This window comes from Chiloscyllium punctatum, chromosome 15, assembly GCF_047496795.1.
Source record: "Chiloscyllium punctatum isolate Juve2018m chromosome 15, sChiPun1.3, whole genome shotgun sequence".
NCBI lineage: Eukaryota > Metazoa > Chordata > Chondrichthyes > Orectolobiformes > Hemiscylliidae > Chiloscyllium > Chiloscyllium punctatum.
This window is the reverse complement of record NC_092753.1, coordinates 88592712-88729156: the sequence shown is the minus strand read 5'-3', so window position 1 is coordinate 88729156 and position 136445 is coordinate 88592712. Positions and strand designations below refer to the sequence as shown.

At 42.1% G+C, this 136445-nt stretch overlaps 2 protein-coding genes and 1 long non-coding RNA gene across 4 annotated transcripts; 1 reads left to right on the top strand and 2 right to left on the bottom strand.

The window, feature by feature from the left end:
- Window positions 1-39643: 39643 nt before the first annotated feature.
- On the bottom strand, window positions 39644-69975 carry cyyr1 (cysteine/tyrosine-rich 1). Of its 2 annotated transcripts, XM_072585729.1 has the most exons (5): window positions 69541-69975; window positions 67720-67822; window positions 49600-49757; window positions 49197-49272; window positions 39644-40185 (listed from the first exon to the last, which is right to left on the bottom strand). In XM_072585729.1, the coding sequence occupies exons 1-5, from the start codon at window positions 69602-69604 to the stop codon at window positions 40155-40157; spliced, it is 432 nt and encodes a 143-aa protein (XP_072441830.1). In that variant the 5' UTR covers window positions 69605-69975; the 3' UTR covers window positions 39644-40154. The 2 variants fall into 2 exon arrangements, with proteins under 2 accessions (XP_072441830.1, XP_072441829.1); XM_072585728.1 differs by lacking the exon at window positions 49197-49272.
- LOC140486497 (uncharacterized) lies at window positions 52221-75180 on the top strand. Its single transcript, XR_011962593.1, has 2 exons — window positions 52221-52563; window positions 74264-75180. It is a non-coding gene; the product is annotated as an uncharacterized lncRNA (long non-coding RNA).
- A 3414-nt stretch (window positions 75181-78594) lies between these two features.
- On the bottom strand, window positions 78595-88274 carry adamts1 (ADAM metallopeptidase with thrombospondin type 1 motif, 1). Its single transcript, XM_072585727.1, has 9 exons — window positions 87023-88274; window positions 86141-86566; window positions 85794-85926; window positions 85158-85325; window positions 83827-84113; window positions 83151-83337; window positions 82794-82972; window positions 82038-82213; window positions 78595-81177 (listed from the first exon to the last, which is right to left on the bottom strand). The coding sequence occupies exons 1-9, from the start codon at window positions 87548-87550 to the stop codon at window positions 80439-80441; spliced, it is 2823 nt and encodes a 940-aa protein (XP_072441828.1). The 5' UTR covers window positions 87551-88274; the 3' UTR covers window positions 78595-80438.
- Window positions 88275-136445: the final 48171 nt, after the last annotated feature.

Here is a 136445-nt window from a genome sequence, read left to right as displayed (position 1 = left end):
CAGAGGATACGTGACCACCTAGGACAGAATCAAAAAGTGTGGTGCTGGAAAAGCACAGCCAGTCAGGCAGCATCCAAGGAGCAGGAGAGTCGACGTTTTGTGCATAAGCTCTTCATTGGGAATGGCGGTGGGGCCGGGGGCTGAGAGATAAATGGGAGGGGGGTGGGGCTGTGGGGAAGGTAGCTAGGAACGCGATAGGTGGATGAAGATGGGGGAGGATGCTGATAAGTTGGAGTGGAGGGTAGAGCGGATAAGTGGGATGGAAGATGGACAGGTAGGACAGTTCAAGAGGTGGTGCTGAGTTGGAGGGTTGGATCTGGGAGAAGTTGGGGGCGAGCTTATCCTAGATCCAATCCCTCCCCCCACATTACTCTAGCTCCAATCTTCCAACTCTGCATGCTTACAAATGCTCCCTTTCCTTGCTCTTATGGTAATCACCTACCTTCCTCTCACCTCAACCCCTCTCCAGATCTTTTGTGGTGACCAGCAACCCTCTCCACACCACTCCATGGTTGAAGCATCCTCTTGTTTTATTTCTTAAGCATGAGTCACTTGTTTTTAAAAATCTCTCTTAAAAATCTCTACAGGAAGAATAGAGTGTCTTTAGATAGGGTTTGGAAAAGAATTCGTGTGAATAGTTCTGTAGTTTGATGGAGAAGGAACTTCAGTTAAACTAGGACAACTCTCCTTGAGAAAAGAATGTTGAGTGGAGATACTCATGAGGATCTGAACTAAAATCTATTCCCATTGGTGAAAATGTCAAGAGCCAGAGGGGACCAATTTAAGGTAATTTGGCAAAAGAAGCAATGAGAAATTTCTTTTGTGTACAGTGAATTGTTAGGATTTGAACTGCACTGTCTGAATATGGTAAAGACAAGTTCAATTGAAGCATTCATGAGGGAATTGGATCATTATCTGGAAAGGAAAAGTGTGCAGGCCAATTGACAAAAAGCATACTATTGGGATGAGGTGAATTGCTTCTTCAGGGGACCAGCATGGACACTATGCTGAGGAGCTCCTGGAGAAATGTCCTGGAGCTGAGATGGCTGACTACCGACAATTGCAATCACCTTCCTTTGTCTTAGGTATGACTCTAACCAGTTGAGTCCACATTGCTGGTTTTTTAAATCTGTGTTGTAGTAATATCAAAGCAGCTGGTTTTGGACGCTGCGAGCTTTCATCCACCAGCCTCACCACAACATCATGGCACTTCTCTAATTCAATTCAAATACAATCCAGAGAATGCTGGAGAAACTCGGCAGATTTGGCAGCAGTGTGGGGAGATAAATGGCATTAAGATTTTGAGTCCGGTATGACTCGTCTTCAGAACTTCAGCAAGTTGGTAGTGTGGGTTTATGCACAGTTTGTCAAGGATATCAGTCCAGTGACTTGGACGTGGTCAGTTAGCTATTTTGAGACATTCAAAATAAGGAGTTCTATATCAATATAGTCTGGGCAGGGCTCTCAGTCTGGCAATCAAATCATTGGTTTGCAATTGCTGACACTTTTTTTCACTAGGTGGTTCTGTGCTTTGGTTTCCTACAGCAAACACAAATGCAGTACCTCACCGTTGAAGGGTCATATGGAAATATAATAATTTAATGTCAGAATTTGGATGGATACATAATTACTAGAAAATGGATGCAGAAGGAAGCATGCATTTTGAATAAACCTTGAGGTATGCTTATGGATAATCTTAGCATTGTTTAAATAGAATACAAGCATTGCTACTGTGTCAGTCTGGAGTAGAATTCAAATGTTTAACACTCTGAAGTGGTTTGAAACTGTAAGGCATCCTGGCATTTCATACTTCAGAATTTTGGATGAATCATAATTTCATTTACTGCAGAGGATACACACTGCCTCCTAGGACAGTAGGAAATAGACAATAAATGCGGCCTTATTCATTTCATGTTTCAAGAACAAATTTAAAATGTAGTTGAATGAGGTTCAAATTGGTAAAAATCCTTAATGACATACTTTTGACTAGACTTTATGTAGCTTAAGTGAATTTAAATTTGTACTATAAAACTAGTTGTTGCTGTTTAATAGCCATAAAGTGCAGGTACTCTTCTAAGTTGAGATTGAAGACGTATTCCTAGTGCACACTTGGGAGCTCACTCTGCCTCTGATGATTTTAACCTGAGACTGTATATGAAGGGCAAAGAAACTTAATTTCCACAACTGCTGGCATCTATCTTAATGTAATTATGGATCTACCAAAGATGCATGCAACACTAACTACTAGTGCTAATTGATTAATTATTAAACTAATATGTTACCAATTCTCTTTATCTGGATTGTGTTTGACAATAAATAAGTTTGTTTAAGTTATTGAGAATTCGGGACAAAGGTAATCCCCCATGCAAAATAACATGCCTTTCAATCTAGGTGAGCATACCAAAATGTTTGGAACAATAACTTTTTTTTTGTACACAGGATGAGGGCATCCTTGGCTGAGCCAGCATTTATTGCCCATCCCAGAGGACAGTTAAGAGTTAACCACATTGCTGTGGTTCTGGAGTCACTTGTAGGCTAAGAATGGCAGTTTCCTTCCCTAAAAGATATGAATGAATTGATGATATTTAGATCTGTTAATATCAGCTCTTGAACAATATTGGATTACTTTCTCATTATTCAGGACCTCTTACTAAATAGAATTACGTTCATGTTTCTGTGTACACAGCCATGTCCTGTGCTAAAATATTAAGATTTCTTCAAATATAGGCCTTATTGCTATCCTGAGATAACATTTTTTCCCTAAAGATGGTGGTGTATACTATCCTGAGATAATATGCTTCTCTTTGTATTAGTCCCAGAGTACTTAGGGAAGGCTAAATGATAGGACAGCTGATGAACAGTGGCAGATATTTAAGGAGCTACTCAATTCCTCACAACTAAAATATATCTCAGTGAGAAAGAAAGATGGTATTGGGGATAAAAAGCATCCACTGCTAAACAAGGAGGTCAAAGACAATATAAAGTCAAAAAACTAAGGCATACCATATTGCAAAGGCCAGTGGCAGGATGGAAGATCGGGAACCTTTCAGACATAAACAAAAGGATATTTAAAAAATTAATAAAAAGAGCTAAGATAAATTATGAAAGAAAACTAGCACAAAATATCAAAAGAATAGCAAAACCTTCTATTAGACAATAGACAATAGGTGCAAGAGTAGGCCATTCTGCCCTTCGAGCCTGCACCACCATTCAATATGATCATGGCTGATCATCCTTAATCAGTATCCTGTTCTGCCTTATCTCCATAACCCTTGATTCTGCAATCCTTGAGAGCTCTATCCAACACTTTCTTAAATGAATCCAGAGACTGGGCCTCCACTGCCCTCTGGGGCAGAGCATACTACACAGCCACCACTCTCTGGGTGAAGAAGTTTCTCCTCATCTCTGTCCTAAATGGTCTACCCCGTATTTTTAAGCTGTGTCCTCTGGTTCAGCACTCACCCATCAGCGGAAACATGTTTCCTGCCTCCAGATTGTCTAATCCTTTAATAATCTTATATGTCTCAATCATATCCCCTCTCAGTCTTCTAAACTCAAGGGTATACAAGCCCAGTCGCTCCAGTCTTTCAGTGTAAGGTAATCCTGTCATTCCAGGAATTGACCTCGTGAACCTACGCTGCACTGCCAGAATGTCTTTCCTCAAATTTGGAGACCAAAACTGCACACAGTACTCCAGGTGTGGTCTCACCAGGACCCTGTACAGCTGCAGAAGAACCTCTTTGCTTCTATACTCAATCCCTCTTGTTATGAAGGCCAGCTTGCTATTAGCCTTATTCACTACCTGCTATACCTGCATGCTTACCTTCATTGACTAGTGTACAAGAACACCCAGATCTCTATGTACTGCCCCGTTATCTAAATTGATTCCATTTAGGTAGTAATCTGCCTTCCTGTTCTTGCCACCAAAGTGGATAACCATACATTTATCCACATTAAACTGCATCTGCCATGCATCTGACCACTCACCTAACTTGTCCAGGTCACCCTGTAATCTCTTAACATCCTCATCACATTTCACCTTGCCACCCAGCTTAGTATCATCAGCAAATTTGCGAATGTTATTGCGAATACCATCTTCTATATCATTAACAGATATTGTAAAAAGCTGCAGTCCCAGTACTGATCCCTGCAGGACCCCACTGGTCACTGCCTGCCATTCTGAAATGGAGCCGTTTATCACTACTCTTTGTTTCCTATCAGCCAACCAACTTTCAATCCAAGTTAGTACTTTGCCCCCAATACCATGTACCCTAATTTTGCTCACTAATCTCCTATGTAGGACTTTATCAAAAGCTTTCTGAAAGTCCAGGTACACTACATCTAATGGATCTCCCTCGTTCATCTTCAGAGTTACATCCTCAAAAAATTCCAGAAGATTAGTCAAGCATGATTTCCCCTTCATAAATCCATGCTGACTCTGACCTATCCTGTTACTACTATCCAGATGTTTGTAATTTCATCCTTTATAATAGACTCCAGCATCTTTCCCACCACTGAGGTCAGATTAACTGGTCTATAATTTCCTATTTTCTCTCTCCCACCTTTCTTAAAAAGTGGTACAACATTAGCCACCCTCCAGTCCGCAGGAACTAATCCCGAATCTATTGAACTCTGGAAAATAATCACCAACACATCCATGATTTCTCGAGCCACCTCCTTCAGTACCCTGGGATGTAGACCATCAGGCCCTGGGGACTTATCAACCTTCAGACCTAACAGTCTCTCCAACACCAATTCCTGGCAAATATAAATTCCCTTCAGTTCAGGTCCTTCAGCCACTGTTACCTCAGGGAGATTGCTTGTCTCTTCCCCAGTGAACACAGATCTGAAGTACCAATTTAATTCTTCTGCCATTTCTTTGTTCCCTGTAATATATTCCCCTGTTTCTGTCTTCAAGGGCCCAATTTTAATCTTAACCTTTTTTTTGCCTTTCACATACCTAAAAAAACTTTTACTATCCTCCTTTATATTATTCGCCAGTTTACCTTCTTACCTAATTTTTTCTCTGCGTACTGGTATATAAAAGGAAAGAGTCACTAATGTGAATGTTGGTCCTTTGGAAGATGAAACCAGGGAGTTAATAGTGGGGAACATAGGGATGGCAGAGATGCTGAATCAATACTTTGCCTCAGTTTTCATGGTGGAGGACAAGAGTACCATTCCTATTGGAATGGGCACATCAGAGGCAATAGATAAGGTAGAATCTAGAACAATCAGTATCGTTGGGAAAAGGTACGAAGCAAACTATTAGAATTAAGGACAGACATGTCACCAGGGCTTGATGGCCTACATCCTAAAGGGAGTGGCAGCAGAGAAAGTAGATCCATTGGTTACAATATTCCAAAATTCCCTGGACAAAGGAAAGGTTCCGGTGATTAGAAAATGGTTAATATATCGCCCTTATTCAAAAAGGGAGGGAGGCAAAATGTGGGAAATTTCAGACCTGTCAGTTTAACATCTGTTGGGAAAGTGTTTGAATCAATTATCAAGGAAACAATAGCAAGACATTTGGAAAGTCAAAATACTATCCATCAGAATCAGTAAGGTTTTATGAAGGACAGATCATGTTTGACTAATTTGCTAGAGTTCTTCAAAGAAGTAACAAGCAAAGTTGATAATGGGGATGCTGTAGATGTAATTTATCTGGACTTGCACAAAACGTTTGATAAAGTGCCGCACAAAAGGTTAATTCGCAAGTTTGGGTCATATGGGAGTAGGGGTAATTTATTAGCCTGGATAGCTGACTGGCTGATGGACCCGAGTTATTTACAATCTACATTAATGACTTGGATACAGGGATAGATGGCTCTATAGCCAAATTTGAAGATGACACAAAAATAGGAGGATGATAACTTGCAATGAAGAACCTCGCAAATGGATATAGATAGGTTAGGAGAGTAGGCCAAAATGCGGCCGATGGAGTTTAAAGATAAGTGCAAGGTCATGCATTTGGGTCGAAAGAATGGGAAAGTGACCTATTATCTTAATGGGGAGAGACTTCAGGGTGCTCTGATGCAGAGGCAGCTAGATGTACTTGTTTGTTAGTCACAGAAAACTAGCATGCAGTTATAGCAGATAATAAAGAAAGTGAATGGAATGTTGCCTTTTATAGCTAAGGGAATAGAAGATGAAAGTAAGGAAGTATTGTTGCAACTATCCAAGGTATTGTTGAGACTGCACATGGAATATTGTGCACAGTTTTGGTCCCCTTATTTGAGGAAAGATGTAGTGGCATTGGAGGTTCACTAGATTGATCCAAAAGATGAGGGGTTTGTCATTTGAAGAGAGATTGAACATTTTAGGCCTAAACTCTCTTGAATTTACAAGAATGAGGGGAGATCAATTTGAGGTATTCAAGATGGTGAAAGATGTGGATAAAATAGAATAAAACATCCATAGAGCGGATGTTTCCACTTATGGGGCATTCTAAGACGAGAGGTATTGGTCTTAGCAAATTTTAAAACAGAGTTAAGAAGAAACTACTTCTCCCCAAAGCGTTGTGAATCTGTGGAATTCGCTATCCCAAAGTGTGGTGGATGTTGGGACAGTGAGTAAATTTGGGGAGGAATTAGACAGATTTTTAATTGGTAATGATTTGAAGGGAAATGGCAATAATGCAAAAAAATGGGATGAGGAGCATATCAACTATGATTGACTGGTGGAACAGTCTCTATGGACTGGATGGCCTAATTCTGCTCCTACATCTTATCTTATGCAGTGATTCTAGAAATAATGGATGCATTGGTGGTCATCTTCCAGGATTCTATAAACTCTGGAAGAGTCCTTGCAGATTGGAGGGGAGACCAGTAAGCCCAACATTGGTAGTGGGACAAATTCTCGAATCCTTTATCAAGGACTCTATAGTGGAGAATTTAGAAAGCAATGACAGAATCAGACAGAGTCAGCATGGATTTATGAAGGGAAATCATAATTGACAAATCCGTTGGAATTCTAGGATGATGTAATTAGTAGAATTGACAAGGGGAAAAAGTGTTTGACAGAGTTCCGCATAAGAGATTATTATGCACAATTAAAGTGCTTGGGATTGAGGAAAGTGTATTGAGTTAGATATAAAACTGTTAGTCAGAGAGGGAACAAAGAGTAGGAATTAATGGGTCCTTTTCAAATTGATGAGGATGTTGAGGTTCTTCAGCATGATCTGGACAGGTTGGGTGAGTGGGAACATCAATGGCAGATGCAGTATAATTTGGATAAACGTGAGGTTATTCACTTCGGAAGCAAAAACATTAAGGCAGATTACTACCTGAACGGCTGTAAACTGGAAGAGGAGAGTGTGAAGCGGGACCTGGGTGTCCTGCTGAAAGTAAGCATGCAGGTGCAGCAGGCGGTAAAGAAGGCAAATGATACGTTGGCCTTCATTGGGAGAAGTTTCAAGTGCAAGAGAAGAGATGTGTTGCAGTTATACAGAGTTTTGGTGAGGCCACGCCTAGAATATTGTGTGCAGTTTTGGTCTCCTTTTCTGAGGAAGAATGCTCTTGCTCTCGAAGGTTTTCTAGGCTGATTCCAGGGATGGCAGGACTGATGTATGAGGAGAGATTGACTAGATTAGTATTTTTGCTGGAGTTCAGAGAAGTGAGGGGGGAATCTCATAGAGACTTACAAAATTCTAACAGGACTAGACAGGGTAGATGTAAGGAAAATGTTCCTGAAGGCGAATGCATCCAGAATTAGGGGTCACACTCGGTGGACTATTTAGGACGGAGATGAGGAGACATTTCTTCACCCAAAGAGTGGTGAGCCTGTGGGTTTCATCAGGAAGTAGTTGATGTCAAAACATTGAATGTTTCTAGAGATGGCTAGATGTAGCACTTGGGGGCAAATGGGATCAAAGGTTATGGGGAGGAAGCATGATTAGGCTATTGAGTTGGACAATCAGCCATGATCGTGATGAATGGTGGAGCAGGCTCGAAGGGCCGAATGGCTTCTTCCTGCTCTTATCTTGTATCTTTCTTCGATGTACATACTACTTGTTGTTATGATAGTTCTGTACACGTTCATTTGCAAGTGTTTGATTTTCTGCTGATATAATATTCATGCTGCACTGTTACAGATTTGCTCAACTATAACGGGTCAATATTAGGCTACAAAAGGATTCAAAACATCCCTCAATTATAATTTTAGCCTCAATTAAATTTTGATAATTGCTCACACATTCTCATTAATGCTTTTATTACCATGACAAGAATAAACCAGGAGAAAATTGACTTCTGTAATTTTTGAATCATTCTTGTTGGTCTGTCTTTAAAGTTTTCAGACTAATAAAAATGTAGTATTATGTAGCAACCTTCATAAACTGTGCATTGTTTATTGTAAAGAAAACATCAAAATACTTTCAGTCATTGTATTTGAAAATGCTAATTAAAAGTGAAATTTAACATCTAAACAAAAACAGTGTGAAGAGTATGAAAAATATTCAGTGCCCTTATTTGCCACCATTAACCAGTTCATTAGATGAGTTTGTTTACATTTTCTGTAGCTAATACTTCGACTTCTTACTTTCAATCCGATCTGAATATGATAAAGGTTGTTCATATAGCGCACATCACCAGTGTTACTAAGAATACACCTGCTTGATATGCTTCAACCATCATCCTGAACGATCTCTAAACTGAAAACTAGTCCTATTTTAAATTGATCCAATGTAGTTAACTTATTCCATTGTTTTCATCCTCGGAATCAGAAACTGCTAAGTTGTAAGCTTTGGAATTTCCACACCACATCTGCCAATAGTTTGAGGTGTAAGAACATAAATGGAGAACCAACTTTCACATCTCGTCCTTTTTAGATTTGGGAAGGCAGAATAGATTTTTAAGTTTTGAATCCAGTGCTATCTGTAGCCATGTGAGATTATTGCATTCTTTAAGGTGGTGTAGGGAAGAAGTTATTGAGTTATTGAACTGAACAACATTGGTCTTCAGCTGAGACAAACCAAATAAATAGCACAAGTAAATAAAACTACAGAACAGGAACTGTAGATCTCTCCTCCCAATATATGATTTGATTTGATTTTTTATTGCCACATGTGCTAAGATGCAGTGAAAAGCATTATTTTGCATGCTAACCAGACAAATCGCACCTTACATTAGTACATTATGGTTATAGAACAGAATACAGAATGTAGTGTGACAGCTACAGAGAATGTGCAGAGAAAGATCAACTCTAATAAATGAGAGGTCTGTTCATATGTCTGATAACAGAGAAGAAGTTATTCTTAAAGCTGTTGGTACGTTCTTTCAAACTTTTGTATATTCTGCCAAATGGAAGAGGGTGGTAGAGAGTATAACCAGGCTATGATGGGTCTTTGATAGTGTTGGCTGCTTTCCTGAGGCAGTGGAAAGTGTAGACAGAGTAATGGAAGGAAGGCTGTGCTCATGATGGACTGGGCTATGTTCACAACTCTCTGTAATTTCTTGCAATCTTCGGCAGAGCTGTTGCCATACCAAGCTATGATGCTTCTGGATAGGAAGCTTTCTATGGTGCGTCCATAAAAATTGGTCATAGTTATTGTGGACATGCCGAGTTTCCTTAGCCTTCTGAGGAAGTAGAGACATTGATGTGTTTTCTTGACTGTAGTGTTGATGTGGGTAGAGCAGGATAAACCATTATTGATATTTACTGTAGGAACATGAAGCTCTCGACTACCTCCGCTCGTGGCCTTTGATACAAACGGGGGCGTGCCCTTCACTGTATTTTTGAAGTCGATGGCCAGCACCTCTATTTTGCTACACTGAGGGAGAGATTATTGTCTTTTCACTATGTCACTAAGCTGCCTATCTCCTTCCTGTACTCTGTCTTGTTGTTTGAGATCCAACCCCCGGTGCTGAAATTTGTAAATGGAGTTAGAGTCGAATTTGGCCACGCAGTTGTGAATCTAAGAGGAAAATAGTAAGGGGCTGAGTATGAAGCCTTGCGGGGCACCAGTGTTGGAAGATTATTGTGGAAAGAGGTGTTGTCTCTCCTTACGATTGTGATCTGCAGGTCAGCAAGTTGAGGATCCAGCTGCAGAGGGGGAGCAGAGTCTTAGCTTTTGGAGTTTGGAGATGTGTTTTGTTGGAATGATGGTGTTGAAGGCAGAGCTAAAGTCAATAAATAAGAGTCTGATGTAGGCATCCTTATTGTCCAGATGTTCCAGAGATTGTGGAGGGCTAGGGAGATGGTATCTGCCATGGACCTATTGTGACAAATTGCAGTGGTTCAAGATATTCTGGGAGGCTGTAGTTGATGTCTGCCATTACTGATCTCTCGAAGCATTTCATATTGATGGATATCAGAGCCACTGGGTGTTAGTCATTAAGGCATGTTGCCTGATTTTTCTTTGGCACCGAGGTGATAGAAAGCATGTGGAAACTTATATCGTCATAAGGACAGGTTAAAAATGTCTGCAAATACTCCACCAGCTGATCTGTACAGGATCTGAGTGTATGGCTGGAGACTCCAATGCACCAGTTGTTCACTCTCAAGAAGGCCAATCTGATGTCTGCCGCAGTGACTGTAGGCACAGTTGCACCCAGGACTGTAGGGGCATGTGACATCATTTCACTGACCTTCTGTTCAAAATAAGCATGGAATGCATTAAGCTCAAAGGAGGAATGCCCTTTTGTCAGTCATTCTACTTGACTTCGCTTTGTAGCCCATTATATCGTGTAAGCCTTGCCATAGTTGACGTGTGTTTGTATGGTTAGTCTAGAACTTTAGTCTCACATTGTCTCTTGGTGTCCCTGATGGCTTTATGAAGATCAGTAGCTTGATTACAAACACAAAATATGCAGATTTTACAAACCTTGAAGAAAATTAGAAAATTTTTGTCATATTCAGCAGACTACAGAATCTTCTGTTAATGATACTGACTTGCTGAAAATGTCCACTATTTTCTGTTTTAAGCACAAAAACCTATTTGCTCAGCTGTGGTCAGGATTACAGATTTCTTGAATTTGCCAAATGTAGCAACCGTTGGTACTACTATGTTGTATTTTCGAAGAACTGATGTAACTGTGATCATGGATCTGCAGGCACTGAACAGATCCCATCTAGTTGGGATATCCTGTAGCAGAGATTCTGTTCATGACCATTTTGAAGCTTGATAAATTTTAATTCTGCAGTATTAGCTTGGTTCCACTTACCATCTGCATGACCTGTGGCAGGCTGTGAGGCTCCAAAATCGTCTTTTTTGTCACCTTGGGACTCATAAGTCAAAGAAAGTCTCAAGGGGTTGTAAATCTAGACCCCGAGAGGGGCCTCTCGGTTCCGCAGCTTGGTCTCTTTTATCAAGTTTTAACAATTTATTACAATGCTGGGCATAAGCTATAGAGTCATAGAGATGTACAGCATGGAAACAGACCCTTCGGTCCAACCTGTCCATGCCGACCAGATATCCCAACCCAATTTAGTCCCACCTGCCAGCACCTGGCCCATTTCCCTCCAAACCTTTCCTTTTCATATACCCATCCAAATGCCTCTTAAATGTTGCAATTGTACCAGCCTCCACCACATCCTCTGACAGCTCATTCCATACATGTACCACCCTCTGCGTGAAAAAGTTGCCCCTTGGGTCTCTTTTATATCTTTCCCCTCTCACCCTAAACCTATGCCCTCTAGTTCTGGACTCCCCAACCCCAGGTAAAAGACTTTGCCTATTTATCCTATCCATGCCCTTCATAATTTTGTAAACCTCTATAAGGTCACCCCTCAGTCTCCGACGCTCCAGAGAAAACAGCCACAGCCTGTTCAGCCTCTCCCTGTAGCTCAGATCCTCCAACCCTGGCAACATCCTTGTAAGGGGAGAAAGTGAGGACTCCAGATGCTGGAGATCAGAGCTGAAAATGTGTTGCTGGAAAAGCGCAGCAGGTCAGGCAGCATCCAAGGAACAGGAGAATCGACGTTTCGGGCATAAGCCCTTCTTCAGGAAGGGCTGATGCCTGAAACGTCGATTCTCCTGTTCCTTGGATGCTGCCTGACCTGCTGCGCCTTTCCAGCAACACATTTTCAGCAACATCCTTGTAAATCTTTTCTGAACCCTTTCAAGTTTCACAACATCTTTCCGATAGGAAGGAGACCAGAATTGCACGCAATATTCCAACAGTGGCCTAACCAATGTCCTGTACAGCTGCAACATGACCTCCCAACTCCTGTACTCAATACTCTGACCAATAAAGGAAAGCATACCAAACGCCTTCTTCACTATCCTTTCTACCTGCGACTCCACTTTCAAGAAGCTATGAACCTGCATTCCAAGGTCTCTTTGTTCAGCAACACTCCCTAGGACCTTACCATTAAGTGTATAAGTCCTGCTAAGATTTGCTTTCCCAAAATGCAGTACCTCGCATTTATCTGAATTAAATTCCATCTGCCACTTCTCAGCCCATTGGCCCATCTGGTCAAGATCCTGTTGTAATCTGAGGTAACCCTCTTCGCTGTCCACTCTACCTCCAATTTTGGTGTCATCTGCAAACTTACTAACTGTACCTCTTATGCTCGCATCCAAATCATTTATGTAAATGACAAAAAGTAGAGGGCCCAGCACCGATCCTTGTGGCACTCCACTGGTCACAGGCCTTCAGTCTGAAAAACAACCCTCCATCACCACCCTCTGTCTTATAACTTTGAGCCAGTTCTGTATCCAAATGGCTAGTTCTCCCTGTATTCCATGGGATCTAACCTTGCTAATCAGTCTCCAATGGGGAACCTTGTCGAACGCCTTACTGACGTCCATATAGATCACATCTACTGCTCTGCCCTCATCAATCTTCTTTGTTACTTCATCAAAAAACTCAATCAAGTTTGTGAGACATGATTTCCCACGCACAAAGCCATGTTGACTATCCCTAATCAGTCCTTGCCGTTCCAAATACATGTACATCATGTCCCTCAGGATTCCCTCCAACAACTTGCCCACCACCAAGGTCAAGCTCAAGTTATACAGCAACGCAGGGGTTAAGCACTGCTGTGTACTCTGGAACAGCTGCGCACAATGTTAAAACACAGACAACGTTTATAGGTCTCCTAACAAACAGAACAGCCTTAATTGCAAAATTAATCCAATAAAATAAAATGATATGACAAATAGACAAAAAATTAAGCCAATAATATTTCCTGGGAACTGACTTGTTTTGCGCTTCTTTATCTTTGTGACACCTGATTTCCAAGGTCAATTTGGGATACTTTAATAATGTCATATCTTACTTAGTTAATTCATACTATGTACAGGGCATTGTTTACTAATCTCTTTCAATTAGTTCAGGAATGCAGTTTTCAAGAGAGTCAGATGCCATTGCTCCTAGAAGCCATTTTATTATGTTATTTTATGTTACTTGCATTAAGAAGCCATTTTGTAGTTAGTAAAAGCATGCATTAAATGGTTGCTCCTGACAACAGCCTAAATCCAGATTTTAGATCCTCATGATTATGTAAGAAGAAGAAGATGAGCTTATCAACAATTTGAATCTCTCCACTACTTGGCAACATTTTTTTGGAACTTTTGAACTTGACATAATTTGGCTCGACTAAGGACCATTGCATGACATGTGTTAATAGGGCAAAATATTGGTTGCTGTTATCACTATATATTATTAGTACCAATTTTTGTTGCTGCTCATTCTTGACATTGAAATGTTCAAGAATGATCGCTCAATTTGCTGGAAGAATGTCTAAAAACATCAATTACAAATATAATGAATCCAAGATAGTCATGATTGCTTGCATATACCTCTTAATCATCAGCCAAATATGCAGGTGACACTTGTATATGAGCTTGATCAGAAACTGATCTCCAAGTGAAAGATGATGCGTTCTCTGCAGCATTTGTCAAAATGGTCTTTTTAGTGAACAGCTGGAAACCTAAGATCCTAAACCAACTGGATGGAGTTTAATGTAGGGAAGTGAGGTCACACTTTGGTAGGAAGAATGAAAGGGTAAACTATTATTTAAATGAAGAGAGAATCTCCAAAAAAGTGCAGTGCAGAGCTATCTGGGTGTTCTTGTGCATGGAACACAAAAAGGTAGATTGCAGGACCAGCAAGTAATTAAGAAGGCAAGTGGAATTTTAGCCTTTATTGCTAGTGGGTTGGAGTTTAAATGTAGAAAAGTCTTGTTATAACAGTTTTTGTCGCAGTGTTTAGGAAAGGATATGCTGGCATTGGAGACAATTCAATAGAAATTCACTAGACTGATCACAGGAATGATGGGATTGACTCATCAAGAATGGCTGAACAAGTTCGATCCTTATAAGAGTTTAGACGAATAAGGGGCAATTACGTTGAAGCATACATGATTCAAATTGGCCTTGATGTTAAAAAGATGTTTCCACTTGTGGAGAAGTCTCAAAGTGCAGGACATAGTTACATAATAAGGAGATACTCATTTAAAGCGGAGAAAAAAAAATCTTTTGCATCTCAAAGTGTGTAGTGAATGTCTGGAATTCTCTACGCCAGAGGATTATGGAGGCTAGATCATGGTAAGTAGTGGAGGTAATTAGATTTTTAAATATTGAATTGAGGGCTTTAATAAACTTGTGCAGACCAACCATAATTTGATTGATTGGTTCGGCAGGCTTGAGGGGCCAAATGGCCTCCTCCCACTCTTGACATTTCTTATATAGTTTTTTGTTATATAAATCATCTGATGTTTCTGCTGGAAAGCAGGGTAAATGAATCTCTTCTGCCCATAACACTTTTTATATAATATTAATATATAATATTAATGGGTCGAAGTAGATACCTAATCACTTGAAATAGCATGAGCTATGTTCTCACACCTTGTCTGATTATTTGGGTTGCAGCAGTCTTGAATTTATGAAATATTACTCTGTCAAAAGAAATAGGTTTGATTATTGACTGTAGCAGAAGAACTGCTAGAAAAGTGTTTTGCGAAGTGATGACATGTTTAATATGCAGGTGGTTCAGCAGACTACTTGCACTTCTGTAATATGATACTAAATAGAGGAGTAACCACATTTTATCAATGCACATAAGACAATTTTAAATACATTTCTGTTCACAAATCTTTAATTTCTAGAGTTTGTGGCATAATGTTTATCTTGTCATTTTTTTTCCCAGCTCTGTTTAAATATTGGTCCACATTATCCACATGGTACCAACAGACCAGTGAAATTATACAAATCATTAAAGGCATGAAATAACTCAACAAAGGCTGGTACCACATTACCAAGTCATCCTTTTTTAACATGTGCATAGTACATGACACTGGCCCAGCTGGCTCAGAATTGGGTCTTAGAGTGAACAGAACCCCTGACACTTCATTTTATATTTGTCAGCCAGGACTCCCTTCATGAACCAGGTTAATAACCCCAATCAGGGACCTCATTACAAGGTGTGATTTTGTTCTTGTTTTCAACTTTTATTTTTTATTTACAGCTCTCAGTCTTTATTCAGTGGTAGCATTCTTCCATTTGAATCAGAAGCTTGTGCTCAGTCACATTCCAGAAACTTGAATAAATGGATCAGAATCATTTAGTCAGCAGTGAAGACCTCAGCATAAGCTTCTTGCTTTCACAGCTCCTGTCCCGTTCAGTCTCTCTGGTGTACTGGCTGCAGTCTCCCCTTTGACCGTATACTTCCTAACCCAGCTGCTCAGTCAGAAATAGAAGCTGTGAGGAAAGGGAGGTGTGGGGTGAAGTGGTAAGAGGAGCTGTTCATTTAAAAAGCAGTGTTCCTAAGCAGTTCTACTGACTAAGAGCAGCTCTAAATAAATCCCTGTAAAAATGGAAATTAGGTGAATTTCCTACATGATAGGCCTGACTGGGTTCTTTTGGAGCTCATTTAGATACATTGTGACTTATGAATTTGAGCTTAAGTCAGACTTACAGAGTTTGCAGCACTTTTATGGACCTCCCCAGTGTTCACTACAATTGGAATAGCAAGTTCTGAGCCAACATCTATGCTAACATTTCTTTGAAACTTTGTGGGAGTTCTGCACTATTAGAGGTGCCATAATTTGGATGAGATGTTAACGATGCACTTCAGTTGCATGTAAAATATCTGACCTTTCAGATGTATGTAAAATATCCCTGCGTGTTATTTAGAGAAGAATCAGTGTCCAGTCATTGGTTATGCAAAAGCAAATATCTGAAACAAATGATCTAGTCAGTTTTTTACTTGCTGCTTGTGTTTTGCAAATTAACTGCTGTTTCCTACACTACAATCCTGGATACTACAAAGTCTATGGGTATTGACAACATTTCAGCAATATTATTGAAGATTCATGCTTCAGAATTTATCACTACCCTAGCCAAGCTGTTTCAATGCAGTAACAACTCTTGAGCGTCTCTTCAAGTATTGAAGCAGTCCATGTCCAAATTCAGAAAGACCTGGATAATATCCAGGCTTAGGCTGAAAAGTGGTTAGCAATATTCGCATTACAAAAATGCCAGGCAATAACTACGTCCAACTAACCACCAGCCTTGGACATTTACTGGTGTTACTGTCACTGGATCTTCTTGTGTTAATATCCTGGGAGTCACCATGAACCAGAAACTAAACTGGATTAACCATTTAAATACAATGGCTACAACAGCAGGTCAGAGGCTAGGAGTACTACAGCAAGCAACTCATCTCATGACTCCCCAAAGCCTGTCCACCATTTACACGGCACAAATCAGGATGTGATGGAATACTCCACACTTGTCTGGATGATTGCAGCTCCAAGAACACACAAGAAGCTTGCGAACAACCAAGACAAAGTAGCCCACTTGATTGGCACAACATCTACAAACATCCACTTGCTCCACCATCGACGCTATGTAGCTGCAATGTGTACAATCTGCAAGATGCACTGCAGAAATTTAGAAAACATCCTTAAACCTATAACCACTTCCATCTAGAAGGACAAGCACGGCAGATGCATGGGAACACCTGAAAGTTCTCCTCCAAGCCATTCAACATCTTGACTCGGACATCACTATTCCTTCAGTGAGTTTTCATATTCTAAGAAGGATGAGGTCAAAAATATTAAATTGCAAGAACTTTATTAAGGGGTTATTCACTCAGCAGGCAGAAAGATTAGGTGAAGCAGTTTCCTGCGTGAAATGACAGTGAGGTCATCATGGTGTGATGTGATTGGACTCTTAAAGTGACTGTCTACCATACATACCAGATGCACAACATACTTCTCTCTTTACATGAGAGGTTCCTACAGTGAAACATTCACAGTATTTACAATCATATATAAAAAGTCAGAAAGTAAGAAGTTCTGGAGGACGCTTATTTTTATATAGCTGTGGGAGCACCTCAAATGTCTGTTTATTTTTCTTGTTGGCTTTAACCTCTGGTGTTTTAGATGTACTAAGAATATGATTTGTCATTGTGTTTTCCTGAGACAACTCAATGTTTGGAAGTTCACAAAATGTCATGGTATTCTTCACTAAGGTATGGTCTTCCTTACATGTGCCACTTACTATTCTATCTTCAGGTAAATCCAGGTCTCTTATTCGGTGCAGCTGTTTGTGGATCATTGATTAACTTTGTTTCTGTCATGTTCATTCTGGCTGCCAAGAGTTGATCTGCATGTCTTCTCCTTACCAAATTGCCTCTTGTCTGTATGTTGTGAGAGATTGGCTTAGTCTGTGCTACACGGATGGCTGGTACCCATGTCTTGTCAGTGATATAATTCGTCAACAACACTTCTTGACCTTTTTGAAACATGCGGCATCTGGCTTTGTTCTCCCGTTTGAAAACCTTATTCTGTTGTTTCCTGTCAACAGTGTCATTAGTCACGGGTGCGTTCAACAAATTAAATGGCATGTGCAACTGATGCTTCACAATGTCCAGTATGTTGGATGGCACTGTGGCTCAGTGGTTAACAGTGATCCCTCATAGTGCCAGAGACCTGGTTTTGATTCCAGCTTTGGATGACAGACTGTGGAGTTTGCACATTCTCCTTGTATCTGTGTGGGTTTCCTCCAGCTGCTCTGGTTTCCTCCCACTGTCCAGAGATGTACAGGTTAGGTTCATTGGCCATGTTAAATTGTCCATAGTGTCCAGGGATGTGTAGCTTCGGTGGATTAACTATGGGAAATGCAGGGTTACAGGGATAGGGAAGGGATTGGTTTAAATGGGATGCTCTGAGGGTCGGTGCAGACTCAGTGGACTGAATGGCCTGCTTCCACACTGTAGGGTTCTGTGATTTTACAATGTTAATAAAATTGGCTTAATCTTTTAGATAGTGATCCTTATTACCCTTAAGGAGATTTCATTGTGTGAACAAACCTTTGTGCCAAAGGATTTTTGGCTGTGTGATAAGGAGCTGATTGGATATGTTTAAATCCACTCTGCTTTAGATAGTCCGAAAACTCTTTGAAAAAAATTGTGAACGGTTGTTACAAGCAAGATGTTCTGGATATCCGTAACCTTTCAATAGTTTTTCCTCTGAAGAAGTCATCTTCATGATGGTAACTTCAGGCCATTTAGTATGCACATCAACCACTATTGAAAACATTCAGCCTTCAAAAGGTCTTGCGAGGTCAGATTAGAATCTTTGCCATGGGATTTCTGACCATTCTCATGGGAGTAATGACGCTAATAGAGGTAGGTTGCAAACTCTTGCTCATATTCCTGCCATCTCCTCAATTTTGGAGTCAGCCCTGGTCACCAAAAATTGCTTCTGGCTAACTTTTGAAGGTGACTTGGATGGTCGCTTAGCATCAATGTCATGGCCTAAATATTCAATGGGAAATTTTTAAAAATTCACATTATTCTTTCCTCACTTTAGGCCATAATCTTCAATTCACTGACAATGACACAGTGACCTTCATGTCGTTGGTTTAACGCTTTCCTTACCTGTGGTGGAATGATAATGTTTGTTACCCGTAGGAGACATCATTCTTGTATGAGTAGTTCCAGCTTCTGTATGAAATATGGCTTCAGTTCTGGGGTTGTTCCACTGATTTTGCCACACAGAACCATGTCCATCACTTTTGATCGTATTGGATCATTTCTAGTGTGCTTCATAACTTGTCCTGCCATTACTATAGTGTTTCTCTATTTGTTTAAAGGAGTTATGAGGGATGTAGATAGAGTTAATAGTAGGTGTGTTTTCCCTAGGACAGCAGATTTCAAGACTGGATTGCTGATACATAGTTGTGTAAGTATAAATTGATAACAACAAAGCTCAACTCTGCATATAACTTGCTGCTAGTGGAGATATCCCTTTATGAAGCCCAAATATTGTGGTCAATAGTCTGTGCTCTGTTTGGCATAAATTTGTCTAATGCCAAAAATTATTTCGCGAGTTTCTTTTTCTATCTGTGCATAGTTTGTTTCTGCTTTGTTTAACGATCTTGATACAAAAGCTCTGTGCTTCCCTTCACCATTGGGTAATATGTGAGAAACGAATGCTTCCACTCCTTATTGTGATGTACAATGGTAACTTGGTCAGGATTTCTAACTTTAATAAAGTCTCGTTGACTTGTGTAAAAGCTGATTCACATTGATCTTCTTGTTTTGGCACAATAAATTTTGCAAAGGCTTAACAATGGTTGCAAGGTTTGGAAGAAACCTGCCAAAGTAATTTAGCAAGACCAAAAATTATCACAGTTAATTTATATTTTTAGGTGCTGGTGTCTCAGTTATGGCTTTTACTTTTGAAGGAGACTTGGATAGTCCCTTTGCATCAATGTCATGGCCTAAATAGTCAATGGGACATTTTAAAAAAATTCACTTTATTCTTTACTCACGTTAAGCCACAATCTTCAAGTCCCTGCAGAGTAGATTCTAAATTATGGAGATGCTGGTTTTCATTTCACCCATGACTAAAAGACCATAAGGTATAGGAGCAGATATTAGGCCATTCAGTCCACTGAGTCTACGCCGCTGTTCAGTCATGGCTGATAAATTTCTCAACCCCATTCTCGTGCTTTCTCCTCGTAACCCTTGATCCCCTTGATACTCAGGAACCTATCTATCTCAGTCTTAAATATACTCAATGACCTGGCCTCCACAGCCTTCTGTGGCAATTAATTCCACAGATTTACCACTCTCTAGCTGAAAATTAGATTAGATTAGATTAGATTAGATTACTTACAGTGTGGAAACAGGCCCTTCGGCCCAACAAGTCCACACCGCCCCGCCGAAGCGCAACCCACCCATACCCCTACATCTACCTCTTACCTAACACTACGGGCAATTTAGCATGGCCAATTCACCTGACCTGCACATCTTTGAAATGTTTCTGCTTATCTCCATTCTAAAAGGTCTTTCCATTACTCTAAGGCTATGCCCTCTGGTCCTAGTCTCTCTGATCAATGGAAACATCTTTCCAACATCTACTCTGTCCAGGCCATTCAATTTTCTATATCTTTCAATTAAATACCTCCTCATCCTTCTAAACTGCATTGAGTATAAACCCAGAGTCTTCAAACGTTCCTCATATGTTAAAATTTTCATTCCTGGGACCACTCCCTTGAACCTCCTCTGAACACACTCTAGGGCCAGTATATCCTTCCTGAGATATGAGGCTCAAAACTGCACACAATACTCCAAATGTCATCTGACATGAGCCTAATAGAGCCTCAGAAGTACACTCCTGCTTTTATATTCAAATCCTCTCAAAATAAATGCCATCATTGCATTTGCCTTCCTAACTACTGGCTCAACCTGCAACTTTATCTTAAAAGAATCCTGGAGTAACACTCCCAAGTCTCTTTGCACTTCAGACTTCTGAATTTTCTCTTCATTTAGAAAATAGTCCATGCCTCTATTCTTCCTACCAAAGTGCATGATCTCACACTTCCCCATGTTGTACTCCATCTGCCACTTCTTTGCCCACTCTCCTAACCTGTCCAAATCCTTCTGCAGCCTCCCTGCCTCCACAATACAACCTGTCCCTCTACCTATCTTTGTATCAACTGCAAATGTAGCCAAATGTCATCAGTTCTTTCATCTAGATCGTTAATGTATATCGTGAAAAATTGTGGTCCCAACACTGAGCCTTGCAGAACACCACTTGCCAACAGCTAACATCCTGAGAAGGACTCTTCTATCCCGACTGTCTGTTTTCTGCGAGACAGCCAAGCATCTATCCATTTGCCTCTGAAACAAATGGGCCCTTACCTTACTCAGTAGCCTCCTGTGTGGCACCTTGACAAAAGCCTTCTTGAAGTCTAGGTAGATAACATCCATTGGCTCTCCTTGGTATAGGTAAAAATGACTGCAGATGCTGGAAACCAGATTCTGGATTAGTGGTGCTGGAAGAGCACAGCAGTTCAGGCAGCATCCAAGGAGCTTCGAAATCGATGTTTCGGGCAAATGCCCTTCATCAGGAATAAAGGCAGTGAGCCTGATGCGTGGAGAGATAAGCTAGAGGAGGTTGTGGGTGGGGAGAAAGTAGCATAGAGTACAATGGGTGAGTGGGGGAGGGGATGAAGGTGATAGGTCAGGGAGGAGAGGGTGGAGTAGATAGGTGGAAAAGGTGATAGGCAGGTAGGGCAAGTCCGGACAAGTCATTGGGACAGTGTTGAGCTGGACGTTTGAAGCTAGGGTGAGGTGGGGGAAGGGGAAATGAGGAAACTGTTGAAGTCCACATTGATGCCCTGGGGTTGAAGTGTTCCGAGGCGGAAGATGAGGCATTCTTCCTCCAGGCGTCTGGTGGTGAGGGAGCGGCGGTGAAGGAGGCCCAGGACCTCCATGTCCTCGGCAGAGTAGGGGGAGTTGAAATGTTGGGCCACGGGGCGGTGTGGTTGATTGGTGCGGGTGTTCCGGAGATGTTTCCTAAAGCGCTCTGCTAGGAGGCGCCCATCTCCCCAATGTAGAGGAAACCGCATCAGGAGCAACGGATACAATAAATGATATTAGTGGATGTGCAAGTAAAACTTTGGATGTGGAAGCCTCGTTTAGGGCCTTGGATAGAGGTGAGGGAGGAGGTGTGGGCGCAGGTTTTACAATTCTTGCGGTGGCAGGGGAAAGTGCCAGGATGGGAGGGTGGATTGTAGGGGGGCGTGGACCTGACCAGGTAGTCACGGAGGGAACGGTCTTTGCGGAAGGCGGAAAGGGAGGGGGAGGGAAATATATTCCTGGTGGTGGGGTCTGTTTGGAGGTGGCGGAAGTGTTGGCGGATGATTTGGTTTATGCGAAGATTGGTAGGGTGGAAGGTGAGCACCAGGGGCGTCTGTCCTTGTTATGGTTGGAGGGGTGGGGTCTGAGGGCGGAGATGCGGGATGTAGACGAGATGCGTTGGAGGGCACCTTTAACCAAGTGGGAAGGGAAATTGCGGTCTCTAAAGAAGGAGGCCATCTGGTGTGTTCTGTGGTGGAACCGGTCCTCCTGGGAGCAGATCCGGCGGAGGCGGAGGAATTGGGATTTTTGCAAGAGGTAGGGTGGGAAGAGGTGTAATCCAGGTAGCTGTGGGAGTCGGTGGGTTTGTAAAAAATGTCAGTGTCAAGTCGGTCGTCATTAATGGAGATGGAGAGGTCCAGGGAGGGGAGGGAGGTGTCAGAGATGGTCCAGGTAAATTTAAGGTCAGGGTGGAATGTGTTGGTGAAGTTGATGAATTACTCAAGCTCCTCGCGGGAGCACGAGGTTGCGCCAATGCAGTCATCAATGTAGCGGAGGAAGAGGTGGGGAGTGGTGCCGGTGTAATTACGGAAGATCAACTGCTCTACGTAGCCAACAAAGAGACAGGCATAGCTGGGGCCCATACATGTGCCCATGGCTACCCCTTTGGTCTGGAGGAAGTGGGAGGATTCAAAGGAGAAATTGTTAAGGGTGAGGACCAGTTCGGCCAAACGAATGAGAGTGTCGGTGGAAGGCTACTGCTGAGGACGTCTGGAGAGGAAAAAATGGAGGGCTTCGAGGCCCTGGTCATGGCGGATGGAGGTGTAGAGGGATTGAATATCCATGGTTTAGATGAGGCGTTGGGGACCGGGGAAACGGAAGTCTTGGAGGAGGTGGAGGGCGTGGGTGGTGTCTCGAACGTATGTGGGGAGTTCCTGGACTAGGGGGGATAGGACAGTGTCGAGATAGGTAGAGATGAGTTCAGTGGGGCAGGAGCATGCTGAAACAATGGGTTGGCCAGGATGGTCAGGCTTGTGGATCTTGGGAAAGAGGTAGAACCGGGCAGTGCGGGCTTCCCAGACTATGAGGTTGGAAGCTGTGGGTGGGAGATCTCCTGAGGTGATGAGGTTCTGTATGGTCTGGGAGATGATGGTTTGGTGATGGGGATGGGGTCATGGTCGAGGGGGCACTAGGAAGAGGTGTCCTCGAGTTGGCGTTTGGCTTCAGCGGTGTCGAGGTCAGTGCGCCAGACTACCACTGCGCCCCCTTTATCCTTTGGCTTGATGGTGAGGTTGGGATTAGAGCAGAGGGATTGGAGGGCTGCGCGTTATGAGGGTGAGAGGTTGGAGTGGGAGAGGGGGTAGACAGGTTGAGGCGGTTAATGGAAATGAAGAGGTCGAGGGAAGGTGTCCAGGTGAATGCAGTGTGTTGGAGGTGGGCGAAGGGGTCCTTGGAAGGTGGGCGGGAATCCTGATTGTGAAAGTAAGCTCGGCGGCGAAGGCGACGGAAGAATTGTTCGACGTCACGGCGTGTATTAAATTCATTGATGCGCGGGTGGAGGGCGATGAATGTGAGTCCTTTGCTGAGGACTGATCGTTCATCCTCAGTGAGGGGGAGGTCTGGGGGGATGGTGAAAATTCGGCAGGGCTGGGAGCTGGGATCTGGTGTGGGTGTAGAGCTGGGAGTGGGTGTGATGGTGGGGGGAATGGGGATGGAGTCATGAGCAGGGGTAGTGTTCCCCTCAGGGTTTGGGGGGTGGGGATAGTGACAGTGGGGTCTGTGGGGGGCATGTCAGCAGAATGCAGGTGAGTGGCGCTGGTGGGGGCGGAAGTGGTGGTGACCACGGCATGGGGTGGCGGAAGTCACTGAGCATGTGGCATCAGCGATGATGTGAAGGGCGGAAGTGATGTCACGTGTGATGCATAAGGAATTGTGAGGGGTGGAAGTGGTTGTGGGAGTGGCCATGATGTGGGCGGAAGTGACATCATCAATCAGCGTGGGGGTGGCAGCTGCATCAGCCGCATGGCTAATGGGGTCTGAGTAAATTCCGAGGCCAGGGGAATCTTCTGGAATGTTTGAGGAGTGCTGGTTATGGAGGTGGGTAGATAAAAGTTTGTTGTACTTAGTTTTTGATGTTTGAGATGGAATTGAAATACTGTTTGTTGAGAGTATGAATTCTCCTGAGGATGTAGTACAGAGTGGGTCCTTTGCAATTCTGAGAGAGTGTGGCCCTCAGCTGAGGCAGGGCTGACTGTAGAGAGGTTAGGTGCCGGCGCATTGCTGCAAGCATGGAGCGGAGGATCTTGACGGAGAACTGTTGCTGGTGTTTTTGAACCTGTAGTCTGTACTGTTTGTCCTGTTCGGGTCCGAACTCTGCTGGTTTAAAGGTGGTCCGGAGTCTGTGTGGGATGAGTTGGTTACGGAGGCAGGCACTGAGGAAGCAAATGTGGCTGTGGTAACGAGTTTGTTTCAGGACGTGGTTGAAGAGCTTCAGGGCAGAGTTGCAGTGGGAGAGGGACTCCGAGATTCTTGTAGAGAGAGGAGGAAAACTTCTTCAAGGCAGGCATCCTTGCAAGAGGATTCGCAGTAGGGTTAAAATCAACAAGGTAAAAACAATGACTGCAGATGCTGGAAACCAGATTCTGGATTAGTGGTGCTGGAAGAGCACAGGAGTTCAGGCAGCATCCAAGGAGCTTCGAAATTGACGTTTCGGGCAAAAGCCCTTCATCAGGAATAAAGGCAGTGAGCCTGAAGCGTGGAGAGATAAGCCAGAGGAGGGTGAGGGTGGGGGTGGGGAGAAAGTATATAGAGTACAATGGGTTTCCACCGACTCCCACAGCTACCTGGATTACACCTCTTCCCACCATACCTCTTGCAAAAATGCCATCCCGTATTTGCAATTCCTCCGCCTCTGCCGGATCTGCTCCCAGGAGGACCAGTTCCACCACAGAACACACCAGATGGCCTCCTTCTTTAGAGACCGCAATTTCCCTTCCCACGTGGTTAAAAGTGCCCTCCAACGCATCTCGGCTACATCCCGCACCTCCGCCCTCAGACCCCACCCCTCCAACCATAACAAGGACAGAACGCCCCTGGTGCTCACCTTCCACCCTACCAACCATTGCATAAACCAAATCATCCGCCGACATTTCTGCCACCTCTAAACAGACCCCACCACCAGGAATATATTTCCCTCCCCACCCCTTCCCGCCTTCCGCAAAGACCGTTCCCTCCGTGACTACCTGGTCAGGTCCACGCCCCCCTACAACCCACCCTCCCATCCTGGCACTTTTCCCTGCCACCGCAGGAACTGTAAAACCTGCGCCCACACCTCCTCCCTCACCTCTATCCAAGGCCCTAAAGGAGCCTTCCACATCCATCAAAGTTTTACCTGCACATCCACCAATGTCATTTATTGTATCTGTTGCTCCCGATGCGGTCTTCTCTACATTGGGGAGACTGGGTGCCTCCTAGCAGAGTGCTTTAGGGAACATCTCTGGGACACCCACACCAATCAACCACACCGCCCCGTGGCCCAACATTTCAACTCCCCCTCCCACTGTGCCGAGGACATGGAGGTCCTGGGCCTCCTTCACGGCTGCTCCCTCACCACCAGGTGCCTGGAGGAAGAACGCCTCATCTTCCGCCTCGGAACACTTCAACCCCAGGGCATCAAAGTGGACTTCAACAGCTTCCTCATTTCAAACTTCCAGCTTAGCACTGTCCCCATGACTTGTCCGGACCTGTCCTACCTGCCTATCATCTTTTCTACTCCACCCTCTCCTCCCTGACCTATCACCTTCATCCCCTCCCCCACTCACCCATTGTACTCTATGCTACTTTCTCCCCACCCCCATCCTCCTCTAGCTTATCTCTCCACGCTTCAGGCTCACTGCCTTTATTCCTGATGAAAGGCTTTTGCCTGAAACGTTGATTTCGAAGCTCCTTGGACGCTGCCTGAACTGCTGTGCTCTTCCAGCACCACTAATCCAGAATCTCCTTGGTATTACCTGCTTGTTACTTCCTCAAAGAATTTAAGCAGATTTGTTCCTGTTATGAAACCATGCTGACTTTGCCCTATTTTACCATACACTTCCAAATATTCAGAAATCTCATCCATCACATTGGATTCCAGAATCTTACCCACGACCGAGGTTAGGCTAACCGGTCTGTAATTTTCCGTCTTTTGCCTTACTCCCTTTTTTTACAGGCATATCACATGAGCAATTTTCCGGCTAATTTTTCCTCTGGGACCCTCCCTGATTGTAGCGATTTCTGTCTAGGTAATGACTCATTCCAATCCACTTAAAATCTGACCCATAGGATGTTAGAATAATGCAGGAATAGGTGTGATTCCAAATGGAAGCCTTTTGTGTTTGAATAGTCCTTGACATGTAACAATTCCAAGCACTTCTTTGATTCTGAATCTTCATTCTTGCCTCAGGCCAATTTTACTGAAAAGCTGACCTTCATCTAGTCCAGCAAATAGGTCAACAATTAAAGGCAAAGGATACTGCTCAGCACACGATACAGAATTAATAGTGACCTTAAAATCACTACACGTGTGCATTGATCCATATTTTCTCATCACTCATACAATAGGTGTGGTCCAGTCATTCACATTTATGGATTTAAGGAAAGCCCCCAGTCGAGACTAGCCTAATTCTGCCTTGACCCTTGGTCTGATTGCATTAATGTTTAAGGACAAGTTTTAAAGCTATAGACTTTCTCAGATTACAGCGGGATCTAGATCAGATGGGCCAATGAGCTGAGAAGTGGCAGATAGAGTTTAATTTAGATAAATGCGAGGTGCTGCATTTTGGGAAACCAAATATTAGCAGGACTTATACATTTAATAGTAAGGTCCTAGGGAGTGTTGTTGAACAAAAGCACCTTGGAGTGCAATTTCATAGCTCCTTGAAAGTGGAGTCACAGGTAGATAGGATAGTGAAGAAGATGGTATGCTTTCCTTTATTGGTCAGAGTATTGATTACAGGAGCTGGGAGGTCATGTTGCAGCTATACAGGACATTGGTTAGGCCACTTTTGGAATTTTATGTGCAATTCTAGTCTCCTTCCTATCAGAAGGATGTTGTGAAACTTGAAAGGGTTCAGAAAAGATTTACAAGGATGTTGTCAGGGTTGGAGGATTTGAGATATAGGGAGAGGCTGAATAGGCTGGGGCTGTTTTCACTGGAGCGTCAGAGGCTGAGGGGTGACCTTTTGATGTTTACAAAATCATGAGAGGCATAGATAGGATAAATAGGCAAAGTCTTTTCCCTGGGGTCGGGGAGCCCAGAACTGGAGGGCATAGGTTTAGGTTGAGTAGAGAAAGATATAAAAGAGACCTAGGGGGCAACTTTTTCACGCAGAGGGTGGTATATGGATGAATGAGCTGCCAGAGGAAGTGGTGGAGGCTAGTACAATTGCAACATTTAAGAGGCATCTGGATGGGCATATGAATAGGAAGGGTTTACAGGGATATGGGCCGGGTGCTGGCAGGTGGGATTTGATTGGGTTGGGATATCCGGTCGGCATGGACAAGTTGGACCGAAGGGTCTGTTTCCGTGTTGTACATCTCCATGACTCTATAAGGCACTGATCGAGCCTTGTAGCATTTCATCCTTGAGTTTTCAATTTCATAGAGATCTTATTAATGCTACCCAGATCCCCTTTGAAAACAATGGCCTGTTTCTTTAGAATTTGTGATAAATCAAGTGATTTACCTCAGCCCAGTTGAGTTTGATTTAATTCCCACCACGTACTTCCCAATAAATTTGGAAGATTTTCTTTGACAAATCTTCAGACTGACTGTATAACTGTATAACTGAACATTCACATTTATACAACTCCTTAAGGCACTACTTCGCCGTGTGTATGTTGTTAGTACAATTTTTGTGGGTTGCAACGCCATGTGACTCAGCTATTTCTGATGCACACATATTGATGAAACCGTCGCTCAGGTGTTCACCTCCATTCTTACTGGTTCGTCATTCAGTAAGGGAGTAACCTAGTACTGCATGGTGTCACCAGCAATGGCCAATATATTTAATAATAGCTTCCCTTCAAACTATGAATCTAGGCTTTTCTCATGCTCTTTTTGTACTGAATAGATTTTCCTTCTACCCTTTGCTTCCTGTACTTTTACTGTATGTTGTTCATATATCATCATCAAAAACACCCATTCAGTGTGAATTTTTTCTCCTGCAGTTTCTGAATACAGTTTCTTTATATCAACAATTTTCAGTTGCATGACCAGCTTTTCATCACTGATGACAGTTTTGATTGATGCTTGTCTCTCAGGTATTATTTTATGAACTGTCTCAGCCGCCATTTTGAAAGCTCTTGATGCTCAAGCTTCCTTGACTGCTTGTTTCACCAAACATTTTCACTGCTTTCTTTAATTGTAGGTTCCTTTCCATCAATCATCTCTTATGTATTGCTTCGTATCTTAACCCATTCACCCATCTGTCTCTGATAGCATCATTTAAGTTGTCTCTGAATTTGCAGCATTCTTCTAACTTCTTTAACATTGCAATGAATTGGGAGATAGATTCACCATCATGCTGGTTATGTTTGTGGAATCTGAACCTTTCAGCAATCACCAATGGTTTTGGTGTAAAATGATTTTGTAGAATTCCTACAATTTCTTCATATGTTTTGGAATCCAGCTTCACTGGCTGTACCAGGCTTCTCAGGAGGCTAAAAGATTTCCATCCATAATAGTGAGGAACACAAGGACCACTATATCTGTTTCAATTTTGTTAGCTTGAAGAAAATAATGGAATCTCTGTGTGTATTAGTTACAGCTTTTCTTTTTCATCAGAGAGCCAAAGTTTCCCATTTATTTTTTAAATGGCAAGGGCCTTTGTAGCATAGTTTACCTTAAAAATGTCAACATTATCTTGCTTTTCAGGTTTTAAAAAAGATATTCCTGAAGCTACCTTTTTCTTTCCTAAGACTACAGCTGTAACTGAAAACATTTCCTCTGTAGAGGGCATTCGTTAGTCAGTGTTCTTTCAGAATGCAGCACATAGGGAGCACTGTTTGCCTCTTCCCTGAGGTGAAGTCCTTTTGTTTTTATTCCTTACTGACTGTACCTGCTTCGATGCAGCAATGGGGACTTTTGATTTCTTATTGAAGTGCCTCCAAGATTTACCATGATGACCACAAGGGCGATGCAATGGCTGAGTGGTGTTCCCACTGGATCATTAATCAAATTAATGTTCTAGGAACCTGAGTTTGAATTCTGCCATGGCAGATAGTGGAATTGAATTCAATTTAAAAATAATCTGGAATTAAGAATCTAATGATGACCATTCATTGTTGGAAAAATCTATCTGATTGACTAAAATCCTTTAGGGTCCTTTCCTGGTCTACAGTACATGTGATTCCAGACCCACATCAATGTAATTGATCCTTAACTGCATCCAAGCAATTAGGGTTGAGCAATAAATGCTGGACTTGTCAATGAAACCCACAATGAAACACTTTTATTTCAATGAATCAGTGGAATGACCTAGTGGATCTATAAGCAGTTTTAATCCCTATCATCAGGTTTTCTTCTTGTGTTACGTTCCAAGAAGGACCAGGAGACCAAAGTAGGAACTTTGATAAGGAGCGGTTCACTTTGCAGGCAGCAAGGTTTTACTAAACAGTTTCCCACCCAAAGTGCCAATGACATCATGTGGGAACATAAAGGGACAGTTCCCTCTCTAATGACATTGTGGGTCAATGCCTTGACTCAGTGGTTCAAAAAGGCAACTCGCCACCATCTTCTTGGTAACTAGGGATGGAAAATAAATGCTGACCCAGCCAGCAGTGCCCATGTCCTGTGAGTGAATAAAAGAAGTATATAATTTCCCATAAAGAACTTGTTCTTAATCCATGAAAAGGTAATTTGTAAATATATGTTCATTTTTTTCTTCTGAGCTGTTCCTTTTTTCAGAGATGACACCTTTACCTACCCATCATCTATCCTGACATCTAACACGAATGCTAACTCCTCAGCTACTTAATATCGTGTTATTAGATTAGGTTAGATTCCCTACAGTGTGGAAGCAGGCTCTTCAGCCCAACAGGTCCACACCAACCCTCCGAAGAGTAACCCACCCAGACCCATTTCCCTCTGACTAATGCAGTTAATACTACGAGCAATTTAGCATGGCCAATTCACCTGACCTGCACATCTTTGGACTGTGGGAGGAAACCGGAGCACCCGGAGGAAACCCATGCCGACACAGGGAGAATGTGCAAACTCCATGCAGTCACCCAAGGCTAGAATCAAACCTGGGATGCTGGTGCTGTGAGGCAGCAGTGCTAACCACTGAGCCACTGTGCCACCCATCTAGATGCTGCATGTATGATGTTATTTCATATCTATATTCTTTAGTGTTAAGATTTTTTTGACTCTTTTTCTCACAAATGCTACGTAACCTACACAATTTTTCTGTTACGAAACAATGATCATTTTAATCTAGCAACATTATTTTGAAATACAATTAACACACATTGAAAATGAGTGACCAAAACATTAATGGTATCACAAGCTAATGAAAATTACAATTACAACCACTATTTATAGAAAAGGTAGTCACCATAGTCCAAGAGGTTGCTCTCTCATTAGAGAGAGAGAGAGAGACAGTTGGTGGTGAGTTTAACCTGCGGGACCCCAGGCTATATGTGAGAGGCAAGGTCATTCTGTATCGCAAACCAGCTGTCCAGCCAACTGAGCTAAGCAATCCCAGCTATTTATATAACACCTTGAACGTATTACCAAGCCCCAGGTGCATCACAGACATGTTAGCGTGAAGTTTAACACCAAGCTGCATTTGTCAAATGTCATTTTTCAAAGCTAGTTGAAAGAGATGATTTTTAAAGGGAGAAAGAGATGTTGAAAGGTCTAGAAGGTCAGAGCTGCTGAAAGCATGGCCACCAATGTTGATCAACTAAAATGGGGGAAGGTAAAGAGTCTAGAAGTAGAATAGAGCACATATGTCAGAGGACTGATTGGACCGAAGAACATTAGAGATATGAAGGACAAAGTAGGCATGGAATAATTGGAAAACTGGGATCAAAACTTTAAAATCCAAGAACCAATATATGCTGACAAGCGCAGGAGTGGTGGTGGGCGGAATTTGATGTAATTATGGAGACAGACAGCCTTTGAGAAAGTGAGGGCTGCAGATGCTGGAGATCAGAGTTGAAAAGCACTGCAGGTCAGGCAGCATCCAAGGAGCAGGGGAGTCAGGCATAAACCTTCTCCAGGAATGTGGGGGAGGGGTTAAGTAAGGGGGCTGAGAGATAACTAGGAGGGTGGGGATAAGGTAGCTGTGAAGGTGATAGGTAGATACAGGTGGGGGGGGATGATGGTGATAGGTTGGAGGGGCAGGTGGAGTGGATGGGTGTGAAGGAAGATGGACAGGTAAGACAGTTCAAGAGGGTGCTGCTGAATTGGGGGTTTGGATCTGGGATGAGGTGGGGAGAGGGGAAATTAGGAAACTAGTGAAGTCAATTTTGATGCAGTGTTATTGGAGGGTCCAAAGGCGGAAGATGAGGCATTCTTCCTCCAGTAGTGTGGTGGCTTGGATTTGTCCTTGGCGGAGTGAGAGGGGGAGTTGAAGTCATTGACCACAGGGCAGTGGAGTTGTTTGGTGCATATGTCCCAGAGATGTTCCCTGAAACATTCTGTGAGTTTGCATCCTGTCCCCCAATGTAGAGGAGACCACATTGAGACCAATGGACACAGTAGATGAGGTGTTTGGATGTGCAGGAAAATCTATGACAGATGTGAAAAGATCCTTTGGTGCCTTGGATGGAGGTGAGGGGGGGAGGTGTGGGTGCAGGTTTGGTGGGGGGGGGGGGGGGGGGGGGGGGGTGGTGGGGGTGGGGGGGTTCGTGGATCTAACGAGGGAGATGTGGAAACAGCGGATCTCCGGATACAGTGCATTATCCTCCGCCATTTCTGCCGCCAACAATCAGATCTCACCACTGGAGATATATATTCTCTCCCTACCCCTATCTGCGTTCCTCAGAGAGCATTCCCTCCGTGACTCCCTTGTTATGTCCTTCTTTGCTAAGGGGATTGAGTTTAAAAGCAGGGAGATTATGTTGCAGCTGTATAGGGTGCTGGAGGGGCCACTCCAAGAGTACTGCATGCAGTGTTGGTCTCCTTACTTGAGAAAAGATGTACTGACACTAGAGGGGGTGCAGAGGAAGTTCACAAGGTTGATTCTGGAATTGAGGGGGTTGGCTTATGAGGAGAGACTCAGTAGACTGGGATTATAATCATTAGAATTTAGAAGAATGAGGGGGGATCAAATAGAAACATAAAATTATGAAGGGAAAAGATAAGATAGAAGTAGAGAGGATTTTCCATTGGCGGTTGAAATGAGTACAGGGTGGCATGACTTCAAAATTAGGGGGAGCAGATTTAGGACTGAATTGAGGAGGAAATTTTTTACCCAGAGGGTTGTGAATCTATGGTATTCCCTGCCCAGTGAAGTAATTGAGGTTTCCTTATTGAATGTTTTTAAAGCTAAGATAGATAATTTTTTGACCAGTAAAGAAATTAACTGTTATTGTGAGCGGGCAGATAAGTGGAGCTGAGGCCACGAAAAAAATCAGCCATAATTTTATTGAATAGTGGAGCATAATCAAAGGGGCAGACAGCCTACTTCTGCTCATGGTTCTTCTGTTCTTTGTAGCAAAGATCAAAGACAATGGCTTCAGTCTACCAATGGTTTAACTGCTCATCAAGTAGTGGATGTCAGACATGTATTTCGATAATTTAGCAACAGTTGAAGAGCAAGGATCAGTGCTGGGACCTCTATTATTTGTATTATATGTAAAAATTATTTGGCCAAAAATGTTGGGCGTCTAACTAGTAAATTTGCAGGGAACATGAAAATGGTGGAGTTGTGGATAGAGAGGAAAATTGTCAAAAGCTACAACAGGATGTAGATCTGTTGGAAAGATGGGAGTAGAAATGGCAGATGGAATTTAATTGAGACAAGTGTGAGGTGACGCATTTTGGGAGGTCAAATGCAAGAGGAAAGTATATAGTAAATGGCATGATCCTAACACAAGAATTAAAGGCAAATGTAATGAGCAGTGAAATTAACACAAACTATACAGAAGACAGTAATTAAACAGATGACTAATATTAAACACAGGCTATACACTATAAGAAGCTAAATGGCAGTTATAGTAACAAAAACTTTAATCAGGCATCCGACCCTTTGGGGTTCCCTGCACTGTCATCACCTGCCTTTCCCTCCCTGCTAGCCAAGTTGGAAAATTTGTGGTCTTGGGAGTTTCAGCTCACACTGAGAAAATATAGTTTTTAAATGCTGAGGTTCTTGCTGTTGGTTCTCTTAGTTCACGTCTGGAAGGTCTTATTCAGATCGCACTTGGTTGGCATCCTCCCTCTCCGATGTCCTTGGTTGCGATGATGCTCTTGGTTTATCTTCCTGAATCAGCTTATCTGTTCGGCATCTGTGGTTCTTGGTTTGAAGCTGCTTGTTGAGGCTAGAGCCTGTGGGAAAGCTGTTTCTGCAGAAGCTTGGTGTTGAAAAGGCTCTCTCCCTCTGGTCAGATCAGGGCTGACAATTATACAGCCTCTGTGCCCCATTATCTCCTCTCAAAACTATGTTTTGGTGTTCCCTTTGAGGTCAGTTTCCTGATGGTTAAGAGTATGTGTATTTTGATTTTAGATGTGATTTGGAGGTACCGGTATTAGACTGAGTTAGACATGGTTAAAAATCACACGACACCAGGTTATAGTCCAACAGGTTTATTTGAAAGTGTTTTCAAATAAACCTGTTGAATTATAATCTGGTTTTGTACTGTTTAGATGATAGGGATTTTTGCTCAATCCTACAACCCTCAACAATCACCTTTATCATCTCCTTGAAATATTCAATCAAGTTAGTAAGAAGTGACCTGCTCTGCACAAAGCCATGCTGACTGTCCCTAATTAGGCCATGCTTTTCCAAATGCTCATAACTCCTATCCCTAAGAATTCTCTCCAATAGCTTCCCAACAACTGATGTGAGACTCACCGGTGTATAGTTTCCTGAATTATTCTGCTTCCCTTCTTGAATAGAGGAACAATATTAGCTACTTGCCAGACTTCCGGGACTTATCCAGTGGCTAGCGAGGATACAAAGATCTCAGTCAAAGCACCAGCAATCTCCTCTCTTGCCTCTTTCAATAACCTGGGGGTAGATACCAACGGATCCTGGGGACTTATCCACCTTCCATAGACCCAAAACCATTTTTTTCTTGATCTTAAAATGCTATAGTGTATTAGCATGTTCCACACAAACCTCACGATCCTTGGTATCCTTCTCCTGGGTAAATCCTGATGTAACGTATTCATTTGGGATTTCACACACATCCTTTGCCTCCAGCACAAGTTCTTTCCATTATCCTTGAGTGGTCCTATATTCTCCCTAGTTATCCTCTTTTTTAATGTATCTACAGAAATGCCTCTTTAACCCTACTTGCCAAGGTCATTTCATGCCCCCTTCTTCCTCTCCTAATCCCCTGTCTGAGTTCTTCCCTGCTTTCTTCATTTTCCTCATAGGCCCTGTTTGTTTGATTTTAGCTTCTTAAACCTGACGCGTTTATTTTTTCCTCTTGCCTAAATTCATAACCTCCCTCATTATCCAAGGGTCCCTTACCTTGCCATCCTTGTCCTTTCTCCTTATTGGAACATGCCAGTCTTAAATTTCCATGAACAATCTTTAAACAATTCCCACATGTCAAATGTGGACTTATCTGATAACATCTCTTCCCAGTTAACAAACCCTAGCTCCTGCCTAGTACAGGCATAATTGGCCCTTTGTCAGGTTAGTACCTTGGAACAAGGTCCTGACTTATTCTTATTCATAGCTATCTTAAAACTTAAGGAGTTGTGATCACTGAATCCAAAATACTGTTCCACTGAAAGGTCTGTCACCTGACCAGGCTCATTAGCCAGTACAAGTTCCAGTTTGGAGCAGGAAAGTCGACGTATCAGGCATAAGTCCTTCATCGTGAATTTATTCCCAATGAAGAGCTTATGCCCGAAACATCAACTGTCCTGCTCCTCAGATGCTGCCTGATGTGCTGTGCTTTTCCAGCACACACTTTTCGACTCAGTTCTCCGAGAATCTGCAGTCCTCACTTTCTCCAAGTTCCAGTATGGCCTCTCCTAGAGTTGGACTGTCCAAATACTCTGAAGAAACCCTCTTGGATGCACTTAACCAATTCTGCCCCATCTAAGCCTCTTGCTCTAAGGATCAATGTTGGGGACATTAAAGTCACCCACTATGACAACTCTACTGACCTATTTGTTCCTCAATATCTCAATGGCTGTTGGGGTTTTCATAGTATAATCGTATCAGGGTGATTGCACCCATCTTATTTGAGCTTGATCCATGTTGCCTCAGTGGATGAGCCTTCCAGTATGTCCTTTGAGTGCAGATATAACATTCTCCCTGATTAATAATGTAACTCCACACCTCTTCAACCTTCCTGTCTATCCTGTCTAAAACAATGAAACCTTGGAACATTGAGCAGCCAGTCCTGTCTGTATCTCAACTGTAATGGCCACAATATCATATTCCCATGTACTGATCTGGGCTCTAAGCACATATGATGTTTAGATTAGATTTAGATTACTTCCAGTGTGGAAACAAGCCCTTCAGCCCAACAAGTCCACACCGACCCGCCAAAGCGTAATCCACCCAGACCCAATCCCCTACACCTAACACTACGGGCAACTTAGCATGGCCAATTCACCTAACCTGCACATTTTTGGATTGTGGGAGGAAACCGGAGCATCCGGAGGAAACCCACGCAGACACAGGGAGAATGTGCAAACTCCACACAGAGAGTTACCTGAGGCGAGAATTGAACCTGGGTCTCTGGCGCTGTGAGGCAGCAGTGCTAACCACTGTGCCGCCCACTAATGCCTTACCTTGGTGGGCAGCATGATGGCACAATGGTTAGCACTGCTGCCTCATAGCGCCAGAGACCCGGGTTCAATTCCCGCCTCAGGCGACTGTCTGTGTGGAGTTTGCACATTCTCCCTCTGTCTACGTGGGTTTCCTCCGGGTGCTCTGGTTTCCTCCCACAGTCCAAAAATGTGCAGGTTAGGTGAACTGGCCAAGCTAAACTGCCCGTAGTGTTAGGTGAAGGGGTAAAAGCAGGGAAATGGGTCTGGGTGGGTTGCTCTTCTGAGGGTCGGTGTGGTTGGGCTGAAGGGTCTGTTTCCACACTGTAAGTAATCTAATCTATAATACTCCTTGTGCTGAAATAAACACACTCGCCCTTTAGTACCATCATGTTCATTTATCTGTCTCTGCCTGTCTTTTCTTTCTGATTTACAGGTCCTAACACGTACATTCCCCTCAATCTTTCCACTTGCTGACCTACTGCTGTGGTTCCCAAATCCATGCCACTCTAGTTTAAACCCTCCAGAGTAGCACTAGAGAACCTCCTTGGATTCATCCCCAAGATCAGGTGCAATGCTTCCATCTTGTACAGATCATCTCTGCCTCCAGAAGAGGTCCCAATGATCCAAGAACCGAAAACCCTGTCTCCAGAACCAGCTCCTTAGCTGCGCACTCATCTCATCCCATCTTTCTTTTCCTTGCCTCACTAGCATGTGGCATGTTGAGTAACCCAGAGGTTGCTAGCCTGGAGGCCTGGCTTTTCAATCTCTTTCCTAACTTACCTCCGCAGGACCTCATCCCTTTATCTACCTGTGTCTTAGGTACCAATGTGCACAACAACCTCTGGCTGCTCACCTTTCCCTCTTAAGAATTTCGTGCAACCACTCAGAGACTTCCTTGATGAGAGAGCGCATTATCCTGAAGTCTTGAACACGGCCACAGAAATGCCTGTCTGTGTCCTGAACTAGCGAGGCTCCTACCGCTATTGCTTGCCTGGAACTTGCCTAACTCTGCTCTATGGCAGAGCCAGTTATGGTACCACAGACCTGGCTACTGCTGTTATACTTGCCTGAAAAGCTATCACCCCCAACAGTATCCAAAATGATATACTTGTTAGAGAGGGGAATAGATACAGGACACACTTGCACTACCTGCCTGCCTCTCTTGGCAGTCACCCAGCTACCTGACTGAACCTGTTGTGTGACTGCCTCCCTATAACTAGTGTCTTTCTCATGCTGTGCCCTGTGTATACTCCTCAGTGTGTCAAACTACTGCTCTAACCAAACAATTCAGTCTGAGGAGCTGCAGCCTGTCACACTTCCTGCAGACATAATCGTCAGGGACACTAGACCGCTCCCTGATCTCCCACATCTGGCAGGAGGAGCACACTACTGTCCTAACTGCCATCTCTGTCCCTTTACACTAAGAAAGGTAACAGAATCTTAGCTTGCTTACCTGCAATAACGTATTCTGCCACGATGTGTATTCCTCCCGCATTACTTTTCTATTACTTATTGTGTGTTTTTACATTAATTTGCGAAGGTACATTGATGCTTTTACATAGATTTTTTTTTAGGGATGTTGATGTCTTGAAGCTTCATTTGGTCAAGGTTTACTGTGGTTATTTGTACCTCTTAATTGTCTGGAATATTGGATCAACCGGCATACTCCTGGTTCCATAGATGCTGGTTAATAAAATGTTTGTTGTATATAAAATTATAAGTGGCATGGATAATGTAGTTAGTCACAGTCTTTTTTTCCAAGGTGGAAATTTCAAATATTAAGGGCTTAGGTTTAAGGTGAGATGGGAAGATTTTAAACGAGATATGTGAGGCAAGTCTCTTATACTTAGGGTGTTAGGTGCCTGGAATGCATTACTGTGGGGGGGAGTGAGGGGAGGTTGAAGCAGATACAAAAGCAACTTTTTGGTGTGAGCGAGAATGGGTTTTATCAACGTACAAGCTATTACGTTATCAAGACTAAGTATTTAAATGAAAAATATGAGAAGGCCAAGGATAGGTTATTGGGCATGCCAGAGGTATGTGAAAGGGAGCAGGAAGAGAAGCCATTCCAGTTGACAATCCTCATTATTCATGTTATTCAGCAGGCGTATGTATGTTGTATGGAAGGCTACCTGGATTACACCTCTTCCCACCCTATTTCTTGCAAAAATGCCATCCCGTATTCCCAATTTCTCCGCCTCCGCCGTATCTGCTCCCAGGAGGACCAGTTCCACCATAGGACACACCAGATGGCCTCCTCCTTTAGAGACCGCAATTTCCCTTTCCACGTGGTTAAAGATGCCCTCCAACGCATCTCGTCCACATCCCGCACCTCCGCCCTCAGACCCCACCCCTCCAACCGGAACAAGGACAGAACGCCCCTGGTGCTCACCTTCCACCCTACAAACCTTCGCATCAACCAAATCATCCACCGACATTTCCGCCACCTCCAAAAAGACCCCACCACTAAGGATAGATTTCCCTCCCCACCCCTTTCCGCCTTCCGCAAAGACCGTTCCCTCCGTGACTACCTGGTCAGGTCCACACCCCCCTAGACCCACCCTCCCATTCTGGCACTTTCCCCTGCCACCGCAGGAACTGTAAAACCTGTGCCCACACCTCCTCCCTCACCTCTATCCAAGGCCCTAAAGGAGCCTTCCACATCCATCAAAGTTTCACCTGCACATCCACCAATGTCATTTATTGTATCCGTTGCTCCCGATGCGGTCTCCTCTACATTGGGGAGACTGGGCGCCTCCTAGCAGAGTGCTTTAGGGAACATCTCCGAGACACCCGCACCAATCAACCAAACCGCCCCGTGGCCCAACATTTCAACTCCCCCTCCCACTCTGCTGAGGACATGGAGGTTCTGGGCCTCCTTCACCACCACTCCCTCACCACCAGACGCCTGGAGGAAGAACGCCTCATCTTCCGCCTCGGAACACTTCAACCCCAGGGCATCAGTGTGGACTTCAACAGCTTCCTCATTTCCCCTTCCCCCACCTCACCCTAGTTCTAAACTTTCAGCTCAGTAACTGTCACCTTGACTTGCCCGGACTTGTCCGACCTGCCTATCTTCTTTTCCACTTATCCACTCCACCCTCTCCTCCTTGACCTATCACCTTCATCTCCTCCCCCACTCACCCATTGTACTCTATGCTACTCTCTCCCCACCCCCACCCTCCTCTAGCTTATCTCTCCATGCTTCAGGCTCACTGCCTTTATTCCTGATGAAGGGCTTTTGCCCGAAACGTCGATTTCGCTGCTCGATGGATGCTGCCTGAACTGCTGTGCTCTTCCAGCACCACTAATCCAGTATTTGGTTTTCAGCATCTGCAGTCATTGTTTTTACCTTGTTGTATGGAAGGCCCAACCGAGTTAATTATGGTTCTCTATGTACAGACTCCAAATTATCATGGCATACTATTCATATTCTTTTATATGCAGAATTTGTTACTATCCCGGTATAATAATAAACAAGCCTTACTTTCCATGTTTCTATATACATAGATCCACTTGTTATTTTGGGATCGTATTTATTTTTCCGTACACAGGCTTTGTTGTTGATTCGACATAATATCTTGCGTTTTTTTTTTAACAGCTTTGCAAGAAGAGACAATAAAAACTGCAAGATAAAAGAAATGCATTTACTCAATGTCTTTTATAAATATCAGTATTTTTTATTACAGGCCAATTGCCTGTTCATCTTTACATTTGTAGAAATGATGCACTTCACCTTGTTTCACATCCTCGATTGTCATGCTCTCTCATGGTGGCTAGGATATTTTAGTTCAGTCTGGATAGAGAAATCACTGGATTCATAACTTACTATGTCAACAGCATTAAAGCTAATAACTTAGCAAAAAGAAAATTCAATGTTTCTAGTCGATAACATTGCTTGAAGAGCTGAGGGGGAAACTATTGCCAAGTACAGAGTTGGAATAAATCAGAAGAACAATGATGCTTTTGCTGTCTTAGGGACTACCTGCTCTCATTTATTATTAGATCAATGGAATTTCAATCAGCTTCCAACGTTGTGTTTAGTGATGTTGAGTGAGAATTTATTTTCTTGAACATCCTGGATATGGTGGAGGTGGGGTGTACTGCAAGGAAACCTGAGGTGTGGGTGTGTAAGGTGGTGGGAGATCTGCAGGATAATCCATCTCATAGTCATAACTGTAAGGCAGAGGTGGAGGAGGGACTGAAAAGAAAGATTGAGAACAAAATAAATGAACAGAGGTGGCAGCCAACAGTATTTACAAATAATAACTGGAATATTAAAAAAAGTCTACTCTGAAACATTGTCTACAGCAAAAAAAATGATGTAATAAATCATTCGACAGCATACACCTACACACAGCAATATATTTTACTAATGATACCCAGTAAAATTATAAAATTATCTACTCGAATTGAGTAACTGGGACATTTTTAAACTCAGGAATGCAAGAAAAATACATTTTTGTTGTTGGTTATTTCACAGCTATCCAGCACAAATAAATTAATGGATTTTAGAAAAGTTACTTAGATGCTAATCAAAAGCTTTGCTTGTTTTTATGCTCATACTGTCCCCTGAGGTTCTGCCACACAAATACTTTATTTACTCAGTCATATTCATATTTATTCATTCTAACTTATTAATGGGGCTATTTTCCCTGGAGCATTGGAGGTTGAGGGGTGACCTTACAGAGATTTATACAATCATGAGGGGCATAGATGGGGTAAATAGACAAGGTCTTTTCCCTAGGGTGGGAGAGGCCAGAATGAGAGGGCCTAGATTTAGGGTGAGAGGGGAAAGAATTAAAAGGGATGTAAGGGGTAACTATTTCATGCAAAGAATGATACATGTATGGAATGAGCTGCCAGATGAAGTAGTTGAGGCTGGTATAATTCTAACATTTAAAATGCATCTGCATGGGTATATGAACAAGAAGGGTTTACAGAGATATGGGCCAATGAATAGGAAGACTTTAGAGGGAAATAGGAATAGATTAATTTAGGATATCTGGTCAGCATGAACGAGTTGGACCAAATGGTCTGTTTTCATGTTGTACATGTCTATGACTCTAAATAAGATGTTGTTGTGTCGGTGTTGGATTGGGTGGACAAAGTTAAAAACCACACAACACAGGTTGTAGTCCAATAGGTTTATTTGGAAGTACTAGCTTTCAGAGTGCTGCGCCTTTATCAGGTAGCTGGGGAGCAGGATCATAAGACACAGAATTTAAAACAAAAGATCAAAGTGTCATGCAACTGATACGATATATTGAACAAACCTAGATTGCTGTTAAATCTTTTATCTTTTAGAATGGATTGCAGGTCCCAGTTGAAGCCTTCCTCAACCTTGGGTTCATGTCACAGTACAGGTGACCCCACTACACTATACACTCTCTCACACACACACACAGTCTTACATACACACTCAAGCAGACCCTCTCTCATACACAAATTCTCTCTCAGACACAGACATACACCTCTCATACTCATACCCACGTACACACCCTCTCATTGGCTTATACTCCGTCACACTCATGCACACACTCTACCATGCACGCACACATGCAAACACACACTCTCACATACACACAGTCACGCACTGACTTGCACACACTCCCACTCCCACACATACTCTCTCCCTCCCTCTCTCTCTCTTTCTCTCTCCCTCACATTGCGCACACGCATGTCAGTATGGGGTGAGTTTGCATATGCAGAATTGCATTTGCAGATACATTCTATTTTGTTCAAAAAGCACACAATCTACAGGCAGTCAATCCATGTGACATTTTATAAGCTCCTACTTTGGAAATAGAACCAATCTGATTTAAGATTGAGATACAGACAGACTTTAACCTCACACCTTTAGTGCATTATCTGAGATGAGATGCCACCTTTTATTATAAAACCTTATCTCGAGAATGTGACTTGAAAGAAATTCTGGGATTTACATGTCAATGAATTAAAACCTGCAACCCATTCTAAAAGATTAAAGACTTACTTAGAGTCACAGAGATATACAACATGGAAACAGACCATTCGGTCCAACTCGTTCATGCCGACCAGATATCCTAAATTAATCTAATCCTATTAGCCAGCACTTGGCCCATATCCCTCTAAACCCTTCCTATTCATAGACTCATCTAGACTTAACAGCAATCTAGGTTTGTTCAATATATTGATAAATTGCATAACATTGTGATCTTTTGCTCTAAGTTATGTGTCTTATGATCCTGCTCCACATCTACCTGATGAAGGAACAGCACTCTGAAAGCTAGTGCTTCAAAATAAATCTGTTGGACCATAACCTGGTGTTGTGTGATTTCTAAATAAGATGAGAGCCCATGATGTAAGGGGCAAGTTAATGGCATGTATAAACGATTGGCTGACTGGCAGAAGATGGACAGTAAGGATAAAGGGGTACTTTTCAGGATGGCAGCCGATGACTAGTGGAGTTCTGCAGTGTTCTGTGTTGGGATCACAACTATTCATGTTATATGTTAACAATCTAGATCAATTGATTGGTAAGAGTATCAAGGGTTACAAGGAGAAGGCAGTTGAATGGGGTTAAACATATCAGCCATGATTGAATGGTGGAGTAGACTTTAGGGTCTGAAATGCCAAATTCTACTCCTTTATCTAGTGGTCTTACATGTGTCTGTTGACTGATCCATGCAGACCAACAATACAGGAGGTCACTGGGATTAAAAACAGTCACAAGGAAGACATAAAGGCGTCTCCTAGACTTTAGCTAAGTCTGGAGAGTTTGGTAGCTGTGGGAATGGAGTTATGGAAGAGGGTTAGAAAAGTTAGAGTGAGGGCTCAAAAGGGTGGCATCATTCTAAGGCTGGGGGGGTGGAGGAGTGCTTCTGATTGACACTAGAAATATCCCGCCTTCCTGCTTAACAGCAACTTGCACTGTCAAAACTGCCAGGCTGTTTGCCTTCTTCTATCTTCCTCTGCTGAAGTCTATCTGCTTCCTTTATGTAAGGCCAGGTTGCATTGGGGAAGATGTTAGCTTGCTTTCAAATATACAAGTGGTGGGGCAGGTGGGGTGAGGGAGTGGTGTGGGACGTGGCAGCATGGGAGCAGTAAAATTCACACTAGAGGAGGGTAGACAAACTGTAGAAGGTGTTGGAAGCTAGGGCCATAGCTTGGAGTACACATTTTAATGTACTGTAAATTACAAACTTTTACACACACAGAAATGAATGTCATTAATCTGAAACACATTAGCTATATAACAAAGTAGTAATGAGAGCCTATTATGTTGTAGCTATTTTTGATAATGACACAAAAATAAGTAGGAAAACAAGCTGCAAGTATAATGTTGGAAAATGTGAGGTTTTCCACTTTGGGAACACAAATAGAAAACAACATACTATTTAAAATAAGAGCTTGCAGAATGCTGTGGAAGAGAAGGGTCTGGGTATACTGGTATATCAACTACAAAATCACTGAAATGCAGAAGTATTGTAAGTGGATTGGAGATATGCCATGAGGGCTCATAGAAGGTGGCACATGTGGATGCCAATATCTGTGGATTTTGGGGTTAATGTGATTGGAGCTTATGAGCCTCTCCTCATATGTTGCTGTCTGGTTTGCAACCAGGAGGTCATTTGGAGCATGCAGAGAAAAAGTGAGAATAGCAGATGCCGGAGATATCAGAGTTGAAAAGTGTGGCACTGGAAAAGCACAGCAGGTCAGATAGCATCCAAGAAGCAGGAGAGTTGATGCTTTGAGCTTAAGCCCTTCATCAGGAATATGGGTGGGGGGTGGTGGGGTAACAGGGCTGAGAAATAAATAGGAGGGTGGGGTGGGGTGGGGGAAGGCAGCTGGGAAGGTGATCGATGCAGGTGAGGGATGATGGTGATAGGTTGGAAAGGAGGGTGAAAGGTGAGAAGGACAATGGACAGGTAGGACAGTTCAAGAGGGCGGTGCCGAGTTGGAGGGTTGAATCTGAGATGAGGTGTGGCGGGGGGGGGTAGATGAGGAAACTGGTGAAGTTGTCGTTGATGCCGTGTGGTTGGAGGGAGCCAATGTGGAAAAGAGGCGTTCTTCCAATCGTCAGGTGGCTTGGATTTAGCGGTGGAGGAGGCCCAAGACTTGCATATCCTTGGCAGTGTGGGAGGGGGAATTGAAATGCTTGGCCACCGGGCAGTGAGGTTGGTGGGTGTGTGTCCTAGAGATGTTCACTGAAAGGTTCCACGAATTGGCATCCTATCTCCCCAGTGTCAAGAAGACCACATCAAGAGCAACAGACACAGAAGATGGTGTGTTTGGATGTGCAGAAAAATCTCTGCTGGACGTGGAAGGAACCTTTGGGACCTTGTAGCCGCAGGTTTTACACCTCTTGCAGTGGCAAAGGAAGGTGCTGGGAGTGGAAGGTGGGTTGAGGGTGGTCCTAATGAGACAGTTGAGGAGTGCATGGTCTCTGCGGAATGCAGATGGGATAGGGAGGGAAATATATCTCTGCTGGTGGGGTCTGGTTGTACGTGGTGGAAATGGCAGATGATAATGCACTGTATCCAGAAATTAGTTAGGTGGAAGATGAGGACCGGGGGGGGTTTTATCCTTGTTGTAGTTGGAAGTCCGGGATTCAAGGGCAGAGGTATGGGAAATGGAGGAAATGCGCTGGAGGGAATTGTTGATCACGTGAGAGGGGAAGTTACAGTCCTTGAAATAGGAGGCCACCTGGGATGTCCTGGAGTGGAAGCAGATGACAGCAGAGGCAGAGGAATCGGGAGTACGAGATAGCGTTGTTACAGGAGTCGGGGTAGGAGGAGGTGTAGTCCAGGTAGCTATGGAGGTTGGTGGGTATTAAGTAGATGTCTGTGATCAGTCAGTCGCCGGAGAGGTCTAGGAAGGGGTTGAAGGTGTCCGCGATGGTTCAGGTGAACTTGAGGTCAACGTGGAAGGTGTTCGTGAAGTTGATGAACTGTTCAATCTCCTTGTGGGAGTACGAGGTGGCGCCGGGACAGTCACCAGTGTAGCAGAGCAAACAGAATGCAAATTTATGACAAAAAAAGGGGGCAGAGTGAATGACGTGGTCTATGGCAAGATGTGATAGTGTAACTTCAGAAGATGGACTGTTACATATATTCTATGAAAAGACAGGCAATGCTAGCGTCCAAATGGGTGCCAGGGTAAGCATCTAATCACATTGCTCATGAAATGCATAAAATGTGAATTGAAATGAACTTGATGTCAATATGAACCTTGCTGGATATGACATCCAGTTTTGCCACACATCTTGCCATAGACCATGTCATTCACTCTGCCCCCTTTTTTTTGTCATAAATTTGCATTCTGTTGCAAAAAAGTCTGCAGCTCATATTAATCTGAATCAGTGACTAACTAGTAACCAATCATACAAATTAAACATATAATCTATCATACCAGTTTTCATTATGGACCTCAGCTGTCCAAAGATTTCATCAGCTGGGGTCATAACCACAGAAGTTCACAGGACCTTCCCAAAAAGATGTGGTCAAGGCTCAAAATTGGACATTGTGAATTGAACCACAGCTGGACAAATCAACCTTGACAGAAAATTGGTCAAACTAAATTAGATAGCAGCCAGAGAACTGGCTACAGAGAACTGTGTAAATGAAGATCAAAGATTGAAGGGGAACCAGTTTACAACCAGCCCAAGGATTGTGTATTGACTGCCTGAATTTGCACACATCCAGAATTTAATAAATATTTCATTTTAAGTGTGCCATTATACCAGGCCATGACGATGTTGAACAGTGTGATTTTGCAGGATTTCAATGAATCTTTGACATGTTAAATTTTCATACCGGTCTCTTGCTTTTATCTGGTAATTATCTTTACCATAATTCATTGTGTTTTTCTTCTTTGCCCATTACTTTTTTTTTCCAAAAGATTAGATTAGATTCCCTACAGTATGGAAACAGTCCCTTCGGCCCAACAAGTCCACACCGACCCTCCGAAGAGTAACCACCCAGACCCATACCCCTGACTTTGGGCAATTTAGCATGGCCAATTCACCTGACCTGCACATCTTTGGATTGTGGGAGGAAACTGGAGCACCTGGAGGAAACCCACGCAGATATGGGGAGAATGTGCAAACTTGTGCAATCAAATTGACTTTTGCTAATAATTCTGTATTTTGAACTGCAGCATGAATTTCAGCCCCTCAAAACTTGTGCCCATGTATTAGTCGACCTCCTAATTTCAGCTTTAAAAAACCATTTCAAAATTTGACATGTACACAAGTATGTACGGTAGTAATCTCAGGATTACTCCCAGTATAAAGTATTAGCAAGTTTTGGAACAATAGAACTGACAAGATTAGTGGCTAGAGAGATGTTGTAGAAAGAAGGATTTAGATTTCTGAGGTGTTGGGTCTGATTCTGGGGAAAATGGAACCTGTACAAGTTGGATGGATTTACCCAAGCAGGACTTGGCCTAATATCCCCCAGGGTCATTTGCTGGTATTAAGGTTTAAACTAAAATGGAAGGGAAAGGGAACCTGAGTTGGAAGACACAGGAAAGAGAAACAAAATTAGAATTGAAAGTTAGGAAAGTAGAAACAGGAACATCAAGGTTAACAGCAAATAGGGCCATTGTACAAAAAAGTGAATAAAAATGCTAAAAAGGCATAAAGACTATAAGATGTAGGAGCAGAATTAGATCATTCATACCATAGACTCTGCTTTGACATTCGATCATGGCTGATGTTTCTCAATCCCATTCTCTTGTATTCTCCTGAAACCTTTGATCCTCTTACTAACCAAGAACCTATCTATCCCTGTCTTAAATATACTCAATTATTTTGGCCTCTACACCCTTCTGTGACAGTAGGTCCCACAGATCAACTGTTCTCTGGCTGAAGAAATTCCTTCAGTTCTTCAATTGGGTCCTAGTTTCTCGACTAGTGGAAACTTCTTCTCCACTTCCACTTTATCCAGGCCTCTCAGTATCCTGAATGTTTCAGTCACATCACCCTCATCCTTCTAAACTTCAAATACAGACCCAGAGTCCTCAATTGCCTCTCATATGACAAGCCCTTCATACCCAGGATCATTTTTGTAAAACTTCCTCTGAACCCTCCCCAGTGCGGGCACATCTTGTCTGAGATACGAAGCCCAAAACTACTTGCAGCATTCCAAATGTGGTCTGCCCAGAGCCTTATATAGCCCCCAGCAGTAAATCTCTTTTCTTGTATTCTAGCCCTCTTGAAATGAATTTCAACATTGTACTTGCCTTTCTAACTGCCAATTGAATCTGCATGATAACTTATCTTGTGAACTAGGACTCCCAGGTCTCTTTGTGCTTCAGATTTCTGAAACCTTTCCACATTAAGAAAAAGTCTACGCTGTATTCTATGTGCCACTTCTGTGTCCACTCTCCTAGCCAGTCCAAGTTCCTCTGCAGCTCTCTGCTTTTTCAACACTACCTGTCTCTCTACCTATCTTTGTGTTGTTTGCAAATTGAGCAACAATGCCTCCAGTTCCTTCATCCAGATAGTCATTATATACTGAAATGTGAATGCTTGTTGTCCCAACACACACTCCTTTGGAACTCCAGTATTCACCGGCTGCCATTCTTAAAAAGACCCCTTGGTCTCTACTCTCTGCTTTCTGCCAGTCAGCCAATCCTCTTTCCATCCCAGTATCTTGCCCCTAACAACATGGGCTCTTGACTCATTTAATAGCATCCTATGCAGCACATTGTCACAGGCCTTCTGGAAATCCAAATAGGTCATGTCTACTGGCTTTTCTTTATCTAATGTGGTCATTACCTCTTCAAAGAATTCTAATTGATTCCTCAGGCATGACCTCTTATTGATGAAACTGTGCTGACTCTGCCTTATTTTACCATGCACTTTCAAATACTCTGCATGTCCTTAACAATGAATTCTAAAAACTTACCAATGACTGAGATCAGGCTAACCAGTCTATAGTTTCCTCTTTTACCTCTGTCCCTTCTTACATTAACTATTTTCCAGTCCTCTGGGATCCTTCCTGACTCTAGTGATTCCTGAAAGATCACCTTCAATATCTCTACAATCCCTGCTATCTCCTTCAGGACTCTGGGGTGTAGTTCATCCAGTATGGGTGATTTATCTACCTTCAGACCTTTCAGCTTCCCCAGCACCCTCTCCTTATTGATGGCCACTACACTCACCTCTGTCCCCTGACTCTGCTGAAGTTCTGGTATGCTGCTGGTGTCCTCCACTGTGAAAACTGATACAAAGTACTTATTCAGCTCCTCTGCCATTTCTTTGTTCCCCATTACTACTTTAGCCTCATTATCCAGTGGTCCAATGTCCACTCTTGCTTCTCTCTTAAGAGAGAAAAAAAGAAATGTAAGAGAGAAGTAGATTCGTTTCTAGATAGTAAAGGTATTAAGAGGCATGAGGAGACAAGGGGAGTACAGGATGGAGATATAGGATTAGCTATGCAAACATTGAATGGTGGAGGAGGCTCAATGGGCCAAATGGCCCACTCTTGTTCTTCTTTTCTGTGGTTCTAACACATATTGAGACAGAGGCAATGTAGAAGAATGGATAAAGGCAGAATTAACATGAGAAATGACTAGATAGGAGAAGATTTGCACATTACAAGGCAGATTAGATGTATTTCCTATCACAGACATTTTGGCATCAGTATATGAATAATTTGATACGTGACATTGGACAACTATTTTATGGTTGGGAGAAGAACAAGATTCTAAACGTTTGATTTCTAAAGCATTCCACCACTCTGAGTTTCTTCTGTGTCTGTTGCAGACTAATTGATAAAGTGTTACAGTCCATGTAGAGAATAATAAGACTAAAAAATTCATGCTCCCCTCCTCCACCCCACCTTCAGCAAATATATAACCTTTCCCTAGCTACTAAAAAATCTGAAGTATTAACTCTGCTTTCTCTCCACACATGCTGCTAGACTTGTGGATCCAGTGACCCTTCCTCAGAACTGGGACCTTAGTCCATAGTTTCTGCCAGCTTCTAATGGTTCCAAGTTTCCTCAGGAAAAGGAACATAAAGTTCAGATTGTTTTACTGGGAAAAGTAAAAGGCTTTTACACTTGTAGGCAATGACAGCAGGCTGTGTCATAACAATGGAGGATGTAATAAAATATATATTATCATCATTTGGAACATGGATTTCAAAATAGAAGCTGATAGCTGTGAATCAGTTCTGTGGAGGTATTTCTTTTAGACACGATACACTGTCCTTCATTTTACCTTAAAGACAGTTCCAAATAATAGCAGTTGTATAAAAACAAAAGTTGCTGGGTAAACTCAGCAGGACTGGCAGTACCTGTGAAAAGAAGGCAGGGTTAGCGTTTCAGGCCCAGCGACCTTCCTTCTTATCAACCTCATTATTACAACAAAACGTTTATGTCATGGTTAGTCTTCTACGACTGTTGAGACCTGTTTTTATCAGAATTCTACCAATCAAATTTGACAGAATTTGTTTTATTTTCATCTCGTAATTATTAAGTTCCACAAAACTAAAAGCATAGAAGTTAAAATTAAAGTGAGTGGAGGTCCAATAAACCGAGGTGGATAAATGGAGAAATTGGCACATGTCTGGGTTCATTAAATGACTGTTAAATCAAAACTTTGCTGATTCTTTGTTTCTTACCAGTGAATTGACTGACGGTATTGATATGAGATGCCTGTATCACACCCACACGTGTGCTCCCACTGTTTTTGATCCACATGCAGATACAAATAGCTATTCCAGCAACCACTCCCATGAGAAAGACAATCCCAAATACGACACCTGCTATTGCTGTGCCTCTGTAAAACAAAGAATTGTTACTGCGAGATGGAGATGCAATTGGAAATTAAATTTAAATTATTTTAGCTTGATGAGTTACATTGAGCTGTTTGTGACTGCTTTGCCTAGAGTCTAGGGAGGTTTCTCTCCATATTTTACCAAGCATCTCTCATTAATTACCTACTCTCCCACAATGGCAATTTGTCCATCACATTACATCAGGCTTTGAGTCTAAATGCATTAATGTTGAGGCAGTGTGGAAACAGAAGGAAAGAAAAGGAAGCAATCAAAATCCTGGGACACTGGGCTCAAAGATCTATGAATCAAAAATAAGCCTTTTCAGTCACAAAGAAGACAAATGTCAAAAACTTGCAGCTCTAAGTAGACATCATCCTCGAACTGAGAGACAGCAAACAGATATATCACCATTGCAACTTGGACTTCTTGCGGTGAGGGAGAAAGAAAAGCAGCTAGTTGGCTCATTTAACTGGACAGCCAGTGTTAATCTGATTATAACCAGGGTGCGTGGGGTTTAATCCCCATTTCAGCTAGTGTGGATTTGGGACCTGCCTCCTTACCATACCAATGGTGAAAGTCATGGTCTTAACTTCAGGCAGGTATTTTCAGGAAAAGGTATACCATATCAGAAAAATTACGTAAGTTGCCTTCCAGCACATTCATGCTGCTTTTCCCTATATCAACCTTTTTTAAAAATTCATGATAGTAGTGGTCATGGGTTTGGAAGGTGCTGTCCTGATGAAATTTTGCATCTTGTAGGTGGTACAGACTGCTGCTACTGAGTGTCAGTGGTGGAGGGAGTGATTGTTTCTGGATGTGGTGTCGATCAAGCCTTTTCCTCGATAGTTTCAAGCTTCTGGAACATTGTGGAGGTGCGGGCAAGTGGGAGTGTTCTGTGATACTCCTTACTTGTGCCTTGTAGTTGGTCGATAGCTTTGCAGTGACAGGAGGTGAATTACCACAGAATTCTGAGCTTCTGAAATGCCAGTATAGCCACAACACTTGTATGGTCAATGGTAACACAATACTGATAGTGGTCCATTCATTGATGGTAATGCAATTGAATGTCAAAGGGTGATGGTTAGATTCCCTTTTTTTGGAGATGGTCATTGGCACAAATATAACTTCCTAGTAGTTAGCAGATACCTAGATGTTATCTTGCTGCATTTGGACATGGATTGTTTCAGCATCTATGGTGTTGTGAATGTTGCTCAACATTGTGCAATCTTCAGTGATCATCCCCACTTCTGACCCTATAGTGGAGGCAAGGTCATTGATGAAGCAGCTAAAGATGGTTGGGCCAAGAACTCTCCCCTGACAGACTCCTGAAATGATGTCGCAGAGCTGAAATGACTGACCTCCAACAACTACAACCATCTTCCTTTCTTTGAAATATGTTCAATCTTCAGCAGTTCGAGCTGAAGATTGCTTTAGCCTTATTCTGCACTGATGTGCCTTTTCCCCCATTACTGAGGATGGGGATGTCTCGAGTGAGTTGTTTAATCGTCCACTGCTGTTCATGCCTAGATATGGCAGGACTGTGGATATTTGGTTTGGGAATAGCTTAGCTCTGTCACATGCTGTTTGGCACACAAATAGTTCTGTTGTTTCTTCACCAGCTTGAAACAACAGTTTTAGCTTTAGTTGGTGCTGCTCCTAATGTACCCTTCTGAAATCTGCTACATTGAGCCAGGGTGAGGTTTGGTGATCATAGTAGAGTTGATGATATGCCAGGCCGTGGGATTGCAGATTGTATTAGAGTACAATTCTGCTGCTAATGGCCCCCAACTCCTCATGCATGCTGAGCTTCAGTTGCTAGATCTGTTTGAAAACTATCCTATTTAGCACGGTGATAGTGCCACACAATACGATAGAAGGTATTCTTAATGTGAAGACTGGACTTCCGTTTCCACCAGATTCTGGATTAGTGGTGCTGGAAGAGCATAGCAGTTCAGGCAGCATCCGAGGAGCAGTAAAACCGATGTTTCAGGCAAAAGCCCTTCATCAGGAACCGTTTCCACCAGGGCTATGTCGTAGTTATTTTCACTGAGCTGTCATGAATAGATGCAACTGCAGCAGGTAACCTGATGTGTATGAGGTCAAGTGTGTTTTTCCCTCTTGTTGGTATCTTCCTGCCTGCCACAACCCCAATCTGGCAGCTTTGTCCTCTAGGACTCAACCTGCTTATCATTAGTGATGCTTTCAAGCACTCTTGGTGATAGACATTGAATACTACCCTGGTAAATTCCATGCCCTTTTCACCCTCATGCTTCATACACAAAGTGTTCATCATGAAGGAGTACTGATTCATCAGCTGAAGTAAGGGAGTGGTGGGTAAGAGGAGGTAAAGATAATCAGCAGCAGGCTTTCTTGCTTTTGATGCCATGAGATTCACAAGATCAGAGCCAATGTTGAGGATTCTGAACGAAACTTCCAACTTTACACGTCTGTGTTGCCACCTCTGCTTTTGCCTCTGGGATATACCCAGAGATGATGATATTGGCTGGGGCATTGTGTGTAATGTATGATTCTGTGAATATGACTATGTCAGGCTATTGCTTTACAGCTGACACAGTTTTTGTACTAGTCCCGAGATGTTAGTAAAGAGGACTTTACAGGCTTGACAAGGCTCTGTTTTCTGTTGTCATTTCCGTTTAGTTTCATATTTAGTTAATGAAGTCAAGTGGTCCATTCAGTTTTGATTCTCATTTGTGACTTTCTAGGGTTGATACTTGCTGTGTCACTTCGGAGAGCAGTTAAGAGTCAACCATTGTTATGGGGTCCAGGTTCATATGGAGTGCAGATTAGGTAAGGATGGCAGTTTCCTTCCCTAAATAATATTAGTGTCATAATTGTGTAAGTGAATTAATTTTTTACCAGATTATTTCTAATACCTTTCTCACCTCTCACATTAAATTAATTGGTTTGTTGTGACCGGGTTTTTCTAAATACTATTTTGGAAACAGGATGAAATGTTTGCATAAAATAAAACAAAACTGTGGATGCTGGAAATCTGAAACAAACAAAACCAAAAATAGCTAGAGAAACTCAGCAGGTCTGGCAGCATCTGGCAAAATTTGAAATGTTTGCAATTTCTCCAGCCTGCTCTTCCATCTGCATCAACCAGTGTCTGCCACTAGATGGAACCTTGTCAATTTAAACTCCTTCAGAACAGTGCAATTTTAACATGCTGCATTTACAGTTCCTGTACTTACATTTATATTGAATTCCTTTTTTTTAATTTTTAAATTTATCAGTGTTATTTTATTTATTAATGTAGGGATCTAGTATTGTACATCATTTCAACTTCATTTTTTAATTGTTTTGTGCTGATAAAAATCCTTAAATACCTCACTGTAATGTTACTTTTGTATTTAGTGATTTAATTTTGCAAGATATTTCAGCTAGGAATACACACAGTTCAGTATTTAATCTCTATGCTATTACTTCTCTGCTAGAAATGTCCATAGAATCCTAGCTCTGACTTTAACATTGATTCCTAAGAGAAAGCATGCTTCACTTAAGGTAATCTCACCTGAAGTTGCAATTTTTAGAAACGCAAATGTGACTTTAAATGGCGACTTAATTATGTTCTTTTTAAAGGCATCATTATTCTGTTATTGTTTTGCCTGTAATCCTTCAATCTAACTTATTCAGGACTTGGCCATCCTTAATCCACTGAAAATAGCCCTTCTCTAATAAAGTAATTTAACTTTAGCAAAGATCTGGAAAATATCCACATGAAATTAGTATCTTTGTTGCAACCGGTGTCCCTTACATCTCTAATCCATTCTATTCTCTGCTTTTCATGCCATACCCTTGTAATCCTATCAGCTGCTTGTGCTCCAGTTGAATAAGCATCCGAGCAACTACCATTAATTAAAGATTACCGAAAAGTAAGCTTTTTTTAAGATGACCTGTGAAAGACATGTAGACAAACAGAGCTTCAAGCTTTGCTCCTCACAATTTGAGTTTTCTCTAACATTCCTCAAAAGAACTTTAAATATTTTCTATCTGTGGAGTGGGCAGAGAGAAGAGAAAAACAGATAAGCAAATTTGTTAGGCTCATATACATATTTTACCATGGTGTTGTACTGAAATAATTGACTATATATTGAATCAATTGTCATCTCATAGGTGCAACATTTGATTGGATCATTATCTGATAAATTTAAGCAGTCTGGAATGTTAAGAAAAGTTGCATTTCTATAAAAGTTGCATTTCTATAGCTTTAAAGAATTTACTTGCTCAGTACTTAACAGTCCTTCTGGTGGCTATACTGGAGAATGCACAATTAGTAGAATTACAATAAATTATGGTTACAGTTTGATCTGTGTGTTTTAAATCTGGAACTATGGCCCCATTGGAAATGTACAAGAAGTCTTGAAATTGGCATTATTCTGCGAAACTGTGACATCTTATGAAAACAAAACATGTTGTCAGAAGCAATGTACAATGTTAGGTTGAATTTATATTTTGTATTTTGTTTTGTGTTATGAAGATATGGCTTTCGAGTCCTTGGGAACTTGGTGACCGAGGAGTTTGGAAGCCTAATCATTTACATTACCTTAATGAGGTTTTTGAAATGATGATCTGGGTGTGAATAGTTCAGTGTGTTAAAGTGTAAAAGCAATGTTTTTGTCTACTGACACACAGAAGAAAAAAAACTAGATTACAGTAGACATGAAATGATCAGAGAGATCAATCCAGAAAGTCAGTCTGTCTGTGTGTGAGTATGATAGAGTGGATGCTGGGGTGTCAAACACCCTCATATGAAATTTGACAGGACCTGCTGGAAACTGAATTTATGGAACTTGTGTTTGGTCTAAAGTTAAAATAAGATTGAGTTTAGTTTGTAGTTTGTTTTAGTTGTCTCAGGAAGATTTATCAGCTGAAGAAAATTAGCATCTAGTGCATACATAGAAACTCACTGGAGAAAAATGTGCTCAGTGACACTGGTCTGTTTGAGAAGAGTTAGTGTGGAGATAGTGATGACTCTTTGCTGAGGTTGGGTGTTTGCAAGGATCTTACTGAAGACAAAAAAAATGTGAAATTCTGATGTCGGTATTGAAATATTTCCAACCATTTTATCTAGTATAATGTAGTTCATGTTCTTTCTTGTTTAATAATTGTGTTAAAGGTACACCACTGGCAGACGTTTGTTAATGTATTCAACAGCTAACCTCTATCTTTAAAAAAAAGTTAGGACCTACCAAGCCATATTTTACTCTGTGGTCTGATTTGTCTAGTGTTCACATCAGCTGGGGTCATAGCCGTGTTCTTTAGGTGAGATATACCTTAGCAGTCATAAGAAACTCTGTTTTGCATCTATGAAGCTAATTTGGTTTGCTGATGGTTTAATTAGTAAGCATGCTTTAGAATGTTAATTGACCCATGAAGTTTAGAATATACTAGGTTCATTTCCCGATGTTCAGCTTGAAAGATGCTACAATTGGCTATAGTATACCAAAGGAGAAAGTGAGGACTGCTGATGCTGGAGATCAGAGCTGAAAATGTGTTGCTGGAAAAGCGCAGCAGGTCAGGCAGCATCCAAGGAGCAGAGAATTGACGTTTTGGCCATGAGCCCTTCTTCAGGAATGCCAAAGCTAAGGAGGAACAGGAGGAAATGATTAGATTACTTACAGTGTGGAAACAGGCCCTTCGGCCCAACAAGTCCACACCGCCCCGCCGAAGCGTAACCCACCCATACCCCTACATCTATATCTACCCCTTACCTAACACTACGGGCAATTTAGCATGGCCAATTCACCTGACCTGCACATCTTTTGGAGTGTGGGAGGAAACCGGAGCACCCGGAGGAAACCCACGCAGACACGGGGAGAACGTGCAAACTCCACACAGTCAGTCGCCTGAGGCGGGAATTGAACCCGGGTCTCTGGCGCTGTGAGGCAGCAGTGCTAACCACTGTGCCACCGTGCCGGCCAACAAATGGAATCAGGACTTTGGCTCCTGATTATTCAGAAAATAATCTAGAAATAATACCTGCTAGAAAATATTATCTGTAGCTGTCAGTTGAAAACAAGACTATGTTCAATTATTTTTATTATTGGCAGGATATGGACATTGCTGGCAAATGAGATTAATTGGGCAATGAGAAGATGTTGAACCACTTTCTTAAAACACTGCAGTCAGTGGGACTTACATACATCCAAAATGCTTTTACAGCACAGGAACAGGCTCTTCAGCCCAACATATTTGTGCCTACCATGATGCCATTCTAAACTAATCCTATTTGCCTGCATATGGTCTGTATTCCTCTATTCCTGCCTCTTCATGTGTCTGTTTAAATGCCTCTTAAATGTTGCTATTGCATCTGCTTCTATGACCTCCCCTGGCAGCACATTCCAGGACCTAACTATCTTCTGTGTGGGGAAAAAAATCCTTACTCATCTTCTTTAAATCTTTCTCTTTGACCTTAAACCTTAGGAATTTTAGAATTTTTATAAACCGAGAAAACTGCGGATGCTGGAAATCAGAAATAAAAACAGAAATTGCTGGAAAAGCTCAGCGGGTCTGGCAGTATCTGTAGAGAGAAATCAGAGTTAATGTTTTGGGTTATGAGAGAGGTTGGGCTCTGACAGAGTTCTGAGGAAGGGGCACTGGACCCAAACTTTAACTCTGATTTCTCTCCATTTTAGAATTTTTCCTTTGTGGGCACTGAGAACCTGACCCACTGACAATGAAAGAAACAGCAATTATTTTTAAAGTGGGATTGTGTCTAATTTGGATAGAAACTTGGAGGTGGTGGTTCCCCAGGTACCTTCCAAATTTAAACAGCCTTCAGTCTCCTACATCTATTTATATTAATAATTTTGGACTTTTCTTGTGTATAAGGTCATTACACAACTGAATCGCTTGCTTTGATCCTCCAATTATCTAAATATGAAATATGCTGTTACTTTAGTTCAAATCTTGTTCAATACAAATTAAAAAGTCAATGCAACATGCCCTTTGAATGAATTCTCTCCCTTTGACTTGGTATTATTTAATGCCTGCTCGTGGATTCATCCAATTTCCTCTTCAACTAATAATGCTGTTGGACTATTTCTTATGTTTTTCAAGAAGAAAGACAAAAAAAAAATTTTTAAACAGCCTATTAGAGTTGAGTAGAGATCTTCCTTGAGTAGAGATCCTTTTAAGACAGTTGCAAAGAAGAGATGTATTGACCATCGCCTCGGATCTTTGGAAAGGCATAGTTTGGTTAAATGGGTAATCAAGGGAATTACTTATAAAGGGCACGTGTTCTGAGAGATATAACTAGGCATTATAAAGTCTATCTCTTCCTTTTGTTAGAGAAAAGGCTAGATAAATAGCCATCCTCTGGTATGCTCAAAGAAAGATCATTAGAAACAATATCTGGAGAAATAAATCAATTGAGACAGGATGTAACAATTTATATAAGCACTGGTCAAAGATGTTATATAACTTTTCCACTAAATAAATCTCTTCTTTAAGATTAGTTCAATCATTTTTTTATTCACTCACTGGTGTTCTATTCCAATGGCAAAAAAATGACAAGTACGTTATCCAAATTCCAACCTGGATATCCCTTGAGAAAACCTTCCAAGGCAGAGTCCTGAAAAATCTTATTGTCACTTTACCTTGGTACAACATCAACTTATAAGCTAAGATTTTAAGAGCTTAAATGGATCTACTGTTTTAGTATTTAAAGTCAGTACACTTCCAAAATACAGATTAGGAATGCAAGGGACACAGAAGTGCCTGTTAATGAAGTTTGCAATTAATTAGCAGAATCTGAAAACAATACAAAAAAAACTGTTCATCTAATTTATAGCTTGTCCAATATTTTAGCTCACTTATCAATGGGTGCTGGTCAAGAGCTTTGTGTATTATTTCTATAGCAACAAATAACAAACCTGCCTATTTGTCAGTAATAAAATAGTACCTCCATGGTGATGCTGTTGGCACAATGCAGACAAAGCATGGATGTTTTGAAATGCTGATAGCCAAGAAATCAAGAGAACATTCCCAGTTGGTTTACGTAGGATTGAAATCATTAGTATTGACTATTTTCCATTTTGCTTTTACTTCCTATATTCATTACTTACATATTTCAGCAGTTAAAAAAGACGCCAAAATTAAGTTTGAAAGTTCGGCAATAACCTGCAGAACAATCCCAGAGAAGGTATGGATTGACCAGAGCCTGGGATACTTGAAAAATAGTCGATTTGGTTTATTAGCTATCTGTTTCAGGACTGCCTAAATTGACCAGTGTAAAGCATATCCACCTACTGTGTGTATATACAGGTGGTATATACACACAGTAGGTGGATATGCTTTACACTGGTCAATTTAGGCAGTCCTGAAACAGATAGCTAATAAACCAAATCGACTATTTTTCAAGTATCCCAGGTTCTGGTCAATCCATACCTTCTCTGGGATTGTTCTGCAGGTTATTGCCGAACTTTCAAACTTAATTTTGGCGTCTTTTTTAACTGCTGAAATATGTAAGTAATGGTCCAACACTTATTGTGCAAGATCATATAAGATAAAGAAAGAAGATAAATTTAAAAATTATCATTAGTTAATACTAAACTTAACGGTATAGAATGAATTTTAAAGAAATGATGCTTTGAACCTTAATTTCTGTAAAATGAAGATTCAGAGGTAGGAATAACATATCACGTCTTAAAGGTTAGAGGAACAAAGTAAGATATTTCAGGAATCAGTTACATACAGCAAAAATTGTAAAGAGGAAAATAACATTATTGTAGACAGATTTGTGACTAGAATGTTGGCCTTTTGGACAATAAGATTGTCATGGATTATTTGCAACATAGGAAACGTGGAAGAATATGAAAATACATCAAAACACTTATATTGAGTAATGTCTTGAATATTTTGATGTTTGTAAGGAGATGACAATACTAGTGTGTAAAAGATGTGGGGTCAGAAGGGATCAGCAATTTTATATTTTAATAAACTGTTGTTTATTCTGCAATGGATTTCAAGCAGCCAGGCTGAGTAGGACTATGCATTGAAAAAGACATTACAAACATAAGACTGGTCGGTGATTCACCTGTGGAAGCAAGATTCATCCTTGCCTTTGTCTTTATCGGTTAGGAATCATGTAAGTGTTTCCCATTTTTTATATTCTTTCAGAAATCTCCCAAAAGTGAAATCCAAATTGTGTCAGTCATTTATCGTTATGAGCCAAGGGGTCTTTAAATCAACTGTGCACATCTAAAGGACATTTATACTAGAAACATGCAAATTCATCAACTGCTATGACAGCAAAATAAAGAGATTACTTTGCCTTTTTCAAAATGTCAACAAGTGACCTTTAATTGTAAATAAATTAAATGTTTTATCAAAATAATATATTTGAAACAAGCTGTCATCCCAGTTCATGTACATAAAATTTATTTGAAAACAAAATAGAAAGTCTTGCACTTGCACAGTACTTTATCACATCACTTAGACATATTTGCAATCAATCAATTTATATGCAGTTACTTACTTTGAGGTACAGTGATTATTGTTAAAAACAACTGCTGGCCAAAATGTTTAGACACAGGTATATCCTATCCACTGAATACCTAATTAATCTGTTTTGGTAATGGCAGTCCAGGGTATAGTGTTAGTCAGAATTCCAGGAAGAACTGTTTGTTCTTTTTGAAATGCTTCTTGGGATATTTAATGTTTACATAAATATAGTGAAATGCTGTCATTTAAAGTAGAGGTGATCATCCATCTCCAAATCCAGCGACTTGAGGTACCATTCGACCATGCAGATACTAAATCATATTTTAAACACACAACAGAAGCTATCACAAACATTCCTGAAATATGCAACCATTGAGGTAAACAACCATGTGAATAGACATCTGAACACGTACCCACTCAGAAATGCAACCAACACATGCAGTTATTCAAACATACCTAAACATGATCAGTCAAATATTCAGCCATTGAAACACAGCATGTCAAACATAATCAAATCAGTTAAACACAAATAAATAGCTATTCAAACATACTCTTCGGCAGGTCGGTGTGGACTTGTTGTGCCGAAGGGCCTGTTTCCACACTGTAAGTAATCTAATCTAATCTAATATAGTGAGACACATAACCATTCAATGATACTGCTCCTAAGACATAACTAAAGTTCACAGTCACTCAAAATCAGAAATACAATCTTCTCAAGCGTACATTCATACAAATACAATCAGCGATTCAAAATAGCAAACATTATGTAGAAATATTTAAATGCAAGCAACACCTTCCATGTTCCATGAACAAAGATGCTGAACCTCTTTACCACTCAGAAGCACAATCAACCAAACATTCAGCCACTCAGATACAGAAGTAGTTACACATCAAAGTAGTTACACAAATATGCTTACACCCAAACCTCAGCACAGATAGATATAAGCATTGTTCCATAATCTACCATCACAAGGGACAAGATTTTCCTTTTGTGATTGGGAAACTAACATCAGAACTGTCTGGTCGAAAGCAATATCAAGCTCCATTATTAATGTGAGTAGCCCATTAATTGGCTGGAAAGGTTGCCGCTAATCGGTGGTTTTGGGTGGCAGAACTGATAAGAGTGCTGCTCTAAGTGCAATAGACCTTAGACTTATTGAATTGCAGTGATTGATGTGGAACATAAGAGATAGAGGACTGGAACACAGGGCAAGGGGTACTAATCACTTCACAATTCAGACCTAGAGTTCCTCTTTTTGGAAGCTAACTGCAGACAGCCACCCTCCCAGACCAATCAGGTGTAGTTATAACATAGAACTGAGAACATAACAGGGCAGGATTGGAAATTCATGGGGACCCCACTGCCTGCAAGTTTCCCTTCAAGACTGTCACCATCCTGAGTAGCAGATATATTGATTCTATGATTACCGTTGCTCAGAGTAAAAATCCTCAAACTCCCTCACTAACAGCATTGTAGTTATACCTACACTAAATGGACTGCATCAGTTCAAGAGGGCAGCTTACCACTACCTTCTCAAGGAGGAAGTGTGGACTGCAGATGCTGGAGATCAGAGTCGAGAGTGTGGTGCTGAAAAAACGCAGCAGGTCAGGCAGCATCTGAGGTGTAGGAGAATCAACATTTCGGTCATAAACCCTTCATCAGGACACTTTCTCTGTTTTATCAACACCATGTAAATAATGCCAGATATATAAGCTTCCGTTCTTTTATTGTGAGGAAGGAAAAGAAAAGTAGTAGTGAAGGAAGGCAAAAGTGAAAAACAGCACTGAAATGGAGTTAATATTTCCATGTAGCTTCAATTTCAATGGAGAGTCATATTGACTTTGAAATGTTAACTCTATTTCTCTCTCCACAGGTGTTGATGGACCTGCTGAGTTTCATAGAACATAATATAATACAGCACAGAACAGGCCCTTTTGGCCCTCAATGTTGCGCTGACCAGTGAACTAATCTAAGCCCATCTTCCTACACTATCCCATCATCATCCATGTGCTTATCCAAGGATTGTTTAAATCTCTCTAATGTGGCTTGAGTTAACTACATTGGTAGGTAGGACATTCCACACCCTTACCACTCTCTTAGTAAAGAACCTGCCTCTGACATCTGTCTTAAATCTATCACCCCTCAATTTGTAGCTATGCCCCCTCGTACAAGCTGACGCCATCATCCTAGGAAAAAGACTTTCACTGTCTACCCTATCTAATTCTCTGATTATCTTATGTCTCTATCAAATTCCCTCTGAGCCTTCTTTCCAATGAGAACAGACTCCAGTCTCTCTGCCTTTCCACATAAGAACTTCCCTCCTGGTAAATCTCCTCTGCATCTTTTCCAATGCTTCCCACATCCATCCTGGAAAGCACAAGCAGTTTTGTATTTATTTCAGATCTCCAAATCTGCAGTTCTTTGCTTTCCTTATAACGTTAAAACAGAGTCTTTGTACCATTGTTTATGTGATCATTTTTCAGATGCAGCACTTCACAGTTTTCTGCTGTGAATTTAATCTACAATGCATCTGCCCATTTCACTAGTTGACATTCTCATCATCTGCTTCTATTCTGTCTGTTAATATGGCTTTGAAACTCACTCATACTTGCTATTTAAGAATGCCTGGCACCTGCTTAGAGTAACAGAAGGGCATTTGCAAGTATCACTTGCAGTTTAAGAACTTTTTTCTAGAAAAGGTAACTAGGATATAAGCAATAATGTTACAATGTGTTGCAGAAGGTTAGTGACTTTAACATGGTAACATTATATCCCTGACGTATGCATCTTGAAAACTGATCTGTCAAAGTAATGGTAACTCCTTTGAATGTCAACAGGCAGTGGTTAGTTGTCTGTCTGTCTGTCACTGTCTCTTATTGGAGATGGTCATTGCTTCCCATTTGCGTGTTGTGTACGTTACTTGTGACTTTTTAGCCTACGCTTGGGATATTGACAAGATCTTACTGCATTTGGACATGGACTGCTTCATTACCTGAGAAGCTGCAAATGGTGCTGAACATTGTGAAATCATTGGCAAACACCCACTTTTGACCTTACATTGGAGGGGCCATTACTAATGAGGCAGCTTAAGATGTTCTCTTTCAGGGGAAGCGGAGATCTTGCAGAGATATTCCAAGGCTGAGATGACTGACCTCCACAACCACAACCATCTTCCTGTGTGCCAGGTCTGATGCTAACCAGCAGAGTTTTTCTCCTGATTTCCATTGAGTCCAGCTTTGCTCAGGCTTATTGCTGGCACACCTGGTCAAATGCAACCTTAGTGTCCAGGGCAGTCACTTTCATCTCACCTCCTGAATTCTTCTCTCTTCTGTCCAAATGACAGTTAGGAAAGATCACAAGTTAGTAAATGTGGAAAGATGGCTTTGTTAATTAATAATGGTATTAATGCATGAGAGACAGGTGACCTAAGTTCATAAAATCAAGATGTAGAAGTGATTAGGGTATAAATGAAAAATTACAAAGGCACAAAGTCACTTGTGGGAGTGGCGTGGTCTCTGAACAGTAACCATATGGTAGAATGGAGTGTAAAAGAAGAGATAATAGATACTTGTCAGGAAGATACCATGATAATCATGGGGGTTTTAATCTTCATAGACTGGAAAAATCAAATGGCCTGTATGAAGTGTTCATGGTTTTTTGGCTCTGGAACAATCAGAAAAAAGGCTATATTAAAACATAGACTTGGAATTGTGCAGTGAGATAGGATTAATTTATGACCTCATAGAGAAGGCAGCCCTACATAATAGCAATCATAATATGAATTACATTTACATTCAGTTGGAGGGGGAGAAGAATGTGTCCAAAACAATTATTTTTAACATAAGTAAGGGCAATAAAGAGAGCATGAACACAGAGCCAGCTGAAGTAAACTTGTCAGTTAAGCAAAGTAATAGGTCAATAGAGATGCAGAGGCAGACATTTAAAGTGATATTTCAGAAATGCAGAGTGGATGCAGCGCAACAAGAAAGAAAAGTTCTGAGAGGAGGACTCACTTTCTTTTGGTAACAAAAGAATGTTAAATATAGTATCAAGCTTAAAGAAAAAGCACATTGTGCAAAAATGTAGAAGTTTGAAGGTCAGAAGGTCAGAAGATTGAACAGAATATTTCAACAAGCAAATAATTATTAAAAGATTAACAAGGAAGGAAAATTAGAGTGTGAAGAAAGTCACATTTCGCCCATTTATTGGAGTTCTTTGAGGAAGTAATAGATGTGGATAAAGGGGAGCAAGTGGATACACTGTACTTAGATTTGGAGAAGGCATTTGATAAGGTTTCAACATCAGAGGTTATTACAGAAAATAAAAACTTATTATGTTGTATATTCGCATGGATAGAAGATTGGCTAGCTAACTGGAAACAGAGTAGGCTTAAATGGGTCATTTTATGTTTAGCAAGATGTACCAAAAGGTATATCCCAGGGATCAGTATTGAACATAGAACATAGAACAGTACAGCACATTTCAGGCCCTTTGGCCCTCTCTATTGTGTCGACATTTTATCCTTCTCTAAGATCAAACTAACCTACATTGTAATATCTTCCATGTGCCGACCCAAGAGTTGCTTAAGTATCCCTAATCTATTTGACTCTACTACCACCACTGGCAGTGCATTCCATGCATCCACCCTCTCTGTGTAAAGAACCTATCTCTGACATCTCCTCTAAACCTTCTCCCAATCACCTTAAAATTAGGTCCCCTCGTGATACTCATTTCTGCCCTGAGAAATTTCTCTGGCTATCCATTGTATCTATGCCTCTCGTCATCTTGTACACCTCTATCAAATCACCTCTCATCCTTCTCTCAACCTTACTTCATAAGACGTGCCCTTCAGTCCAGGCAACATCCTGGTAAATCTCCTTTGCACCCTCTCTAAAGCTTCACATCCTTCCTATAATGAGGCAACCAGAACTGAACACGTTATTCTAAGTGTGGTCTAACAATGGCTTTATAGAGCTGCAGCATAACTTTGTGGCTCTTAAACTCAATCCCACTGCTAATGAAAGCCAGCACACCATATGCCTGCCTTATAACTGTCTCAAACCAATGTGACAACTTTGAGGGATCTATGGACATGGAGCCCTAAATCCCTCTGTTCCTCCATACTGCCAAGAATCCTGCCTTTAACCCTGTATTCTACATTCAAATTCAACCTTCCAAAATTAATCACACTTTTCCAGGTTGAACTCCATCTGCCACTTATCATCCCAGTTCTGCATCTTGTCAATGTTGCAATCTACAGTAGCACTCCACACTATCCATCACTCCACCAACCTTCGTGTCATCAGCAAATTTACATCTTTGCCTGCAATTTTAAAATATGAGAGATTTAATAAACAATCCATGTCTTTTTCAATATATAATTTCAGTTGCGTCACAGTGTAAACATTTGCTATAAATTGTGTTTTACGATCTTATACTCTACAGCCACCTGATGAAGGAGCAGCGGTCCAAAAGCTAGTGCTTCCAAATGAACCTGTTGGACTATAACCTAGTGTTGTATGATTTTGAACTCAATTATACAAGACATTTATAATACTACATCTGAAGTACTGTGTACATTATTGGGTTTCCATTGACCAGAAACTGAACTGGACTAGCTATATAAATACAATGGCTATAAGGGCAAGTCAGGGGCTAGGAATACTGCAGTGAGTAACTCTCCTCTTGACTCTCCAAAGCCTGTCCACTATCACAAGCATATCTCAGGAGTATGGTGGAATACTTCATACTTGCCTCAATGACTGTTGCTCCAGCAAAACACAAGAAGCTTGAAACATCTAGGCCAAAGCCTATTTGATTACACTACATCCACTCCCTCTACCACCGATGCTCAGTAGCAGCAGTGTGTACCATCTGCAATATCCACTGCAGATATTCACCAAAGCTCCTCAGAAAGCAACTTCCAAAACCGTAACCACTACCATCTAGAAGGAAAAGGTCAGCAGATACATGGGAATACCACCACCTGCAAGTTTCTCCCTAAGCTACTCATCATTCTGACTTGGAAATACGTCCCGTGCCTTCAATGTCACTGGGTCAAAATTCTGGAATTCCCTACCTAACAGTATTGTCGGCCTACCTAGATCACATGGACTGCAGTGGTTCACTGCCACTTTCTCAAGGTTAACTAGTGATTGGGAACTGAATGCTGGCCCAGCCAGAATTGTGTCCCATGAGTAAATAAGTACAAACTGGTATTTTTTAAAAATTCAGGTACCTGTTCTTCTGTAACACCTGGCCTTATCTATTGACTTGCTCTTAGATTTGTACTATCCCTTTCTATTATAATGTGTTTATTATTTCTCATATAAATATTTTCTTTCCTCCCTTGTCCCTAATCATTGATTTATGACATCTCTGAAATTTGATCCTTTGTCCCCATGTTTAGTGTAAAGTCTTCTCTACTTCTCTCGGATATGGCTCACTAGAACATCACTGCCAGCATGGTTTAGATGCAGACTGTCCTAACAATCCTGACTTTCCCAAGTTCTGGTTGTATGAATTGGAACCACTTCTGCCATAACAGTCCTTGAGCTATATATTCATCTTATTTGCCCCATTTGCCCATGACTCAGATGAGAATTGGTTCAGTAGATAAAGATTATTACCATTGATGTTCTGCTTTTTAATTCAGTGTCTAGCTCCTCGACTAATTATGCAGAATATCTTTCCTTGGCCTGCCGAGGTTAATGGTACCTACACAGATCATGATGATTGTACCCCTTCCCTCATGCATTAAGTTCCTCTCCATCCCTGAGCTAAGGCCACCCCTGGCACCGGGCATACAACATAATAATCTAGAGCTTCGCTGTTTGCTGCACAGCATTGTATCACCACCCCTCATTGTATTGTTCCTATGACCATGATATTCCTTTATGCCCCCTACTTGAATTGTTTCCACATGTTGTGAAACTTGAAAGGGTTCAGAAAAGATTTATAAGGATGTTGCCAGGGTTGGAGGATTTGAGCTCTAGGTAGAGGCTGAACAGGCTGGGGTTGCTTTCCCTGGAGCGTCGGAGGTTGAGGGGTGATCTTATAGAGGTTTACAAAATGATGAGGGGCACGGATAGGGTAAATAGGCAAAGTCTTTTCCCTGGAGTTGGGAGTCCAGAACTAGAGGGCATAGGTGTGACCATAGGGTGAGAGGGGAAAGATATAAAAGAGACCTAAGGGGCAACGTTTTCACGCAGAGGGTGATGCGTGTATGGAATGAGCTGCCAGAGGAAGTGGTGGAGTCTGGTACAATTGCAATATTTAAGAGGCATTTGGATGGGTATATGAATAGGAAAGGTTTGGAGGGATATGGATCGGACTAGATTGGGTTGGGACATCTGGTCGGCATGGACGGGATGGACCAAAGGATCTGTTTCCATGCTGTACATCTCTATAACTCAATGACTCTTAAGTTGAAATATCATCAAAAGTGTTGGATATTTGTGATAAGGCTCTTATACTCCTGCACTCCGGGTCTCCTTGCCTGTGTCACACATGGTCACACACAGCGTTTCCTGACCATTGATCAAATCAGAAGATCCTGCCCTAAAATGTGTGACAGCCTCCTGGAATAAAGGTGTTTCACAGTTTCTGTAATTAATCTTTCAGCTCATCAAATCTGAACCAATGTTGCATGAACTGCAAACTTAATGCAGATGTGTTTGCTACAGATCACACTGGCATCTCTGAGTTTCCACATTCTGCAATCTCAACACAACACCAATGCCATCTAACTGAATGCATTTTGATGACTTAATTATTTAATTCAGTATCTATTTCAAGAACTTTACCACCAGTTCCTGTACTATTTTAAATCTTAGGAACAAAATAAACATTAATCACTTACTAGGTACATACCAAACTGATGTTCCCCTGTCGTAATGTAAGAACCAATTCCTACAGTGTGAAAAAAATACTTGAGAAAGTAAAGTAGCAGCATCTCTTTCCCCTCTTCCCCTTACTCCTTTATTCACTAAAATCACAGCACTCAGTTCAAAATTGCATCCAGCACCAAGTCACAGTGAGGTGCCCCTATTTTTAAGTTTCTGAAATGAAAAGATTAGTTACGGCCAGGTACAGAAAAACAGTTTAATTGGTTTCCTTAATTAATTAACTTTGGTTGCTGTCACGCAGAATGGAGAACTGAAAGGCCAATAACAGTCTAAGTAGGTAACCTATTTGCATCAGAATTTTCTGAAGTTCTCCGGGATTCAAGGACTTTACTTATTACTCACCCCCCTAAATGTTCTAATTCCTAGTGAAAACAATCTAGCCCTGCAATACTTTACACATAAAGTCTTAAATTCTGGAAATATTCTGACCATCTTCCCCATTCTCTCTTCAATATGTTTGTATAATTTATTTCAACATGTTTTAAACAAAGCATTCCCATAAAACTATGATAGTAGCTCTGGTATCCTTTGAGCTTACATTCGGAATGAGCTTGCATTGTTTCAAAATAACTGGGTTAGCCAACTTACGATAAGATGCTTCTGATGTAGGCGTAGTATGAGCAGCAGTATGGAGGTGAACCTCTGCAGCAGTAGGAAGATATGCAGTCTTCACAGTGTGCACTGAAACACTCTGAATCATTCAATAACACATTCTCAGTATGTAAAATGTGAAAGCAATTAAATGAATGCTTCTCACTATTTGAAGCATTATAAAATGACAAAAGAAGTTAATTCAACCATATAATTTTTCTCAAGCTGCAATTGCACTAAAATAAATTTATTCTAACCTCACTCCTCTCATGAATATAGTAGGTATGGGTTAGTAACTTTGCAGGTGACAACAAAATTGGTGGTGTAGTGGGACAGTGAAGAAGGTTATGGGCCCTTGATCAGATGGGCCAGTGGGCTGACAAGTGGCAGATGAATTTTAATTTAGATAAATGTGAGGTGTTGCATTTTGGTAAGGCAAATCAAGGCAAGACTTCTACATTTCACGGTAAGGTACTGGTGAGCGTTGCTGAACAAAGAGACCTTAGAGAGCAGGTTCACAGTTGCTTGAAAGTGGAGCTCCAAGTAGACAGGTTAGTGAAGAAGGCATTTAGTATGCTTGCCTACATTGGTCAGTGGGTTGAGTATAAGAGTTGGGAGGTCATATTGTGGATGTGGACATTAGTTAGGTCACTTTTGGAATATTGCATACTGTTCTGGTCTCCCTGCTATAGGAAGGATGTTGTGAAACTTGAAAGGGTTCAGAAGAGATTTACAAGGATGTTGCCAGAATTGGAGGGTTTGAGGAATAGGGAGAGGCTGAAGAGGATGGGCTATTTTACCTGGAGCGTCTGAGGCTGAGGGGTGACCTTATACAAGTTTATAAAATCATGAGGTGCTTGGATAGGGTGAATAGTAAAAATCTTTTCCCCAGGGTGGGGGAGTGCAAAGCTAGACTGCATAGGTTTAAGGTGAGAGGGGAAAGTTTTAAAAAGGACCAAAGGGGCAACTTTTTCACACCGAGGGCTGTGCAAGTATGGAATAAGCTGCCAGAGGAAGTGGTGGAGGCTGATACAACTACAGCATTTAAAAGGCACATGGATAAGTATATGAATAGGAAGGGTTTAGAGAGATAAGGGCCAAATGGAACTAGATTGATTTAGGGTAACTGGTCTGCATGGACGAGTTGGATTGAAGGGTCTGTTTCCCTGGTAAAAACAATAACTGCAGATGCTGGAAACCAAATACTGGATTAGTGGTGCTGGAAGAGCACAGCAGTTCAGGCAGCATCCAACGAGCAGCGAAATCGACGTTTCGGGCAAAAGCCCCTTCGATGCTGCCTGAACTGCTGTGCTCTTCCAGCACCACTAATCCAGTACAGGGTCTGTTTCCCTGCTGTATGACTCCATGATGACTTGTCACTAGTGGATCCTAAACTAGAGAAATAAGTATTCATATCTCATATCAAAGCCCTTTAAAACTTAAACAAACCTCCAAATCGTACGGTTCCCTGATCCAGGGAAAATAGTTTCATTGTAGCATAGAGCTCCATTTACACAATCTACTGTTTACATGCTACCTAGTCTGGCACACTGTAACACCTTAAAAAATCTTCCTCATCTGTTTATCGACTGTTTGGACGGAATTTAAATTTAACTTCATTAGTTTTTTTTCCCATCTGAGTTTAAAGCATTGTTTAGGGTAATTTTTTTAAAAACCATTTAATGTTTGTGCCAAAGAGTTCACTTTCTGAACTGAATATTTCGTCTCTGATCTTTCCTCAAAAGAATGACACTTTTTTTCAGGTTCAGGCAAGCACGATTTCTCAGTAGTGTTTCTTAAGCTGTTTTTGTTTCCCACCTGAAAATACATTGAGAAGACACGCAAGAAAGTAGCAGTTTCCGTAAGTCCTCAAGATGTCCATTCACGATGAATTCGTAACTGTTCTCTCTTTTAATATCCCAGTTTCTAAAATCACAAGCTCCTCAGGCCGGTTAGCCGAGTCTTCCCTCCTTGGTGCACGTTTCTAGCAGATGTTCTGACCACTGATCGGATCGAGGATCCACCACGTTAAAAGAAAGAAAAGGAATACGAATCGAGAGATTTTCCTTTCCACCTAACTTTTGGGAAGTCTTCTTCCGAAGCCAACTTCCATGCCCGATCTTGGTAGCTTGCTGGCGTTATTTTTAAGTATTAGTTTTATTTATTTTCTTATTCCTGGTATTAAGCTCAAATTTCTGCAAGCTAAATTCCCAAAGCCTCTCGCTCTTCGTCAGCTTTGCGGTTGCACTACACTTTTCTGACTGCTGGCTTGTGCCGCAATCTCAGGTTACAACCCCGTGGGTGGCATTAGAAAGCTGGGTGGTGCCGGCACCGCTCAATAAACCCTTATTTAAACCAAATCACTGGTAGCGATTTTTTTAAAAAGCTATTATGTGTGTGTGTGCAGGAAGTTATTTAAATCGTTCTCCCGCCCAAACCTTAATCCATAATCGTTATGTTATATTCAACAATTTATGCATAGCACTTGTAAATGTAAGGTATTTAAGGTAAATTATAGGAATAACAGGCAGTTCTGTAGCACATCCCAGGATACATCCCAGTGGAACAAGACAAAGATTAACAAACTTAAAAAAAAACGGAAAGTTGAAAGAGGGTGGTTGAATGGAGGAGAACAACGCAAAGGGATGAGGAGGTTTAGGAAGGAAGTCCAGAGTTTTTAAGGCATATCTATCAATGCTGCAGGAAAGAAGGAGAGATTGCAAAAGGTTCGGAAGGATGGAGAATTCTTGGAGGGTCCTGGGATTGAATGATGTTATAAGGATAAACTGGGGCAAGGTCCCAGAGGTTTTTGAACTCAGGGAGGAGACCTTTAAAAGTTAATCTGTGGACATGAGCCAATATTGGTCAGTGAATTGGTAATTATGCAGTTTTTTTTTAAAAAAAGCACCAGAGTTTTTGCATGAGCTCAAACTGGTCCAAAGTGGCAGTGGAGTAGGGCACCTGTGTCAGAGTTCATTTGCTCCAACCATTTTTTCTTTCTCTTAAAACAATAGGTCAGAATGTAGAATAGGTTTGGGTGGAGTTGAGAAATAGTAAGGCAAGAAGTCACTAGTGGGCGTGGTCTACAGACCCTAACAGTAACTACAATGTGGGATAAAGTATGCAAGAAGTAATATTGAGTGATTGTGATAAAGGGATGCAATAATCATGGGTGAATTTAATCTAATAAGTTAGAAAGAAATCACATTAGGGTAATATCTTGGATGAAAAGTTCATAGAAGGCTTTTGTGCTAGTTTCTTGGTGCGTACTTTGCAATTGACCAGAAAACTGGTTGTTAGACATAGTATTGTGTATGGTGACAGACCTAATTAATGATCTCAGAATGAAGACTGCACTAGGTAGCAACTAATACAATTGAACTTTACACCCAGTCTGAAAGGCAAACAAATTGTGTTTATGACTTGTGTTTTAAATCTAAATAACAGCAATAATTTTGACATGAAAGCTGTACTTGCAGATATGAATTTCATCATAGGCAGAGTGGAAAATGCCTAATGGGACATTTAAGAATATTCAGAATAAGTATATACTTACCGTAAAGAAAAATGCTACAGGGAAGATCCACTGTGACTAACTAAAGTTGTGGCAAGTGTCAAGTGCGAAAGATGCATAACTGCGCAAAGATGAATTGTAGGTCAGCTGGTTGTCAGAACATAAAGAATGGCAGAGAATAACTAGAATATTAATCAGGAAAAAGAAATTAGACTAGGAGAGAAATCTTGCTCGGAATGTAAAAATGGATACAAAAGTTTCTACAGATATTTAAACAGAAGAAAGGTGAGATCAGTGATGGTCCTCTAGGAAGTGAGAATGAGAAGTCAATAGTAGATAAGAAGGAAATGGCAGAAGAAATGAAAAATATTTTGCTTCTGTCTTCACTACAGAGAGAATAAAACACTCCAATAATTGCTACAAACCAGAAAGTGGAAGAGAGAAAAGAACTTGGCCAATTACAATCACGAGAGAAATAGTATGACGCAAACTGATGGAACTGCAGGATGACAAGGCTCTGGGTTCAGATAGATATTATCCCTGGATCAGAAAAGAATGTTGCTGATGGTGTTAATTTTCCAAGATTCCCTAGATTCAGACAAAAATTAATTGGACTGAAAAGTAGCAAATATAACTCTTTTGTTGAAGAAAAGGGGGAAGCAGGAAACTATAAGTCATTAAAATGGATGTCTACCATGGTGGGCAAAGTTAAAAATCAGACAATACCAGGTTATAGCTTGTACTTTCAAGTAAACATGTTGGACTATAACCTGGTGTTGTGTGATTTTTAACTTTGTCCACCTCAGTCCAACACCAGCACCTCAACATCATGGGAAGTGTGTTAGAATTAATTGTTAAAAGAGATTATAGAAACATAATGGAACTAGACTGCATGGTTTTGTGAAAGGGATATCAGATGAACCAAGTTTTTTTTAGAATTTACTGAAGAAACAACACACACTGTGGATAAAAACAATGACTGCAGATGCTGGAAACCAGTTTCTGGATTAGTGGTGCTGGAAGAGCACAGCAGTTCAGGCAGCATCCAAGGAGCTTTGAAATCGACGTTTCGGGCAAAAGCCCTTCATCAGGAATAAAAGGGAGTCTGTCTATGGATTTCCAAAGTCAATTGATAAGGTGCTACATCAAAGGTTATTGTGGAAAATAAGCATTCATGGTGTAGGGGTAATATATTAGTATGGATGTAAGATTTGCTAGCTGGGAGAAAACTGAGAGTATGGATAAATGGGTCTTTGATTTTCAGAATGTGATGTGCTGAATCCTACAGGCTTCTACTGGGAGCTTCAACTTATTGCAATTTACATCAATGACTTAGATGCCAGGAATAAAGGCATAATATCTAAATTTGCAGATTACTGTAAGATAAGTTGAGAAATGGCAAAAATTTGGGATGGGAAATGGAGCATAACAAGGAAAGTGTGAAATGAGACTTCATGTGGTCCAGAGTCAATGTTGCGAACTCACAGGGTGACTCCCTCATGACTGTATACCACCGTTGCTTGACTAGACTGTGAGAAAGCTCTTCCAGTTTTGACAGTAGCCCCCAGATGTTAGTAAGGAAAATTTGACAAGATTGACAGGACTGTTTCTGCCATTTTCATTTCCGGTGCCTGGGTCGTGCAGGGTGGTCTGTCTAGTTTAATTTCTTTGTGCCTTAGTAGCAATTGATACAGCTGAGTGGCTTGCTAGGCTATTTCAGAGGGCAATTGAGAGTCAACCATATTGCTGTGGATCTGGAGTCACATGTACACCAGCGGCACGGTGTGTGGGCGGCACGGTGGCACAGTGGTTAGCACTGCTGCCTCACAGCGCCTGAGATCCGGGTTCAATTCCCGCCTCAGGCGACTGACTGTGTGGAGTTTGCACGTTCTCCCCGTGTCTGCGTGGGTTTCCTCCGGGTGCTCCGGTTTCCTCCCACACTCCAAAGATGTGCAGGTCAGGTGAATTGGCCATGCTAAATTGCCCGTAGTGTGAGGTAAGGGGTAGATGTAGATGTAGGGGTATGGGTGGGTTACGCTTCGGCGGGGCGGTGTGGACTTGTTGGGCCGAAGGGCCTGTTTCCACACTGTAAGTAATCTAAAGTAATCTAATCTAAAAGCCCAGGTGAGGACGGCAGATTTCCTTCCCTGAAGGACATTAGTGAACCAGACGGGTGTTTCTGACAATTGACAATAGTTTTATGGTCATCAGTAGATTTTTAATTTCAGACTTTTTAAACTGAATTTCTGATGTGATGGGATTTGAACCCAGGTCCCCAAAACATTTTGTTAAAACATCGATGGAGTGTAACATGTCAGGACAATGTAATATCTAGTGCCAGTGCATTGGCAAGAAAGTTGGCACCACACCTTATATATACCTAGGCTGAAGCTGGCGTCCAGTCTGCCCATGTGCCAGTGATAGTTATAGACCTTACTCTCTCCTCTCGTTTCTTGGCTTGGCATTCTGCTCTCCTGCTTCAGTCAGCAACTGCCTCTCCTACTCCCTGCTCTTCTCATCCCCCACCCTACTTGACTTGGCACCCCTCCCACTAATCCAATTGCTACCATCCTCCCTGACTTGAAATGTTAACTCTGTTTCTCTCTCCACAGACCTGTTGAGTTTCTCCAGCTGGGTTTGCTGCCATGTTGTTTTCTCTGCTCTTGACCCTTCATTGACTCTCTCCCATTCATCACCTTGCTCTAGGAGATGATGAATAGTGAGGCAGTGCAATAGGGAGTGGGAGGGAGGTAGTGAGGGGTCAGGATTGGGACGGGCAAGGATTTGGAGTGAGATAGTGAGTAAATTGTGATCCCAGGATTTGAATTCATTTGAAACATTTGAAAAGCTCTCATTTTATTGCCTCTATTGTTTGATGCAGATATACATATTAACATTTTGGGACTGCGAGAGACGGAGGAGCTTGACAGCTCAGGGAATAGTGATTCCGGTGTTTTCCGGCTATTGCTCGGTTGTCACGGTGTTTGCACATTGGCGAGGTTTCATTTCCCATTGTTTCTCCTTCAGAGAAAATCGATGGAGAAACTGTGAAAAGTTCTGAGCGACCCAGACAATGAGGAACAAGGTCTCACGGTGCAGGCTTCAGTGGAGGAAGGATGTTTCAGGAGGCTGTTACAGCAGCAGTGACGTTGTGGTCCATTCCTTGTGGCTATTGTGGCCGTGTCATAGTAGGGCCTGCAGAGTGGTGGTCTGCTTCAGTGTCTTTGGTGGCATGGTGAGTCTGGCCCAGGATTCCAACGGCCCTTGAGGCAACTTCTGCAGCGTCTACTGGCTCACGATTCCAATGGACTAAAATTCAATGTCTTTGACATTGGAGTTTTGCAGCAGTGGAGAATGTGGTTCTTGTCTTTTCCTTGACCGTGGAAGCCCATGAGCCGTGAACTGAACAAAGATGGACTTTTGTCTTAATTTTCTTTCTGTATATGTGCTCCTTTAACAAGGTTATGTTGTCCTTGGCTTTTCTTCAGAGATTGTAAAAGACACAGACTCTGAAAAATCTGGGATTGAAGGGTTTTAGTGCCAATTTGATGATAGCTAACAGGTACTGCCTCAGACAAAAGGCTTTTATGTAAAAAAGAGAACACTTGAGCAATGAAAGGGGAGTGGCTAGTTCTCCCAGCTCAGCTTTTCTCTGGGTTGGTTTGGTTTTAGCACAGCCATGTTTTGAAGCTGTTGGACCCGAAGAAACAGGTCTATGCTGGTCCTCTCTCTCTGACTTCTCTCCTGTAAGACCCTGTGCTTGATTTCACCTTTTGTGCCAAGGGGTGTTTATGGGGATTGTTGCAAGCATTGGGGCAGCTTCATTGAATAGGGATGATCTGTTGGGTTTTCGGATATGTTCAGTTATTCAGTATTTTGTTTCTGGCTCTTTTGTTTGTGTTTCATTCGGGTTAAGTTGTAAATAAATTCTGTTTTGTTTAAAACTAAGTGGTTGGATCAGCTGCATCCTTCCTGGAATATTCATACTACACCTGCTTAAAACAACTAGCAAAGTTAGCGTCCAGGCTACTTTCTTGAAATGTTTTGAGGGGTCTGGCCTGGTCCATAACAGATGGTATCTGTTATTAATATAGATGCCAGAGTATGGCAACTTAAAAACTTTTCATTGTATTTTTTGTAAAAATGCAAGTGACAGTAAATTATTATTCTAGTCTATTAAGTTCCAATTCTATTCTATTTACTGCTGTGTCGCAGGCAGTACCATCATAGTTACTGTGACCACATGAAGGGTGAGTACACACTCTGCCTTTTAGACATAGCCTTTTAAAAAATACCATTTTTTAAATACTGAGGAATGTTGCCAAGTCAATTTGACTTGGTCAAGCTTAGCTTTAAGTTATGGCAGACTTGAGTCCAAGACATTGACAAAAAGTCGATAAATGATGATCTTTTATGTTCAATTCATATGTAAGGTTACAGTCAAGCACAATCCAACCATCAGTGCCACAGAAGGGTTAAAGCACAGAGAGGTTTATTAGCTTGTTGCATCTTCCCTGGCTGTCCAAAAGACCAATTCACTTAGTGCCACTTTTGCACCTTCTCCTCAAAGCCTTGCATATTCCTCCTTGTGAGATAACAATCCAATTCTCTCTTGTATGGCTCTCAGCTATGAAGAGAGACTACATAGGCTGGGATTATTTTCCTGAGAGCAGAGGAGGCTGACAGGGGATCTAATTGAGATGTACAAACTTTGGAGGGGCATAGGCAGGATAGATAGGGAGAAATGTTTTACCTTGGAGGGATTAGATATCCATGAATTTGAAAAGACAGGTTTCATTATGAGTCGTCAGCATGGCTTTGTGTGTGGGAGATCATGCCTCACAAATTTGTTAGAGTTCTCTGATAAAGTGGCCAGGAAGGTTGATAAGGGCAGAGCAGTAGATGTAGTCTATATAGATTTCAGTATAGCCTTTGATAAGGTTTCACATGGTAGGCTGCTGTGGAAGGTTAGATTGTGTGGAATCCAGGGGGAATTGGCAAATTGGATACACAATTGGCTTGATGATAGGGAGCAAAGGGTAATAGTGGAAGGATGCTTGTTGGACTAGAGGCCTGTGGCTAATGGTGTGCCTCAGGGGTTGGTGCTGGGCCCATTGCTGTTTGTTATCTATATCAATGATTTGGATGAGAATGTACAAGGTGTGATTAGCAAGTTTGCAGGTGACACCGAAATAGGTGGTAATGTGGACAATGAGGAAGGTTATTAGGAATTGCAGCAGGACTTTGATCAGTTGGGGAAGTGGGCCAAGAAAAGGCAAATGGAGTTTAATATAGATAAGTGTGAGGTGTTGCATTTTGCAAAGTCAAAACAAGGTAGGAGTTTCATGGTGAATGGTAGGACCTTAAGGAATATAGTTGAACAGAGGAACCTTGGGGTTCTCTGAAAATGGAGTCAGAGGTAGATAAGGCAGTGAAGAAGGCTCTTGGTACACTGGCCTTCATCAGTCAGGGCATTGAGTAAAGAAGTTGGGAAGTTATGTTGCAGTTCTACAGGATGTTGGTGAGGCCGCATGTGATGTATTGTGTTCAGTTTTGGTCACCTTGTAACAGGAAGGATGTTACTAAACTGGAAAGAGTGCAGAAAACAATTACAAGGATGTTGCCAAGACTCAAGGGCCTGAGTTATGGGAGGAGGTTGGACAAGCTAGGACTTTGCTCTTTGGAGCGTAGGAGACTGAGGAGGCATCTTCGAGAAGTGTATGAGATCATGAAAGGCATGGATAGGGTGAATGCACTCAATCTTTTTCCCAGGATTGGGGAATTGAGGACTCAAGGGCATTAGTTTAAGGTAAGAGGGAAAGAATAAATGGGAACCTGAGAGTCAACTATTTTTACACAGGGGGTGATAGGCATATGGAATGAGCTGCCAGCAGAAATGGTTAAGGTGGGTACATTAACACCATTTAAAAGTCACGAGGACAAATACATGGATAGGAAAGGTTTAGAAGGATATGGGCCAAGTGCAGGGAAATAGGGTTAGCATGGATGGACATTTTGGTTTTCATGGACCAGTTTGGGCCGAAGACACTGTCTCCGTGCTGTAGGGGTCTATGACTCTATGAGGGGTAAATAACCAGAGACCCAGTATGAGGTAGAGAGTAGGAAGTTTTGGGGAGATTCCAGAAAGTTCTGGTATCTGGAACTCACTGTAGAAAAAAAATAGTAGAGGTGGGAACCCTCACGAAATTTAAAAATTATTTAAATGAACACTTGAAACATCATCATTCAGAGATCCAAATGCTGGAAAATAGGATTGGAATAAATGAGTACTTGATGACTGGTGTAAACACGATGGACTGAAGGGCCTTTTTCCAAACGGTAAAAATCTCAGTAACTTCATTGAACTGGACTCCACCACACCATCATTCCAGATCCTAACCACTCATGACAAAAGTTATTCAATTGCTTGCTTTGTCAATTACTCAAAATCTATGCCCTCTTGTTCTTGATCTTCCCAACAGGAAATATTCCTTCCTATTAACTCTGTTCTGATCTCTCATGATTTTGAACATCAAAACTCTCACCTTTCCAAGGAAGTCAGTCCCAACATCTCCAAAATATAACTGAAATTTTCTCATTTCTGGAACTACTCGTGAATCTTTTCTTCTCTGTAATGCTTCTAAAGGCTAAGTGAAACCTTCAATGTAGTTGACACCTCCAGTGTTGAATCCTTCAAACTGCATAGAGTAGCCTCCTGTAAGCAAACCTTATCCCATAAGCAGGTGCAACAACTGAGAGAACTGGATATTTATTGGCATACTCCCCTGAGATTACCTCAGATCCATTGATGTTTACTCACCCTGCATTCAGTGGTATTTTCACATTGACAGCAGTGGTCTCTCAGGGAAATCATGGCATGAGACAGTGCAGTTAACAACTAGTTCCAATGCCAGAGTGCTTCACAGGGGTCAAAGGAGAACGCTAAACAGAAGACAGGAACTATGGTGTATTTTTTTTAAAGAAACATGTTAAAAGAACAGAGATGATGGAAAGTTGTTACCAGGACAGGTTTTCAAAAGACCGAGTGAACAAAGTGATGTAACATCTGTCTTTGATATGGAAATGTCTCTCATGTAACAAATCACTTTGAAGTTCAATGTATCGACTGAGGTTCAGTATTTTCTTTTATTAACAACATTCCACAAATAGAAATGAGATGACAGGCCAGTTAATTTGTTTTTCGCTGGGAGAAAAATTTAGGACAAAACACTGGGAGATCTCTGTACTTTTCAAATAGTGCACCTTCAATCAAACTATTAAAAATTAGAAAGCCAATATGAAGATTGGAGTTCATCACTGCACTTCCACATGTAGCAAACACAAGAGAGACACAAAGATTGAGAATTCAACCATTTTTATTATCTCCTAGTGACACATTATACTGTATAAATAGTCTATTCTTGTTAAATGTTCTTTGTTCCTTTTTAAAAAAGCGATAACTTAAAGATTATATTATACAAAGCTTTACAAAAATAAATAAGTTTATTTGAAATCTGTACAAAATGCTGATCCTTCACAGAAGGGATTTAATACTTTTACTTATAAAGTACACCATATTGGCCTTGGTGTTGGTTTAATATTTACATTCCTCATGTAATTGTGGATTTCAAATCTGTAGCTTTGTATTAATAGCAGCTTGTATATAACATAGTTTAAGCTGTTTTGTTTTATTTCTTAAATAAGATAAATCTTGCCCTTCATCACTGAGGTAGGTGGGGACTGAATTGGTCAGCAGGTGAAAATATGACTAGTATCAACCTGTATGTCAGGACCTTAGGATATTACTTGACAGTACCTTGAAGCCAGGATAATATAACAAGAAAATCCCTTCTCACACCTACAGATCCAAAACTAATTTTACCCTGCTTTCCAAAGTACTGGCTCTTCTTGGGGGACAGTTTTCATTACTTTGTTCTGTGACCATCTTTTACTCTTTGCCTAGGTTCACACATCTTATATGCATCCGGCTGTGGGGGCATCTCATTGAGCCTAATCCTGTCCCCACAAATAGCAGTTGCAGCAAAAAATCATTATCTAATGATCATTTGTGTTAATTCTGGATGATTTTCCAAATACCCCACTGAAGCCTAGAATGTAAGGGCAAATGTGAAGTCTTAATGGGTTCCTAGTTGCAAACATCTAACACAGCTCTCATTCCAAGGTTCTGTTCCCTCCTTTGGTTTTTCTGTATTATATCTAATGCCAGGTAAATACCATCATTCCATGCAACGACTTAAGGCAGAAATTTGCAAAATTTTTAAAAAAGTTAGCATATGCAAAATAAACTGAACTTGACCATGCAAAACAAAATGGGAGTCTTGTTCATAGCCACAGAGATTGGCAGGTGTGGACCACAGTATTTCTAATTTTTTATTATATTCATCTGTGGGACATGGATATTGTTGGCTGGCCAGCATTTATTGGCCCTCCACATTCCAAAAGCTTGAGACTGCAAGATCATCTTGATTTGTGAGACATGGGTCACAGGGTGAACGGGATAATCAACTAAAACTGGCAAAACGGGGATTGTTAGCCTTCAAATTGTGAAACAACAATTAACTGATACTTATTCCTCTTCTTACCAATGGCAATGATAGATATTATTCTGCAAAGGGAACACTAATTATAACAGCTAGTGGTACAAGCATCCGAACCACCTGTGAACTAGCAGAACATTCGAGAAACTATCTAAAACAAAAAATTCTTGCAATTTCCAGGGATTGTGTTCCCTAAGAGAATGAGAGAATATATTGTTGCAGGAAAAACAGAAAGAGTCCTGTGTTCTTTCATTTGTAACAAAATGTGGTCATGTAAGTTCGCCAGTGGCACTCATGAATTTGGGACTAACATGGTTATCAAAGAATGAGGAAGACCTGATTTCACTGTCAACAGTGAGAGTTCATGGTTTTAAAAATCCATTGCTAGTAACTAAGACAACTACTAACTTGAGAGATAAACAATGCTAGCATTGCATTCTCAGATTAGCCCCAGTCCTCCTCCCCAAAACATTGTCCATCTACTTATTGGTTATGACTAATGCAAACATTCATTGTCAAAGGGAAAATGGGTCAAACGATTATCATGTTTCACATGACAAATGGATTGGGAAACCCTTATTTTCAGTGCATTTAGGATGAATTAAAAAAAAAGATTTGAATTGTCTTTCATGTTTGTTGATTCCTTAGCTACAAGCTTGGATGGTGCAAAGGCCAATCAGATGTTTTGGTTTTTTTGAAATGTTGCAGCTCTCCTGTGGTAGCACCTGGCCATCACGCATGACACATTTCAAAGACCTTTTCTTAAAGCCTTTCCCACATGTCTTAGAGCAGGCTGACCATTCTCCTAACAACCACCGTGGGCAGGGGATGTCAGCACACAGTTGAAGGTCATCAGGCTTCAGTTCTTTCACACAATCAGTGGCTGGTCTCCCATAGATGTCCATACATTTGACTGCTCTGTGTTGCCACCCTCGACCACATGACTTGGAGCACTCTCCCCATTCGCCAATAACCCACTCAGAGGTTACTGTTTCCTTGATGGCATTAAAAGACTCCTTTTTTGAGTTGGGTTTAGTTGGCTGATGCTGCAAATCTTTCTTCGCGAAGAATGTAAATTTGATTCTTGGCCGCAAAGAATCTCCCACGGAGAGTACCTCAACAATCAGAGGTTCCTTCAGGGCACCATAGCTACGAATTCTTTCTAGTGACACAGAAGAGCCAGTGTATCTCAAGATTGCGCCTTGATATGAAATGTCCTGTTCCACCGTGGATAAAGTGTATTCCCCATTGAGGAGGTATGTACCATCAACTTTTTTCAATGCCAGATAGTTGCCATCATGTCTTGCACCACGCAGACTGCGCTGTTTTATGTCAATATTCGTTGCCCCAGCTGGAATGGTTACAACTTCTTGGTAGCCAGGTCTACAGAAACAGATTGAAAGAGGAAAAGATCAAATTAATTTGTTGGCTTGCAACTTTATGTCAACTTCAGACAACAATATTCCCGTTCTTCTTAATGTCTGTCAACAAAACACTAAATTCTCTCTTTTTTTGCCTTCCTTTTCAGAAAGGTAAATTGTATGGCATCCGTTTTCACAGGTAACAATAATCCTTTCGTCATTCTTTGTCTATTGACAAGCTCATCACAGAATCATCTCTAGCTTCAGTTTTGACCAATATAACACCCACACATGCGCATCACCTGAATGATGGTCAGCAACAATTGTTTGACTAATTTGTTTCTCCTTTCCTTTGTTTAGTGATACACTAGTGTCACTTTCAGTCAAAATGAGCCATGATTTATGACATCGAGCAGATTTTCATAATGATTCATTCACCAAACTTACTTCCCCAGTTTCTAGCCACCATGGGTTTCGTCCAAAATTGGGTAGCTGAGGTAGTCTTGAGGATCAAACAAAATCTAGACTTAAATCTAACTATATGGGCCTTGGGCTCTACTATCTGAAATACCAGTTATTCCTAAAGCAGTCCAACATAAATTCAGCAGATAATTTCAAAACATTTCTTAGTGTTATCCAGCTAGAGTCACTGAACCTTCAGTACAATGGTTTAATGCTCGACACTAAGAATGATCATACGTGAAATAAATTTCTGAAATTATAAAGGACATCAATTATAAATGCGTGAAAACTGGCATTCAATTTGTTTATGAAAATCCATCCAAAAATGTCTGAACATGAGGACTTGGTGCTTCTATACACTTGGGTGGATGTTTTACATTTAAACAATATTAGCAGCCTAAGCAAGGAGTTCCTACTTACTTTGAACGGTCAAATGAGCCAGCAATCTTCTTGCATGTTAAGCCTTTGCCTTTGCACACACCGCACTTGTCAAACTTCTTGTTGGAACCGATGACTCTGTCACAACCAGCCTTGACACATTGTCCTTGAACACATACAGACGTGGAGTCTGGGCTACATGGTGTGCCATCAACAACCTGTGAAGAAAACATTTATACTTATTATTAACCCTAATGGAGAGTAATATCCCAGTGGTTAAAGAAAAAAACACCACAGAGTATTGGAGCACTAAATAGGAACTGGCCTTGCAACCTAGATTAGAATAATTTGGATAAATTCTCTGGAGATTGACTGTATTTTTCTTTTTCTTGCTTTTTTTTAGTAAAGTAGATTTCATGACATGTTGAGAGTGTTGACAATGCATCAAATTACTGTTTTTTTTAAATATAAAAGGGATAGGCTGTTTTTAGTTTAGTAGCCATAGCAGAACTAACAGTCCACGTGTGGGGTGTTTGCCCTCATGTTTACTTGGAATAAAGGATCAGAATTTGCAACTGGCAGGTATAAAGCTCCTGGCAGGTGTGATTGTGATACTTATAACTCTTAAAAGATTTTCTGAACTCTATCGATGGCTTGACTCTTGTAATAGAGACATGACTTTTGCTAATCCTTATACACACTGGAGCTTGAACCAAGATCTCAGCAGACCTCTTGGTTCCTTTCTTCATATTAACTAGGGAAATATTGAATTGTTAAAAAAAAAATTGGAAAACATACCTTGGGTTGGAGCACAAAATAGTTGCCTGTGCCTTTTGATCGGCAAATAAGTTTGCATCGATCTTTAGGAGAGACTCCAGCATATTTTGGGACCCATTCAAATGTGCGCATTCCTCCAAAGGCGGCAGACTTTGAGAAGTCATTGTGCATCTCACATTGCTCTTCACGGAATGTTTTACCTGCAACAGAAACCATCAAACTGAAGATCAAAAACTTTATTATTTGCTCAGTCATAACAAAGAATCTGGAAAGGAATATTCAGCTTCTCAAACCCCAAATGCCAATGTTTTTGGAAAATAAATGATTCCCTCTTGGCCATTATTGTTGACTATGTTAAAAGTATTGTACAAATCTTACCATTGTTAAAGGGGCAGTCCATGGTGTTACATGATTTGTATTGGACCCTCTTTCCTTCACAGTATTTCCCACCGTTCTGTGGAACTGGATTATTGCAGTGCCTGAATGAGTACTGTACACCTCCACCGCATGTCCTTGAGCACTCACCCCAGGGTCCCCATGGGCCCCAGTTCCCATGAACTGCAGTCTGTTAGGAAAAAAAGAATAACTAATTTAAAGATGAACCAAACAACAAACAAAAAGTTAATTAGACAATGTTTCTCTCCAACCCATCACTGTAATTTTGTTTCTCCCATTCTTTATTTCCCCTTCTTAATTTGTCTTTTTCTTGCCCGAACGGTGTTAATTTGGAATGCATTGCTTGAGAAATCATCAGCCTTTTAAAACTGATCAGATCAAAGTTTACCCAATTCCATTTGTTGTTAGGGAGCACAAATGCAAGTGATAGCTAGGATGTTGAGGGTGAACTTTCATACAGTCTGGACTATATTTAAACCCAAATCTTAATATGGATATTTGCTGAGCATCTGTGACACTTCATAACCAGGATATTTCAGCAGGCAAATGTCACAGAAGATAGTTACTAATTAACTAGAGTAGTAAATGAAATACACAATCAGGATAAAGTATGAACCTAGGAGGAACCAAAGCAAAATAAGTTTGTGTAAATGCTTACACTATATTCCATCATGCTTGTCTGGTTAACACACTTTCCTTCCATGCACCATTTTCCTTGCCCACAGCTAGTACCATCAGCCCATGGGAAGTGCTTAGTTTGGCAGATGAGCATCCCACCAGACATTCCAGTGCACCACAGCAAGGAACATGTGTTGCCCGCATCAGGACAAAGCCTTGACTCTTCCCCAAAGGTGAACTGACACTGGCGATCTGCATCATAGGTACTCCCTGGCAATTCACCAGGAAGCTGTAGAGGCTGCTGTGGTTTGTCCAACAGACATTCTCCTGAAAGCAGAGATGTTGACTGAACTTTAGCTTTATCGCAAATATTTCAGCACAACACAAGATTTTCTTTTAGATTAAATTAGATTACTTACAGTGTGAAAACAGGCCCTTCGGCCCAACAAGTCCACATCAACTCGCCGAAGCGCAACCCACCCAATCCCCTACATTTACCCCTTTACCTAACACTACGGGCAATTTAGCATGGCCAATTCACCTGACCTGCACATCTTTGGACTGTGGGAGGAAACCGGAGCACCCGGAGGAAACCCACGCAGACACGGGGAGAATGTGCAAACTCCACACAGTCAGTCGCCCGAGTCGGGAATTGAACCCGGGTCTCTGGCGCTGTAAGGCAGCAGTGCTAACCACTGTGCCGCCCACTTTGAAGACCTTTCAAAGGAAATTCACAGTAAAATGTGAAAAACTCAATCAGAAGTTGAAAAATATTACTTTTTAATATATTATCGTCAAATCATTCTAACTATAAAAGGGCTGCCAAGTGGTTAGCACTGCTGTCTCACAGCACCAGGGACTTGGGTTTGTTTCCAGCCTTGGGTGACTGTCTGTGTGGAGTCTGCACATTCTCCCAGTGTCTGTGTGGGTTTCCTCTGGGTGGTCTGGTTTCCTCTCACAATCCAAAGATGTGCAGGTTAGGTGGATTGGCCATGCTAAATTGTCCATAGTATTCAAGGATTATAGGTTAGGTGCATTAGTCAGGGGTAAATTTAGGACAATAGGGTAGGGGAATGGGTCTGGGTGGGTTAATCTTCAGATAGTCGGTGTGGACTTGTTGGGCCGAAGGGCCTCTTTCTACACTACACGGATTCTATACAAAAAAAGTTAAAAATATTGTACAAGTAATGGTTATTCCACATTACAATTTGTAGCTTATTAGTAAAACTAATTACAATTATAGTGTACTTATTAGATACATTATCCACAATAGTTGTTATATTTTTAATCAATTCAGTTGCCAAAGTTACATACTAAAAAAAAAATTCCAGAAACATAAACTTTACTTTTGGGCAGGGGTGTGGTTCTTACCATGCCCATTGTCCAGGAAGGAAGTGATCCTGTAAGCACTGCAGGCAGACCAAGGCTGGTTCCTATCCAAGTTGGAGAGTGTTGACGCCATCATGTGGGAATTCCCAGTTTTAGGAATGGTATTAAGACATTGCCATGTATCATCATGGAGCATGTTAAACACATGGCCTGGAAAGAGTAAAAGAAAGTAAATCAAGTATCAGATTATGCAAATATTTCAGTTACTTTAAGTACTGATGAATGACCCTTCCATACTTTGCAAGTCCCACCCACTTATATTAACTTCAGATGTACCTCAGACAATGTTGTAATGTACTGTGCCCCATCCCTAATATTGTGTAGAATGTTATTAATTCATGAAGATATCCTAATTTCTCCTAAATCAAATTTATGGCAAGTAGTTTTTCAAAGTTAGACATTTTGTACTGTTACGCAAATAATATTTAATACAACTGATTTGATTTTTAAAAAATGCTCAATGCATCTTTCTCCAATGTCTCCAGAAATTATATGAACTAATCTATGCAATAAACTAAGCCGGAATTACAAAACTAACACAAACAGCAGCTGGAACTCCATCTTCAGTAAGTAAAATTAATACAACAAACATTTACCATTGGAGGGTGAGGTACTTACCCAACTCGTGAGCTGCAGTGAAGGCAGCTTGCAGACCATCATCCTCAATGACTGAGCAGCTCCGCCTGGGATCACAAATTGTCCCAACATCAGCCATCCCCAGTGTATCACAAGTCTGGGCTCCACACAGATCCTTAATAAGGATAAACAAGGGCAGCATTTAGCAAACTCTTCAGGGAAATAAAGGTCAACTATAAAAGCTGGCATCCTTCTTTACCAAGAATAATTTTTTTTCAAAAAGCCCACGTAATTCTCAAAAGATGCTTTGTGAAAGGCCCTCTGCATGCACATTAAACATATTTGACATGCATACTAATAGACATGTTTGGACAGGAGCCTTGGCTTACCGTTCTGGTGAAGAGTATAGCAGTGTCGTAGTGTTCTGGATTACGGTCACTGACTGGGTTGTGCTGCCTCTGCCAAGTACAGAAGTTCCTCAAGGTTAGAGCTGCATTAAAAGACACGTCAGGTCCTTTTTCCTTCTCATAGATAACCAGGATCTTCACCACCACCAAGCTGATGGAGTTTTTAATACTCGGATGCTTATACAATTTGGCAGCCACTGACATTAAAGTGAGGAGATAGTGCCTGAGCCCACTGCCATGGAACTCTGCCATAGAATTGTCTGCCACCAGCAAGGTCTCTACATAGCGAGGCGAGGAGACAAACCTCTTGGCTCTTTGGTGTCCAGTGGGTTCTGGTGGAGTGGCCTCAGATCCAGACTGTTGGGTTTCAGTGGTCTTCGCTGTCTGGGGCACCTCTTGATCACTTACCTAGTTGATATTTAAAAAAAAAATGAAATTAGACATTAATTGAAAATCAAATAAAACTCGCAAGTTTCCCTCTGTAACACAGATAGCAAGCTTATAGCAGGAGATGCCACTTCATGAGACAGCAGCCAGAATTGCACTCTGCTCGGTTGCTGGTTTTTATCTGCAGGCTCGGTAATTCAGGACTAAAAAGTGATCTTGTGAGCAGATCGAGTGCTTTTCAAACATTTTCTTTACCGATTGAACATTAAAAACGGTCAAGATTAGAGTGGTGCGGAAACGCACATGAGGTCAGGCAGCGTTAAAAAGGGTATAGATTCGGAAATAAAAAAGTCAAGATGCACAGAGAAGCGGCATATGACAAAGCGGAGTTTATAGGGCAGGAAACAGGGAGTGAAGGGGGTGGGGGAATGTTATCTACAGTAGCAGAGTAGCCAGTGAAGACAGGCTGCTGCTTACCCCGCACTTGGTGCCGCCAGGTCGGTGTGAGGAGCTCAGGCTTGTCCTGCGGATGAAGTGAGGCTGCATGTCCCCTGGCTGTGTCCCATTCACGGGATAGATGTGATACTGGGCTCCGTCGACCACGAAAGCGCCTTGGATGCCATGGCAGAGGCTGACCGCCGCTAGGGAGCCGGGCATGGAGTTGACGGTGCCGGCGTAGAAGCAGCGGCGGAGGTCGGGCTCTGCCTCTTCCTCCGGGGTTTGACCAGGCTCAGGACCCCCGAGCCGCTGCAAGGTGACAACCGGCGCCAGGAAACTGTGATCGGGCTCCAGCTCCAAGACGAACCGCTGCCCGAAGGCGTGGAGCCGGTAGACGATCCTTTGCCCCGGCTCAGGCTCCTGACTGGCACCGGCTCCTAGCTCCAGGCCCTCCTGGTCCAGTCGCACTGGGTAAGTGACAATCTCCTCCGAGCTCCCGGCCAGAACCTGCCCGGGCCCCATCCCACCGCATAACCACAGCCAAACCAGTCCGAACACTGCAAACATCTTCCGGACACGCTCAGAGAGAGAGAGCACTCCAAATAAAAAACTGCCAGCCAAATTGCAAAGCAAAAAAAAGTAAAATAAAAATCCCAAATTGGAAAAAAAAATCAATGCAACTTCTCAATTTTGAATCTGAAATCGCTTTCAAAAACAGTCGGAGGGATTACAGTTCCACTCTTTTGCAGCGAGAAAATCTCTCTCTTATGAAGCTGCAGCAGAATTATTCAGTTTTGTTGCTCCCTATAGATCTGGCGGATGCCTCTCTGGTTTGTGCTGGACTCGCTCACTCAGTGCTCCTTTTATAAGCCCGCAGCAGCCCTCCTCAGCCTCCAGCTGCCCCTTAGCCGGCCCCCTCCTTTTCCCTTGATCAGCGTCGACAGCCTATCCCAGCTCGGTGCGTAAGTGCAAACTTGGATGAGTTCAATCTGGCGCCCAGCCTGCTCTCTCCACAAGGGCAGTCGGCAAAAGAGCTCCCGTTTCACCGGGAAACCTTCACTGAACAAACCATTTTCAACCTTTCGTTTGCACCTGCTTTTTTTTTGTTTCCAGGTAGCCCTCTTCTCTGGAAACACAACACTACCCCAGCTACAATGTCACATTCACATTAAATCCCTCCTTTTTTTGCTCCTACAGCGTCCCCATTCATTCAAACAGTTTAGCTCCCTTCCAATGCAGTCACTCCCGGAGTAAAATCCTGGGTAAACTCAACGAGATTCATTTTCTTATCTACTTCTGTCTCGTTCAGAAATAATACAACCTTTGTTTCAAAATTATCCCCTTTCAAACTCCCTGCCCCCTCTCCAAACCAACATTTAACCGTTTAAAAGTAATGTTCCCCCTGAATTACAAAGGAAGCTCTTCATGAAACTTTTTTTCAATAAAAGACAAGTTCAGTTGAGCTTTTGGGTGGATCCAGAGCGTCCAACCATTTCAGGGGAACGTCACGGATAAGTTAGACAAGGAAACTCAGAATCATTTTAAAGTTTAATTAATTAAGAAAATGTCGTTTTGTTTGAAACACAATCTTTCGTTTGAGGAAGATGGTAAATACAACTTATTATGAAATATCGTCACTGAAATAAAGGGGAAAGAAGATACTCTTCAGTTGACATTGCCTGAAAGATTTTTTCCCCCCTTTTATATCACGTCCCGCAATTAGGTTTCTGTACGCTGACTGCACTTCCCAGTTTGTCAGCGATATTCACAATGAAACCAGCATCTCCTCTCCTCTCCGCCTTAACAGTAAATCCGCCCACGCCTTCACTATCTGAACCGCCCGAATGAATTTATCTCTGCTTTCCCAACAAAAAATAATTAAATATCTGAACACAAACCATCACTTCTTCTTTGTATTTTTTTGAGGACTGATTAGCTCTCGCTTTCCTAATTCTGTTTCTATATGTTAATAGAAGTGGATTAACCCTTTACAATTAAAATAAAATCAAGGCGTTAGTTAAGAATCGATTAAAACGGGGGCAGGAGTGGGGAGGGTGTAATGTAAGAGCACTTCTTGGTTGAGCGGCCTCCTGGTACCGTATTTACTGATATGTGAGCGCTTCATGCGATTCTCCAAATCAGCGCCTGCCCTTTCCAGTCAAGTTTTGATTTTAAGGTAAGGGGTTATTTCACAGCTCGGCGTTCTTTCACTAGCTGTGCATGGCCCGCCCAGTCAAACCTCATGCCTCTGGCCACAGCTCGCCACTTTGGAAGGCGATTTGTGTGGGCGCTGCTCAGTAATGACAACGAAAGGTTGAAATTAAAACAAAGTTACACGTTTGTTCAGTGATTCCCTCCCCAGGGAATTCTCACAATAAAGCAACTGAAGGATCAAATGCGACCAAGTTTAAAATCCTTCCAAGTGAACCTCTCCACCTATTCAACGTGTTTTATCCACAATGTAGATTTATGATGGAAACAGAGTTAAACACATTTTTATGTTATTTTCTACTCCCCAGTTAAAAATGAAACAATGAAACCACAGCATGTGTGGAAAGAAAGCAGGATCGACGTTTCGAGTCTAATTAACTCTATTTCTCTCTGCACAGATGCTGCCAGACCTGCTAAGTTTCTCCAGCAATTTTTGTTTCCGTTTCAGATTTCCAGCAGTTCTTTCTTTACCCCACCTGATGAAGGAGCAGTGCTCCGAAAGCTAGTGCTTCCAATTAAACCTGTTTGACTATAACCTGATGTTGTGTGATTTTTAAGTTTGTACACCCCAGTCCAACACCGGCATCTCCAAATCATCCCAGCAGATGGCGCGTTTAAACCACATATGGATCCCAACACTCCCGTCCTGTCATCAACCCATGTCATTTTGTTTTTGGTTTTAGTTAACTTAAGGTGTTTTAGATGAACGGTTATAAGTAAGTAGAAACCCAAAGCATTTGACGATTCCAATGTAAGCAAACAGGTTAAATCTGGCAAGATCTTTTACCTATCATCTGAGAGCCAGAGTTCTCACTTAGTGTCTATATTGACCTAGTACAGAGATGTGAGCTGGAGACTGAAATAAGCACAATCTGAGGATGCTTAGTTTACAGACTTCAGACCACTTGGACATTTTCTTAATGCTTACAATGAATAATTGTATTTCGTTTATCTATGTGACATTTTGTTTGTTGAAGATTACTGAGAACGTTTGTTTTCCCGAATTCCTAATCTTACCTCAAATACAGCAGGACGAGTTGGTATGGGAAAGGGGTAACAGTGAAAGAGTTTGATGGCGGTCTCCTTTACTCAGTTTGAAGAAGGTGGCTTCATTATGCAAAAGTCCATTCTCTCCAGCCGACAGACAGACTTTCAGATTGAAAACTGTTCAATTAAAGGGCAGTGCTGGCATCAATCCCCTTGGTACGCTCAAAACTGAGCTCAAAACATTTTTTTCTGCATGACTAGTCAGGTGTGCAACTCTTTGGACGCTGTTGAAAGACGCACGAAAAATTCTTTGTGAATGTTTTGAACCACGTTCAATGTGATCAATTTACCACCAGATGGCGGCAATCGAACATTTTTGCACATGCAGTACTGTCCTGTATGAGGGGAGTAAATCCATCATCTGCTCTCCACCAGCTCCTCAGCCCCAACCCTTCCAATAGATCCTATAAATTACCTGGTGCTTGTCTTCTGCGGTGAACCACAGTGACTCCACAGTAACATTATGGTTAAGTTGGGGAATCCTCTTTGAAGCTTCTAGTGTGCAAAAGTTCTTAGAATCAACTAGGAGAAAGTCTATTCCTGATGAAGGGCTTTTGCACGAAACGTTGATTTTCCTGCTCCTCGGATGCTGCCCGACCTGCTGTGCTTTTCCAGCACCACTCTAATCTAGGAGAAAGTGAGGACTGCAGATGCTGGAGATCAGAGTCCAGCTTATGCTCGAAACGTTGACTCTCCTCGGATGCTGCCTGATCGTCTATGCTTTTCCAGCACCACGCTTTTTAACAAGTTCTTAGAATAGACAATAGACAATAGATGCAGGAGTAGGCCTTTCAGCCCTTCGAGCCTGCACCGCCATTCAATATGATCATGGTTGATCATTCCTAATCCGTATCCTCTTCCTGCCTTATCTCCATAACCCTTGATTCCACTATCTTTGAGAGCTCTATCCAACTCTTTCTTAAATGAATCCAGAGACTGGGCCTCCACTGCCCTCTGGGGCAGAGCATTCCACACAGCCACCACTCTCTGGGTGAAGAAGTTTCTCCTCATCTCTGTCCTAAATGGTCTACCCCATATTTTTAAGCTGTGTCCTCTGGTTCGGCACTCACCCATCAGCGGAAACATGTTTCCTGCTGCCAGAGTGTCCAATCCTTTCATAATCTTATATGTCTCAATCAGATCCCCTCTCAGTCTTCTAAACTCAAGGGTATACAAGCCCAGTCGCTTTAGTCTTTCAGTGCAAGGTAATCCCGCCATTCCAGGAATTGACCTCGTGAACCTACGCTGCACTCCCTCAATAGCCAGAATGTCTTTCCTCAAAGTATGTAATGTAACTCTAAAACATTTAATTTTATTTAAAATCAACTTGTGCGTTTATTGAATTTTAAAAAACCCTGGAATTTGATTATAGCCTGTAGCTCATTCACATTTGATTGTTACTTATATACAAGTAGTCTGAATGCCTCATTAGTTTCCAGGCTGTCCATTATTCTATATTAAACCATCTGAACCTATCAATTAGATTCCAGATTTGCAATCTGTTCTGGGCATCCAACTTGTAACTAGCTTTCAGGTGTCCACTATTAAATGTAATGACATTTATAGTGTTATAATATAGTAATAATAACATCAACCCTCTAATACAGTTTAGTTTTTAATCCACTCTGGTATGTCCATGTTCCACATTCCATTTGCCTTCCAACTCAGTGCTCCTTATGGAGCAAAATTCCTGAGCAAAATCCATCAGCAGGTGTCCTTTGGATTAAAGAATGGGAAACACAGAAAGTCGCATAGAAATTCATTGTAGCAAACCTCATGTATTGAAAGGCAGGTTTTGAACACTCAGTGGTTAGCACTGCTGCCTCACAGCACCAGGGACCCAGGTTTAATTCCACCCTTGGGTGACTGTCTGTGTGGAGTTTGCACATTCTCCCCGTGTCTGCGGGGGTTTCCTTCCACAGCCCCAAGATGTGCCGGTTAGGTGAATTGGCCATTCTAAATTGCTTGTAGTGTTTGGTGCATTAGTCAGAGGGAAATGGGTTTGAGTGGGATACTCCTCGGTGTGGACTTGTTGGGCTGAAGGGCCTGTTTCCACACTGTAGGGAACCTAATCTAATCTAAAAAACAAGAATGGTCCTTACTAAACAAGTATAAGGCCAGCCAGGGGGCCCTGCACAGTCAACTGTAGTCTCAGTACAAACTCTTTATGCACTTGTGGAGAGACAGAAATAATTGCGTCCCCTTTACAGACTAAACGGCAGACTCATCACAATAAACTCAGCGGATGTGGCAGAAATCACTTGGTTCTGAAGATTTGCATTTGCTAAATAAATAAATATACCTGCAGTTAAAGAGATCAAATGAAAGTCTATATTAGCATTGCATTCACAAACAAAAACAGAAGTTGCTGGCAAAGCTCAGCAGGTCTGGCACATCTCTGAAGAGAAACTGAAATTAACATTTTGGGTCAGGTGGCCCTTCCTCAGAACTAATGGTAGCTAGGAAAATGTTGGTTTATATGCAGAAGACAGGGTGGGAGAGGATAAGAAGTAAATGGTAGGTAGGGAGAGAGCCCAAAGAGAGAGAAGACTTGAACAAATAAAGGAGGGTGAATAGCTGTTAATGGAGACAGTTGCTGGCTAACAATAGGTAGTGTCTAATGCCAGGCTATGTAATAATAAGGCCTGGCGTATGTGGCAGGGACTCAGAGTTCAGGCACCAAAACTACTGAACTCAATATTGAGTCCAGATGGCTGCAGGATCCTCACGTGGAAAATTAGATGTTGTTCTTCCAACCTACATTGAGCTTTGCTGGAGCACTGCAGTGAGCCAGAGACAAGAGATGTTGGCCGGGGAACAGGGTGCAGGTTTACTCTTACTCTGAGACGGTGCCGGCTGGTCCTTGACTCTCCCACAAGAGAAAACAATCTTTCAGCATCTACTCATATCAATCACCTTAGAATCTTACATGTTTCAATAAGCTCAGCTCTGATTATTCTTTATTCCAACAAGTACAACTCCAACCTACTCAACGTCTCCTCAGAATAAAATCCTGATTTACAGTAAACGCAGTTCTTTCGATTTTTTAATAAGTATTGCATTGACTGTCCAAAAGATGGCAGTAGATCACCAGGCGCAAATCCTGAATTACCACAGACATTGCGTATACACTGACATCCATCAGATGAACAGCCAAGAACAGGTATTACAGTGTATAAAAAGTTTGAATTAATATTTGGATTGATATTTTATTGATGAATTATGTGTCAAGTAGGATCAAATCCAGAAAATTTCTCAACAAATTTGCACCAGTAGCAGCCTTACGTTCACATTCCGCCACTGCATTTGAGAATTTGAATTTAGTTAAAACAATCTGGAAATGAAACTGTTGTCAGTAAAAGTGACAATGAACTTGTCATATTGTCATAAACGAGAAAGTGAGTGAGTGAGGACTGCAGATGCTGGAGGTCAGAGTCGAGAGTGTGGTGCTGGAAAAGCACAACAGGTCAGGCAGCATCCGAGGAGCAGGAGAATGATGAAGGGCTTATGCCCGAAACATTAATTTTCCTGCTCCTCGGATGCTGCCTGACCTGCTGTGCTTTCCCAGCACCACGTTCTTGATTCGTATTGTCATAAATCCAACCAAAGTTCAGGAAGGAAGGAAAGTGTTAACCTTTTTATTATTTGATCACGGAATATTAAAATTGCTGGCAACAGCAGCTTTTAATACCTGACCCTAAATGCCCTTGGGAAGGTGGGAGTTGATGGAGATTTGGTGTAGGGACACTCACTGTGCTGCTTAAGAGGGAGTTCCAGGATTTTGACCAAGAGACAGTGAAGGAAGCTTGGTGTGTTCCCTGTAGGGGAATTACAGATGGTGATATGCTGATACATCTCTGCCAATATCCTTCCAGGAGGTAGAGAAACAGAGTTAATATTTCATATTCAATATGACTTACTGTCTCTAATCTTCCTCATCCTTTAGCCTTTCCCTGACGTTGTCTCCTGTTTCACATGCTCCTCCTCACCTTTATCTCGAGCATAAAGTCCATCACTTTAATGAGGATTCTGGGTAATTAAAGATAGAGGACAGGAAAAATTTCTGGCTGTAACAACTGCTCCTTTTTAAAGGTATTTTAGATGTTGGAGGTGATTTCCCCGAATTCCCGGAGCAGCAATTACTGTTTCATATGCTGTTGCATTGATTTGGAACTTTGGAGAAAGAAAAGTCAAAACAACAGCAGTTTTAAAAGGGAGAGAAACCGACAAAGGAGGCAAATGGTGAGGTCAGTGCAGGAGAGAGAGAGAGAGAAAGAAACTGAGAGAGCAGTGAACCTGCACAGTTACTGCCTTTGCTGTTTGAATTCATGTATCACTGGACATTGAAATGCGTCTGGGAAAATTAACAAACAGTAAAATTCACAACTGATCTTGGAGGAACCTGTTTGGGAGAGGTCACTGCACAGAAACAGAAGTAAGTATTTAAGTGTAGCCTTAGGGTAAGTCTGCAGTAGTGCATAGAGGGGGTTCTTTCTTGATTATATGTTTTATTGAGCTATGTCTCTTTATTAAACTTAAAAATATAAGCCATAAGTATTAATTTAACCTGGAGCAGTGTTTTGTAGGGGAATAAGATGGTGCTATTTTCTGGATCTGTAGATTGTCAATGAGCAAAAATGGCCTTTAATAGAGTAATATGCTCTTCTTGTCGGATGTGCGAGTTTAGGGAGAGTTTATGGGTTACTGAGGATTATATCTGCAATAAATGCCGTTGGTTGCGAATCCTATTGGATTGAATGGATCGGTTGGAGAGATAGTTAGAGGCAGTGAGGAATTTACAAGAACAAGGGGATGTGATGGACGGCAGTTATAGGAAGGGAGAAAAGTCCCAGATACAGTCACATAGATGGGTTAACTCCAGGAAAGGTAAGAGAGGTAGGCAGTTAGTGCAGGAGTCTTCTGTAGCTGTCCCCATTTCAAACAGGTATGCTGTGCTGGAAAATGTAGGGGGTGATGGATTCTCAGGGAAATGTAGCACAAACAGTCAAGTTTCTGGTATTGAGACTGGCGCTAGTGCAATGAAGGGTTCCAAGAGATTGATTGTGTTCGAGGATTCTCTAGTCTGAGGTAGGGACAGGTGTTTCTGTGGCCAGTAGTGAAAAATCAGAATGGTGTGTTGCTTCCCTGGTGCCAGGACCAAAGATGTCTCAGAGACGGTGCAGAATGCTCTCAAAGGGGAGAAGGGCCAGCAGGAGGTCATTGTACACATTGGAACCAACGATATAGGAAGGGAAAAGGATGAGATTCTGAAGGGAGATTACAGAGAGTTAGGCAGAAATTTAAAAAGGAGATCCTTGAGAGTAGTAATATCTGGATTACTCCCAGTTCTACAAGCTAGTGAGGGCAGGAATAGGAGAATAGAGCAGATGTGAATGCATGGGTAAAGAGCTGGTGTATGAGAGAAGGATTCATATTTTTGGATCATTGGAATCTCTTTTGGGGTAGAAGTGACCTGTACAAGAAGGACAGATTGCAACTATATTGGAAGGGGCTAATATACTGGCAGGGAGATTTGCTAGAACTGCACGGCTGGATTTAAACTAGTAAGGTGGGGTGGGGGTGGGAGGGTGGTGATGGGGAGTTGTCACCCAGGGAGATATTGAGGGGAGATCAATCTGAGACTGGTACAGTTGAGAACAGAAGCAAGTCAAACAGTCAGCACAAGCAGGGACAAAGCAGATAACAACATGGAACCGATAAATTAAACTGCATTTATTTCAATGCAAGGAGCCTAACCAGGAAGGCAGATGAACTCAGGGCATAGTTAGGAACATGGGACTGGGATATCATAACAATTACAAAAACATGGCTCAGGGATGGGCAGGACTAGCAGCTTAATGTTCCAAGATACAAATGTTACAGGAAGGATAGAAAGGGAGGCAAGAGAGGAGGGGGGGTGGCATTTCTGATAAGGGATAGCATTACAGCTGTGCTGAGGGAGGATATTCCCGGAAATACATCCGGGGAAGGTATTTGGGTGGAACTGAGAAATAAGAAAGGGATGATCACCTTATTGGGATTGTATTATAGACCCCCCCCCAACAGTCAGAGCGAAATTGAGAAACAAACTTGTAAGGAGATCTCAGCTATCTGTAAGAATAATAGGGTGGGCATGGGAGGGGATTTTAACTTTCTAAACATAGACTGGGACTGCCATAGTGTTAAGTGTTTAGGTAGAGAGGAATTTGGTAAGTGTGTGCAAGAAAATTTTCTGCATCGGTATGTGGATGTACCTACTAGAGAAGGTGTAAAACTTGACTTATTCTTGGGAAATGAGGCAGGGCAGGTGACTGAGGGGTCAGTGGAGGAGCACCTTGGGGCCAGCGACCATAATTCTATTAGTTTTAAAATAATATGGAAAAGGATAGACCAGATCTAAAAGTTGGAGTTCTAAATTGGAGAAATGTCAATTTTGACAGTATGAGGCAAGAATTTTCAAAAGCTGACTGGGGCCAGATGTTTGCAGGTAAAGGGATGGCTTCAGAAATGAATAACGAGAATCCAGAGAAAGTATGTTCCTGTTAGGGTGAAAGGAAAGGCTGGTAGGTATAGGGAATTCTGAATGAATCAAGACATTGAGGGTTTGGTTAAGAAAAGGAAGGAAGCATATTTCAGGTATGGACAGGATAGATCGAGTGAATCTGTAGAAGAGTATAAAGGCAGTAGGAGTATACTTAAGAGGGAAATCAGGAGGGCAAAAAGGGGACATGAGATAGCTTTGGCAAATAGACTTAGGGAGAATCCAAAGGGCTTTTACTAATACATTAAGGACAAAAGGATAACCAGGGAGAGAATAGGGCCTCTCAAAATCAGCAAGGCAGCCTTTGTGTAGAGCTGCAGAAAATATGGGAGATACTAAATGAATATTTTGCATCAGTATTTACTGAGGAAAAGTATATGGAAGATATAGAATGTAGGGAAATGGATGGTGACTTCTTGAAAAATGTCCATATTACAGAGGAGGAAGTGCTGGATGCCTTGAATTGCATAAAAGTGGATAAATCCCCAGGACATAATCAGGTGTACCCTAGAACTCTGTGGGATGCGAGGAAAGTGATTGCTGGGCCACTTGCTGAGATATTTGTATCATCGATAGTCACAGGTGAGGTGCTGGAAGACTGAAGGTTGGCTAACGTGGTGCCACTATTTAAGAAGGGCAGTAAAGACAAGCCAGGGAACTGTAGACCGGTGAGCCTGACATTGGTGGTGGGCAAGTTGTTGGAGGGAATCCTGAGGGACAGGATGTACATGTATTTGGAAAGGCAAGGTCTGATTAGGGATAGTCAACATAGCTTTGTGCGTGGGAAATCATGTCCCACAGACTTGATTGAGTTTTTTGAAGAAGTAACAAAGAGGATTGATGAGGACAAAATGGTGGACGTGATCTATATGGATGTCAGTAAGGTGTTCGACAAGGTTCCCCATGGGAGACTAGTTAGCAAGGTTAGATCTCATGGAATACAGGGAGAACTAGCTATTTGGATACATAACTGGCTCAAAGTTATAAGACAGAGGGTGGTGATGGAGGGTTGTTTTTCAGATTGGAGGCCTGTGACCATTGGAGTGCCACAACGATCGGTGCTGGGTCCTGTACTTTTCATCATTTAAATAAATGATTTGGATGTGAGCATAAGAGGTATAATTAGTAAGTTTGTTGATGACACCAAAATTGGAGGTGTAGTGGACAGCGAAGAGGGTTACCTCAGATTACAACAGGATCTGGACCAGATGGGTCCCTGGGCTGAGAAGTGGCAGATGGAGTTCAATTCAGATAAATGGAGGTGCGGCGTTTTGGGAAAGCAAATCTTAGTAGGACTTATACATTTAATAGTAAGGTCCTAGGGTGTGTTGCTGAGCAAAGAGACCTTGGAGTGCAGGCTCATAGCTCCTTGAAAGTGGAGTCGCATGTAGCTAGGATAGTGAAGAAAGCTTTTGGTATGCCTTCTTGTATTGGTCAGAGTACTGAGTACAAGAGTTGCGAGGTCATGTTGTGGCTGTACAGGACATTGGTTAGACCACTTTTGGAATATTGCGTGCAATTCTGCTCTCCTTCTTATCGGAAAGATTAGATTAGATTAGATTACTTACAGTGTGGAAACAGGCCCTTCGGCCCAACAAGTCCACACCGCCCCGCCGAAGCGTAACCCACCCATACCCCTACATCTACATCTACATCTACATCTACCCCTTACCTCACACTACGGACAATTTAGCATGGCCAATTCACCTGACCTGCACATCTTTGGAGTGTGGGAGGAAACCGGAGCACCCGGAGGAAACCCACGCAGACACGGGGAGAACGTGCAAACTCCACACAGTCAGTCGCCTGAGGCGGGAATTGAAGATGTTGTGAAACTTGAAAGGGTTCAGAAAAGATTTACAAGGATGTTGCCTGGATCTGAGGATTTGATCTAAAGGGAGAGGCTGAACAGGCTGGGGCTGTTTTCCCTGGAGTGTCCGAGGCTGAGGGGTTACCTTGTAGAAGTTTACAAAATTATGAGGGGCATGGATAGGGTAAATAGACAAAGTCTTTTCCCCGGGGTCGGGGAGTCCAGAACTAGAGGGCATAGGTTTAGAGTGAGAAGGGAAAGATATAAAAGAGACCTAAGGGGCAACCTTTTCACGCAGAGGGTGTATGGAATGAGCTGCCAGAGGAAGTGGTGGAGGCTGGTACAGTTGCAACATTTAAGAGGCACTTGGATAGGTATATGAATAGGAAAGGTTTTGAAGGATATGGGCCGGGTGCTGGCAGGTGAGACTAGGTTGGGTTGGGATATCTGATCGGCATGGATTGGTTGGACCGAAGGGTCTGTTTCCATGCTGTACATCTCTATGACTCAATGACTCTAAGAGTCATTTTGGACGAAAAACATTAACTCTTTCTCTCTCCACAATTACAGCCAGACTTGTTGAGTATTTATTTTTATTTCAAATTTCCAGCAATTGGAGTATTTTCTTCTTATTCTCGGGAGATAGCAATATACTAATAAACCTCTGCCAATAAGAATTAGCAAGAAACGAAAGTATTTTTCTTGTTCAATATTCTGAGTGATAATTTTTCTTTAGCTTTCTGTGCTGCCACTTAATTATGCAATACCTTTGTACTGTAGCAATATTTTTGATTGTTCTCTCAATCAGCTATAAAGTGATTGTTTAAGTCTGTACTTTGTAGCAATTAACTACTGCCCCAAACCACCAATGTTTTGATGATAAAAACAAAATAAAACAAAGAATTGTGCATTCCGGAACTCTGATATACTTTTGATTTGTCTGGTTAACATGCAAAACAATGCTTTTCACTGTGACTCGGTGCATGTGACAAGAATAAATCAAAACAAATCAAAAACAAATAACTGAAGTTTTTGGAGAAACCTGGCAAGTCTGGTTGTATCTGTGAAGAGAAAACTGTTAACATTTCAAGTCCAGTGATGCTTACTTAGATACAAATACATACACGCATGCATCCACAACACTACAGACATACACATATATGAACACGGACATACAGACACATAAGCAAATGCACAATGTGCACACAGACACACACTGACAGAGGCATCCAAAAATAGAAAGACAGATATGCACACAAACACATTCACACAGACTACACAATGAGAATTAACCTTCTTCAGGCTGTAGAATTATGATAAAGGTGAGTTTTTGTCTTGCTGAGAGAAGACACTTTTTGTGAAGTTTCTCATCTTATACATATCAGGACAAGCTCAAGTGTCAGAGGCTGAGAGGTGACCTTATAGAGGTTTATAAAATCATGAGGGGCATTGATAGGATAAATAGACAAGGTCTTTTCCCTGTGGTGAGGTAGCCAGAACTAGAGGGCATAGGTTTAGGGTGAGAGGGGAAAAATTTAAAAGGAAGCTAAGGGGCAACCTTTTCACACAGAGGGTAGTGCGTGTATGGAATGAGCTGCCAGAGGAAGTGGTGGAGTCTGGTACAAAAGCATTAATTCTAATTTCACTCCATGGATGCTACAAGATGGAAAATTATAGGCCAATCAGCTTAACCTCGGTTGTTGGTAAAATTCTAGAATCCATCATTAAGGATGAGGTTTCTAAATTCTTGGAAGAGCAGAGTCTGATTAGAACAAGTCAACATGGATTTAGTTAAGGGAGGTCATGCCTGACTAACCTGTTGGAATTTTCTGAAGAGGTAACAAGTAGGTTAGACCAGGGAAACCCAGTGGATGTGGTCTATCTGGACTTTCAAAAGGCCTTTGATAAGGTGCCACACGGGAGGCTGCTGAGCAAGGTGAGGGCCCATGGTGTTCGAGGTGAGCTGCTGGGATGGATTGAGGATTGGCTATCTAACAGAAGGCAGAGAGTTGGGATAAAAGGTTCTTTTTCAGAATGGCAGCCGGTGACGAGCGGTGTCCCGCAGGGTTCGGTGCTGGGACCACAGCTGTTCGCATTATATATTAATGATTTGGATGAGGGAACCGGGGGCATTCTAGCGAAGTTTGCCGATGATACGAAGTTAGGTGGACAGGCAGGTAGTACTGAGGAAGTGGGGAGGCTACAGAAGGATCTAGACAGGTTGGGAGAGTGGTCCAGGAAATGGCTGATGGAATTTAACGTGAGCAAGTGCGAGGTCTTGCACTTTGGCAAAAAGAATAAAAGCATGGACTACTTTCTAAATGGTGAGAAAATTAATAAAGCCAAAGCACAAAGGGATCTGGGAGTGCTAGTCGAGGATTCTCTAAAGGTAAACATGCAGGTTGAGTCTGTGATTAAGAAAGCGAATGCAATGTTGTCTCTTATCTCAAGAGGGTTGGAATATAAAAGCAGAGATATACTACTAAGACTTTATAAAGCTCTGGTTAGGCCTCATTTGGAGTACTGTGTCCAGTTTTGGTCCCCACACCTCAGGAAGGACATACTGGCACTGGAACGTGTCCAGCGGAGATTCACACGGATGATCCCTGGAATGACAGGTCTAGCATATGAGGAACGGCTGAGGATACTGGGATTGTATTCGTTGGAGTTTAGAAGATTAAGGGGAGATCTAATAGAAACGTACAAAATAATACATGGCTTTGAAAAGGTGGATGCTAGGAAATTGTTTCTGTTAGGCGAGGAGACTAGGACCCGTGGACACAGCCTTAGAATTAGAGGGGGTCATTTCAGAACAGAAATGCGGAGACATTTCTTCAGCCAGAGAGTGGTGGGCCTGTGGAATTCATTGCCATGGAGTGCAGTGGAAGCCGGGACGCTAAATGACTTCAAGGCCGAGATTGATAGGTTCTTGTTGTCTAGAGGGATTAAGGGCTACGGGGAGAATGCGGGCAAGTGGAGCTGAAATGCGCATCAGCCATGATTGAATGGCGGAGTGGACTCGATGGGCCGAATGGCCTTACTTCCACTCCTATGTCTTATGGTCTTATGGTCTTATAGACTTAGTATCATAGAGTCATAGAGGTACAGCACAGAAGCAGACCCTTCAGTCCAACTCATTCATGCCTACCAGATATTCCAACCTAATCTAGTCCCATTTGCCAGCAGTTAGCCCACATCCCTTTAAACCCTTACTATTCATACACCCATCCTGATGCCTTTTAAATCCTGTAATTGTACCAGCCTCCCACCACTTCCTCTGGCAGCTCATTCTATACACGTACCACCCTCTGTGTGAAAAGGTTGCCTCGTAGGTCCCTTTTATATCTTTCCCCTCTCACCCTAAACCCAAGCCCTCTCGTTCTGGACTCAAACCCAGGGAAAATACCTTGTCTATTTACCTTATTCATGCCCTTCAAAAATTTTATAAACCTCTATAATGTCACCTCTCAGCCTCCAATGCTCCAGGGAAAACAGCCCCAGCCTATTCAGCTTCTCCCGATAGCTCAAATCCTCCAACCCTGACAACATCCTTGTAAATCTTTTCTGAACCCTTTCAAGTTTCACAACATCCTTCCGATAGAAAAGACACGAGAACTGCATGCAATATTCCAAAAGTGGCCTAACCAATGTCCTGTACAGCTGACCTTCCAACTCCTGTACTCAATACTCTGACCAATAAAGGAAAGCACACCAAACACCTTCACTATCCTATCTACTTGCGATTCTACTTTCAAGGAGCTATGAACCTGCACTCTGAGGTCTCTTTGTTCAGCAACACTCCCTCAGACCTTACCATTAAGTGTATAAGTCCTGCTCTGACCTACTGGGCTTTTCTAGCAATTTCTGTTTTTGTTTCTGATTTACGGCATCTGCAGCTCTTTTGGTTTTAATTTTTTTTTGTGTTCTGTTCTACGTTTATTGATTTTCTTTAAACTGTAGACAGTCTCATGTTCTTTCACTGCACAATGGGTGAACTATTACAGCGACTTGTGTTTACATCAGGTTGTTATCATGGAAAGTGTCAAGATTAGAGTGGTGCTGGAAAAGCACAGCAGGTCAGGCAGCATCCGAGGAGCAGGAAAAGTCGATGTTTCGGGCAAAAGCCCTTCATTATCATTTCCTGATAAAGGGCTTTTGCCCAAAACGTCAATTTTTCCTGCTCCTCGGATGCTGCCTGACCTGCTGTGCTTTTCCAGCACCACTCTAATCTTGACTCTAATCTCCAGTATCTGCAGTACCCACTTCTGCCTCATTATCATGAAAAGTAATATGAAGTTCTTCAGAGAGTTGGAAGGAGATAAGATGAAAATGGAGCCAAGGAAATAGATTTAGAAGGGGTGACTAAATGCTTAATCGACAAGTGAATTTTAAAGAGCAGCTTAAGGGAGGAGATTTGGAAGGGTTAAAACTGGGAATTCCTGAATAGAAGCTAGTTAGCTGATAAATGATTGCATATGGTGGGATGAAGGGAGTGGGGAAATTATAAACAAAAGTGCAGCTTATGATGAACAGACAAATTGTGGAGGGGATTATGGGACTCGGGGAGGCAACAATGTGGTTTAAGGTTCAAGGGCAAGAATTTTAAGTCTGAGGTTTAGGGACCTGGGAGCCAGTGAGGAAAGGATTATGAGTGCATCACTTTGTGCAGGGCAGGAGTTCTGGTGAGATGACGTTTGACAAGATTGGAAGGTGATGCCTGTTTTGTATCTAGCAGGATATTTTTTCCTGACACAACAATGTTTATGTTATCCCTTGTAACATAAAAACAAGGAATAGATCATGCGGTATTGATGAATCTGACAGACATTTCTAACAGCTGGCTATTATGCACTGACACGACACAGGCACATCGACATGTTTGGGCTCACAGAAAGCTGAAGATTTACGACAAAGCAATAGTGTGTCATGTTTTGGGTGGCACAGAGGCTCAGTGGTTAGCACTGCTGCCTCACAGTGCCAGAGACCTGGGTTCGATTCCTGTCTTGGGTGACTGTGGAGTTAGCATGTTTTCCCTGTGTCTGCGTGGGGTTCCTCTGTGTGCTCTGGTTTCCTTCCACAGTCCAAAGATGTGCAGGTCAGATGAATTGGCCTTGCTAAATTGCTCCATAGAGTTCAGTACTTAGTCAGAGGGAAATGGGTCTGGGTGGGTTACTCTTTGGAGAGTTTGTGTGGACTTGTTGGACCAAATGGCCTGTTTCCACACTGTAGGGAATCTAATCTGATCCCAGTAAAGATAGTGTTTGAGACCTTTTTTAATGTCACATCACAAAATGATGTCATCATGAGAATGTCTCTTCATTGTCTGTTGAGATATAGTATGTCATAAAGCTAGACTGACCTACTGACTGAGAGATAACACAACAGAAGGTGTTTTTTTTTCAGAATCCCATTTACTTCAGTTTTTTCTGGGGTTCCTTGATGCCATATTCAGACAAATACTGTTTTAAAGACAAAGGCCTTCATTCTCACTGCACCTCTGGAATTCAGCTCTTTTCTCCATATCTGCATTAAGTCTGCCATGAGGTCTAGAGATTTACAGAACTCAAACTGAGCATTGGTGGGCAGGTTATTGTTGAATATGTTGAATATTTGAAGGTATAGTTGGTGTTTGCTTATGAGTGAGAGTTGGCTAAAGGGGCAGTAATTGATTGGATTGAATTTAGAAAGAATCGAGACAGAAGTAGACCATTTCACCACTCACTGTTCTGCCAGTCAATGAGATCACGGACAATCTGTGACCTAACTGTATAGCCTTTTATCCCATATCTGTAATACCAGAGGACAACAAATCGTTCATCACTCTCAGATTATAAAAATAACATTATGTGAACATGCAAGCACACAGTTCTGGAGCAGGAGTTGACTATTTGCACCCTTGAATCTGCCTATAATAACCTCAGCCTCCCTTGTTAGTCAAGAATCTATCTCCTCAGCTTTAAACTTTGATCATAAAAACATCCTGGAGTCATACAACACAGAAACAGGCCTTTCGGCCCACCATATCCATGCCAAACAACAAACACTAATCTACACTGACCCCATTTATCTGCACTTGGTCGATAGCCTACTATACTATGGCATTTTACGTGTCCTTCCAGATGCTTCTTAAATGTAGCGAGAGTTCCTGCCTCCACCACCCTCTCAGGCAGCACGTTCCATATTTCTCCCACTCTCTGGGTGAAAAAACTTTTCCTCAGGTCTTCACTAAACCACTTGCTCCTCACCTTAAATATATGCTCTCTGGTCTTAGACAAGTCTGACATGGGGAAGAAATTCTCACAATCTACTCTGTCTGTGCCTTTCACAACTCTGTATACCTCAATCAGATGCCCCGTCAGCCGACTTTGCTCCGCAAAAAACAAACACAGCCTATTCAGTCTCTCCACATAACTGAGACTTTCCATCCCAGGCAACTTCTTGTTAAGTCTCCTCTGCACCCTCTCCAGTGCAATCACATCCTTCCCAGAACTGTTCACAGTATTCCATCTGTGGCCTAACCAATGTTGTATAAAATTTTAACAAGACATAGATTAGATTTAGATGTAAGTGAGGACTGCAGATGCTGGAGATTAGAGTCAAGATTAAGAGTGGTGCTGGAGATGCACAGCAGATCAGGCAGCATCTGAGGAGCAGGAAAATCGACGTTTCGGGCAGGAGCCCTTCATTGGAATGCTGGAGATTAGAGTCAAGAGTGTGGGGCTGGAAAAGCACAGCAGGTTAGGCAGCATCTGAGGAGCAGGAGAATCAATGTTTCCTGATGAAGGGCTTTTGCCCAATGTTTCCTGCTCCCCAGATGCTGCCTGACCTGCTGTGCCTTTATACTAGATGTAGGTTTGATTGTCATGTGTACTCAAGTACAGGGCTCAACAGCATAGTGAAGAATGTACAATTTTGCCACATATGGTACAAAGATTGTATCTTAGATACAAAATAGCTAGGTACAAAATCTTAGTAACAGAAGTAGAAAAATTATAAAATAAGTTAAGAGTGCATCACTACAGTGTTCTTAGTGTAGAAGCAAAAAATAATGAAATGAAATTAAAAAGTCAAACATTACAGTCTTTCTTAAACAGTGGGCCTGCAGATGTTCCTCGCTGGGCTTTCCCCAAGAGGGTGCTCCCTCCCCTGCACTGGTCTAAAACCCCAGCAACTACTGATGACCTCGATCAGGCACACCAGGCTTCATCGCTGCTCACGAGACCTTGGCTGCAACTGCCACTTCATGACAGACTGCCACTGCCAACATTGTTCGCCACAGTCTGCCACCGATCATGCCCTGTCTGGGCCCCAGCTGCTGCCACATCAGCCGTCTCACCCCAGCACCTCTCCGGATATCAGTGAAGCCATGATGCTGTCACTGCTGGCTCCACACCCAAGCTCCAAAGATCAGAGAACCAAAAGAAAGAAAAAGAAAAGTGAGAAAAGGAGGAAGAAACAAGAAAAGAAAGATAGGCAGTTGTAGCAGGTGAGCTCTGATGTAGAGTCCTACTCTGCTGCCATCTTGGATGTTAACTATCTAGTTCCTATAGTCTATGGAAGCATCCATATGTCTTCTTCCACGGGTGGGTTTTAAAAAAGTCCTCCTTGCTCCAGACCTTTAAGAATGTTTGGTGGCCTTTGGCCAATGGGGTCACAAGCAGGGTTCAAGTCATCCAATTGGCTTTGCTAACACCCTTCACTCTTGCCATGCTAAGGAGATGTAAAGTGCAGACACTCAGGCAGTCAAGGTGCCAGAAAGTCAATGCTTCTCCAACATACCACCTTTGGGTTGGCTGTAACTGGTTCTTTCTAAACCTTTGTGAACTGTCTGATTTTGGTTTCCACTGTTCTGTGCAATCAATAGGTGCTGAACGCTGCTTAATTTAGTTTGGCCAATTTTCCATCAGCCCTGATTTCTCTGGCTGCCTGTCAATTTAGAAGACTTGATGTTGTGTCTATGGTGGCTTCACCACACAGCTGAAGATAGCCATGTCGGAACCTGGACCAAAGAAAGACAGGACTGGGGATAAAATATTTCAGGAAACATAATGTTCAGGATAGGGAGAGATAACAGTATTAATTAAGAAGAACATTGCAATGTTGCAGATAGAAGATATTCAGAGCAAGGGCAGTATGGTGGCTCAGTGGTTAGCACTGCAGCCTCACAACACCAGGGACCTGAGTTCAATTCCAGCTTCGGGTGACTGTGTGGAGTTTGCAAATTCTCCCTGTGTCTGTGTGGGTTTCCTCCCAAAGTCTAAAGATGTGTGGGTCAGGTGGATTGGCCATACTAAATTGCCCATAGTGTTAGGAGCATTAGCCAGAGGGGAATGGGTTTGGGTGGGTTACTCTTCAGAGGGTCAGTGTGGGCCAAAGGGCCTGTTTCCACACTGTAGGGAAGCTAAACAATCAAGGGCAACATCTATTTGTCTAGAACCAAGTAATTACATTAGTTAAAGTATTCTATTGGTCAGCAACTGGAGGGAAATGTACAGAGTAATAAATTTGCAGTGAAAGTGGACAGAAGTTCAATAAGTTTTTTGACAAGGTGTAGTGGGAGACTTCAATAATATAGACTGGGAATATAGTTAATGTAAAGTGCAGGAAAGAGCAGGAGCTCCCCGATTACATTCAGGAGAATTTTCTGTACAGTATGTTCTAGTTCAATGAGAAAGATACATTTCACTAATGTATTCTTGTGAACAAGGTAGGCTACATGGAGATTTTTTTAGCTGGAGATAAGGGGGCAGTGAGTCTTATATCATTGTTATATACCAGGCTTGACCACCCCCCCACCCCCCCTCCATAAAACCTTTCAAGAAGTTAGGCCAGACCCTAATTTTGCTAGCTGTTTTAAACAGGAGTACAGTGGGTATTCCAGGAGGGAATCAGCTGATCAAATCACTTAGTCTTAAACAAAACAGAATTTATTTACGAGATTATTGAATTAAACACAAAGAACAGAAAACAGAATACTGAATAATGTATCCTATCTGAAAACCCAATAGATCATCCCACTGAATGGTACTGTTCAAAAATACTTGCAACAATCCCGATAAACACCCCTTGGCACAAAAGGTAAAATTAAACAAGTTCTTACAGGATTGAAGTCAGACACAGAGACCCAACCTGAGCTTGCTAATGAATTCCAGCAGCTTTCCACCGTACTGTTACAAAAAAAAACAAATCAGAGAAAAGCTGAGCTAGGAGAACTGGCCACTCCCTTTTCATTGTACGTGTGTTGTTTTTAAACTTGAAAGCCTTCTGCCTGAGGCAGTATCTGTTATTTGTACACAAATTGGCTGTAAAACCCTACAATCCCCAGAGATTTCAGAACTTATGTAGTTTATGACCTCTCTGAAAAATAAAAGCCAAGGTCTGCATAAACTTGTTAAAGGAGCAGCTTTGTCACACCTCTCCCCTTAAAAAAATGAAACATCAACATCCAAAGATGACTTCATTTTAAAACCCCTTAAAAATTGTTCATACTCTACATACACATTTACATTATATTGACTGTAAATGTGCAAACACGCACAATTACAGTCTGTGTCAGTCTGTTGTACTCCTGCCACCGAACACCTGTTTCTCATTCAAGTCTCAACAATGTGTCAGCAATCACATTTTCTTTTCCTGCCACATGCACAATTTTTAAGCTGATTAGCTGTAACAACAAGCTCCATCTAAACAATCTAGCATTTTTGTCCTTAAGTTTCCCCATAAACTTCAATGGGTTATGATTGGTGTATATGTTTGTCTCAAATATGTTGCTGGTCACATAAACACTGAAATGTTGTAATGCCAACACCAAGCTCAAAGTCTCCTTCTCAAACATCAAATATTTCTGCTGATGAATGGTCAACTTCCTGGAGAAATAGCTGATTAGTCTTTCTATCTTATCATCATCTTCTTGCAAGAGCACAGCACCAAAACCACATCACTTGCATCGATAGCCACTTTGAATGGCTTTGCATAATTAGGTGTGGGTAACATCAGGGCAGTGGTTAACCCAGCTTTCAGGCTGTTCAATGCCTTCTGACAGTCCGCTGTCCACTGAATCATCTTGCCTTTCTTTAGCAATTCAGTGAGTGGAGCAGCTAAAATCTTATACAAATTTTCGATAAAATTCACTCAGCGTCAGGAACTGTAGTAATGCTCTTTTTGCCAATGGTGTGGGAAACTCCCCAGTTACCTTTGTTTTTGCATTTCGTGGGGCCATTTGTCCCTGTCCATTAATATGGCCCAGGGAGGTGACTTGGGCTTTGGCAAATTCACTTTTAGCCAGGTTTATCAGCAAACCTGCCTTCCAAAGTTGATCGAACAATTCTGATAAACATAGTAAATGTTCCTTCCATGTGTGGCTAAATATTACCAGGTCATTGATATAAATGACACAGTTGGGTGATTGGGCACTGACCTTATTGGTTAGTCTCTGAAATGTGGCTGGCACATTTTTTATGCAAAATGGCATGACTTTAAACTGATACAGTCCACTCGGCGTTAGAAAAATTGAAATTGCCTTTGCTCTTTCTGACAAAGGTACCTACCAGTATCCTCTGAGCAAGTGCAACTTAGAATAATAAGTTGCTTGTCCCACTTTCTCAACACAGTCTTCCAATGTGGAATTGGATATGCATCAGTCTTTGTAACAGCATTGACTTTGCGATAAGTCCACACATAACCGTTGACTACCATCTGGTTTTGGCACCATTACTATGGGTGAGCTACAGTTACTGTAACTCACATCAATTATGACGTCTTTGAGCATGCGTTCAATCTCCTTTTGAGCCTGTGCCAACGTTAGAGGGTTATGCCTTTAAGAATGTTGCTTCATCAGAACAGCATCTCCTATATCTACATCATGCACAATTAGGTTAGTACTTCCCAGTTTATTTCCACATATCTCCTTGTGTGATAGTAATAACTCTTTCAGGTCATTTTGATTTTCCACAGGTAGGTAACTCAATAATTTATCCCAATTTTTGACAACTTCCTCATTGTCCAATTTAATTTGATGGTTCTTCCCTCTGTGTTGTAATCAATAACACATTCTCCTCTTGCTTCACTTCCCTGTCAAAATACTGTTTGAGCATATTCACATGACACACTCTGTGAGATTTCTTTCTTTCTGGAGTCCCTATCAAGTAATTTACCTCACTCAGTTTCCTTTTGACTTGATAAGGTCCACTAAACCTTGCTTTTAAAGATTTACTAATCACTGGAAGTAACACTAATACCTTATTCCGATAGCAAATTTGCAAATTTTTGATTTCATTTCTGCTTCCTGTTTTACTGCATGCGGTGATACTTTTAAATGCTGTCTACCCAATTCCCCAGCTCTAGTTAATTGTCCCCTAAGGTTTGACACGTAGTTCAAATATGTGGTCTCTGAATTCTGAATTACCAATTTCTTCTTAATCAATTTTAATGGTCCTGTTACTTCATACCCAAAAACTAATTCAAATAGACTGAATTTGGTCGATTCATTTGGTGCATCTCTGATCACAAAAAGCACAAATGGAAGTCTCTTATCCCAATCATCTGGATAGTGTTGAGTACAAGCCCCTCAACATGGTCTTTAATGTCTGATGCCACCTCTCTAGTGCTCCCTAGATTTGCATTATTTTATTGGTAAACTGTCCACAACTTCTTTGAACAATTTTGATGTGAAGTTGAACCCTAGAACTGATTGTGTCTCTTTGGGTAGTCTGTATCTAGTGAAAAATTTGAGTAATTCCTCTACAATCCTTTTAGCTGTGATATTGCGTAATGGGATGGCCTCTGGAAATCTAGTCAACACATCCATTATTGTTAACAAATACTGATTCCCACTTTTTGTTTGAGGTAGGGAACCTACGCAATGAATTATATCTTTTGTAAAAGGTTCCTCAAATGCAGGAATAGTTATTAAAGGTGTGGGTTTTATAACTGTCTGGGGTTTTCCAATTACCTGACAGGTATGACACGTCCGGCAAAATTCAACTATGTCTTTGTGCAGTTCTGGCCAGTAAAAATGTTATTGTATTTTAGCTTGTGTTTTCCTCACTCTTAAATGACCCCCAAGTGTTAGCCAATGCACCACTCGCAACACCTCCTTCCTATACCCCATGGGCAATACGATTTGGTGAACTTCTGCCCATTTCTCATCTGCCTGAATAAATGATGGTCTCCATTTCCTCATTAAGATATCATTTTTAAGGGAACAACACCCAGGGATACATTTGGATTCCTTCTCTGTGTATGTCTTTTGATACAATTGCTTTTTATTTTCATCTTTCTGCTGTAACTCGATTAATTTATCTCAGTTAAAGATATCTGCATTGTCATCTATCTGCTCCTGCTTTGTCTCAAATATCTGATCAAGCAGGATCTCTGCTAATTCCACTTCAACTTTCTTATCTGTACTCTTTGATCCCTCCTGTTTCAGCTGGTGACTTTGTGACCTCATTACCACAGAGTCAGGAAAAATTCCAGGATACATGTCCTACAATACTTCAGTTGCCCAGAGTTTCCACTGGCTTTTCAACCACAGTACAGTGGATCAGCTATATCATTAGCAAGGACAAATTGTATTCCTGGAACTGAGAGTTTGTCTCGTACTCCTACCATGAATTCTCCCCTCTTCACTGAATATTCTAACCTCACTCTACATATATGAATGCTTTCTGTTTCACCGTGAACTCCTGTTACCAGTACCTTTTCTGGCAATAGTCCCTCAGAGTACATATCTCCTCACCTTTCAATATCAACGATTGAGAGGATCCAGTGTCTCTTAATATTGTTACCTTTTTACCTGCCGTTCCTGGCGTATGCGAATAAACTTTACCTTCGCAGGTATATAGTTTAAGAAGATATGGCACTTCCTCTTTAACCAACCACTGACCAAGTTGTACATTCTGGTGCAGCTTTCTAGCCTCCACTGTGCTTTCTGTTACCACTCCAAAAAAATTCACTGGCTTATCCTGTTTTCCTACATCTGACTTTCCAGTGCTTTTCCTCACCCGCCAACACTGTGATTTCAAGTGATCTACTTTATTGCAGTGAAAACACTGGAGCTTTATAACTTCTCTATCCCCTTCAAGGGTTTCCTTTTCACCCTGTGGTAAGTAAGTTATCCTTATGATCTTCACCAAGATCTACCTTACCCTTTCCACATAAGGATTTCTCTTTTCCTCAATTCCTATCCCGCATGGATTGAAATTGATCTTGGATGCCAGACTGTGGTTTATGAACCAACTCATAATCATCAACCACTTCAACTGCTAACCTTGCCGTTTTAACTCTCTGCTGTTCCACATGAGTTCTCACTACTTCAGGAAGTGAATTTCTGAACTCCAAAATAATTGTCTCTCTAAGAGAATCGTAGGTTTGCTCTATTTTTAAATGCTCTTATCCATCCATCAAAATTACTTTGTTTGATTCTTTCAAACTCAGGGGAGGTTTGACTAGGGTTCCTCCTTAGATTCCTGAAACGTTGTCTGTGGGCCTCTGGCACAAGCTCATATGTACTTAAGATGGTTTTCTTTACCTCCTCATATGCCCCAGGTACCTCCTCTGGTAATGATGCAAATACCTCACTAGCTCTACCTGCAAGTTTTGTTTGGATCAATAAAACTTACATGGTCATTGGATTTAGATTAGATTTCCTACAGTGTGGAAACAGGCCCTTTGGCCCAACCAGTCCACACCAACCCTCCGGAGAGTAACCCACCAAGACCCATTTCCCTTTGACTAATGCACCTAGCACTATGGGCAATTCACCTGACCTGTGCATCTTTTGGACTGTGGGAGGAAATCGGAGCACCCGGAGTAAATCCACACAGACACAGGGAGAGTGTGCAAACTCCACACAGCCAGTTGCCTGAGGCTGGAATCAAACCTGTGAACCTGGTGCTGTAATGCAGCAGTGCTAACCACTGAGCCATGGAGCCGTCCTTTGTTTAGCCACTTTTTTCAAATGAGATGAAAAATGCTTCCACATCCTTCTCATCAAATTTGGACAATGTTTGAACATATTTAAACAGATCCCCACCAGGCCTTTGGCCACCTTAGGTTTGCTCATCGTCACTCTCTTCCACACTAAGCCTTCATCTCCATCCTTTTAAGCTGACGTTCCTGACTAAGTGCCAATTTCTGAAGTTCAAACACTCTCTTTTTCTTTTTCTTCTGCTAAAGCCATCTTTTTTTCTCTTTCCTCTGCTTTTAATTGTCATTCAAATTGTTTCACTTCTGTTGCCCTTTCCTTGTCTTTTGTCTCTAACTCAAACAGCTTCATTTTCAATTGAAACTTAACCATCTCTAAAGATTCTGATGGTGTTTCTAGCTAATTTAAATGCTGAGCTATTGATGTAATTATCTCTCCTTTCCTCAGGGAAGGAGGCAGCTCCAACCCCAACTTGTCTGCCAATTCCAGCAGCTTGGCCTTAATTACCTTTTGTAAAAGCTCCAAGGTCACTTCTTCCATCCCCAGAAACTCTTGGTGAGTGAAAGAGCCATTGCCTTCCCAAGCACTGTTTAACCTGACCAAATTCAACACCCTGTACTAAAGATACTAAAACCTACCGCTCGCTGCCTTCGAGTCCAGCAACCCTAATCACAGTTTGGAACTACAAAACAAATCCTGCAAAGAGCCCCCAGTCTGTTATCGACCAGGCCTGACCCCTCAAAACATTACAAGAAGGTAGCCCACACCCTAACTTTGCTAGTTGTTTTAAACAGGTGTAAAGTGGATATTCCAGGAGGAAATCAGCTGATCAAACCACTTAGGTTTAGACAAAACAGAATTTATTTACAAGATTACTGAATGAAACACAAAGAATAGAAAACAGAATACTGAATAACTTTACCTATCCGAAAACTCAACAATCATCCCACTTAATGATGCAGTTCCAAAATACTTGCAGCAATCCCCATAAACAGCCCTTGGCAAAAAAAGGTAAAATCAATCACAAGTTCTTACAGGATTGTAGTCAGACACAGAGAACCACGAGCTTGCTAATGAATTCCAGCAGCTTCCCACACTACTGCTAAAAAACAGTCAAACCAGAGAAAAACTGAGCTCGGAGAACTGGCCACTCCCCTTTCATTATACAAGTGCTTTTTTTTAAACCTGAAAGTTGTCTGCCTGAGGCAGTATCTGTTAGCTGTACACAAATTGGCCGTAAAACACTACAAGCCCCCAGAAGTTTGGAGCCTGTGTCATTCACGACCTCTCTGAAAACAACCCTAGGACTGCATAACCTTGTTAAAGGAACAGCTTCGTCACAGTCATAAAGGCTTACATTGTCCATGGAAACGGACAAGAAGCAATCCAGAGTAAACATAGTTAACTGGGGCAAAGCCATCTTCAATGGAGTAAGAATGGATTTGGGTCAGAAATATTGGAATCAATTTAACATTAACAAGGTTTTCAGTTTCTAAATTTGTGAAAGCACCAGCTGCATCCAAGGATAATGAAGGAAGTGAGATTACAATTTGCCCCGGCTGTAAATTTTCAATCATCTTATGGTTACTGCTAGAGAACTGGAGAACTGCAAATGTTACCCCCTTTGTTCAACAAAGGTGTAGAGATAAGCCTAGCAACTCAAACAGAAATGAGGAAAAATTACTTCACTAAATTCAATATCCCAGAGTGTATTGGATATGGGACACTTATAAATTGAAGGAGGAAATAGACAAAATTTTAATTCGTAATGAATGGAATGCTTATAGAGAGCAGTCAGGAAATTGGAGATGAGGTTGAGACAATACATGACTGTATTTAATGGTGGAGTAGGCTTGAGGGACTGAAATGCCTACTCTTGCTCCATGTTCTTACGTTTTTAGAGAATAACTGCAGGATTCTAAGGCAGAGGGATCTATGTACTCTAGTGCATAAATCACAAAATTTAGTACAGCAAGTATTTAAGATGGTTAATGAAATGCTATCTGTTATTATGATAGGAAGGGAGAGACAATGGCCAGACTGACATCAACCTAAGCACTGGGAATGTCAACAATAAACGCAGTGCTTACAAGCCTATAAACTCCTCCTTCCTAACATCTGCCAAGGAGGATGTGTGGGCCGCAGATGCTGGAGATCAGAGTCAAAAAGTGTGGTGTTGGAAAAGCACAGCCAGTCAGGCAGCATCCAAGGAGCAGGAGAGTTGACGTTAAGCTTGAAACGTTGACTCTCCTGTTCCTCGGATGATCAAAGAACAAAGAGCAAAGAAAGTTTACAGCCCAGGAACAGGCCCTTCAGCCCTCCAAGTCAGAGCCAATCCAAATCCACTGTCTAAACCTGTTGCCCAATTCCTTGGCATCGGTATTCCTCTGCTCCCCACCAACTCAAGCGTCTATCCAGATGCATCTTTAATGAACCTACCATGCCTCCCTCTACTACCTCTGCTGGCAACGCGTTCCAGGCGCCTATCACCCTCTGTGTATATCCCCCTTAAACTTCTCACCTCTCACTTTGAACGCATGACCTCTCGTTATTGAATCTCTCACCCTGGGAAAACGTTTATTTCTATCAACCCTGTCTACACCCTTCATGATCAGGTCCCCCCTCAATCTCCTTTTTTCTAATGAAAATAATCCTAACCTACTCAACCTCTCTTCATAGCTGGCACCTTCCATACCAGGCAACATCCTTGTAAACCTTCTCTACAACCTCTCCAAAGTGTTCACATCCTTTTGGTAATGTGGCGACCAGAACTGTACACAGTATTCTAAATGTGGCTGATCCAACATTGTGTACAATTTTAACACGACCTGCCAGCTCTTATACTCAATACTCTGTCCGATGAAGGCAAGCATACCATATGTCTTCTTGACCACTCTAACCATCTGTGCAGCCACTTTCAGAATACAGTGGACCTGAATGCCCGGATCTCACTGTTCATCAACCTTTCCCAAGGCACTTCAATTTACAGTATAGTCCGCTCTAGAAGTAGACTTGCCTAAATGCATCACCTCACATTTGCCTGGATTGAACTCCATCTGCCACTTCTCCGCCCAACTCCTCAGTCGATCTATGTTCTCCTGTATTCTTTGACAATCCCTTATGCTTTCTGCTACTTCACCAATCTTCGTGTTATCTGCAAACTTGCTGATCATACCAACAGTGCCCTCTTCCAGATCATTTATGCGTATTACAAACAACAGTGGCCCCAGCACTGGTCCCTGCGGAACACCACTGGTCATTTTTCTCCATTTTGAGAAACTCCCTTCAACTACTACTCTCTGTTTCCTGTTATCAACCAGTTCTTTATCCACCTAGCTAGAACACCTCACTAGAATGCCCTGCACACATGTGACTTCACTTTCTCCATTAGTTTGCCATGGGGAACCTTATCAAATGCCTTACTAAAGTCCATGTATATGACATCTACAGCCCTTCCTTCATCTATCAACTTGGTCATTTCCTCAAAGAACTCTATTAGGTTGGTAAGGCATGATCTACCATGTTGTCTACCACTGATAAGCCTATTCGTTTACAAATATAAATAGATTTTATCCCTCAGTACCTTCTCCGGCAACTTTCCCACCACTGACATTAGGCTCACTGGTCTGTAGTTACCTGGAATATCCCTACTACCCTTCTTGTACAGGGAGACAACATGAGCAACCCTCCAGTCCTCCGGCACCTCAACAGTGTTTAAGGATGCCACAAAGATATCTGTCCAGGCCTCAGCTATTTCCTCTCTTGCCTCCCTCAGCAACCTGGGATAGATCCCATCTGGTCCTGGGGATTTGTTCACCTTAATATCATTTAGCCTACCCAACACATCTTCCCTCCTTATGTCAATGTGATCCAGAGTAAACAAATTTCTATCTCTAATCTCAGCATTCATCATCTCTTGTTCCTCAATGAACACTGATGCAAAGTAATCATTGAGAATCTCACCCATTTTCTCAGGCTCGACACACAACCTTCCTTCCTTATCCTTTAGTGGACCAACTCTTTCTCTAGCTACCCTCTTGTTTCTTATGTAAGAATAAAAGGCCTTGGGATTGTCCTTTATTCTGCTCACTAAAGTTATTTCATGACCCCTTGTAGCCCTCTTGATTCCTTGGTTAAGATTAGTCCTAATCTCCCAAAATTCCTCCAAGGCCCGTTCTGTTCTTAGCTGCCTGGATCTTATGTACACTTCCCTTTTCTTCTTGTCAGGTCACACGATTTCTCCTGCCATCCACAGTTCACGAATCTTGCCTGTCCTATCCCTTGTTTTCAAAGGGACATCCTCAACCTACCATTGAAAGCCTCCCATATATCAAATAGCTGTATCCAATCCACATTTCCCACCTCCGGCCTAATTTTGATATTAATGGCCTTGGCCCAGTTTAATACTCTTCCCTTAGGACCACCCTCATCTTTGTCTACGAATTTTCTAAAACTACAGAACTGTGGTCACTGTTCCCAAAGAAAGCCCCCACTACAACTTCTACCACCTGGCCTGGCTCATTCCCCAATACCAGGTCCAATAAGGCCCCTTCCCTCATCAGATTATTGACATACTACTCCAGAAAACACTCCTGGACGCTTCCATCCACACTTCTGACACTAGGTGTATCCCTGTCAATGTTGGGGAAATTAAAATCTCCCATCATGACTACACTGGTGCCTCTACATCTTTCCATAATTTGTTTACCTATGTGTTCTTCTACCTCATGCTCACTGTTGGGAGGCCTGTAATACAGCCCCACCAATGTAACTGCACCCTTTTATTTCTCAGCTCCACCCATAATGCCTCACTGCTCAAGCCCTTCATCGTGTCCTCCTTTAGCACAGCCGTGATATTATCCCTGACCAGCAACGCAACTCCTCCCTCTCTTTTACTTCCCTCCCTGTCCTGTCTGAAGCATCTATATCGCGGAAGATGTAGTTGTCAATCATTGCTCTTCCTTCACCCAAATCTCTGTGATCGCAATAACGTCATACTCCCAGGCACCAATCCAAGCCCTAAGTTCATCTGCCTTATCCACTATACTCCTTGCATTAAAGTATGTGCACTTCAGGCCACCAGTTCTTTTGCGTTCGTCTGCTCTCTGCTTGAGTCTTCCCCTTGGTAATGCTAACTTCATGATCCTTACAGGCTCCACCTCACTGTCTAGTAGTCTTCTTTTCTGACTCCCAGTCCCCTGCCACATTACTTTAAAACCTCCCCAACAGCAGTAGCAAAAACTCCCCCAAGGACATTAGTTCCAGCCTGTTTCAGGTGTAGACCGTCCAATTTATAGTTCCACCTTCCCCAGAACTGGTCCCAATGTCGCACATATCTGAACTCCTCTCTCCTACACCATCCCTCAAGTCACGTGTTCATCCTGCCTATTCTTTCATTTCTACCCTGGCTTGCTCAGGATGCTGCCTGACTAGCTGTGCTTTTCCAGCGCCACATGTTTTGACACTACCATCTGCCAAACTTAGGAGAGCTTGCCTCACAGAGACATCAGCCTGACAGAGATCCACGGGATGATACCTTGTAGATCATCTTCTAGATTCCACCATCAGCTCCCTGGGTAATGTGCTGTCCCACTGGCAGGACCGACCAAGTAGGTGGTCTGCCATAGTTGCATATTGTCAGGAGGAAGTTGCCCTGGGATTCCTCAGCGTTGACTGCAGACCCCATGAGGTCTCATGGTATCAGGAAGAACATGGGCAAGGAAACTTCCTGCTGATTATCTCGTTCCCCTTCAGCACCAACCCTCCATTTCGCTCCCACCGGCTGATGAAGCAGTTGGCAGCGTTAAGTTGGCAAGGGCATAGGATGCATTCTGGATGTGAGACTTCAATATCCTTCACCAAGAGAGGCTTGGTAGCACCATTACTGATTGAATTGGCTGAGTGCTAAAGGACATAGCCACTACACTGGGTCTGAGGTGAAGCTGGTGAGGGAACTGCAGAGACATCTGTTTGTGACAGTATTGATAGAAATGACTACTGCACAGTTCTTGTGGAGGCAAAATCTAGGCTTCACATTGAGAATATCCTCCAGCATATTGTACGGCCGTAACACTTTACTAAATGGCTTAGATTTTGAGCGGATCTAGCAGCTTAAAACTGGACATCTATGAGGCACCGTAGGTCATCATCAACAGCAGAGTCATATTTCTACCTAATTTACAACCTCATAGCCTGGTATATCCCTCATTCTGCCATTACCATCAATTTAGCAGATAGATCCTAGTTCAAAGAAGAATGAATGAAAGAATGGCTTTATTGTCACATGTATTTTGCAGCGAGAAACCCAGTAAAATATAGTGAAAAGCTTTCATTTCGTTGTCACAATATGGTGCAATTTTCACAGTTTAAGAATAAGAGAATAATGAAAAGATGTAGCTTAAAGAGAAGTGAGTTGACAAGAGCAGCATCAGGCATTTCTAAAAATGAGATTAGAAACCTGGTGAGGCAACAACACAAGTGAGGCCACTTGTGTGCCAAACAGCATAAATAGCAAGTGATAGATCTAAGTGATTCCACAACCAATAGTTTCTCTCGTTGCGAGAATCCAATCTTTCCATTGAAATGTCTTGCCTCTTTATTATCTCCTGATTGGCTGATCCATCCTCATATCTTGTGAACTTCATTCGCCCTCCTCCTCACCCCATTGTGATCATCAACACCTCACTTCCCTGAAACCTCCAACACACCTCACCCCCTTACCACCCCAATAATGGAAATAACTTCCTGATCCTCATTGGCAAGAATCACACATGAAAGGTGACGACTTAGGAGAGTCACCTGAGCATTCAGGGAAGGATCTGACTCCTCAGGAAAGGAGAACTGGGAGAAGTTAATGTGAAGATAAGACTGATAGCAAACAATTTCAATTTTCAATCCTGGTGAAACATAAGAGAAGTAACTATGGACACCACCGAACTGCTGGGGAAGAGGCATGCATTTCCTTAACGAGTTGAATCCCTTGACCAAGAAATGTCAAAGTGAACTGGGAGAGAGTTGAAACTGTGTGAAATGTATCCTGGTCACGTGAGTGGAATTTCTGTGCCCAGAGCTCGTTCATAAATTCTGTATGTGCATCAAGAACCAATAGGTGGCGCTTCATGTTAACTATTCTGATATAGTTTGTTGGTCGATCTCAATTCTGTGAAAAGGTTTGATCATTTGAGTGAAAAGGCGATGCAGTAATTTGTCTCAGCTCCACTGCATCAGGGAGAGAGAGGAACTAATCAGCCAGCATTTGGGGGTGGAATGCCTTACATCCTTTTCCAACCCATTTTTATTTTGTACCCTCCCCTCTTTCGATTTCTCTATCACCTTTGATGGTCTCCATTGCCCTGAATTGGTTTTGCATGTAAATCAATTGCTTGGAAAACGTGGGAGATTTGCTGGTGGAATTAATACATGAAAAAAAACCATGGATGATTTGGATGACGGGAAATGAAATAACTCCACAGAGGTCGGTCACCAAGTCACCCTTTATTTACACATGGAAAGTCCTTGACACGATCCAGCTCCCTCAAAGCCAACTCTCAGAGTTAACAGAATCTCTGACACTCCTGTTTATAAATGTTGCTTGCTTTCACGGGATGGGGCAGTTACTGCATCTCCACTAGCACTTATTGTTTATCCCTCATTTCTCAGGGTCACTTCCACAGTCAACCACATTGCTGTGGCTCTGGAGTTGTATATGGATCAGACCAGGAACGGATGGCAGTTTCCTTCCCTAAAAGACATGAGTGAACCAGATGCATTTCCCCCCAACAATCAATGCATGGTCATCTTGATTACAGGCATTTATTGAATTCCAATTCCACCATGTGCTGTGGCAGGATTTGAACCTGGGTCCCAGGAACATTACCTGGGTCTTTGGAATTACAGCCCAGCAATCATACCGCTAGACCATCATTCTCCTACATTCCTGTTTATATCTGTCAGCCAGGGCTCCCTGACTGGACCAGGTTAATTGTCCCAATCAGGAAACTCATATTCTATGAGGTCCTCCTGATTGACCTAGTTACAGTCACTACATCCCTCCCCCTCTGAGTCCAAGGACATAGGCCTGTGTTTTTTTTTCTGTAGCTCTTCTGAGGTATGTTTTAGCACCAGGTCAGGTTCCTCCAACAGTCCCTCTGATACAGGCAGCGTGTAACACACAGTAGCTGGCCTCTTGCGCTCAGAGCATCTCAGAAGAAATTCACTCCCCACTTCAGGCAGCAAAGGTATCGAGGCAGTGACAGCTGCTTTGCCCATCTCAGATTCTTCAACACTCGATGGAAAGGGAGAACCCATGGGTCCCAGAACAATCAGAAAGGCAGTCGAGGAGTCGGGCACATTTTGCTCCTGCACAGTGTGAGTTTGTATCTTTAATATGGTTCACATCCTTGTACTTGTACTCTATATGTCACTGGACCTGACCTCACATTGATCATGCCTCTTATCCATGCATGGCCATTCCTGTGGTTCCTACACCAAACTCCGCCCCCTGAAGTAAACCGTCTCTCACTTAGTGGAGTTTTGTGTCTGGCATTGGTGTTCCTGATGCCATTTCATCCTTCCCCTCCCTGATGTCCAGGAAGATCAGATTTAACCTGATGTGGAGTCTTGAATAGATTAGATTAGATTCCCTACAGTGTAGAAACAGGCCCTTCGGCCCAACAAGTCCACACTGAGCCTCCACGGAGTAACCCCCCCCCACCCCCCAATGACTAATGTGCCTAACAACTACGGACAATTTAGCATAGCCAATTGGCCTGACTTACATATCTTTGGAATGTAGGAGGAAGCCGGAGCACCCGGAGGAAACCCACGCAGACACGGGGAGAATGTGCAAACTCTACACAGACAGTCGCCTGAGGCTGGGATCGAACTTGGGACCCTGGCGCTATGAGGCAGCAGTGCTCACCACTGAGCCACAGTGCCACCCCAAACAGTGGCCTCAGGCTCTGCTAGTCAAGTGGCATTGTCACTATGCAACAACTCCCCTATATAGCAACTCTGCTGGAGCAATACCAATAGTCGTATAAGGGGTGGTCCGATAACCAAATAGGAAGCAGAACAGTTTGGTATCTAATGAAACCGTAGGATCTTTCTTTAAGGCAGCCTTCAGAGTTTGGACTGCTCTTTCTGCCAGACCATTGAATGATGGATGGAATTGTGCTGTCCTTAAATGATGAATACAGTTTAACTTCAGGAAATAATCAAAATCTCTCCTGGTAAACAATGGCCTGTTATCTGTGGTCAACACTCCCGGGAGTCCATGTATGGTCAAAGATGTGCACAGTCTTTATATCATCATCCCCGTGTTTGGTGAATGAACTCTATGTATGTCCAGCCATTTTGAGTGGACATCCACAATGACTAAGAACATTGAGTCCATGAATGGACCTGCATAGTCGATGTACAACCAAATCTAAAGTTTATCCGGCCATTCCCATGAATGTGGGGAGCTGCTGGCAGTAATTTTTCTCCTTGTTGGCACTCTGGGCACTGCCCCACCACTGCAGCTATGTCGGTATCCAATCTAGGCCACCTGACATAACATCCCGTCAACATCTTCATTTGGAAATGCCTGGATGATCCTGGTTGAGTTCAGCCAGTATCCCGCGGCAGCCGCTGCTCAGACCAATCACTCGTACTCCTATAATAGAATGCTGTCTTCTGCCATGATCTGGTCTGTCCAAGCCCATAAAGGTTTCAGTTCTGGTTGTGGTGGCCCTTTGGTCTCCCCCATCACCAGCAGCCATTTCAGTTCTGCAGGAACAGATCTTTCTGCATCGGAAGTCTGATATTGCAAATAGGGACTGGAAGGGTGTCTGGAAAATTTAAAACCATTATGGATTCTTCCATTTGCATTTGCTACTTGGCCTCTCAGACATTGTAATTGTAATCCACATGCTTCCTGTAATGGGGTGACCAGAACTGTACACAATAGTTTGTGGAATGGGCAGCACTGGTCACACTGATTGTGATGCCTGATGGGTCCGTTCACCTTTGTGGACATTTTAAACAATTGTAATTGTAGCCACTTAGTAATAGAACTCGCTGCTAAAGGTGGGCACTGCAGGGAGTGGAGTAAATTATTTCCCTCTCCAACTCTATTTTGCTTTAATCCCTGCCCTCCCCTTCACTGTTTGATTATGCAGCATTGCCCTCTGAGAAGGGCTTTGCTTGTCACTGGCTATCCTGGTGTTTCCTTTCTTCCTGGTGGTGGAAATCGAATAAAGATTTGTACACCTGTTGTCTCTCACTGTGTGTCACACCTGCACACACACAACATGGGTGCTGGGGAAATATAAGCACGACCGCAGTTAGGCAGTAGTGTGGGGAGAGAAAGCAACAAAAAAGAAGTCACTGCTGAATTCTGCCTGAAGCAATGGGCGGCACTGTGATTTTTAACTTTGCCCTCCTTACATAGTCCTAGCAGAGGCTTGTGGTTCATTATTATTATAAACTTATATCCGTAAAGGTATTGGTGGGTCTTGCTGACTCCAAATATGACCATTAAATCTTCCTTCTCTATCTGGGTGTATTTACGCTCTGCATCAAAGTCCCAGATTGGGCTATTGGGCATTCCTCTCCATTGGGCTGCCTATGAACTAATACCACCCTGAAACTGTATTGGGAGGTATTGCATGCTAATACTAGACCTCACTTGGAATCATGGTATGCCATTACCTTAGAGAGCGATAGTTGTTTTTTTCACTTCCACTTAGGGAAGACCTAAGCTCTACTGCTGATGTGGGAGCCGGGGCACTTACTTTATCACTTTAACACTTTACCTTCCAGCAGGCGTAACCCAGTCTTGTCAACTCTGTCGCCCAAGTAGATCACTCGGAGTGCCTAGAGCACACATTTTTCCCTTCTAAGATGTATGCCCACCTGGAAGAAACATCTAAGGATGATGTCCAAGTTCTCTGAATGCTCCTTATTGGTCTTCCTTGTGATTAGCATGTCACCGAGATGAATGGGGTAGACCTGGTAAAATGTTCTCCACCATCCGCACAGCATCCCAAATGGCTGTCTTCTATATCGGTTCAAATCTTTATCGGTATTAATTGTAGCATTCTTCTGGAAATCCTCATCTAACTGTAATTGCATATACACATGGTTCATGTCCAGCTGTGTGAAAGACAGCCCCCTCCCCTGCCAGCTTTGCGTATAAGTCCTCTATGTGAGGGATTGGGCATATATCAAGCTGTGAATAGTGGTCTACTGTTTGTTTAAAATGTCCACAAAGGCGAATGGACCCATCAGGCATCACAATCAGTGTGACCAGTACTGCCCATTCCACAAACTATTGTGTACAGTTCTGGTCACCCCATTACAGGAAGCATGTGGAAGCATTGGAAAAGTTACAGAGGAGATTTACCAGAATGTTGCCTGGTCTGGAGGGAAGGTCTTAAGGGGAAAGGCTGAGAGATTTGGGTCAGTTCTCATTGGAAAGAAGAAAACTAAGCGGAGATTTGATACAGACATACAAGGTTATCATAGGATTAGGTAGGATAAACAGTGAAAGTCTTTTTCCTCGGATGATGACGTCAGTTTATACTAGGGGGCATAGCTACAAATTGAGGGACGATAGGTTTAAGACAGATGTCAGAGGCAGGTTCTTTACTCATACAGTGGTAAGGGCGTGGAATGCCGTGCCTGCCAATGTAGTTAACTCAGCCACATTAGGGAGATTTAAACAATCCTTGGATAAGCATATGGATGATGATGGGATAGTGTAGGAGGATGGGCTTAGATAAGGACACAGGTCGGCGCAACATCGAGGGCCGAAGGGCCTGTTCTGTGCTGTATTGTTCAATGTTCTATGTTCTATAAACTGGACTCGTTTGACGATTCCTTCACTTTCCAGCCTTCTCATTTCTGTCTCTACTTTTGCCTGATGGTAAATGGCACTGGGCAAGCCTTGCAGAATCGTGGAATACAACACAGGGTGGCCTTGACTCATTTGATAGTCCCTTGACCTTCCTGAAAAATCTCTGGGTATTTAATTAGGACTCCACTCAGGAGGACATTTTCTAATCAAAGATGTTGTATAAGTCAAGTGAATGTTTCTCAACAAGTTTCACTCCATCAATCTTGGGTCCAAACCTTTCACTACATTCAGTGGTAACTGAGTCAGCTGCTTCTCATAAGAAGTTGTGTCCTTAATCTGTAATGGTTCCCGAGCATAGATTCCCCGTCTAGCCGAGGCCTTGTGCAGACTTAAGGGTTGGAGTCCAGAATGAATTTTGTGATCACTGAACCACTCCGGTATTGAACCTCATTAGAACCAGGTGACCGTTTAACCATGCATTTATTTTAATTGGTTTTGATTTGGATGTTGATAAGCAATTTAACTGCTCCAAACCACAAAATAGGAGGACTTTCCAGGGTGTGCACTCTCCTGGATGCGAGCCTCTTACTCCATTTAGGGCGAGTGGGACTCTTTTGCTGTCTTGAGTCCACATACCGGCAGCTATTGTAATGGCTTACCAGCCCGGATCCTGAAGAAAATTTGAACAGTTTGGCCGAGGCTTGGCTTTGTTTTGGGCTGACCTAGAGTCCCTCTGTTCAGGATGTGTCCTGAGTGAGGCTATTCAATAGTCTTCACTCAAGTGGTGTTGGACTGGTGGTCCATTTGCATCAGCATACCCTGCAACTCATACTCCACTTGTCACATTTTCCAATGATAAAGCCAGTTGTAGTACCTGTTTGAAGTGCAGTTGGACTTCAGCTAATGGGCACTTTTGCCTGGTCACATCATTAATTCCACTCTTGTCACCACTGAAATAACTTTATAAAGACCGTTAACTCATCACCAAGTCAGCCTTTATATATATATATATGTGGAGAGTCTTTGACACTCCCTCAGAGCCAGCTCTCAGATTGAACAGAACTCCTGAAAATTCTGTTTACATCAAGTCATAGAGTCACAGAAGTGTACAGCACAGAACCACATCCTTCGGTCCAACTTGTCCATGCCGACCAGATATCCTAAATAAATCTAATCCCATTTGCCAGCATTTGGCCCATAACTGTCTAAATCCTTCCTATTCATTTATGCATCCAGATGCCTTTTAAATGTTGTAATTGTACCAGCCTGCACCACCTCCTCTGGCAGTTAATTCCATACGCACACCACCCACTGCATGAAAAAGTTGCCCCTTAGGTCCTTTTTAAATGTTGCCCCTCTAGGTCCTCTAGTTTTGGACTCCGCTACCCTTGGGAAAAGACCTTGACTATTCAAATGCTGTTAATACAGAGACTGATATTAACACTGACATGGTTAGAGAATTAGCGCTGAAAATGTGTTGCTGGAAAAGCGCAGTAAGTCAGGCAGCATCCAAGGAGCAGGAGAATCGACGTTTCGGGCATGAGCCCTTCTTCAGCATGTATCTCCAGCATCATTTCTCCATGGGTAGAGAATTGCATGGCCACAATTTTCTTAGTAATTCTTTAACTGGGTTTTATTGTTTTAGAATGTGCAGGGATACAAGAAAGAGGGAAGATAATTTTAATCTGTTTCACTCCACTGTCTTGGTAAACCAAAGACTTTGGAATGGGAGAGCAAGCTCGATAAATTAATAACACAATTGCACTTCATGTCACTGGTGTGTCCAGTAATGGTTCTGAAAGATTTAATGCTAATAATTACATTTATCTCAGCCTAATCTGATGCTTCTTAAGGACTTGGGTGAGAAAAGGTACAGCATATTGGGTTTTTGAAGGAGACAGTCTTGTTGTTCTAGGTCTCCCAACAGTCTTAGTAAAAATGTCTGTCCTACTCGTGTAACTTGAACTCAATCATCATCATTCAAAAGTGGCATCATGTTGAAGACAGGAGCATCTTCTTGTCGGACCACCTTGTGGTTTTGCTGTACCTTTTTAAACCCAATGAACTGGAAAATGTGGATGATGGCAGTTCTGTTCGCAACCACACATCGGCAGGTCGTGGCGTCACCAGCTCATACAACAGCCATCAATCGAAGAATTGTAGAATTATTACAGCACCGAAGCAGGCAATTCAGCCAGTTGAGCTCGTGCTAACTCTCTGCAAGAACATTTTTCGCTTCACATACTTCACCACTTTTGAAAGCCAAAATTGTGACTGTATCCAACACCACGTAATAGTCATCACATCTCCTCATCACTTTGGAATTTTTGCAGCTCACTTTAAATCTCTGTCCTGTGGTTCTTGACCATGAAGCTGATGGGGACAGTTTCTCCCTATCAGCTGAATCTAGAACCCTCATGATTTTTGGCAACTCTGCCTTCTGTCAGGAAAGCAACTTCAGATTCTCAAATCTATTGTTGTAACTGAACTCCTCAGTCCTGGAACCATTCTTGTAAATCTTTCACACCCTCTCAAAAACCTTCACCTCCTTCCTAAAATGTGGTGAACAGGATTGGACTTAAAATTCCTATTGGGGCTGGACCAAGACTTTAAAAAAAAAGTTTCATTATAACATCCTTGCTTTTGTGTTCTATTCCTCTACTTAAAAGCCACCTGCCTATTTAACCATCCGCTGTGCCAACTTCAATGACTGATGCACAAACATCCTCTGCTTCCTTGTCCCTTGTTAGCCATTCTCACAAGTCATGGCAGCCTGGTGAAAGTAGGGATCCCCCAATGGAGGACTGTTTCCATTAGGGGTTTGGCGAGAATGGGCCTGGGCAGTTGTAGCTTGATTCAGTTCATAGGCTCCCAGGCAAGCTGTATTTCCTGTGGCATTGGGGAGTCCATCTTTCATGAGTATGCAAGGTCGCGGTCCCTCTCCTTATTATTTATTGGTGCTGCTTCTCAACCTTTGGTTTTACTCTTGCTCTACACTTGAGTTTTAGTCACATGATGCAGAGAAGGGTAGGGAGAATGGGGATATTGGCAGACTTCCTGGTGCATCTGCTTTAGGTTGCAATTAAGACATCTCAGTAGTGGGCTGCTGAGGGGGTCACTTGTCCAGACTACCTATCTTCCTTCTGTGTTTGCATTAATTCCCAGGTTTCCTTAGAGATGGAATATTCATTCTGCCAGAACATTTGAGGCTTTCTATAGTACAAGATGATTAGGGGGTTAGATAGGGTTGACAGTGAGAACCTTTTTCCACGTATGGAGTCAGCTATTACAAAGGGGCATAGCTTTAAATTAAGGGGGGGTAGATATAGGACTGATGTTAGGGGTAGGTTCTTCACTCAGCGAGTCGTAAGTTCATGGAATGCCCTGCCAGTAGCAGTAGTGGACTCTCCCTCTTTATGGGTATTTAAGCGGGCATTGGATAGGTATATGGAGGATAGTGGGTTAGTGTAGGTTAGGTGGGCTTTGATCGGCGCAACATCGAGGGCCGAAGGGCCTGTACTGCGCTGTATTCTTCTATGTTCTATGTTCTATGTTCTATGTAAAGTTTGAGGGGCTGGAGAGCATCTTCAAATCCAGTGTGGATACTTTAATTTAACAAGGTTTAGTTTTTGTTCTTTAGTTAATTTGTTAGTTAATCATTTGATTCACTCAGAAGCGTCTGTCCCCAGATCACTCTATTCCTGCACTTTGTACCTGCACCCCCTTCAGAATTGTATCCATTGATTTATAATGCTGTTCTTTTTCTTCCAACTAAAATGTATCTCTTCATACTTTTTTGATTTTGACTTCATCTGCCACATGACCACCATTTCAACAGTCAGCCAACCTGTTAAAATCACCTTGAAGCCCCTGTACCTGCTCCTTACCATTCACAATGACTCCTAGGTGTGTGTCATCAACAAAGTTGTAAATATTATGATTGATTCCCTCATCCAAATTGTTGATAAATATTGTGAGTTATTGTGCCCCAAGCACTGACCCCTGGGGTACACCCACCACCACTTTTCACTCTGAAAAAATATCCCATTTATTTCTACTCTCTATTTCCAGTCTGCTAACCAATTCCTAGTCTATCCACAATATTACTGTCATCTATCTTGCACACTAATGCCTTGTGTGGGACTTTATTAATTTCCAAAAACACACCACATCCACTAGTTCTCCCTTTCCTATTCTACTAGTTATGTCCTCAAAACACTCCAGTAGGTTTGTCAAACACAAACTCTCTTTAATAAATTCACATTCAACAATCCCATTGGATTGTTCTGCTATAACATCCTTAATGATATACTCTAGCACTTTCCTTCGACTGATGGTAGACTAATTTGTTTGTAATTCCTTGTTTTCTCACTTCCTCCTTTTTCAAATAATGGAATTACATTTTTCACCTTCTGATTTGCTGGGATGATTCCAAAATCTACAGAATTTCAGAAAATGGCAACCAAAGCATTCCACTATTTCCATGTTACATCTTATCAGTTTTCATAAAATCCATACAATGCGGAAACAGGCTATCTGACCCATTGACTCTGCACTGACCCTCCGAAGATCATCCCAGCCAGACCCAGCCCTGACCCTATCCCTGTAAATCTGCATTTACCATGTCTAATTCATTTCTCCTATACATCCCTGGACACTATGGGACAATTTAACACGGTCAATCCGCCCTAATCTGCACGTATTTGGAGTGTGGGAAGAAACCAGGATAACTGGCAGAAACTCGCACAGATACAGGGAGAACATGCAAACTCCACACAGTCACCCAAGGCTGGAATTGAACCTGGATCCCTGGTGCTGTGAGGCAGCAGTGCTAACCACTGAGCCACCGTGTTGCCCCATTAATTTCAGCCCCATTAATTTATTTCGCACTTTATTTTGAAGTAATGCTAATTCCCTTCAATTCCTCCTTCTCAATCAATCAATTGAAATTCTGTCTTCTATGATCTGGGGCATGAGCATAATATGTGAGAATGTGAAATTATCTGCTTTGGCAGCAAGGATAAAAAAGAAGCATATTATCTCAGTGGTGAGAGACTGTAGTGCTTTGAGATGCAGTGGAATCTGGCTACATTGGTACATGAATCCCAAATGTTGTTAAGTTGGCAAAGCAAAACATGAGAAAAGCAAATAGAAAATTAGCCTCCATTGCCCGTGGAACTGAATACGGAAAGTAGTGAGATTACGCTTTAGGGCATTGGTCAGACTATATTTACAGTATTGTGTACAATATTGGTGTCCTTATTTAAGAATGGATGTAAATGCACTGGAAGCAGTTTAAAAAAGGTTTATCAGGCATTTATCTAAAATGTGTGCTGGTTGACTTATGAGGAAAGGTTGGGCAGACTGGACTTGTACCTGCTGGAGTTCAGAAGAGTAAGAGGTGACTTGATCAAAACAAATGAAATATGTTATAATTATTCCCTTGAATAGAATGCACTGGGAACTATCCAGAGATTTTACCTGAGAGGTCCTGCTTTATTGTCCCTTTCCTGGTCTCCCAAAATCTACTTACAAGACCTTAACATAACCTCTTTCGACTATTTCATTGGTAAAGTGATATGGATCATGACATTTAGTTTTTCAAACTTGTCTCTCAGAATATCTGGAGTAATATGCTTAACTATCCTGGAATCATGTCTGCGACAACGGAACCATCTGTCTATTTCCCTTAACTATTAAATCCCCTGTTGCTATTATTTTCCTAATCTTTCTCCTCCCCTGTTGTACAGCTGAGTGTCATGTATTTGATTGCATTCCCAGAGGAACCAGTATTATCACCAACCTTCAGAACTGAATAATGGTTAGAAACTGAGATGCAGAGGATGGTGTGTGTATGGGACAAGCTGCCAGAGGAATTGGTGGAGGTGGGTACAATTACGACATTTAAAAGGCATCTGGATGGGTACATCAACAGGAAAGGTTTAGAGGGATCTGGGTCAAATGCTGGCAAATGGGACTAGGTTAGATTGGGATGTCTGGTTGGTGCAGAAGAGTTGGACCAAGGGGCCTATTTCCATGCTGTGTTACTCCATGACTCTAAACATACTAGTCCTCTTTAACTCCCTCTCTGTGTGCTTGATTAAGCTGTGGGGTGATCTCCCACTATGTTAGCAACACAGCAAGGTAAAAACAATGAAACGTCGATTTCGCTGCTCGTTGGATGCTGCCTGAACAGCTGTGCTCTTCCAGCACCACTAATCCAGTAGCAACACAGCAATACAAGCTGCCACTCAAATCCTGAAAGCCACAAGTGTATCTGCTCTAGCTGTTAACAGCCTTGCACATGTGTTTCTATGGAACTTGATCTAAGTCCCACATGGAACCATTCCTCAATTCATTAGACTAGCTGAACTTAACAAAATAAACAAAAGATTTATTTTTTAAAAAACTTACCAGCGACTCACAATAAACATATCCCCTTGTACTTAGTTTATGTTACTTGTTACTCACCTTCTCTTCTTGATTCTATCCACTCTGCTGCTTCTCCCTCAAACATCTCCAGGTCCGTGTTGTGGTTCTGTTCGCCGAGCTGGGAATTTGTGTTGCAGACGTTTCGTCCCCTGTCTAGGTGATATCCCCAGTGCTTGGGAGCCTCCTGTGAAGCGCTTCTGTGATCTTTCCTCTGGCATTTGTAGTGGTTTGAATCTGCCGCTTCCGGTTGTCAGTTCCAGCTGTACGTTGCAGTGGTCGGTATATTGGGTCCAGGTCGATGTGCTTATTGATTGAATCTGTGGATGAGTGCCATGCCTCTAGGAATTCCCTGGCTGTTTTCTGTTTGGCTTGTCCTATAATAGTAGTGTTGTCCCATTCAAATTCATGCTGCTTGTCATCTGTGTGTGTGGCTACTAAGGATAGCTGGTTGTGTCGTTTCGTGGCTAGCTGGTGTTCATGGCTGTTGGTTTGTGTGCTGTTATGAGTCCTAGTGGTCGCAGTAGTCTGGCTGTCAGTTTGTAAATGCTCTTGATGTATGGTAGTGTGGCTAGTCCTTTGGGTTGTGGCATGTCCTCGTTCTGTTGTCTTTCCCTTAGGCAAGTGTTGATGAAATTGCGGGGGGATCCGTTTTTGGTGAATACATTGTATAGGTGTTCTTCTTCCTCTTTTTGCAGTTCTGGTGTACTGCAGTGTGTTGTGGCTCTTTTGAATAGTGTCTTTTGAACAGCCAGGGAATTCCTAGAGGCATGGCATTCATCCACAGATTCAATCAATAAGCACATCGACCTGGACCCAATATACCGACCACTACAACGGACAGCTGGAACTGACAACCGGAAGCAGCAGATTCAAATCACTACAAATGCTGGAGGAAAGATCACAGAAGCACTTCACAGGAGGCTCCCAAGCACTGAGGATGTCACCTAGACAGGGGACGAAATGTCTGCAACACAAATTCCCAGCTCGGTGAACAGAACCACAACAGTGAGCACCCAAGCTACAAATCTTCTCACAAACTTTGATCTCCAGGTCCATACTTCTGACTTCTGGGTCCTTTGATTGCTGGCTAAATCCACCTCTTTAGGCTGAAGATATAGCAAGGTGATGTATCTTTGGAGTAGTGATGGAGACAATAGTTGTCAGGGAATAATGTACTCGAGTTTTCAAATTCATTCATGGACATTGGTAGTGGTGACTGTGCATTCGTAATTGCTCAAGAGAAGGTGGTGGTGAGCTGCCTTCGTGAACGATTGCAGTCCACATGGTGCAGGTAGACCCACAGTATTATTAGGAATGGAGTTCAGGACTTTGACCCATCGACAATGGAGGAAAGGTAATTAGTTCCAAGTGAATATGATGTAGTTTTGAGGGGAACTGGAAGATGACGATGTTCCTATGCAACTGCTGCCCTTCACTTTCTAGCTGGTAGGTCATAGGATTAGAAGGTGCTGTCAAGAAATCTTAGAGAATTGCTATCATGCATCTTTTAGATGGCACACACTGCTGCCACTGTGCATTAGCTTTGGAAGGGGCGAACATTGAAGGTAATAGATGGGGTGCCAGACAAGTGGACTGCTTTGTCCGAGATTATGTTAAACGTCTTGAGTGTTGTTAGAGTTGTAATCATTCAGGCAAGTGGCGAGGACTCCATTGCATTCCTGACTTTTGCCTTGTGGATAGTGGACAGGTTTTGAGGAATCAGGAAATGAGTTGCTTGCTGCAGAATTCCCATTCTTTGACCTGCTCTTGCAGTCACGGTGTTTACATGTCTAGTTCAGTTAAGTTGCTGGGCAACGATACGCACCCCATGGTAGTGGGGAATCATCAAGAGTTGGCAGTGTCAAGGGCAATGACTGGATTTTCTCTTGTTGGAGACAGTCATTGTCTGGCAATTGTATGACATGAGTTTTACTTGAATGTTTCTTATCATTCATCAGCCTGACCATGACCAGGGCATTGCAGTATTTGAATACCAGTGAGGAGTTACATGTAATGCTTAACATTGTGCAACCATCAGCAAACATTCCCATTTCTGACCAAATGATGGGGGCATTGGTTGGGGCTAGGATATTACTCTGAGGAATTGAAACAAAGCAAATGCAATTGAGAAGTGAAATGATGTAAGTTAAACAATAGAGGTTATAAGGAGATGTGAGAAAAAGAGAGCTGACAATAAAAGGGAACCAATATTCTAGTAAGAAAAATTAAATTTCAGCAAAATCTTTGGGAAATGATTAACAAGGTCAAATGTAAAAGTCGTATACTAATTAACAGAGATAGAATGTGCTTATGTTATATAGTGAATCCAGCTTTGGAAAATGAAATCCCACAAAATCCAAGACCCCATCCATTGCAATTAAATTGGATGCCACCTTAAACCAACAGCATTCTGACAACTGTTCTCTGCTGTATTGAAAACTGTTCTCTGCTTCCAATTGTTAACAAGAGTCACGTGACGAATGAAACAAGAAGCCACATATTTCACTATTGCAAATGGGAGGTAACTTTGAAGGTACAGTTATTTTTAATCCACCTGTTCAACACATTATGATGCATCACATTGCAGGTGGAACTTAAACCTCTGGCCATAAGTAGAGACACTACCACTTCTGTGGTGTATGCTCTGACAGAACAGAGGGAGCTTTACTCTGCTTAATATTTACACTATATTGATTTAAGAGAACTTGGTGCTGACACTGAGAGTCAAGATATTTCAACAATGACATTCCTCATTTTGGCAAAATAATATGTGACTGGAGTTATTTGTACAGCCTCAGTTACTTTCTTCTTGATTTTCTGCCAGACTTTCTGATGGATTAAATTTTGCAGGAAGTGCTACACCATTGTACGGTTGCTTTAATTTCTGGTGTTCAACCTCAGCACAAGCCTTGATTCAAGAATAGGGCTACCATTTATCCAAAAGGCTGAGGGTTCAAAAACCCACTTAAAAAAAGACTTGAGCACAATCGAGATTCACATTTCACTGTAGTATTTGAGTCCCTGGATGATTGCAGCTGCCTCGCTTTCAGATGAGATGTCGAACTAAGGACCTGACTTCCCTTTCAAGTGGATACAAAGAATGCCACTCTGCTGTGACTTGGCAGCCATAGCTCAGGAGCAGCGATTCGGTTTTGGGTGGAATTTTACCATCATTGTTTTTAAATCAAAGTGAGCCTGGCTCTGATGATGTTTAAGTTCCCCCAGCCTGTGCACTTTTCCCAGAGGTGGCCAATTAACATGCTGCTGTTGGGAGCCTCAGCCCCACTAAGGAACACAGGCGGTGGGAGACAGTTGGCACTTCCACTGGGACAGCTGGATGCTACATGTTTTGAGTAGGCAATAGGGAGAGTTCTTGGTGATGGGGATGTCTTCTGAAGGCTTCTAAAGTTAGTAAAAATAAGTGTGGCTCTTTGTGGAATGGGAAACTCTTTGCCCCTTTACTCACAGTTCTGGCCACTGATTCCGGCAGCTCCATTGAAAGGCGATTTTTACAGGGGCCTCATTGATCTTCTGACTCAGTTGACGTAGGAAGGTCACCTCCAGGCAATGAGCTGTCTTGGTCAGTGACCCATTCACCAGCTGGAAGCTCCCACTGGCCTTATCAGCTCTCCCTCAAGCGAGCACTCAACTGGTTTTAATTTGCTGCTGGCTATTGCTGGGCACATCGACAGTGACAGTCAGACCAACACTTTAAGGAGATTGATCCAAGAAGCCATTTGCAGAAATTCCCTGCCCACTAGCCTCCAAATCTTCCTTGCACAGACATTGCGATTTTGCCTTAGAGATTGTAGATCATGAATTCAAGTCAAACTCTACTATTTTAGTGCATGATCTGAGTTGGCATTTCATTGAGGGAAGAGTTGTGCAACTTTGGAAGTCTCAACTTAAAGTTACATATGAAACCGCGGTGCAGCTACTCTCAGAATAAATAAAGGAATTATTCTGGTGACTAGATTATTATCTATCCCTCAACTAACATGGGTGAATCACAGTTAACCAATCATTCGGCTCATTGTTATTCATGGAATTTTGCAATGTGCAAATAGCCACCATTTCACAGCTGAAGTGACAGCACTTCAGAAATACTTAACTGATCAAGTTTAATTTGAGATCATTTAATGAAAATAACTAACTAACTGTTGTTCTTTTCAGGAGAATAAGAGGTTCTCTGGTGGTCTAACATTTATTCCTTAATCCAGAAAAATAGATTATATGGTCATTTATCCAATTTATAGTGATTGGAATGAGGTCAGCCAGGGAGACCTCATAGAATATCAGTTTCTCGAATAGGCTGTTAATCTGATCCAATTAGAGAGCCCTGGCTGATAAGAACAGGAGTGTCCTGGCTGATAAGAACAGGATGTCCTGTTCACTATGACAGGGAGCTAGATCAGTGTCAAGAACATCTAAATAAAGGGTTAACTTGGTGATGTGATACTGGCCTCTGTGGAATTATTTCACAACTAATACATATATAACCTTGCGGTGTGCAAAACAGCTTCTAACTTTCCCTTCCAAAAATAATCTTTGCTTGTGAAGTTTCCTTTATTTATTTTCATGGCATGAGGCAGTGCTGGCTAAGTCCACATCTATTGCCCATCCCTAATTGCCCTTGAGTTGGTGAGCTGCCTTACTGAACTGTTGCAGTCTGTTTCCTGTTTGTGCATCCACAATGCTGTTAAGAATTTCTTTTTTATTAGATTACCTACAGTGTGGAAATGGGCCCTTCAGCCCAACCAGTTCACATCAACTGTCCAAAGAGTAACCCACGCAAACCCATTTCCCTCTGACTAATGCACCTAACCAGCTTTGGTCCATGGGAGGAAACCACACCACCCAGAGAAAACCTATGCAAACACAAGGAGAATGTGCAAACTCCACACACAGTTGCCCAAGGCTGGGATTGACCCTGGGACCCTGGTGCTGTGAGGCAGCAGCACTAACCAGTGAGCCATCATGCTGTTCCTCTCCAGGAGTTTGTCCCAGCAAAGGTGAAGAAACAATGATGTAGTTCATAGTCCAGATGGTGTGTAACTTGGAGGTAAACTGGCAGGCGGTGATGTTTCAATGCATATACTGTCCTTGTCCTTCCAGGTTTTAGTGTTTATGAGTTTGGAAGATTGTCAAAGGACCACTAGTGAGTTGCTCTATGCACCTTCTGGATGGTAGACACTACTGCCACTCTGTGTTGGTGGTTGAGTAAGTGATTAATGGTGTACAGGGTTCTGCCAAGCAGGTTTTGTGCTGGATGGTACTGAGATTTTTTTAGGTATTATAGGAGTTGCACTCATTCAGGCAAGGAAAGAGTATTCTATCAAACTGCTGACTTACAAATGGTGGATAGGCTTTTGAGGATGAGGAGTTACTCGCTGCAGAGTTCACAGCCTCTCACCGTTTCTTACAGATTTTGTGCATTCTGAATTCATGAAAACTGTAAATAAATGGAGGGTTTTTTTCCTCACCTCTTCTTGATAAACAAATGACTTACAGTTTATAGTCGCAACATCATTTTCTTCAGTTCTTTGCTCAAACAGCCATTGCAATGTAGATGTTAAGAACAAAATTTGAGGGAATTATCTATTAATTTTCCATCATTAACTGTAAGAGGCAGGTGCAATCTACAATAGGAGGTAATGG

Coding starts and splice junctions, on each gene's coding strand:
- cyyr1 (XM_072585728.1), bottom strand. CDS start 69,604: ATGGACATCTTGAGGACTTACGGAAACTGCTACTTTCTTGCGTGTCTT. Junction 49,758..67,719: donor TACATCAGAAGCATCTTATC/GTAAGTTGGCTA, acceptor TTTGTTTTACAG/AGGCACAGCAATAGCAGGTG. Junction 40,186..49,599: donor TACCGTCAGTCAATTCACTG/GTAAGAAACAAA, acceptor CTTTCTTTTCAG/TCCCTCCTCCACCTCTGCCT.
- adamts1 (XM_072585727.1), bottom strand. CDS start 87,550: ATGTTTGCAGTGTTCGGACTGGTTTGGCTGTGGTTATGCGGTGGGATG. Junction 85,927..86,140: donor CTATACTCTTCACCAGAACG/GTAAGCCAAGGC, acceptor ATCCTTATTAAG/GATCTGTGTGGAGCCCAGAC. Junction 84,114..85,157: donor CTTCCTGGACAATGGGCATG/GTAAGAACCACA, acceptor CTCTGCTTTCAG/GAGAATGTCTGTTGGACAAA.